This window comes from Acomys russatus, chromosome 7, assembly GCF_903995435.1.
Source record: "Acomys russatus chromosome 7, mAcoRus1.1, whole genome shotgun sequence".
Classification (NCBI taxonomy): Eukaryota; Metazoa; Chordata; class Mammalia; order Rodentia; family Muridae; genus Acomys; species Acomys russatus.
The window spans coordinates 34,139,138-34,282,486 of record NC_067143.1 but is presented as its reverse complement, the minus strand read 5'-3'; the positions used below and the strand labels follow the sequence as shown (position 1 = coordinate 34,282,486).

The 143,349-nt window shown below is 47.4% G+C and overlaps 2 protein-coding genes across 2 annotated transcripts; one reads left to right on the top strand and one right to left on the bottom strand.

The window, feature by feature from the left end:
• The first annotated feature begins 10,845 nt into the window (after positions 1-10,845).
• Positions 10,846-20,584, top strand: Rlbp1 (retinaldehyde binding protein 1). The gene is made up of 7 exons (XM_051149446.1): positions 10,846-10,950; positions 11,154-11,282; positions 12,937-13,141; positions 14,878-15,056; positions 18,510-18,668; positions 20,083-20,193; positions 20,393-20,584. The coding sequence occupies exons 1-7, from the start codon at positions 10,939-10,941 to the stop codon at positions 20,549-20,551; spliced, it is 954 nt and encodes a 317-aa protein (XP_051005403.1). The 5' UTR covers positions 10,846-10,938; the 3' UTR covers positions 20,552-20,584.
• Positions 20,585-35,420: 14,836 nt separating this feature from the next.
• Abhd2 (abhydrolase domain containing 2, acylglycerol lipase) lies at positions 35,421-126,706 on the bottom strand. Its single transcript, XM_051148757.1, has 11 exons — positions 126,583-126,706; positions 101,616-101,715; positions 98,827-99,026; positions 68,452-68,627; positions 66,480-66,647; positions 48,458-48,641; positions 46,236-46,328; positions 43,158-43,268; positions 40,933-41,002; positions 38,741-38,825; positions 35,421-36,991 (listed from the first exon to the last, which is right to left on the bottom strand). Exons 3-11 carry the CDS (start codon positions 99,018-99,020, stop codon positions 36,795-36,797), a joined length of 1,278 nt encoding a protein of 425 aa, XP_051004714.1. The 5' UTR covers positions 99,021-99,026; positions 101,616-101,715; positions 126,583-126,706; the 3' UTR covers positions 35,421-36,794.
• Between the last annotated feature and the right edge of the window lie 16,643 nt (positions 126,707-143,349).

Genomic DNA, 143,349 nt, shown 5'->3' with positions numbered 1-143,349 from the left:
GAGGGAGCAACTGATGCACAGTGCCCAGAATCAACAAGTTCCTGGCTAGCTAAGCGTGTGAAGGCGCTTGCAGTGGTAGAAAGGAAGCAGCAGCCTGTGTGTGTCCTTAATATTGGGAGCAGTAGGGGGAAGGGCATGGATGTATTCACTTTGTCTAACCATGTCCTTGTCAGATGAACGCCCCCAGAGACTGTTCAAAAGGGATGAGCTGAGTACGGAGGCCTGAAGGAGGACCCCTTATGAGGCTGCACGTTGTCTGTGCTCCTGGTCTAGACTATGACGGTGGGGACCAAAGGGGCGGGTGACGGCAAGGCTTCAGATCTGAAGGACATCAGTGGGTCATCTTGAGAAAGACCAGATCTTGAGAAACAGCTGCGGGAGGAAAGCGATGCGATGCGTCTCAGCTGACTTCCCATGCTTCTTGCTGGGACTCTTCCTACGTTTCTGTCTCCAACATTGAACTGTGGGATGTAGCTAAAACCCAGCAGCTGAGGCTGAGGACGGTTCCTGAGATAGATGACTTCATCGTATCTTCCTACCAAAACCTTTCTTCCTTCCTACAAAACCTTGCCCAAGGCAAACTTCTTCTAAGACTGAACCATTCACCTGTAAAAACCTGTTGGCAGTCTATGTAGCTCATTGGCATTCCTGAGTTTCCATTTGTGCATCTCAGAGCACTTACTAAATTGTGCGAATGTCTATCCAGTTACATGAGTAATGGCATCTAGGTTTTTCACTAACATTAACTTTTTCGTTTTTGAGACCAGGACTCACAGGCCCAGGCTGGCTTTTAACTGGCTATGTAACTGTGGCTGGCCTTAAACTCCTTAATCCTCCTCCTTCGATTTCCCAAGCTCTTGGGATTGCAAATGCCCCACCACACGTGGCCAGCCTTAACGGTGTTAGTAATAGATTTGGATTAACACCAGCAGTTTCCCTGTCTGTGCTGACTTCCCTAACCAAGCAGCTAACCCTTTTTTCCATTCAGTTCACCAGCTAGATGCCCTATGTGAGCCACTAGGTTAGGTACTTACTGGGGGCTCATTTGTAATCTCAGTGCTGGGGAGACAGACACCAGCGGATCACAGATCTCCGGGCTTGCTGGTCAGCTAGCAAGCTCCAGACCAGTTCTCACTGCTCTGCTTTGAGAACTTGTCTAAAAAAAAAAAAAAAAAAAAAAAAGAAGAAGAAGAAGAAGAAGAAGAAGGAAAGAAAGAAAGAAAAAGAAAATTGGGTAGATCCTGAGGAATAGCACTAGAGGTTGTCCTCTGGCCTGCATTTGCACATACATGCATGCACAGCTGCAAATACAAACATGTGCATACTTGTACACACATTAAAATAATAATAATAACAACAACAAAATGTGCCTTCCTCTACATTCATTGATATCTTTCTTGTATGGATATGTGTGAGTTTGCCCAATGCAAGCTCCTATGCTTCTGGGGGAAGACACTGCTTTAGGAGTGATCACCCGGTGAGCTTCTTCACTGGCTGCAAATATAAACGTCTGGCTACTCTGGCAAGAGATCACAGCCAAATACCTTCTAGGTCAGTGTGCGCTGGCTGGAATACAAACACATCTTTAATCCAGGAGACAGAGGCAAGCAGATCTGAGTTCAAGGCCAGCCTGGTATAGAGCAAGTCTCACATAAAGAAAAGCTTAGGTCCAGGCATAGTGGTAAGTGCCTTTAATCTCAAACAACGAAGGTAAAGTTAGTTTGCGAAAGGAAGCACCATATTTGAAAGTGATGTTTAAATGAGTGGTAGAAAAAGTGATGAATCAGAGAAAGATTTGACAGAATAGGATGCGCCCAACTCTCAGGAGAAGAGAGGAAAGGGAAGCTACTTAAGGGAGAGAGACAACAATTGAAACTGGAGAATAAAAGTTCCTTTTACACAGCACAGATTGAAAGAATAAGTAAGGAAAACAGAGCCCACACTTTAGGAGTACTTAACAGTGTTGATTTGCAGCAATTTCAAATGTAAAAGAAATGCAGTCAGAGGATGGATAGGGCTGCAGTTTCACTGCATGAAAACCCATGTTCTATCCCCAGCACTACATAAACTGGGTGTGGTGGCACATACTTGTAATCCTAGAACTCTAGGGGTGGAACCAGGAGGGTCAGAAGTTGAAGGCCACCCTTGGCCACAAATCCTCCTGTGCTACATGTGGTGCTGTCTTGTCTAAAAAACAAACAAACCATGAGACAGAAGGTTATCAGGACACTATATTCAGATCATTTTTTGACCAGTGTTTTCACAATACCGAGGGTAGAACCCAACCAAAAGTCTGCCTCCTGATGAGCAGATAACCCTCCAAGATCACATCAGCTTCTTTGTTTTAAATCTGGCAAGTGTCAGATCACAGATGCTCCAGCTGTTCTAGGTCCTAGAAGTCAGGCCACACCCTGCTGCATCTTCCCTGGGATTTGACAAGGAGCTCTCCGGAAGGGTCAACTTCTTTCCCTCCCTTTGCAGCTGCACCTGGGTGCCCAGACCCAAGATCACCTTGACTCTAACTCTTGCCTAGCACCTGCCTCTTTCATATAAGTTAACAAGTGATGCAGAATTTACTTTAGCCCTCTGAAAACCTATAAGAAGTAGAAATTTCCTCTATTTTCTGGAATCAAACTCTCTCTCTCTCTCTCTCTCTCTCTCTCTCTCTCTCTCCCTTTTCTCTCTCTCCCCCACCCCCATCTTTCTCTCCATTAAGACCCCCTCAGCTGGGCATGGTGGTGCACAACTTTAATCCCAGCACTCAGGGAGGCAGAGGCAGGCGGATGGATGTGAGTTCGAGGCCAGCCTCATCTACAGAGTACAAGACAGCCAGGGCAACACAGAGAAGCCCTGTCTCAAAAAAAAAAAAGAAAAAGAAAAACATATATGCGTACATGATAGCACAGACCCATGCAGGCCCCATGATCACCACTTCAGTCTCTGTGAGCCCCTATGAGCTCTGCTTAAAGGTTTCTACTGTCCACATCTCCTGGTTGTCCTCAGCCCCTCTGACTCATAGAATTCTTCCTCCCCTTCTTCCAAGGGAGCTCAAGGAGGAGGGACCCTGTTGAGATCTCCAACTTGGATTCTCTTTTCATCTAATGTTTGCCTGTGGGTCTCTGCATCTGCTCCCATCAGCTGCTGGGGGAAGTATCTCTGATGATGATTGGCCTAGGCGCTGATCTATAAGTATAGATTTGTTTCTATCCTAGGTCTCTGGGCTGTCTAGCCTCTGGTTTCTGGTCATCCAAGTGGTGTAGTGCATGAGCTCCCTCTCATGTCATGGGCCTCAAATTAGACCAATCATTGAGTGACCACTCCCACAAGTTGCCCTAGCACATCTTGAAGGCAGGACAAATGGTAGGCCAAAGGATGAAACTATTTTTTTTTCAATCTTTAGAAAAAATAAAGCTGGGTGCTGTGGTGCACACCTGTAATCCCAGCACTCAGGGAGACAGAGGCAGGCAGATCACTGTGAGTTCAAGGCAAGCCTGGTCTACAAAGTAAGTCCAGGACAGCCAAGGCTACACAGAGAAACCCTGTCTCAAAAAACTAAAGAAGAAAGGAAGGAAGGAAGGAGGGGCTGGAGAGACGGCTCAGAGGTTAAGGGCACTGACTGCTCCTGCAGAGGTCCTGAGTTCAATTCCTAGCAATGACATGGTGGCTCACAGCCATCTACAATGTGATCTGATACCATCCTCTGGCCTGCAGATGTACATGCAGGCAGAGCACTGTATATATAACAATAAATAATAAACCTTTTAGAAAGAAAGAAAAAAGAAAGAAAGAAAAAATTGAATTATTGGGGTAGCAAGATGGCTCAGTGGGCAAAGAAGCTTATCGCCAAGTGTGAGACCCTGAATCTAGTGATAACCAGGAGCAGCAAGGTAGAAGAAGAAAACTGATTCTGGCAATTTGCCCTCTATCGCCACAGGAGAAATGGCACGCAGGCACACACACAGCACACCCGTAGACATCTGGTATCATCATTTTATGCCAGTCAGAGCCTCCCCACCCCCACCTTGTTAGTCATCTTGGCCCACTGTGGATATCCACAACCTCACCATGCTGTCTAAACAGAAACTGGTCCTTAGGACCCTCTGTTCCCTCCATCCTGTTCATGTGTATTCACATGTATGTATGTTCATGTTGACCAAAGGTCAACCTCAGGCGTTGTCCCTCAACACAGCTCTCCATATTGTGTTTTGAGACAGAGTCTTGCACCAAGATCTTGGGCTTGCAAACAAGACTAGGTTGGCCCATCTGTGAGCTCCAGTGATCCTCCTGTCTCTGCCTTCCCACTACTGAGATTACAGTTCCTCACAGTGGCTTTTTACATGTGCTCTGGGGATAAAACCAGGTCCTTGTGCTTGGGTGACAAGCACTGTAAGGATTCTATAGGTTCTAAAAAGATTTCTTCATGCCAGGACTTTCCAGAACATTTATAATGTTTATATTCATTGGTAGTGCCTTCCTTTGTTCCTTCCTTCCTTCCTTCCTTCCTTTGTATCTTCCTTCTTTCCTTCTTTCCCACCTGACCCACCTTTGGTTTTTCAAGACAGGGTTTCTGTGTAGCCCTGGCTGTTCTAGAACTCATTCTGTAGGCCAGGCTGGCCTCAAACTCAGAGATCTGCCTGCCTCTGCCTTTGAGTGCTGGGATTAAAGGCAGTGGGCACCACCACTGCCACTCCCAACACACCATTGGAAATTTCTTGGAATAAAATATTGATTACAACATATTTCAAATTTAATAATTCAAAGACCCTCCCATAACCCTATTCATTCCCTTTTTAATAGCGCTTTTGCAGTTGTGTGTGTGATGGAGCATTTGATGACACGATCACATATTGGAGTTTATCTTATCACATCATGTGCTATTTCTCTTGTGGTGGAGGGGTCTAAAGCCGTATCTTATTGGTTTATAATTACGTTATGTGTGATCCTGATCATTTAAACTACAGGGCTGGTGTTTCATTCTCTGGGTTCCCAATGTCAAACATAGTAGCCACTCAATAAATATTGATTGTAAGACCACCAGTTCTCTGTTGGCACACGAGAAGCACAAACCAATCATTTGTTAGTGCTAATCAATAATGATACCTGAAAACACATCAGATTCTACCAGCCACACCAGCCGCATGAGAATATCACCACACCACATACAACCCCCCTTACCTGGGGCTATAAAAGAAGAGTACGCCAAGACAGACATGTGGCAAGCATGCTGGCTTAGTCCCCCAAGCACTCACTATGATCTTTACCCAATAAAACTGCCACAGTGTCTGGCTCCTGACTCTGTCCCCCAGTTCCAGCTTGTGGGGCACATGGACTGTTCTACCACAGAAACCAGCATGGAGCGGGACTGAGATCAAAATCTGTCCAAACCCCGAAACTCTCAATCTTGAGACTGGCAGGAATAAAGGTCGCTCCATCCCTGTTCTGTGCCTGCATGCCCTGGCCCTAGTCCTGAGGCCCCCACTCCCCACAGTTCTTGAGGTGGTCATGTAGTCTAGCACCTGGAATGCCTCTGCACGTCAACAAGACATCTGAATATCCTAAGGTCCCAGCCAAAGGTGTATACCCACCCTGGAAATCCCTTCCCACTCCTTAAGGTTCATATAGCATTTATTCACCCCAAATAAACACACACACACACACACACACACACACACACACACACACACACACACACACATGCTGTTTCAGTGAATATCATCTAAGAGAGCTGTAACAGTAAAATCTTCAGAGAAGGCCTCTGCAGACCCCACCCCTTCTGGAAGAAGCATACTGCAGAACTACCCCACCCATTGTGGATCTACACCAGCTCAGTCTCTCCTGCCCATGAGACGCCACTTTAAACTGACCCTTAAATGGCTCCCTGAACTTGGGTCTGCTACTTCCACACCAGAACTGCTTTGCCCTTGGGTTCCTACGTTCCTAATGAATGTAGCCTCTTTAACCCTTTCATGCTCATTCTGATATAGACGTAGGTATAGACATAGACAAACATATACACATACAATACATATACGTACATACACAGTGTGTGTGATCTAAGAGTTAATATTGGCAAGTAAGATTGGGATGAGATTCATATGATTATCTGTGGTCAACTTTTCAAGAAAAATTAAAGTTACTTGGGAAATTACAGCCAAGAAAGCTGTGAGCTTATGTCTATTCAAATAAATTGTGACACGAACATGCCCATCTATTTCTGCTCATGATGAAAGCAAAGTTGAAGTACTTTTACACTGCTAGGTGTGGTGGCACAGGTCTTTAATCCCAGCACTCGGGAGGCAGAAGCAGGTGGATCACTGTGAGTTCAAGGCCAGCCTGGTCTACAAAGCAAGTCTAGGACAGCTAAGGCTACACAGAGAAACCCTGGCTCTAAAAAAAAAAAAGAAAGAAAAAAAAAAAAAAAAAAAGAAAGAAAGAAATACTTTTACACTAATGCACTGACCCTCACAAATGCAAGCCCCCCTCCCTCCCTCTCTTCAGTCAGCAGGCAGGCCAGAGAGCCCAAGGGTGTCTGCCAATGCAGCAGCATAGGTTTGTGGGCCAATGAGGACAGTGGTGCCATTGTTCTAACCAGAGGAGCTGGAGGTAAACAGGACCCTAGGAATGGGCGGGGAGGGTAGGAGAAGGGCTGTGAGCAGAAAACTGTGCCACAGGGAGCTCTTCTTCCCTAGAAAGGCCTCACGCCTGCTGGTGTCCTGAGGTGCTCTAGGGCAGCAGTTCCCAACCTTCCTAAAACTATGACCCTTTCATAGGGTTATAGTTGCAGTGACACCCCTCCCAAACATAAAATTATTGTCATTGCTACTTCATAGCTGTAATTGTACTGTTGTTATGAATCATAATGTAAATATTTGATATGTCGGATATCTGATGCACAATCACCAATGGGGTCACGACCCACAGGTTGAGAACCACTGCTCTAGGCAGCCCTTTCTGACAGGCCATGTCATTGGCTTTACAGTGCTCTTGGTACCCAGGGATGCTTTGTGATGAAGCCCTTTGATTGGTCCTTATAGAGCTTCTTAACAGCTTTGGGGGCAGCCGGGTCTCTTATTCTTATCATCTTCCAGAAGCCGCGGCCAGTGCAGTTCATTGGTCATAACAAAACACCACAGCCTAGGTGACTTAGCGAACAGAAGTTTATTCTCTCAGCATCCCGGAAGCTGGATGTGTGAAACCAAGGCATTATCCTTTGATGCCACCTCCTGAGCTTGTAGGTAGCTGTCTTCTTTTCATGGTCTGCACATAGCCTTTCTTGTGTAAGCCCCAGACTGTGTTGAGATCAAAACCCTTCTGTGGCTGGATTCCAGAGAATGACCTGAGCACAAGAGCTTGACCCTGACCTGAGCACCTTGAGGAGAGAGAACCAGGACCAAAGGCAGCTGCTTGGGCTCTGACTGAAAATACGTTTAATTACAAAGAACCGTCTTGTGGTGAAAGTATGGAGCTCTGACTTTGGAGTCCCCTGCAGAGACTGATCTAAAGAACTTGCATTTCTCATACCCCAGGGAAATGCCAAGGCAGAGGCTGGTTCCCTCCTGAGCGGCTGCTCAGGGGTTCCAGCTGCACTGAGGTTGGATGTGTTGTTCCGCTCACTCAAGTGCCCCCTGGTTCTGCACTGGGCACCACGACCAGCTCCCCCAGAACACTTCCCAGGGATCAGGCAGCTAAGCACTTGAAGTGGATACCGTGTGGTCATCTCAGATCTTCCCCCACAGCCCCAGCCGGGTTCTCTAGTCAGCCCACTTCGCAGAGGAGACTGAGTCATGGCGTGGTGAAGTAACCACGCAGCAAGAAAGGTGCTGGAGCAAGGATTGGAAACCAGGCAAGAGAGACCTGCTGTGGCAGCACACACCTGCTTGCCTTGCCTTTGAGAGGCATTGGTTGGAGGATCAGGAGTTCAAAACTGACCTGGGTCGCACAAAACCAAAGGATGTAGGAGGAGGAGGGGAGCGCTGAGGGTGTGGCTTACATTTGTCAGTATGGTTTGGGGCCAGCCTGGGATACCTGCTCAGGTTTGCCAGTTCCATTTCCCTCTGCACGTGGGACCACCGTGGACCATCCGCCTGGATTGCATTGATGACCGCATTTACAATTTCTCTTCACTTCTCTATACATCCGACCCTTTGTGGGAGAGAGTATTCTCCCAGGCTCCCTGCCTCCCAGTTTGAGAGGAGAGAGAGGGCAGGGAAATGAGATGGGGCTGGCCCAGATCCCAGTGAAGCGGCTTCCACATGGCTGAACAGAGCTCCAAGCAGGAGCTCACAAAGCAGGGCTTTGATGCTGGGCCTCTCCCCTCTCCCTCAGGGTGCTTCGCTCTCGGAAACAGTGGGCCTGAGAAGTTCCTTGTGACACACTAATCCGAGCTCACTGACCTGACCACACCTCCAAGGGAGGCAGCCCCCAGAGCTCAGGAACAATTCCCACAGGCACCCTGGTAGCCTCAAGGAAGAACTGTCAGGTAAGTTAGCAATAGGGCCTGCCTGGGTCGGGGAGCATAAGAGTGTGTGTCTGGGAACGGGTGCGTGGTCAGGGTTGCTTAGATTGCTTGTAAAGCAGTATGGCACTGTGCAGGGCAAGCCAGACCAAGCTACAGGCAGACACAGCACATACCTAATTCAATTAGAACTGCGGATGATCAAGCATTTTTTTATATGTCCTAATACTGGCAAACAACTGTGTTTTATTTGCTAATTCTAAATGGCAGTGGACACCAATGTGAGGCTAGGGGTAACATGTTTTCAGTACATACATGCCTATAGCTCATGGATAAGTACTTTTAAAAATAAGAGATAAATTGCTGGGCGGTGGTGGTGCATGCCTTTAATCCCAGCACTCTGAGAGGCAGAGACAGGCGCATCTCTGTGAGTTCGAGGCCAGCCTGGTCTACAAAGTGAGTCCAAGACAGCCAAGGTTACACAGAGAAACCCTGTCTCAAACAAACAAACGGGCATAAATGCTTCTGTGTGCTGACTTTAACCTTGTATTTCTAAGATCCAGGACTTGGGCTGGTGATCTGCGCATCTTGCATTCTTCGTAGTCTTGCTTGGCTTTGTTTGCTTGAGACAAGGTTTTCCTGTATAGCTCTGGCTGTCCTGGAATGCACTATGTAGACCAGGCTAGTCTCAAACTCAGAGATCCCCTGAGTTCTGGGACTAAAGATGTGTACCACCATAGCCAGCTTCTGCTTTTTGTTTTTTGAGGTAGAGTCTTATGTAGCACAGGATGGTTTTGAACTTGCTATGTAGCCAAGGATAGCCTTAACTTCTGCTCCTCTTGCCTCTATCTCCCAAGTGCCGGGAACATAGGTGTGTGCCACTGTACTTGCTTCTTGGTCTTTTATGCCTACATATTTGCATGTCTGCCTACCATCCAGAGATGGCTTGTACTTGGTTCTTATGGGTGGATTCCAGGCCCCAAATTTCCCTTGTTTTTTTGTGGGGGCCGTGATAGGGGAGGAACAGATTCAAAAGTCAGATAATTTTCTGGGATCCTCAAGTTTCAGTGTACAAACTGGGTTTATCTCAGTGTGATGTTTTTAAAAAAAGGAGAGGGGACTCTGTTGTAGAGAAAGATTCTACTTTAGAGTGTGCCACAGAAACCCTGTGGTATCCATGACAATTACTTTTGGCAGACACTATTGTCCTCAAATTGCTCTCAGTCTCAGAAGGATTAGCTAACTGTGTGTGCCTATGGTCACACAGGTGGTAAAAGCCGAATTCAAACCCAGAGCTCTCCAACCTCCAAGGTTTCTGTCACCGGCTCCCCCAGGGAGTTTGCAGACAGGACTTGGCTCGAGGCATCAAACAAACTCCGTGTCAGGCAGACACAGGTTCAAGCCCCAAGCACCCACCAACTATGAGTAGGTGATTGAGCTGACCAATGGAACCTGGTCCCAGGTAGAAACAGAATGATTAAAGCTCTTGAAGTCACTGGGGACATTTAGGCCCCGGAGGAGAAAATCTGAAAACGTATGGGCCAAGACTGAAATCTATTCTGGTGGCCCAGAGTCGCTTGCGTGTGTACAGTTGAATTACATCTCATAACTCCTCCATCTCAACAAGGTCAAGATTCAGGTGAAATCACACAACTTGCGAGCGTGAGAGATAGGATTGGAACCCAGGTCCCACATCCTGTTGCCCCAAGCTGCTTCTAGGAGCCTATAGGAGTCACAGCTCAGGTATGTATCCTCAGCAATGGGTTCCTTGGACTATGTTACCTCAGACAAGTCATTTCCTCTCCCGGCCCTGTTTCCCCCTTAGATAAAACGGGAATGGTGCTGTCGTGACTGACTCTACAGTAGTAAATGTCAAAGTCCTTAGTGTGTCATGTAGCTCTGAACGCACCCCCAGGACTGATTGTGTAACTGCTTACCATGGCTCCTAAGAAAGAATACACTGGGGGGGGGGACACAGCTATCCCCCAGGCCATGAGGTTTCTTGGGGTGCCCATCTGCACTCGGGAAGGAAGCTGCAGAGAAGAAAAGGGATCGATCACCTTACACCCTGGTAATCTGATGCTGTAGCTGAGAATGGGCCCAGTTCTGCTTTGTTCCTGGCTAGTCACAGCTGAAGAGTAGGGTTTTTGTTAGAGTAGCATTAGTGCTCCCCAAGTGTAGCCCAGGAGCCATGTCCTTCAGAGCTAGGTGGAGAGAGATGGGGGGCAGGGAAGAGCGCTAGCTTTCACCCACTAGTTAGAAGCATAGAGACCAGGATCCATGCATCTGTCTTTTTGACCAGTCGGCTAGCTGTTGGGAAGGACTGAAAAGCTTGATATCCACTGTTCTGAGAAAGACACAAAATGGTTTCTCTATTATCACTGCAGTCCCGACTTCCTTGGCTGCTGGGGACAGGCTACCTGAAGAGGCCAGCGCAGAGCAAACAGGTTCTTTCTTTCCCCTCAGTGTCTTCGAGAAGCAATATGTCAGAGGGGGTGAGTACTGAGCCCTTCCCTTGTCCTCTTTCTCCCTACACCTTGGCAATTTCTTTGGGGCCCTGACCCACCAAAGGGAGGAGGCTTAGCACAGATCTCGGCCAAAGGCACTGTGCAAGCTCTCAGCAGGCCCATTTGCCAGTGGCTCTAGCTGCTGGCTGGGCAGAGCTGACCCACTCTGTCCTTGCTTCCTTCCTGCCCAGGTGGGCACATTCCGAATGGTCTCTGAAGAGGAGCAGGAGCTCCGGGCACAGCTGGAGCAGCTCACAACCAAGGACCATGGCCCTGTCTTTGGTCCATGCAGCCAGCTGCCCCGTCACACTTTGCAGAAGGTGAGGTGCCAGAGTGGGAGGGAGTGGAAGTACTGGCTGGGGCAAGCCAAGAAGCAACACTGTAGGGGTGGGACGGACATGACACACTTCTCTCTCCTTTAAAAAAGGTCCGTCCACACTCTAGATCATCCTGGATCGGAGAGACTAGCCTGTTCTAGAGATGATCAGGGAACTAGATATGGACTGAGTTAAACAGTTCTCAGACCACTCTGGTCCCAGATGCCAGCCTGGAGCCTAAGGGGCAGGGGCCATCCTAGACTCAGATATAAAGAACACTGCTTCAGAAGTGGCCCTAGTAAACAAGGATACATTGTCGCCAACGGAAGAGCAGGAGGCTCTAGTTCTAGGACCACACATGTTCGACTAGCTGTGTGACCTTGAGCAAGCATCTTTTCCTCTCTGATCTCTCTGGGTCTGGCCTCCTTCTGTGCCTATGAACTATGGCAGTCAGGCCAGCTCTAAAGTGCATGAGATTCTGTATTTCACCCCTACCATCACATAAAACTGGGCATGGTAGCACATGCCTATAATCTCAGGATAGAGGAGATACAGGCAGGATCAGAAGTTCCAGGTAAACTTTGGCTGTTATATCAAATTTGAAGTCAGCCTGGGCTAGAGAGCCTGTCTCAAAAGCTAACCAAATGGCTCACTGGCTAAAAGGCATCTTCCATGAAGCCTGACAAAATGAGTTTGATCTCAAGGACCCACACAGTAAAATGATATAACCAACTCCCGTTGGTGATCCTCTGGCTTCAACATGAGCATCATGGCACATACTCCTCTAAATGTGTGCTCCCCGAAAAACACACACACACACGCACACACACGTGCAAAAGGTAGCTAAAAACACAAAACAACCAAATCCCCACACTGAGTTGTAGCAAAGATTAAAAACACAGTGTCGGGACAGGGAGATTGCTCCGTGGTTAAGAGCTCTTGCTGCTCTTGTAGAGGACCCAGGTTGGACCCCTATGTGATGCCTCACAACTATTCATGACTCAGCAGGGCGTGGTGGCGCACGCCTTTAATCCCAGCACTCGGGAGGCAGAGGCAAGTGGATCTCTGTGAGTTCGAGGCCAGCCTGGTCTACAAAGAGAGTTCCAGGATAGCCAAGGCTACACAGAGAAACCCTGCCTTGAAAAACCAAAAACCAACAAAAGAAAACAACCCCCAAAAAACAAACAAAAACACTACTATTCATAACTCCAATTCCAGGGGACCTGATGCCCTTTTCTGACCTTCCCAGGCACCAAGCACACAGGGGCACAGACATAGATATAGGCAAAACCCTCACACACATACAATGGATACATTCAATAAACTAAAAAACACACCGTGTATTTAGAGGACTTAGCAGGATGTTTGGTAAGGGCACACTACACATGGGCACGTGTTGGATATTGTTGTCAATATCTTGCAAACCAACTCAGGCTGAGCAGCTTGACCCTCTCCAACTGCAAAACGTATGAGAGAGCAGCATGCCACACCTTGACCCTTGACCCTTGAGGGCAGAACTGCACAGGAGTCAGGCTCCAACTGCAACACCCTGGGCATTCTAAGCTAACAGGCTCGCTTAGATTTGAGCCTTTTCAAACAGGCCTAGTTCCTCACCAGTGCCTGCTGGTAACTTCTGTCCCACTCCTCCCTGCTCCAGGCCAAGGATGAGCTGAACGAAAAGGAGGAGACCCGGGAGGAGGCGGTGAGGGAGCTACAGGAACTGGTGCAGGCACAGGCCGCTTCTGGGGAGGAGTTGGCCCTGGCGGTGGCTGAGAGAGTGCAGGCAAAAGACAGCAACTTCCTCCTGCGCTTCATCCGCGCCCGCAAGTTTGACGTGGGCCGTGCTTATGAGCTGCTCAAAGGTAAGGCATTAGAGGGCTGGCCCTGGCCCTGGGAGGGAGGAGGGTGTTGATGAGGGTGTCTACTCTCTCCACACTTAGAAAACTCCCTTATGCCATGAGGTAGTCACTGTCTCTATGTCCTTCATGTGTGTGTGTGTGTGTGTGTGTGTGTGTGTATTGAGGAACCCTCAAGATCACTTGGGCTCTGTTAGTTCCTGGATGGATTGAGAAAACTTGTTGGTCAAGACACGATTCCTAGAAGAATCTCTTCTCTGTCAGTCTTAGTACCCAGGAAGTAGAATCCTGGTACCACATACAGCTGACAAAGGAAGATCTTTCTTTTCTTTTCTTTTTAAGATTTATTTATTTATTATTATGTATACAGTGTTCCTCCTGCATATACACCTGTAGGCCAGAAGAGGGCATCAGATCACATTATGGATGGTTGTGAACCACCATGTGGTTGCTGGGAATTGAACTCAGGACCTTTGGAAGAGCAGGCGGCACTCTTAGCCACTGAGCCATTTCTTTTGTAGCCCCCTCCTCCTCCTCCCCTCAGAACCAGTTTGGGCTCTGGAATGTTACAGGTGGAGGAGCTTTAGTACCTGACACTGGAGCTCAACCCAGGTGGAACCAAAGATGGTGCTTGCTTTGGGAGTGGGAAGCTGGGGCGGAAGTGCCATGGCCACACTGGGTGGAGAAAGACAGTTCCTGAGGAAATCAAGCGTTTGGCTTCTGTAGGAGGATGGGTGAAGCAGGCGGTCTGCAGCCTGCCGGCTTTCCCTATTACTTTTCTCCTCTTTACCCAAATGCCAATTCAGTGCCACGCTGGGCCCACCACTGTTTTAGGTCAAGGCGCTCAAGCAGTCCTGACATTGTGGAACTTAAAGTCTGTTGGTGGAAGTAAAGAGAGTACATAGGTAGAGTTTGGGTGACAAGGCGTAAGGAGAAAAGTGAGCAGCTGGGAAATAGGATTGAAGCTGCCTGTGTGCAACAGGACATCCAACTCTCTGTGCCCCATATTTTCTCTCCACGAGATAAGATTGGCCTGTCTCCCCCACAACTGTTGTGGCAATTGTACGTGGAAAGGTTCCCACTGCAAAGGAACATCTGAAAATAAAACCCCAAGGAAATTAGACATCGGAGTAACTGGGAAAAGGAACCGCAAGGCAAAGGCATGGTGAAAGGTGTTCTAGAACAGCAGAGAAGTTACTGGCAGTTCTTTGGCAGGTGCTCCCTAAACCTCTCCTCTGGGCTATGTTGGGGGCACAGATGGCCACACGAAGGCAAGGACCTGTTCAGGGTAGGGAAGTATGGCATTTGTGAGTGACACTGGCATTGCTAGAATTAGGAAGGGCCGCGTGTCTAGCTGGGGCCTTGAGTTTATCTTCTCAGGCTTCTTCCTCAGCACTGCCCACCCACCCACTCAGGTGACCCTGTGCCCAGTTGACAGCCTGTCCCTTGTCCCCGGGGGAAAGAATATAGCATGTATGTTTACCTTCCTATTCAGGACTGTACCTCATGCCTGCACAGATCACAACGTTCATATTGGGAACTACGTGCAATTGCCACAACAGCTGGGGGGGACAGGCCAATCTTTTCTCGTGGAGAGAAGATGTGGGGCACAGAGGGTTGGATGTCCTGTTGCACACAGACAGCAAAGATGGCCTTTGATTCTCACTATGTGCCACTGAAGAAGGTGGGTGAGTGAGGCTGGAATGGCTCCCGAGGGGGCTCCTTGACTCTCCCTCCTTCAGGCTACGTGAACTTCCGGCTGCAATACCCTGAACTCTTCGATAGCCTGTCCATGGAGGCTGTGCGCTGCACCATCGAGGCAGGCTACCCTGGTGTCCTTTCCAGTCGGGACAAGTATGGTCGAGTGGTTATGGTCTTCAACATTGAGAACTGGCACTGTGAAGAAGTCACCTTCGACGAGGTCAGCAGGGCTCTCTCTCCCAACCCTTGCCTCTATTGCTGGAGTCCTGAGGAGGCGAGGTCTGTGCAGGGAGGAAGGCAAGCAGTCACCTGCCACAGGGCATTTTCCAAGCAGGGACAGAATTCCTAGGATACTCTAGGGCATCTGGAAAGTCCAGCAGCTTTGCAAGTAGAGCCCACTGGACTGGTTGTCCCTAGCAATGTCGCTTGGAGATAAGAGCTGTGGGCTATGAGCTCAAGGAAACCTTGCCAAATTCTGAAAGCTGAGAGCAATAGAGAGAATGGGGACCAGAAGATGGTGGGCTGGAAGATTCTGGAAAGTACAGGTTCTGTCCTACTTAACCATATGCTTGTTGTGTGCTTTTTTGTTTGTTTGTTTGTTTGTTTACTTTGTTTTGTTCTGTTGTTTTTGAGACAGGGTTTCTCTGTGTAGCCTTGGTTGTCTTGGACTTGCTCTATAGACCAGGCTGGCCTTGAACTCACAGAGATCCAGAGACAGGGTGTCTCTGCCTCCTGAGTACTGGGATTAAAGGCAGGCACCACAATGCATGGCTTCTTCCTTCCTTCCTTTCTTTCTTCCTTCCTTCTTTCCTTCTTTTCTTTCTTTCTTTTGGTTTTCGAGATAGAGATTCTCTGTGTTAGCTTTGGCTCTCCTGGACTTACTTTGTAGACCAGGCTGGCCTCGAACTTACACCAGTCTGCTTGCCTCTGCCTTCCAAGTGCTGGGATTAAAGGCGTGTGCCACCACGCCTGTCCTCTTTCCTCTTTTTTATTTGTTTTGTTTTGAAACAGGGTCTTGGGTATCCCAGGCTGGTCTTGAATTCATTGTGTAATAAGGATGGCCTTTGAATTTCTGATCCTCTTGTCATGCAGGGGTTACAGGCATGTGCCACAGTAGCTGGCTCTATGCAGTGTTGGGGACTCAAACCCAGGATTACACTCATGCTAGACAAACACCCTATTAAGTGGGCTCCATCTCAGCCTTCACCTGTGTTTCTAAGTATACCATTATCTGTAAATAAAGGAGACTGTTCTCTTCATATTTTCTACTTTTTAGACCTCAGACTTTAAGAAGAAATTAGTCTGCACTGGCTAACTCGCTCTAGTTAAATGGTGATGGGTATATCAGCCCTACCTTATGCCTGATCTTATTAAGGATGTTACTAGCCTTTCTTAGTAACCAAGATATCAGCTTTAGAATTAAAGGTGTTTTTTTTATCTGTCTGTCCATCCGTCTGTCTGTCTGTCTGTTTGTTGTTGTTTTTCGAGACAGAGTTTTTCTGTGCAGCCTTGGCTGTCCTGGACTTGCTTTTGTAGACCAGGCTGGTCTCGAACTCACAGAGACCCGCCTGCCTCTGCCTGCCGAAGTGCCCAGCTAAAGTTTTTTTTTTCCAAGACATATTATTTTGGGGAGGAGGGTCAGAGAGATGGTTCAACAGTTAAGAATGCTAGCTGCTCACCCATGTCAGGTAGTTCACAGCCTCCTGTCACTCCAGCTCCAGGGTGCCAACATCTTCCTCATAAATAAATGATAATAAAAATTAAAATGAGCTGTCACACAGAGAAGCCCTGACACCAAAAACAAAACAAAAACAAAAACAAAAACAAAAAAACAAAAAACAACTAAAATTAAAAAAAAAAAAAAGATTTTCATATATTTGGTTTTTAAAGACAAGTCTCTGTACATAGCCTTGGCTGTCCTGGACCTCACTATACAAGCCAGGTTGGCCTTGAGCTCACAGGAATCCACTTGCCTTTGCCTTTGGAGTGCTGGGATTAAAGGCACATGCCACCATGACCCATATTATTTTTAAGTGTGTGTGTGTGTGTGTGTGTGTCTGTGTCTGTGTGTGTCTGTGTGTGTCTGTGTCCATGAGTGCTAGTTTCTAGGGAGGCCAGAGGCATCAGATCCCTGAAGCTGGAGTTACAGGCAGCTATGAGCCAGCCACCTGATGTGAGTGCCAAGAACCAAAGTTGGGTCCTCTGTAAGAACAGCAAGCTTAGCTGGGTGTGGTGGAGCACACCTTTAATGCCAGCACTTGGGAGACAGAGGCAGGCGGGATCGCTGTGAGTTCGAAGCCAGCCTGGTCTACAAACCAAGTCCTGGACAGCCAAGGCTACACAGAGTAACCTGTCTAAAGAAAAGAAAAGAAAAGAACAGTTAGCTCTTTTGATCGTAGAGCTGTCTCTCCTAATGTAAATAGTGCCTTTTTAGAATATGCAAAAGTTGCAAAATTAAAATCATCTATAATTCTGCTACCTATTTTTTTTTTCGAGACAGGGTTTCTCTGTGTAGCCTTGGCCATCTTGGACCTACTTTGTAGACCAGGCTGACCTCGAACTCACAGCGATCCGTCTGCCTCTGCCTCCCGAGTGCTGGGATTAAAGGCGTGCGCCTGCTACCTATTTTTTAACTGTTATATTCTTCCAATTTATTTTACACACACACATTTTTCTTATAACAGTGGGATCATTGTCAATCTTGGTGGCACAGGCCTGTAAACTCATCTACTAGGGAGGCTGAAGCCAGAGGACTGATTACACGGTTAAGGCCTGCCTGGGCGGTAGAGTGAGTTCAAGGCCAGCCTAAGTAACTTAGTAAGACACTGTCTACTGCAAAGTGAAATGAGGCTTGGTGATATTGTTTCATAGTTTGCAGTACGCTGGCTTCGATCCCCAGTACTGAGAAAGAGAAAGAAAAAAGGAAGGAAGGAAGAAGGAAGGGGAAGGAAGGAAAGGAGAGAAGGATAGTGGAAGAGAGGAAGGGAGGGGCAAGGACCAGGGAAAGGCAGATCACAGGAAGCAGGATAATGGTGCTCAGATGTGCAGCTCCAGCACTCGGGACTTGGTCGGTGGTAGGAGGAACTCTTGTTCAAGGCTAGCCTGGGCTAAACAGTATTCAAGGCCAATCTGAGCTACAAAGGGAGACTCTCTTAACAAACAAACAAACAAAAACAAAAACAACCAAAAGCTGAAGACAGAGCTTGCCTAACATAACTATTGAGACCAACAAACAAACAAAATCAACAAGGGATCCTTCTGCGCAGTGAAATGTCATGAAGGGCTCCCCGTATCGTTACCCTTTTCCATCACGTTCACCGCTCCACAGTTCTGCGTCCACAGCTACCTTCGCTTCATTCCTCTCTCGCTGGCTGTGCAGGTTGTTTCTAGTGATTTCCAATATTAAAAGGGTGCTGGGTGCAAACTCCATGGTTTCTCCTCATGCCCATGCCATTCAAAGTTATTTTCTTGGCGTGGGGAAGTCTTAGACACTTTCGGCAAACCCCTACAGCGAGGAATGTGCCAGTTGCCTCTGCACTCAGGACCCTGAGATTTAACCACTTCTGTGGGTTGGATCTTAAAACTCTGCTTGCCCACTGCGGTTCAGGCTGATGCTGGAGACCACCAATAGGGCCTTATGACAGAGCCACATACCTAGCCCCTATGCTTCTAGATCTTGCAGGCATATTGTTTCATTTTGGAGAAACTGCTGGAGAACGAGGAAACCCAAATCAATGGCTTCTGTATTGTGGAGAATTTTAAGGGCTTCACCATGCAGCAGGCAGCAGGCCTCCGCCCATCAGATCTCAAGAAGATGGTGGACATGCTCCAGGTGAGACCTTGGAACCTGCCCCATAGGAACCTCTCACAGGTGGGGAGGCTTCATGATGCAGAAAGGCACCTGAGGGGTTGACCATCTTGTGTCATTCAGAGCAGTGACAGCCGTCATCTCGACCACACACACTTGTGTGGCATGGAGCCTGATTTCACTGACTCCTGTGGGTGCACGTACACCTACAGGCCAGAAGAGGGCACCAGATCACATTATAGACGGTTGTAAGCCACCATGTGGTTGCTGGGAATTCAACTCAGGACCTCTGGAAGAGCAGTGAGTGCCCTTAACCTCTAAGCCATCTCTCCAGCCCGATTTCACTGACTCCTTGAGAGGGTTCCCTCCCACATCTTCTGCTTCATCTTATAAACCTGGAAACTGATGATCAGAGAGTAAGCGACTTTACAAGGTCACACACAGATAAAGTGGCAGAGGCTGGATTTAACTATAGATGAGTTATCCTGAAACCACAAACTGGCCATGTGTATCCTACTGCCTCTTTTTTGCTTGTGAATTTATCCTGAGGAAGGGATCTCACCAGCCCTCTCCTGATACCCCTTCCTTCATATACTGATACCCACCAGTCTCTTCTTTAAGCTACCTTGTATTCAGCCAGTGTGTTTTTGGGAAAGAAGGAATGGGAGATGGTAGGCGTGGCAGTTGCTGAAGGACAAGGAGGCATGGCCATGATGTCCTTATAGTCTGTAATGGTTTGCAGTCCACCCAGCGGACAGGTGGTTTGAAACAACTCAAGCCCCCAGGCTGCGGATACTGCCCAGTTGGTAGCATGCTTCCCTGGCTTGCACAAAGCTCTGAGTTTGATTCCCAGCACTGACCATTGTGGCACACATTTGTAATCCTAGCACTCAGGAGGAAGAGTCAGGAGAATTCTAAATTCAAGGTCATAATGCAATTATGTCATAAGGCCAGCTTTGAATAATACACATGAGACCCTGTCTCAATAAACAAACAACAATCACCACCACTACCACCACCAAACACACACACACACACACACACACACACACACACACACACACACACACATCAAGCACATTGTCACCAAATAACCAAGGAAGGGTGCCATTTCATCCTTTAAAAAAAAAATCAATCCGGGATTTCACTTTTGTTTTTGCATTATGGGACAGCTTTAGGATGTGTAACTTGCAATTTCCTCTTTACACCTTTGGATCTTTGGTTGCAAGTGAAGCCAAGGTTCTCTGGTGGTTGGGCCTGGAATGGGCTATCCTGGGCAACATGTGGTACAGGACAAGTCAGTCCTCAGTCCAAGGGGAGAAGGGTGTGTGTGTGTGTGTGTGTGTGTGTGTGTGTGAGTTGGCAAGTAGGAGCCCCTGAGACCACTGGGACAATGGAGTGAGGGCTTCTCTCTCTGTCCCTCTGTCTGTCACTGCAGGATTCCTTCCCAGCCAGGTTCAAAGCTATCCACTTCATCCACCAGCCTTGGTACTTCACCACTACCTATAATGTGGTCAAGCCCTTCCTGAAGAACAAGTTGCTACAGAGGGTGAGTATGTGGCTGCCTTCCGAGCCTTCCTCACAAGCTGAGTGGACAAGCCCCTGGCAGCCATACATGGAGGACTGTAGAGGAAGACACCACCAGGCAAAGACAGCATGCAGTGGCAACATTCCCCATGCCCCCCACTCCACCCCACCCCCACCCCGTGCTTCTGCTCCGCTCAGTTGCCCTGCTCACTTTCCCACAGGTCTTTGTTCACGGAGATGACCTCGATGGCTTCTTCCAGGAGATTGATGAGGACATCTTGCCTGCTGACTTTGGGGGTACACTGCCCAAGTATGACGGCAAGGTTGTTGCAGAGCAGCTCTTTGGTCCTCGTGTCCAAGTTGAGAACACAGCCTTGTGAGGAGATGCCCCACAGTATGATCTGTGTTAGCATCCTGGCCCTTCCTTGGCTTTCCTGAACCCAAGACTGGGAACAGGAAGGCCTGAAGTGGCTGGTGTCCCCAGACTTCCCTAGGTTTAGGAACGCTCTAGTGTCACCTCAACCCAAACTGACTGTAGAGGGTAGGGAGGCAAGGGAACGCCTTTAAAACAGGACACCTGAGGGGCACTTATATTCCCATTCACCTCACCTGTGCCCCACCTGTGGGGCAGTAACTTTGAGAGAAGTGGGATTTCAAAGGCTAATTAGGCTTCTCCATGATCTCCTTTGTAATCGGTTTGATACTTAGGGTGCATACGACTGCGATAAAAGCCTGCTCCCAAATCAGTAAAAAGAAGAAACGGGGGAGGGGAGAGAAGCTTGAAGCTCTAATGGTTTGAGCAGCTGTAGGCAGATAAGGAAGGGGTTTCCCACCCAGGATTCCAGGGAGGGAGCAGTTGCCTTGGAATCAGTTGTACTTGGGGATGACCTGCTCTGATGGGTGCCCTAGTAGCTAAGAGCTCTGGACTCTTTCCAGGGTAGAAGTCATGTTTCTCCATCCATCTTAGGTGTGGTCCTTGGGGGTGGGGTCCCGTTTACTTGATGGTCCTTGACTTGTTGGATGATTTTACTTAAATGTATATTTGATATCTTCTCAGAGCTTAGTCCTCCTTAGACAAATAAAACCTTTCTGTGTCTTGTGTCAAGCTCTTTGGTGATGAACTCATTTAGCGTTTCTATTCTGTGGTGAAACATTGACCGATAGCAACATGGAGAGGAAAGGGTTAATTTCATCTTAACAGTTGTGTAGTCCATCACCCAGGGAAGTCAGGGTAGGAACTCAAGGCAGGAACTGCAGTGAAGGGCAGAGAGAGATGCTGCTCACTGGCTTGCTCCTTGTCAGTTGCTCAGACTGCTTTTTTTTTTTTTTTTTTTTTGGTTTTTCGAGACAGGGTTTCTCTGTGTAGCCTTGGCTGTCCTGGATTCACTGTGTAGACCATGCTGGCCTCGAACTCACAGCGATCCGCCTGCCTCTGCCTCCCAAGTGCTGGGATTAAAGGCGTGCGCCACCACACCCAGCTCAGCCTGCTTTCTTATAGCACCTAGGACCGCCAGCCAAATGTGGCACCATCCACAGAGAGCTGGGCCCTCCCACATCAATCATCAATCAAGAAAATGGCCCCGAAGGTTAATCTGGTGGGGTATTATTTTTTTTCAGTTGAGGTTTCCTCTTCTGAAAGGACTCTAGTTTGTGTCAAGTTGACATAAAACAACTTGACACAGCTTATATTTCCCAAATCTGCATATTTTGACAAAATTTTTTTTTTCTCCTATGGGGCTGGCTTCCACAAGTGCATGGAGATTTTTGAGTGCTTTTCTTTTTGTAAGTAAGACTTCCTGTTGGAGCCTCTGCTTGCTGGGCTTGTGATTTCCTCTTAGGCTGGCATGGCCTCATTTGGGGCTCCTTAGGTATTGGTCGCTACTTCTCCTGTGATGCTCTCTTGTTTTCCCAGTTAGTAGTAGACTCATTCCTGTTGTCTGGCCAGTAGTGGTGGCTGGAGGTGAGGGCTGACTGGCCTGGCTGACCTCCTTAGAACTACCAAGGTTAGACTCATTAGCTGTTGCCTGCGAGGGTCACTGCACTCTTATGGAGTACCATTGGCGCTGTACACCTATTTCTGAATTCTAAGGTCAGTCCAATCCCAATCCCATCTGCTTTCATACCTTCGAGAATTTCTCTGACCCTCCTGAGCTCTCTTTCTCACATTCCATGAGGTTGTATAAATATATGCATAAACGAATACACATCCATATGAATGCATGTCTTTTCTGGTTCCCTCTCTCTCTCTGTGTCTCTCAGTCTCCGTCTCTGTCTCTCTGTCTCTGTCTCTCTCTGTCTCTGTCTCTCTCTCTCTCTCAAATAATGGTCCCACTCTGTAGCCCAAGTTGGCCTTTTACTTATGGCAATGCTCCTGTCTTAGCTTCTTCAGTGTTGAGATTATAGAATGTACTTCTACATGAACTGACTAAAAATTTCTTTTTCCTTTTGGAGTGTGTATGTGTGTTGTGCCTGTGAAGGTTAGAGGAAAACTTGTAGGAGTCAGTTCTCACCTGGGGATTAAACTCAGATTGTCAAATCCTGTGGGAAACATCTTTACCTTACTACCCAGTTCGCCAAACCTGCCCTGATTTCCTACAGCTTTCTTTCTTTCTTTTTTGTTTTTGTTTTTGTTTTCTACTTTTATTTTTTTTTTTTGAGACAGGGTTTTCTCTGTGTAGCCTTGGCTGCCCTGGAATTCACTCTGTAGACCACACTGGCCTTGAATTCATGAAGCTCTGCCTGCCTCTCTCTGCCTACTGAGTATTGGGATTAAAGGCGTGTGCCACAGCACCTGGCTCTTATATCATCTTTCTATCCCAACGGTTTGCAGTTAGTGTGCACTCACAGTCAACATGCCATGGACCTCAATGGTCTTTAAACAGACTTATGGGCTGAAGGAAGAATCATAGTAAATTGCTATTACTATGGCCAGAAGGGTAGAAGGCTAGCTAGTAAAGACTTCCCCCGAATTTCTTTACGTATGTTTTAAAAGATGAAGCTCTGTTTTTTCAAACCAAACCTTACGTGGAATATTGGTATGGAATCCTAGCACTGAGAGTTATTGTCAGACTCTCTGCGGCTAATGGCATTTCAAGGATGAGAACAATGCAATCATGTCCAGGAATGTTAGGCCAGGTGGATGACAACAAGGGACAAGCATTTGTCAAGATGGGAGGGCCAAGATGGTGACTTCTGCAGAGGGGGCAGTTTTGAGGAAACAAGTATTTGACCGAGTAAAAGACTTTTTCTTTTCTTTCTCTTTTTCTTTTCCTTTTGAAACAGGGTCTCTCTGTGTATCCCTGGCTGTCCTGGAACTCATTTTGTAGACCAGGCTGGCCTTGAACTCACAGAGATCTGCCTTCCCCTGCTTTCCGTGTGCTGGGATTAAGGGCATGTGTCACCATACCTGGCTATTTTTTAAAAAGATTTATTTATTATTTATACAGTGTTCTGCCTGCATTGTGAGCTTTCACGCCAGAAGAGGGCACCGGATCTCAGTATAGGTGGTTGTGAGCCACCACATAGTTGCTGGGGATTGAACTCAGGACCTTTGGAAGAGCAGACAGGGCTCTTAACCACTGAGCCATCTCTCCAGCCCCACACTTGGCTATTTTAAATTTTGTATTTATTTATCTGTATGCATACTTACCCATGCATGCATATGTAGAGGCCAGAGGTCAATGTTGGGTGTCTTCCTCTTTTGCTTGCCACCTTATTTTTTGAGACAGGGTGTCTCACTGAACATGGAACCTACTGTGAGCTAGACTGGCTGGCCAGCAAGTCCCAAGGATTCTTGTGTCTCTGGCCCCAGCGCTGGAATTACAGGAACACACTACACACCCATGTAGGGCTCTGGACTTCCCAACTCAGTTCTTTATTAATCTCTCTCCCCCCCCCCTTTTTTTTTTGAGACAAGGTTTCTCATGCACCACCATGCCTGGCCAGTCTGCTTTTCTATGGGGTAGCACCCCCACAGTGAGCTGGGCTCTCTCTCTCATCATGCACCAAGAAAAAGGCCCATAGGCTTGCCTGCAGGCCAACCTGGTGGGAACATTTTCTCAATCGCGGTTCCCTCTCCCAAAAGTTTGTGTGTGGTTGACATAAAACTAGCTAGTACAGCTGGTGGTGGCGCACGCCTTTAATCCCAGCACTCGGGAGGCAGAGGCAGGTGGATCGCTGTGAGTTCGAGGCCAGCCTGGTCTGCAAAGTGAATCCAGGACAGCCAAGGCTACACAGAGAAACCCTGTCTTGAAAACAACAAAACAAACAACAACACTAGCCAGTACAGCTTACAGTTCTCAAATCTGCATGTTGGAGCTGGCTTCCATAAGTACAAAGTGAGTTTTGAGCATGCGTGAGAGTTCTTGTTAGAGACTTTGCTTACTGAGCACATGGCTTCCTCGTAGTGTAGCACTGACTCTTCTGGGTATGGGACCGTATTCCCCACTGAGCTGTCTCCCTAGCTCTGAGAAATGAGTAGTTTTTGTTTTCAAGATCTACTTCTAAGGTGTGGTGGTATGTACCTGTAATCCTGGAGCTTCTGGGGTAGAGGCAGGTGGAGCTTTATGAGTTTCAGGCCAGCCTGGTTTACATAATAAATTCTAGGCAAGGAAAGGTTACCTAGTCTGTCTGTCTGTCTCTCTCTCTCTCTCTCACACACACACACACACACACACACACTCAACATACTTTTTTTGGTTTGTTTGTTTGTTTGTTTGTTTGTTTGTTTGTTTGAGACAGGGTTTCTCTGTGTAGCTTTGGCTCTTCTGGACTTGCTTTGTAGACCAGGCTGGCCTCGAACTCACAGCAATCTGCCTGCCTCTGCCTCCTGAGTGCTGGGATTAAAGGTGTGTGCCACCACGCTCGGCTTTTCAACACACTTATTGTTTGATTAGCATTATATTACAATCCTGAGAGAATAGTGGTTGACAGCTTTGGTTGACTCCCATCTCTTCCTGGATTTCTAACTGCCGGAAGCCCTACTCAGTGCAGCCCAGGCTTCCTGATTTGTGGTAGCTCCAACTTCATAAATGAGGACAGGGAAAACATTGCAGCCAGGAAGCTCTCAGGGCAGCCTCGGCTCCTCCTTAAGCTCCAAGATGCTGGAGTCCACAAGGCCAGGACCTCAGTGGTCATCATAACAAGAGGATCCAGTGGCTTTTTGAGGAAGAAGCCAAAGCTGTAGACTTGGAACCCAGTGAGCCTGCTCTGTGTGTGTTCACACTGCCCCCTGCTGGCCTTGCTTTGGCACAGCCCGAGGACATGGACAGGAAAGGTGGGAGGTGATAGGCAAGTGGGCTGTCAGCTAGCCTAGTCTGGGAAAGGTGGTCCTGCCATTAGAAGGTGTGGGGAGGCCACGGATGTTAAAATATGACTTGTTCAGCCTTATAAGGTCTGGGGCCCCCTACATCTGTGGTCGGCAAGTGTCCCACCCTCCTGTACTAATGAGCTACAGGAAGGACAATAAAATGCCCCCGAAAGCCACGGAAACGGGAACAAAGAGCATGAGTTTTATGACAACCATGTGGTCCATATAACAGCATCCTTCTGGAGACATCTGGATTTGGGCACAAACTGATCAGAGCAGGATATGGGCTGGAAGGTTGTAGTTATGCATTTCCGATTTCCTTGTGTGAACCTTCAGAGAATGCGAGATAGCAGATAGTGAAGGGCATTTGTCCAGATGTGGGTGGCACCCTCCCTTCAGAGACTCTGAACTGGGTTGGTCATTGCCTGGAGTTCACCAGGTGACTCTGGAGCAGACTGGTGCTGCCTGGGTGATGAAGGCTCCTGGAAGATGTACTTTGCCTCACATCAAGCCAGCCAGGAGAATCAATGGAGATCCATTAGAGGGGTGCACCGGGCCACCTTTGCCATTTTGGAAGCTTGCAGGCTCTCCCTGAAATGTGTAGAATCTCCATTCAATGGGGGTGCTCCTAGGGAAGCGAACATTGCCCTGTTTGGGAGCCTGCCAGGATTGCAGAATCTGAGGCTCCACTCAGCCTTACTGAATCAGAACCTGCATTTTAGACATGACTTCCAGGGGATTGGGCACTCAAGAACCCATCAACAGAGCTTCCAACAGAGAAGCCTGTAACTGTTGCCCACTAGGATCCTCTTTTGAAGTGGGAAGGTCTCAGGTTACTCTGGCTTGGCCTCAGCCCCACCCCAGATTTGGTTTGATTTTTTTTTTTTTTTTAAACACAGAAACTCATGCAGTTCAGACTAGCTTCAACGTTGTTATGTAGCTGAAGGTCACCTTAAACCCCCGACCCTCCTGCTTCTATATCCCAAGTGCTAGGGACATACACCACAGTGCCTGGTTGTGTAGTGCTGGAGACTGAACCCAGGGCCTTGTGCTAGCTACCACCCCAGTGCTGCAGAGGCTCTGATGTGCATTGTGCTTGTGTACTAGGTAGGCACGGACACAGGTTTCCAAGCATCCCAGTGACTTGGGAGGAAACTGACCTTGCCAGCAGGCCAGGGCGCGTGGGTAAGCCTGTTATAGTCTAGAGGGTCTTGATCCAGTTAGTTTTGTCTGCGAGTTAAAGAGTTAAAAGGCAGGCGAAACCTTAAGTGAGATAGATAGGGGCAGAGACATATAAAACAGCAAGCAGGAACAGACAATTGGAGAAAGGCATTTATGAGGAGTGTGGAAACACACGCATGCAGCAGACACCCAGAGAAAAAGACCTTTTGCAAAACAGGGGGTGGGGAAGGCTTGGAAAGAAAAAAAAAAAAAAAAATCCAGTCTCCTTTTGAGAGCTGTGGGTTGTTTTTTGTTTTTTGTTTTTTTTAAGTCTCTGGAACTTTCTCCTGTGGCTGATTGCTTTGAAGAAAGATTGGGTGACTGCTTGGCTTACAACTGTTGTGAGCAGATTCTGATATAGCCTGGAAGTTATTGAGCCAGTCCATCTGCAGGGGAGCTACTGGTGGGAGAGAAGGCCCACAAAGACTTTGCTTTTAGCTGCCAGGCTTTTGTCTCAGGTCCTGACGGTGTAGAAGAAGCCATCTTGGAAGCTCGCCATCTTTATTAGCTAGTCATGGCCTCCCTCTCTCCCTGTCTGCCTAGCATGGAGCCTGTTGACGCTTAGTCCCTCAAGGGTAGCCTGTGGTTTCTCCGTGTGACTGCATAAAGGAGGAGAAGATTAGGACCAAGGTCTGATGGTGCCCGTCTGCAGTTCCTGAGCATCTCTAATCCAAGAATGTTCTAGTAGCTGCATATCCAGGCTTGTCTTTGCCCTTGGACCTCTCAGTTTTAGACGCTCTGGTAAGGAGCTGAACATCAAGTTCTACACTGTCCAGCTAAAAACTCATGTTAAAAATAACACAGAAAGGGCCTGGCATGGTGGCACATGCCTTTAGTCCTAGCACTTGGGAGGCAGAGGCAAGTGGATTGTTGTGAGTTCAAGGCCAGCCTGGTCTACAAAAGTGAGTCCAGGACAACCAAGGACACAAGAGAAACCGTCTTGAAAAAACCAAACCAAACCAAACCAAAAACCACACAGAAACTATGAAAACTATTACTTGAGCCTCTCAGTGGCCATTTGTTTATTTGCTAAGTACTCCATTTCTGGGCTTGAACTCATGGCTATCCTCCTGCTTCAGCCTCCTGAATACTGGAGATATTGCCATGCCACCAAGATATAGGCATTATTTTTATCTTATTTGTTACAAACATTAAAATCTAACATTAATTCCTCTTAGAGGCAAAGGGCCAGGAAGTGGCTAGCACGGGACTCTATTTCAGAATCCCTTTGACTGTTATTCCACAGGCTCGGCTGCTGACGTTGGCCTTATTTAATTTACTGATTATAATCTGGGCATGGGAGAGGCACAGACAGGAGAAGGGAGAGGAATGATGATGTGAGGGTTTCGTTTCCCGTCATAAAAAGGAGGAAATAGCCTGAAGAGGAAACTGATGTATATTTGTAGAGATGCTGGGCACTTCCAACAATAGGGTCAGAAGGAAGTTCTGGGTGGCTTAGAGCCACAAGGAGGGAGTCTTCTCTGGGGAAAGACTCAGCAGCTCAAAGCCAACTGCCTGTAATATCTTCCTTTAAATAATTTTTTTTGAGACTAGACTAGACCTGGCTGGACTAGTTATATAGAGTAGGCTGTCCTTAAAAATCACAAAATCACAAAATTCCTCTCCCCTCACCTGACTGCCTGCAATGTATTTCATGAAAACGGGCACTTCCTGTAACTTGCCCTAGGGACACGTGGGGGGCGGGCTACAATATGGAAGGTCATCTAGTTGACTCTGGGGCTTCACCATGGGAAATGTTACCTATAGTATAACATGAACACCAGAAAAAAAATTTTATTTTTAAATTGTGCATGTGCGTGCGCCTGTGGTGCTTGTAGAAATCAGCATAGGGTGCTGGATCCCGTGGAGCTGGAGTTCCAGTCTGTTCTGAGCTGCCTGATGCTGCCGTGGGTGCTGGGAGCTACACACGTCCTGTGTAAAAGCTGCAGGTGCTCTTAAGCACTGAGTCGCCGCTCCAGCCCCTGGATTTGAATCTCTGAATTGTGCTTTATTCAGAGAGTGGGAGAGCTGACAAGGCAGTAGGTGTAGCATCTTTAAAAACCTGCCTTACATTCCTCTCTAGCCAGCAGGCTTTATGAGAGTGGGCAGGAGGAATAAAGGCCATCTTTGCAGAGCTCAGCCCTGCCACTCTGGTAAGGTGTCAGCCACATTTCTGAGGGCTTTGATGTCCCTGCCTTTCTTCTTGTCATCCCTTGTTCTCGTCCCTCACTGGCTGGCTGGGGCCTGGGCAGCTTCTCGAAACCCAAGTCTAATTAGTGCTTTCGGCTTCAGCCTTGCAATTCCCCAGGGGCACCTGGCCTGTGCGTGTAAGGTTGGTGAAGAACAAACTACTAACAGTTTGGGTTAAGCTATTAATAACACGCACATGAGGACTTTCTACAACAGAGAATACAAGTGTGGCTTTACACTACAGGATATACAACTGCCACCATCTGGCCCTCCTGCCTCTTCAAGAGGACCACGTCTGAGAAGCCTGTTCATGTAAGGTATGATGAAAAATGAATCCATTCTGTTGGAGTAAGAGGAAGCCCTGGGCACAAATGCCGGAGCATTACCCAGCAGAGGTGTGGCAAATGACAGGCTGTTGGCATTGACTCTCTTAATATCCCAGACCTGAGATCTTCCCCAGTTTAATTTTTTGTTTGTTTGTTTTTGTAGACGGGGTTTCTCTGTGTAGCCTTGGCTGGCCTGGACTCACTTTGTAGACCAGGCTGGCCTCGAACTCAGAGATTCTGCCTCCTGAGTGCTAATTCTTTTGTTATTATAACATGTATGTGTGTTTTGCCCATGAAGGTGTGTCTGTGCACCACATACATGCAGTACCCAAAAAGGGTTCAAGAGAGTGTCACATCCCCTGGAACTGGAGCTACAAATGGTAGCTGCCATGTGGGTGTTGGGAATTGAACCTGAGTCTTTGAAAGAGCAGCCAGTGCTCTTCACTGCTGAGCCACCTCTCTAACCTGGCAGTATTTTCTTTCCCACGTTTTATTTTTTGGTGCTGGAGCCTGGACCAGGGATTGCACTTGCTAGGCAAGGAGTATTCTACCACTGACTCAAATCCTTGAACCCTTTAGGCAGTATTCTTTACAAGTTTTTTTTTTTTTAAAGGTCAAAATTGAGTGCCTGCCATGATTTTATCTATATGTATAAGATCAGAGACCACAAAAAAAAAAAAAAAAAAAAAAAAAAAAAAAAAAAAAAAAAAATTATGTCTGCTTCATAAGTGACTGGAAGTGGGGGATTCTAAAAGGTGACTCTGGGTATTTTTTGGTCTTGGTAGTCTATATCTAAACCTTCCGAAACTAACATGCCCCACTCACCCTGCCTAGCTTATCAAAGGCTTCACAGAACACCGTAGTGAGGAAGACAGCTCAAGCGCAAGGCTGGCTGAGCCAGTGCTTGGTCCTGATAGACCTTTTGCTCGGGTTCAGACAGATCCAAGGAAAACATCCCCATCAGTTGGGTGTGGTGCTCGCTTATAAACCAGCACTCGAGAGACAGAGGCAGGAAGACAGGAACTTAGGGCCCTCCTTAGATAAAGAGGGGGACTGAGACAAGCCCAGGTTACAGGAGATCCTTGTCTCAAGAAAACAAAATGGAGGGAGGGAGGGAAGGAAGGAAGGAAGGAAGGAAGGGAGGAAGGGAGGAAGGAAGGAAGGAAGAAAGGAAGGAAACATTACTAGTAAGCAACCAGCTCGGCATGGCTTTGATTTAGATGAGGCTCACTTGGTCTTTTCAAAGATTATTTAAAAAGCACACGAGCTACAGAGGACAAGCACTGTTTCCACCTGGCCCTGCATTTGTCTACATGGCTCAGTTTAGGAAGTGATTTAAAAAATGTTGCTACCTTACTTATTTCAGATTCTTGGCTTGCTTGCCTGGATGGGTTTGTGTAAAGTGGCCATATCGCAAAGGCTGGTTTAACATCATGTGTGACGGGAAATGGGTATTCTGAACATTGCTACTAAGCCCCATGCTTTGTTTTGTTTTGTTTGAGACAGGGTCTCTTTGTAGCCTTGGCTGTCCTGGAACTCTTTGTAGACCAGGTTGGCTTTGAACTCACTGCGATCCACCTGCCTCTGCCTCCCAAGTGCTGGGATTAAAGGTGTGCACCACCACACCCGGCTAAGCCCCATGCTTTGATGCAGACACAGGATGCATCCTTGTGTCTGCGCATGTGTGCGTGCACGCATGTGCACACATGAGTGTGTGTATTCTTGTGGAAGCCAGAGGTCGACAATGGATGTCATCCTCTATCACATTTTTTGAGTCGGGGTCTCTCAGTGAACATGGAATTCTATTCAGTTCTGTAGGGCAGCCAGGCAGTAGGCCCCAGGGATCCTTCCATCTTTGCCTTCTACCCATAGAAGTTATAGCCATGCGCTACCACACCTGGCTTGGGAGATGGGGATCTGAGCTGAGGTCCTCCAGCTTTTTCAGCAAACACTGTATCCAGGATCCTCCTTCCCCAGACGTACTCCTTCCATGTAGAAAACCCTCACTAGACAGAGCACACACACACACACTGCATTTTTCAGTCTTTATTTTTTTAAGTAAAGAAATTCTGTTGAATCAAAGATAACAAAATTACAGTTTTTGTTTGTAATGATCTTGGTTCACCACCACACAGAATCAAAAGTAACGTGAGAACATAAAACAATCAAGGACGCCATTGTTTAGTATAATTTCTTAGTAAAGGTAAATATTCTCATAGTTAGAAAAAGTTGCATTGCTAATTGCAAATCCGAAACACCGGGTGCTGGAGGCGCCAAAAGACGCAGCAACACAGGGGCGTTTGGAACATGAACTCCAAAATACAGTATTTCCAGGGCAGCATATGGAGTTCCATAAAACTCAGAGAGAACAAAAGGAAACACACTAGGATCAGGAATGTGAAAGTGATGGCTCTCGAAAAAAATCAATCTGGAAGCAGATCTGTCAACGTAAGACTGTGGTTGGTTAGAGTCTACCTGTGAAAAGGAGGCGAGCTGGCCCCCTCCCCAGTCCCAGCCCTGGTCCCTAAGGCAGCAGCAGTGGGGCGGGGGGGTCAGTTGCAAGCTCAGGTACAGTGAAGGTCTGCCTGAGTCTGTTGGAGAGATCCAGATCACAAGGGATGGTTGTGGAGAGAGGGAACATGATTCTACACGGACTTGTGCTTTAGGAAACTAAAGAGGCCAAAACGAAGACCAAAGTGAGCCTTGCTCCTATAGCCAGGAACTGGGTTCCCTCTGAAGAGCAGTCTGGCGGAGCAGTGGCTGTCCCTGGGGACCAAGGTGGTCAGCAATGATTTTAGGTCATGTTGGCTGCTCTGTGTGTGTGGTCTGCAGGCACAATGCCCACTGAGACTAAGGGCAGGTACTTCCGCAGGTGTTACAAGTGTACTGTCCCCAGTTTATGGCAATAGAAGATTACTTGGGCAGTGGGGACCAGAATGGGGGAGATGGACCATTTAGGAGTCTAGTTAAAAGCTGAGGACTTTGATGAAAGTCAGGCTGTCAGACTTAATCTACCAATTAGAAATTGATTTCAGCTTTCTTATTAGGCATCAGTGAAAGCTCTACCTACATACATGCTAGGAAAACAAAACAAACAACAGCTGGAAAACATGGCAGACAGATTCTTCCAAAAGGGACAGCTGTCTGTTCTGGGTGTCTGGGGACGGTTGGCAAGCTGTACTCTGTGGCCTGTTTCTAAGGACCACTGCAGGACAATGCTGGGCTGTAGCACCTGGCGGCAGCAGGGACAGGCTGGCAGAGCAGCCTTTGCTCTGGATGCCTTTCCGGTTCTTTAGCCAGCAAGGGCCTGTTCCTGTGTCCTTAGCTGTAAATCGAGTCTAGGAAAAATGACCCTAGTTGATGAGAAAGGGATATTGTCCTTTGCTTGGATAACAGGTGGAAGAAACCTGGCCCTCAAAGGCTTGGCCCCTAAATGCTGAGCAGAGGCCCCTTCTGGAAGCATCTGAGTGATCCAATGTGGCTTTGAAAAAGAGTAAGGCCTAGAGACAGGTGGAGGGGCTGTTCCGGATCACTCACGTTGGGGGCGAGGGGTGGGGGGTGATGTCCTAGGAGCCTCCAGGCCACCTGAGGAAATTCTCTGGTTTGGCTGTGGCCTTGCCTCAAACTTTCATAGCAGAAGAGTTTGAACTCTTATGCCACAATGACGTCATACCAGGGGATTTTCTAGAGGCGAGTTAAGGCTTTCTGGGTAAGGAAAATGATTCCAGATGACACTGTGACAGGATGCTGAAGTGACATGCCTCCCAAGAACTCCCTTGAGTGGCTACAGGAAGGAAACCCAATTCCTTCAACTCCACGTTTTGTTTTTTTTTTTTTTTCTTTTCTGTTTTTGTTTTTTCCTTCTTCTTTTAAAATTGTCACTCTAAGTCAGGATCAAGGCAATGGGAAAAGAAAAGCCTCTCACATCTCTACCACCTGCTTCCGGGGCAAACACAAACAACACACGCACTGTATCCCCAGAGCTGGCAAACTATGTCAAGTCAGCTGCTTACAAAGAGAGCTCTCATCCGGATGCCAGCCAGATAAGCTCAGCCACCCAGGGGGCTCAGCTGAGTGGAGACTGCGCTCCAAAGGAGCCTGCACAGGAAGGGCTTCTGCCCTGGCAACCGGCCACCACGCTTTGCCTGGTCACACTGAAGGCCAGTACTCTCTTCACTCCCTGCAGCCCTCACCTGCTGCAGTCACAAGACTCAGAATAGCAAGGAAACTATCATAACGGGGAAGACAAGGAAGAGAGGTCAAAGGCAGGGCTTTGGATGCAGCCCAGGGTCCTAACTAGAAAAAGGTGAATGCACAGGCTCCTTCTCTCCAAGCCCTGTCAGGATGAGTTTAGGGGGCGGGGATTCACCTGTGTCTACCTGCAACTTCAGACAAATATTTAGTAACTGAGCCAGTGATTCATGAGCGGATGAGGCAGTCTTTTGAGATGGTTTACTCAGAGTTAGTGGGGACGAGTGACAGACCTCCTGACCCTCGCTCTGTGACACCATGTGAATAAAAGAAGACCCTCCCTCCCCCTTTCAGGAATACCTCAGCAGATGCTAAGGTTCCTTGTAAGTGTAAGATGCCACAGAAATAAAAAGAATACGACCCAACAAACTTTCCACTTTCATTCAGCTCTGGGATGGATGGTGCAAAGTCATCGCAGGAAAGAAGAGATTTCGAGCCTGTTAACTATGCATTCTCGATACATATATTTTTTTCCAAGCTAGAGAATCCTAATTTAACCAAGGTCCATGTCTCCCAATTATTTGGGAGGCAGGGAATACAAGTGGAATAATGAAGTTCCAGTCCCCACTTGGGTTTTGGTGTTATTACTGCCACAGAATTGTCTACATCTATGTAATTTATATCCTTGATTTTTTAAAAACAGATTTAAAAACTCAAGCACGCTCTCTTAAAATCCAGCCTTTGGTCCACGTAAGTACTTGTTGGCCAGCAGACAATTCACATCATTATCAGAAATGGATGACTTTGGGAAGAAAGCAAGGCAGCCCAGAGGAAGGAAAGTGGCTGACCTACATAAAGGGCTGCTCCCTCATTCATTAGGCAAGCTGGCATCTCCACATTCATGCCTCTGTGCTCTTATTCAGGCTCACACAAGAATTTTCCTGTCCAACTGCCATGGTCACCGTCTCATTTCCATGTCTGAGAGAGCCCAAAGCTTGAATAAGAGCTCCAGTTGATTTCATGTGAAGCAAAATGGAGCTCCAGTGCCATTCAGAGGCACACACTAAGGGGGTTTCAGCTGGCACATGTCCCTACCCCCCCCCACCCCTCTCCCGCTCATCTCCCTCCTCCCCCCAGGAGCTGCCCCAGCCCCTACCTTCTCCTCAGGGGGTCTCCAGGGCTACTGCACCAGGCTCCCAGGACAGCCTTCCACTTCCTCCTATATGTGAAAATAAGCCTGGCTTTCTCTGAAGCAGGTGGTACCCAAGCTACTGGTTTGTCAGGACTTGGAAAGAGATGACCTCAGGCAAATGAAGGGAAGCCCTCAGTTCCAGGCATGGTGACTCAACTCCAATACTGTATTGCTCTCACTAAAGGCCTGAAGGGATGAAGGCAGTGGCAGGAACTATGTGAGTCGATTCTAGCTGTGGTTGGGTGGAGGGAAAATTGACAGAGAAGGATTAGCTTCCAAATAAAGTGCCAATTTGTGCTACGAGAACATAAAAGAGAAATGCAACTGAGAAATGACAACCACCCGTGGGGCAGAGTGACAGAGTTTGGTGAGTGTGAAAAATTATAGCAAAGCAAACTGGAGACCCGCAGACATCTGCGTGTTCTGAGAGAATGTCTGCTTATGACTGAGTTGATCTAGTGATTGTCAGAAAACAGTTCTTCAACATACAGACACTCCTGTCTCAGTCTCTTGGGCCAATGGCCATGCTCTCTTCCCCCTGCAACCCTGAGGGTTGGCCTTCGGGTGCCCAGGTGGCTCCTTCAGCATCCATTGGCACAGACCCCCTGCTATATTTCAGTCTGTCGTGGAGCCAAAGGAGATGAAACAGGGAAAAAGATAACACCCCGGCAGCTCGCCCACGGCTTGATTTATTTCTAGAGGACAACTGCTGCTTTTTCAAAGTGCAGCTTCTTAGGGATTCAAGTACCACAGGATTCCAGAAGAGGAGCACTTGAACCCTAGCGTGATGCGTCTACTTGAGAAGACATTTCAGAAAGATCTACCCAATAGACGACAAGAAGAGGCTATTTCATTACAAACTGACTTCACAAGAACACCCCCTTCTCTCAGCTGGAAATACATCTCTTCAAACTCAGATCCAACTTTGAATTGTTTGGTGTAAACAAGATGTTAGCTGGACCTGGGAGGGACAACTGAAATCACGAGGGAGTGATTAAGACTCTAAAATCTCTTTCTATGACATGGGGACAGAGGGGAAAAATTACAATGAATGGCATTTACATGCTGAGCCTGGGAGTCCAGGCTCCCCTGGAGGGATGTTCTCGCAAACCTCAGTATACTGAGTTTGTCACTGAACTGTACAACTGGTGGTCATCTCGGCAATCTACCTGGTCTGAGTTCCCAATTTCATAGGGGGAAGAGAGTCAAGTCCAAAGGGACTTATCCAGGGTCATACAGCCGGGGAGAAACAGAGCCAGGGCTCAGGTCAAATGTCTTCTCCCTTTTAGGGACACTACAGTGAGATCACACAAGGGCAGCCATACATCAGGCCTTGCTGCTTTGGAGGTCTCTGTGAGTAAAGAGACACTGTGGCCTACAAAAGGCAATTACATGAGCCACTAAGATGGTTTCCAACTTAAAGGCTCTGTAGTATGGTGTTTCTCCCTCAGTTTGCTGGACGTTGAGAATTCCCTGGGGCACTTGTCAAAAATTAAAATCCCCAGAGCCCTTCCCAAACCCACTGGAGTCAGCCTCTCTGAGGGGAGGGATCTGGGAGGCTGAATTTTTAGACAAGTGCCCCATGCAACTCTCAGCAGCAGCAAGACAAGACAGAGGTGTCTTAGGAGATGGTGAGGAGGAAAACCTGGCTTTTGATTCAGGAAATTTCATTGGTCCCAGAGGCAAAACCCAGGCCCAGGAAGCCCCAGGCTCTCAGACTCCCAAATTGAGTCATCTCTTCAGCATCGGTTAAAGATGCTGACTTCTTGGGGGAGGGGGGACCTCTACGAGGGCACATAGAACCATCACAGAGTGACATACATCCTTCACTGTTCTCAGGGAAAGGCCTTTTGATTGGCAAAGTGAAACTGCAGTTCAGACGCGTTCCTCAGTGGGAAAACTAGCTGTAACAGGCGTGAAAGCAATCAGATACTGAGACCAGACGGATGGGTGAGAATCTTGTAGCTTGCCACCGTGGCTAAGAACGCAATGGAGAAAACCCGTAACTAAGCACAAAAATAGCCTGGAGCTCCCAGGGAGAGCCGCCTACTTGAGACAGGTTGCATGACGGGTGGCCCCCGCTGATGGTATGAGGTCAGATCCAGGTCAATGAGGGAGATGGGAGACCTGAAACAGCCGTCAAAGGGACGTGGGTTCCAGAGGAAGGCCGCTGGAGCACGCAGAGTCCCGAGGGATCATTCTAACTCGGCCTCCATCTGCTCCGTGTCTGAGCACTGGGACTTATTTCTTTCCCAGTGGCAAATGGCATTGGCATACTCCACCACCAGCTTATCCATCCACGTCAGCGGCTCAGGGAACAGCACGGAGCCCTCGAAGAAGCCCAGGTGGCCCCCGTGCAGAGGCAGCACAAACATGACGTTTTCTCGTTTCTCTGTTGGGGGAAAGGCAGCCGAATTACAACATCTTATTCACTCCAGAGCAAGAGAGCAAAGGTGAGTGAGTTGGGAGCCTGGCCATTCCTCAGAGGTACCTAAGTGGGTATCCAACCGCTGTGTACTGTGCCGTCTTTCCTCAGCTGGGCAGGCAGGTCAGTAGGATCTCATGAGTTTTGTGTAGAATGGGTACCAAAAGGGCTAGGAACATAGCTCAACCGTAAAACACTGCCCTAGCATAGGAACCCTCCTAGAGTTCAGTTTCCAGTGCTGTTAAAGTAATGAAGCAACACCCAGTCCATAGAATAGGCACCAGCTTCAGAAATCCCAAGAATGCATCCTCAGAGCTCCATATACCCGAGCTGCGTCCTGACCCCCACATGCCTGATTAAGTTACAATCTTAGGGCTGAAAGAGAGGAGTAAAGGAGGGGACCCCACACTGTTAGTGACACTGAAGGGCCCCATCTGATTGGCTATGCTACCCAACCCTGTGCACCCGGATTACTCAGGCCATTGCAGATTCCCATTAGATAAGGCCAAGGCTCAGAGGAAAGGAAGAGTGCTAGTTATCAGAGGAAGGGGAGAACTCGGTGCAAGCAATGCTTTCTCATCCCCAGCATCAATCTTCAGGACCGAGGCTCAAGCTGCAAGCTGTGTTAGAAGATGCCCAGGCTCCCAGTGCCATATACTACACTACATGGCTATCCTGAGAGCTGAGGGCCTGAAGCTGGACTTTGGGTCCATGTTTAGGTTGGTCTCCATGGCTACTGGGGAGTTGTATAAAAGAGGCAGCCAAGTTTAACAGGAAATGTTCTTTTTTGGGGGGGAGGGCAGGATGGGTAGTGGACCTGGCCTTTTTCTTGTCTCACTCCTTCTTTCTTTCTAGTTGCTATTTTGTACATTTCTGTGGGATAGCATTAATCCTGGGGATGCTATTTTTTGGTTCAGAAGGCGCTAAGCGCTGTTGCACGTGGCTGAGTGGGCTGTGGTGTGGTGTGCTGGGAGTCCGTGGGTGGCTGGGAGTTGACGGGAGATAACTTCTATCTTGTCACAACTTCCACATGATGGCCTTTCTTCCAGAGCAGGACAGAAGTTCTGTAAAGCCCTTCCTTTGCTATCTTATCTACTCTTGCAGCTGGGGACGGGAGGGGACAGCTCTTCCTTTGGGCTACTGTATTTACAAGAGGAAATGTAACCTCAGGGGACTGTGGCTATGACATCTCAGGAACCTGAAACCAAGGCAAAGTAACTGGAACCTGGGACTTTCCCTCACATTTCCTGTCTCTGCTTGCCCCATAGTGTCAAGCAGGGGATGGACAGAGTCTGCACAGCTTTTCCATGAGCAATGTTCTCTGCCGGTTCAGCTGCTTATATCCTCCTGGTAGACAGAAAGGCTGTCATTGGAGGTAGAAGAACTAGCTCTGTTTTGTTTTGCCTAGCAGGGCAAATTTTAGTTCTAAATCTCTCCTCAAGTCAGGTTTTCCCGTTTAATGGAACGCTAGGCCCGAGACAACACTGCTACAGCGTACTCTCTTGGTGATGGGCCTCGAGGATGGTCTTGTTTCCCGCACCAGGATGGAAGTCTAGAAGGTTCTACCCAGAGCCCTTTGCCACCTAGGACTATGTCATGAGATGCCCTTCTCCCAAGAGGCTTGTCTCCATGTGCTGACAGGACAGCAACAGTGACAGAATTTACGGTGGTAATCTGCTACGTGGGTGGCTGGGGAAACACTGGGAAGAAACTCACCTGAGAGAGACTTTGGAATGGTTAGAAGGCTTTCGTGCACCAGAGGGTCATCCGCTGCGTTAACCAGCATGAGAGGCACGTATATCTGCAGCAAGAAGGTACATTGGAGTTAAAGGCTGGGTACCTGCAGACATGCCCCTGAAGCAAAGGGCAATGCTCATGGCTCAGTTTGTTGGATTAGAGCCTTAGGGATGCTGCACTGTCACTGGCAGGGAGATGAGTGACAAATCTGCTGTGATCACCACCTGGCAGGAGGTATATAGGAACAAAGCTGCCAGTGTCCTAGGAGGCCTGTGTGTTCAGGGGAGACATGGCAGTCAGCACCCAATGACACTCATAGTGTTGTAGTTTATCCTTAGTGTTTCAGGTTGGCCGCACCTCTCAGAAAAATGACTGCATCAAAATGTGTCTGTCTTTCTGTCTGTCTGTCTGTCTGTCAATCTATCTACTATCTACCTATCTCTCCTTTAGCTTATATTATAACAAATAAAAGAGAAGTGCACTCCACTGAAGGGAAAAGAGACCTTTTAGAAGAATCTTAAAGATGCAAACAGAGTGGGAGCCAGGTATGCACACTCATAATCCCAGCACTTGGGAAGTAGAGGCAAAAGAATTCTGAGATCAAGGCCAGCCTAGAAGACACACACACACACACACACACACACACACACACACACACACACACACACACACACACACCTTCAAAAACCAAAACCAAAACCAAACGCTAGAGATGTGGCTCAGTGGTAGAGCAGTTACCCAGCAAATGAAAGGCCCTAGGTTCAATACCGATTTCAACAAAACCACACAAATAGCAGTAGGCTGGTGGACATCAGGGAGCTCTTGCCAGGACTGTGCCCAATATGGACATTAGTAAAACAGATAGTGAGAGCGTCCTTTTGGTTTAGAGTGTAGGTGGTGCTGATGGGGCACTCAGACCACTCTGAGCTGCCGACCTGACGTAGTGAATGGCTGTGCTCTCCTGGAAATCTGCTGTGTCAAAGACCTGGATGAGTGACGCTGACTCAGGAGGACTCATAACTAAGACAGCCACAGGACTATAAATTCACAACTATCCCCGTGAGCTGAGGATTGGTGGCCAAACCAACAGGTGGACACTGACAACTGGAGAGCTGTGTTGGTACATTGAGAGCAATGGTATATTAATCCCAGCACTCGGGAGGCAGAGGCAGGCGGATCGCTGTAAGTTCGAGGCCAGCCTGGTCTACAAAGTGAGTCCAGGACAGGCAAGGCTACACAGAGAAATCCTATCTCGAAAAACCAAAAAGAAAAGAGCAATGGTTCACAGTGGGATGAGAGAGACAGGCTCAGTGCTGGCTCAGGTAAAAATACGGGCGTTGTGTAAGCCACAAATTCAGTAAACACTTGTTTTCACTTTTTTTGTTATACGTATTTGCGTGTCTGTGTGCGTGTGTGCGCTCATGCATGTGAAGCCAGAGGGCAACTGGGGAGCTAATTTTTTCCTTTTACCACGTGGGCCCTGGGTTTTGAACTTAGAACACAAGGCTTGGTAGCAAGCACCCTTGCCTGCTGAGCTCACTGGCTGGCCTTCTTTTTGTTTTTGAGCTGTAATCTTGCTATGCAGCTCTGGCTGGCTGGGTACTTGCTATGTACCCCAGGCTGGCCTCAAAGTCACAGCGATCCCACTTTTCTGTATGCTGAGTACCAGTTATTACAGGTGTGTGCTCCTATGCCTCTCACACGCTTCAGAGGGCATGTTCCCTATACACTCTGATGTAGAACCCAACTGCTATATTCTGTGCTTGACAGATCATGGCAAGAAATGGGGTGGGGGGTGGGGTGGTTAGTCCTAGATGGCATGCTAATAAGACACATATGGCCACAAGAAAGGGTCTAGGGTGGAAAGGAACCCAGATGGATTTCCCATGAAAACCCACACCAGAAAACAGGCAATATTGTACTGTCAAAGGTTGCCTAAGGGTAAATTAGTTGCCACAAGCAATTTCATAGGCCTGGGAGAAGCCCAGTCTGAGTGTAAGCTGGGGTTTAGAGTATGGCTGTCGCAGAGACAGTGACAAGTGACAGATAGAGTGATGCTGGGCAGGTTCTGGCTTTGCTTCCATCTCCAACTTAGGAAGGAAGGGTACATGTTGTCCTGTGGACAAAGCTGGCTGTGGAGACACTGATTCTGAGATGGGGCCGCCACTCACCCTGTGCAGGTACCTCATGCAGCTTTCTTCTTCATAATATTCCTTCAGGGAGTTGTAGCCATGGAACTTTCTGGAACACAAGCACACACACACACATATATATTTATATATATACACACACACACACACACACTCAAAAAATAACATCTGTTATAAAACGCCTCCCTGGTTTCCACAGTGACTCACTGCGATGGCAGAATCCACACAGGCAGTGATTTCACCATGGTCCTAGCTCCTACACTTACATGAATGCAGGTGGCAGAGTATGGGGTCACGAGCGTGGGGCTAGGACCTGGATTTGAATCCTGGTTCAGCCACTTTCTGGTTGGATTATCTCAGGCAAATGCTCAAGTTTCCTGGGCCTTAGCTATTTCACTGCAAAGTGGATCAAAGACAGGAACTTCCTTGATGGTACCAGGAGACTTGACACAGAAATGCTTACATGCCCCTCGCCTGGAGAAACCTCAGGCAGTGTGAACTGTAATGATCACATTGGCTGTGGCATCTTTTGAGGCAGCAAAACAACCCTTTATCACAGACACGCAGGAGCTAGAACTTTCTTTTCATGAGGGTTACCCCGGAGTCACTGGAATGAAACATGTGTTGGAGGGTAAATGTGAGAGCGCTCTGAAGTTGACAGCTCTGTCCACTCAAGGAGCAGTTGAGTTGACTCACTGACAAACTGCTGTTTAAGACCACCAGAGCGACCTGCAGCTCACCTCAGCCCTGTGCTGTGAGAGGCCTGGGGAGTTCAGCTTGGGGCTCTGACACCCAGATACCCCAGATTCTACCCTTGGCCAGAAGACCTCTGAGCCTCTCTTTCTTTCTCTCCTTTTTTTTTTTTTTTTTTTTTTTTTTTTTTTTTTTTCCCAGGGCTGAGGACCGAACCCAGGGCCTTGTGCTTGCTAGGCAAGCACTCCACTGCTGAGCTAAATCCCCAACCTCTCCCTTTTTTCCCTTCCCAGGGTGTGGCCTCTAGTCTCGAGGTAGACCTTCTGTTTTGATTCAGGTCTCTGAGATGTCCTGCCTCCCCCAGAGCTGTGAACCTCTTCCACCTCTAGCCTTCTTAGGTACCTTGGTCAGGCTCAGGCTGGACCATTAGGGACCCCTGGTGGGGAGGGAGGCTATGTGCAGAGATCTATCTGGGCTGCTTGACTCTGTCCTCTGAGGTCCCCAAGGCATTCCATTCCTCCAGCATTGCTGGTGACAGCTCTGTGAGGAGCTGCTAGAGAGGTTTCATTAGGGAACCACTACTACCTAATGACGAAGACCTTTACAAGAATTGAGGGATGGCTTCTTTTGGGCTTAAATTAAGAAGATGGATGGGAAATTTATATGAAATTAAAATGAATGTTTTTCCTTATTTGGCACCACAGCAGTTCACATGCTGTATCATAAGATGGCTAGGCATCATTTATGGCTGTCTTTTAAATATACTAGCAATTCCACAGTTTCCATTTGCTTTGAGAAAATGGTAACCAACCCATCCAAGTTCACTTGGTGTGAAAGGCTAGGAGAGTCTTATGAAGAAAGGAAGTAGAGACTGCACAGCTTCTGGCCAATGGCCACCTATCTGAGGAGGACCTGCTTGCTTTAGGCTACATCTAAAGGTATGAAGGGACTGTAAAATGTAAAAGACAGTGACAAGGTCTGAGACCAAGTCCACAAATGAAGTTTCCAACCTCAATTAGAAAGTGTCGGCACCAGCACAGGTGAGACCATAGATGCCGGGGGTCCAGGGAGGGACTGAATGAATAAGAGGAATGGGTCAGGATTGCATCTTCATCCCATCCCCACACCCAGAGAGTGGTTCCATGTGTTGTCTGAGACAGGTCTATTGGTCTTTGGTCATCTGCTTTTGATAGCCATCAAAGTCAGGATAAGCAAGCTTACCACGTACAAAAGATACTCCCTCCACTGCAAAGGCAGATCTGGGGGCATTGACTTGTCCCAGTAGAGAGGACATACTGTGTACACATGGGGACTCCTAGGTGGGCACACTTCACCATCCAGCTCAAGCTGCCTGTGCCATGTGGGATGAACAGTCACATGCTTTTCCTATTTCCAAGAGATGAGGCTTTCCTATGATCTCCCTCTAAACAACAGACACTTATTAAAATAAAAAGAAGCCACTAAAGCAAGTGGAGCAAGGCAGTGGAGCCGGGCAGAGCTGACTGGCAGCCTCTGGCCCGGCACTTGCCTTACAGAATTCCTTGGGGACTCACCTCATCACATTGTCATCAATTTGCATTAGGGATGTTGCTGTGTACAGCCGGCTCAAGTCTGTGTCCTCCAGGCTCTGGGGTTTCTTAACGTGGTCTCCAAAAAGAGCTTGCCTAGAAGGAGACACAGAAGTGAACAAAGCAACATAGAGGAGTGACCACCAGAGCGGAGCCCGCTGCCCTGTCCACAGGCCCACCATGAGTGCCACTGCCTTCCGGCTTTTAGTTTATTTTAGTTTTTGTTTTCCTGTGCTACTACTGGGAATTGAGCCTAGATTATTCCTATGCTTGGTATGAAAGCCTTCTGCTTCTGCTATAAGCTGTAGCCCCAGCGCTCACTCTCTCCCTCCCTCCCTCTCTCTCTCTCTCTCTCTCTGTCTGTCTTTCTACCTACCTACTACCTACCTACCTATTAGCACAGGGTCTCCAGGCTAATTTCAAATTCCCCATGTAGTCGAGGACGATCTTGGACTCCTAATCCTCTTCCCTTTACCTCCCACATTCTGGGATTACAAGCATGTGCTACCATGCCTGGTGCCTTTGAGCCTTTAGAATCACTATGAGGATGAACATGTATAGGAAAATGAACATCGAAGTCTTATTTTCCTTTCTGGGTACCAAGACAAACCGAAGACTTGGTTTCAAGTTGGCACAGGAGAGGAAGCCCAGGAAGAGCCTTTTGAAAGAGTGATGGGCAGCAGGCCAAGGTGTGATTCAGGCTTCCACTGATGGTGATACTGCCAATTGTTGGCAGGTCCTCATTTCCCTTATGTGTTGTCTGTGTTGCTAAGGAAGCCAGCCAGTATCCCCTTCAGCATCTGGATAAATCAGGAGCTCTCCAGTCTTAGCTGAAAATCCACACACCCTCACCCTAGGTATTCACAGGCAAGTAGTTTTAGGATATTCCTTAGAGATCCAAACTCATGGACACTCCAGGATTGATCTTTGTGGAGCACGGAGGTGGGATGGGATGGGGTCTCTTTGTGTTACCCAGGCACTTCTCAAACTCCTGGGCATAAGCCATCTTCCTGTCTCAACTTTCTGAGTAGCTTGGGTAACAAGAACATGTGCACCCCACCTGGCTTTAGGATGTGCACGCAACTATGCCACCCATCCTCCCATGGCTCTAATCACCTCTAACTGACCTGCAATACCTAAGACCTTGTAAATGGAGTGGCGACAGCTGCCAGACTAGACTTTACTGTTTAAGGAAATTAAAGGGTGGCTGGGCTGGCTTGGCCGGAGACCCCTTCACCCCTCACTGCCCCGTGTGCATCTCTACGGAAGCTGCATGCTTGGCCTTCCCTAAATAGAGGATGGTTTTCAGTCAAGGGTACCCCAGCGGCTATGCTCTGCTGCTAGAATCTCCAAACAAGCTCGGCACAGACAACACCTTTTCAGGGTAGACTGTGGTTCCCATCTGCTGCTGTTTGAACCTGCGCATCCACTGAGAGAGGAGAGGCTAAATACGGTGGACATTTCTATGAGGAATGTCCATTTAGGACATGGCGATGAAGGTAGGGATGTCAACGGGTGGGGTGGCCTTCCTTTCCAAGCTGGTGCTCTCAGTCACGCAGCAGGGGGGAGGACTGCATTGAGGTTTGGCTCAGCAGTAGGAAACACCGATGCCAGAAATGCAGTGTTCTGGTACCCATTTATAACCTCTCTAAAAAGAGATCAACATTCTTCCTTAGGACTTACTTTTTCCCAAATAAGGTGGCAGAGGATGGAATTCAGAACTTAACATTTCCCTAAGAGTTCAGTCAGTTGGCTTTCTATGGTAAACACACTAACTGACATGCCTTCCCGATTCGGTAGCAATTGCATCATGAACCTTCAGGACTTGGCAACAACACTCACCCTTTCAACAAGACACATCTCCCCCAGGAGGACTCACGGTCCACTCTAGAGGTGCAGACATAAGGACTTAAGCTTGGCGTCACCAACCTAACTTCATCTCACCTGGCTAGAGAGCCTGAGTAAGTGTCCAGACCCACCAGAACGCCAGCTGGGCCACACCCAGTTCAGTGTCCAGCATGTGACTGATGTTCAAACCACAGGACTTGAGTGGCATTGTTGGCTTTGCCACAGCACAGGGGACAGAAGCCTTTCTTTTCTCATCTGACACAAGGACCCGAGGACATGCGTGGTGGCTTTACAGTTTGGGGAGCTGTGAGCACTGGCCTTGCTGAGGTACAATGGGAGCCCATCCACTGTCAGCTCAGCTTGGCCTGGGGTGTATGGCTAGACCAGGCTAGACAATGCTCTTTTAGGCGCTAGAGTGGAGGAAGGAGATAAAGAGGTGGACACAGGAGTGCATGCCTGTGGGCTCAGTGTGCAGGGGGCTGCGGCAGGTTGAGCTCTAAACTGGGGGCCAACTTAGTCAACACAGCAAGACCACATCTAAACCACACCCCCTCACAAAAAAAAATCCCAACCCAACCAACCAACCTAAAAGCCTGAGAAACTGATTGCTTAGGATGCCTTTTTCTTAGGTGATGCTAAAAGTACCCTCCAAAGTCTGTTTCTTGAGTGTTCCTTGGGTGCCAGGCTCTAGGACTGAAACATGCCGAGTACACCTGAGGCACCAGACAGACCAAGGGAAGCCTTAGAAAAACAGCCTGGTGGGAGAAGGGAGACCTGAGATGGGCCTAAAAGAAGGGCTGGGCTCAGTGAGCAGATGCTGATGAGGATACTGGGGTGGAGAGGCAAAGGGAGCTGGGCATCTCCATGCACTCCAATTTAGCTGGAGGGGAAGGGAAGTTCTAGGGAGGAGGGAGAGAGAACAGCAGTGGGTATAGTTATCACAAAGCCATGGCTGATGTCCCTGGTAGACTGCTGCTCGCCCACACTGCTCAAAGGGCCTGAGCAGGCGCTGATGATCTGCTCCAAGCCTCCTGCCAGACCCAGCCCTGAAGCCCTTCACAGAAGCATCCTGAGGAGGAAGGTCACCCAAACAGTGACAAGGCCACCTCAGGACTGCTCCAACAGGGTAAAATGTGGTATGTGAAGAGGTACCTTGCCTTAGTGGGAGATACCAAGGCATCTCTTGAGACAGAAGAGAAGGGTCTCTCTCTCTACCTGTGAGACAGGATGATCTTCTTCATGTTGTCAGCCATGAGGAAATTGTAGAATCGGCGGCACTGGTCCCACTGCATGAAGGTCTCCTGGGCCCTGGAATGACCACAGCACATGAGACACCATGACTGCCACTGCGGGCTGTGCGGGGAGTGCACGCTGGTTTTGGTCCCTGTGTAGGGTAACAATTCTGATGTGTTCAAACATTTGGGGAGAAAGGTACAAGGCCTTTTGACAATGACCCCACAGGAAGCCTCCAGGGCCAGAAAGGCACAGTTGGTTGTTGGTAGCTCGCCTGACACCCTCTTGGCCTGATAAGAATCTGATTCATCTTTTAACTCAATTGACTAAGCCAGACAAATAAACAAACAAACCAAGTGAGGAACATAAAGGTGTATGTGATGTGTTCACAAAACAAAAGCTGATGCTTCAAGTGGCGAGGAACACGCCTCTGAAGGTCAGGAGGCACTATCACGTCTATACCCAAGCCAGGCCATCAGAGGGGGGACAGCATGAACACTTGTCAAATGCCTTCCTTCTCAGCCATCCAGCCACAACCTGTTGACTGGTTTGGTTCCTCCTCTCTCGACCTTCGACTCCTGTTACCTCTTGTTCAGTGAGTCAACACACTACTCTGAGCTGCTACAGGATTCCGAAAGGAGGACCGCAGGCTTCGGCCAAGTGTCAATCACGTGCTAGAGAACTGGCCCACCCTTTTCTTCCTATTGTATGAGGCTCATGTGACAACAGGCAATTGTGTGTATGCAACTCTTAGAGGTCTCAGGGATGGAGCGAAGGAAAAACACCTTATAGATCCTAGGTTTCTATCTTAGTCTTTTCTGTCTTATTTGAACCCCTTGCTTTGCTAACTGTGATGATCATCCGCTGACAGCAGATGGCGCTGTTGCTGCAAAATGCAGGGAAACTTGTTATTGTAAGACTGGGGCATTGAGGGGACAGGAGGGAGGCGAGGAGAGAGAAGAGGGGGAGGAGGGAGGAGAGGACAGGAAGGGGGAGTGAAGGGGGAGGAGGGGATGAGGACAAATTTGTCACAAACTTCCTATTTATAAAACCCAGTGCTCTCTGCACACTAGGCTAGCACTCACAGCAAGTTTGCTGCACTGAAGTTAGGGTATCTAGTGGTTTCTAACACCAAAGACAGATGCTGACCATTAGACCAACTGTCGGGTTGGGTAAAAGCAGGGAGGACCCCACATCTCTGGGCCCTGCTCCCTCAGACTTGGTGGAAGGCTGGCCACCGATTATCTTTTTCTTATCTAAGTGGCCCAACAGGATGGATTCTGGCCAGCTCTGGTTCTTTGTGACCACGACCTGGCAATTGGAGATTTCTCATTGAGCCAAGATAAAAGGAGCCTGGAAGCCTTTCAACATGGAGTCACCTATGAAATGGTCCCAAAGGCAGATTCCTGGGCCTCACCGAATGAGAATTTCCAGATGTAGGGCTCCTCCAGGCTGAGCTTTTTTCTAACATGATCCTTTTGTTGTAAACCTTACTTATCACTGTGTGTATGGTGATGTGTGTGGTGCACATGCCATGAGACACATGGCGGTCAGAGGGCAACTTTGTGGAGCTGATTTTGGCTATCTCCAGTTTATGTGGGTTTTTGGTGATCAAACTTGGGTCACCAGGATTACCCAGAAAGTGCCTTTACTCACTGAGCCATTTTGCCAGCCTCTCTGGAAGGCTGGCTAGGATGCCTGAGAGACAAATCCTTCAGGTGAGGACACTGCTCAGATAACTTCCACAAGTCCCTTCAGACACCATCTGAGAGTCAATGCTCCTGCTGGACTGAGGGATGTGGTGGTCACAAAGCCCAGGGGTCAGCTACTGCTGTTTCCTATGTTCTCTTGTTAACTGGTAATTCTGCTATATTCCAGAAACACAGACATAATCTGAGGCTCCCCAGGGAAGTGGCAGCTAGTACACTGGCTTTGGTGAGCCAATTACAGGTCTGATCCTAAACTACCATTACGCATCTCAGGCTTAACAGGCCTGCTAGATCGACTCTGATATATGACATGAAAGCAAGTCCAGTTGAGTCTAAGAGTTGGAAACTTCTGCTCAGTGTGCAGGTGCTCCCTGGACCTGGCCTGTTGTCTTGGCTTAGCTCTATAAACAAGTACTGTAAACTGAAGGAACCAATGAGAATATGTGTGTGTGTGTGTGTGTGTGTGTGTGTGTGTGTGTGTTGCAGGCGACTCACCTCAGCGCGCTGTATCCCTGGCACACACTGACACAGCACAGGACCTTTTCCTGGTTTGCCTGCGTCTCCCCCAAGTATTTGCACACGATGTTACCACCCAGGCTGAAGCCCACAACGACCAGCTGGGTCTGGGGATATGTCTTCTTGATGTAATTCACCATGGCTCCGAACTCCCATGTGCAGCCTGCGGGCAAAAAGGGCGTGGTCACCCCATCATTTCACATGCAACAAACACTGAAGAAAATGCAAGCAGGGGGCGTTACTAACGGGGTGCCAGTGCACTGGAAGAATGAGGCATGCGTGCATGCGTGCTGAGAGAGAACAGCTAGGCAGATAGATATTGCCTGTTAGCTATGTGAGAGTTGCTCCCTTGAATGAGAAACAATGGGGCATTACTAGTGTCTGTGAGCAGACGGACACACATCAAATCGATTTGCAATGCTCCTTTAGGTGGGCTGTGACTTACTGGCTTGGATGCTCACGGGCACCCAAATTGATCTTCAGGGTGAGCGTAAGCAGCTATGCTAATCCACAGATATAAATACAAGCAAGAGTTAGGCCTGGCTGGGCTGGTGGCGCACACCTTTAATCCCAGCACTTGAGAGGCAGAGGCAGGTGGATTGCCATGAGTTCGAGGCCAGCATGGTCTACAAAGCAAGTACAGGGCAGAGAAACATTGTCTCAAAAAAAAAAAAAAAAAGAAAAGAAAAGAAAAGAAAAAAGAGTTAAGCCCTTTGGGGACTGATTAACTTCTTAGCTACAGATTGGGGCGTTACACTCATGCATGCAATGACTCATAGCATTAAGAACCCAGAGGATGTTATTTACTGGAGCTTGTCAACTCTGGGGAGGGAAAGAAAATGAACTCCAGTCCAGAGGGACACCTGGGATGCTCTACGGGGCTCAGTCAAGTGTTCTTGGTGACACTTGGGATAGGATGGCAAGGGAGGACAACTCATTCAGGACCACGCAGAGGGGCTGAGTGAATGGAGAGGCTGTTTCGGCCTGGTCTGCCCAGGAGGAATGACCTCAGCACTGTCCTCTGGGAAGCTGGCCGCGCCGAGCTCTGCCTCTGTAGCTCTGCTGAAACAGATGCTGCTGCACAGGTACAGGCGGAAGTTGCAGGGAGCTGATTTAAGAGTAACACCTTGCGGAGAAACTTCTGGAGGCTAGCAGAAGTACACATCACACATGCCAGCATGGGAAAGTGTAGATATACACTGCTGACCTGCACAGTTTGAGAGCCCTAGTTGATCTAACGGTAGCTCCTAGAATTGGCGAGTCATGTGGGGCCGCGCTTTTGGAGCCTAGAACAACTCCCTTTTAACTGTGCTGGCTCGACACAAACTGGAGTCATGTGGGAAGAGGGAACCTTCATTGAGATAATGCCTCCGCCAGACTGAGCTGTAGGCAAATCTGAGGGGGAATTTTTGTTTTGTTTTTGGACTAGTGATTGATGTGGGAGGGCCCAGCCCACTATGGGTGGAGCTACACCTAGGCAGGTGGCCTCCGGTTGTAAAAAAAAAAAAAAAAAAAAAAAAAAAAGCAAAGTAGCCTCATGGTCTCTGCTTCAGTTCCCGCATCCAGGTTCCTGTTTGGACTGTGACCTGGCAGTTATAAGATGAAATAAACCCTCTCTTCCTCCAATGTGCTTTTGGTTATGGTGTTTCATGACAGGAAGCGAACTAGGACACATCTACTGTTTTCATCTTTTTCCCTTGAGAGCGGGTCTCCTAGCCAGTTACAGAATGCCTGGGGTAGGACCTGAAGGGCATGGACGTTCTTTAGAGGCTCCCCTCCGTGGTCCATGTGCACCACCAGGCCTAAGGACTATATCTCTAAAGAAGAAGGATTTTGTCTGGGCATCATGGGTCACTCAGGTCATCTTAGCATTTGGGAGGCCGGGGCAAGTTTGTATGTCAGCTAGGGCAATACAGCAAGACCTTGACTCAAAACAGAAATAACAAAAATAAAGCAGGCCTGGTGGTACACTTCTGTTACCCAGCACCGTGTGTGTGTGTATGTGTGTGTGTGTGTGTGTGTGTGTTGAGGCAGGATTGCTTGGAATAGAGGACAGCCTGTGCTATGTAGTGATTTCTAGGCTAGCCTGGACTATTCAGCAAGACCTTGTCTCACACAACACACAACAAAATCACCTGCTCTGAACTATATGACAAAGGCTTTTTTTGAGGTATGCTTTCATCTGTTTCTGGGTCATCTCTTTGCAGGTTTCCTTCCCTTTCTACATGCAGTAAGCAACCTGCAACAGATGAGGGCGCTGCTCAGTCTTTTAGAAGCATCTAAAGTAAACAACTTTCCACATATCCTTAATGCTAAGTTTCCTCAGCGGCCAGTGAGGTCACAGTAACCAGCCACTCCCTGCAGATCCATCCAACCCCTAAAGAAAACAAACAGCTTTCCTCCTCCTGTTCCTTTTCCACTCTCTTCCTATCCCAGACTGGCCTGGAACTCACTAGGTAGCCCAAGTTGTCTCTATCCTCCTGCCTCAGTCTCCCAAGTGGGGCTATTACTGGTATGAGCCACCACACCCAGATTCAAAGTCAAAGTTTACATATGCACAGTTGCTTTGTGGTAATGTTTCTTTGTGAAGAGGGAACTGCAAAACCTTCCTGGAAGTTAATATCACAGCAAAGGGCTGGGCTTGGCGGTAGAAGTGCCTGTTTGGCATGTATGTGGCTCTAGGTTTGATTCTTCAGCTTGAAAAAAGAAATAAACATCATGCTGGGTGTGGTGGCGCACACCTTTAATCCCAGCACTCGGGAGGCAGAGGCTGGCGGATCGCTGTGAGTTCGAGGCCAGCCTGGTCTACAAAGTGAGTCTAGGACAGCCAAGGCTGGAGAGAAACCCTATCTTGAAAAACCAAACCAAACCAAACCAAACCAAAAAACAAGTGATGCACTGGCACAGTGTGGTCCACTGCATGGGCCCTGGCCCCAAACCTACTAACTCAGGAACGTCAGAGACATAGATTGCACAGAGGGCTACAAGGCTCTCACTCCAGAGTTCCTCCTTCAGAGGGTCTGGGTGGGCCGAGAGTCTCCATTTCCAGTGTGATGTCAGGTGATGTTGACACTTTGAGAATGACCACCCTAGATGATCAGGAGGATGGATGGAAGTCTCAGTTCTGTTTCTTTTGTTTTTAAAAGGCTGGTGGAGACAGATGGCCAGTGCCATTCCTAGGTAAGAAAGTTTGAACTAAAAGAGCAACTAACATTATTTTTTGTTTGTTTGTATCAGAAAAGATCATCAAGTTTGCCACCCCTTGAGCCAGGTACGGTAGCATGCGCCTGAAATCCTAGCACTTGGGAGGTGCTTGTGGGAGGATCAGGTCAATACAGTATGTTCCAGGCCAGCTCGGGCTACGTGGGATCATATTTTGAAAACCAGAAAAAGTCTGACACTAAGGGCAGAAGGACTGTGAGTTCAGGTCCAGCCTGGGTTACATAGTCAAGCCCTGTCTCAAATAAGAACAAAATAAAAGCCAAAATGAAACAGTGGTTTGGCCTATCAATTCCACTTCTGGGAACTGTATGCTGCAGAGACAACTGTATATGTGTGCAGAGATACATGTACACAGATGTCCTTGGCAAGTGCTGTTTGTAGCAGTGAAGACCTTGGAACGACCCCATTTCCATCAGCAGAGGGCATACCCAAAGCATTGCACTGCCGTGAAAAAGAATGCTAAGGGAAGAGCTGGCCTTCTTGCAGAGGGGCCAAAACAAGGGAGGGAGCAGGAAAGGTGCCACCTCATGTGTGTGCTCAGGCTCAAAAGGGAAAACTGTGGCAGATACCAAGGGGAGAACTGTGGGTCTCATATTTAATAAAAAACAACCCAGCTAGCTTAAAAATCCAGCCAAATAAAGATCCCCGAGGTCAGTTTCAACTCTGCTGAAGAGACCGACACATCAGTAATGCCGGGACAGCAGTTTATGCTGGGGACGTTATTTGCATAAGGAATGGTTCTGAGGGGATTCATTTAAACTGTTACAAAAATCCTTACTTTTCTACCATTTCTTTGGATTTCTGCCTAATAGCGTCCTTGGCTCGTTACTCATATCTTTATGCTGTGTTCTACTGTGGGATGAGCTGCTGTGAGGTTATAAACTCCATCGCAATGCCCTTGATCTGGTTCCCCGCTGCACCTGTGGCCCAGATGCTTCAAAGGATGCTAAATTGGCGTGACCTAAGCGAGGAGATGGAAGAGGGGAGGCCCACTGTTGCGGAACTGTTGACTGAGGCCACGTGTCCTCCCCCACACAGCAAATGAGCGGGTCCTCTGGCCTTTGGGACTTGTGTCTGCAACCCAAGTCTTCTGCCCTGTACCCCAAACCTACAGAGGCAACTGTACTGCCGGAGAGAACTGGCCACTGTTAAAGGCTGCCTGTCTTCTCATCTGAGCTGCCTTGCAGTACTTCGATTTGAACCTAATTACTTGAGACCCGGTACAGTCACAAAGTATGGATTTGCTACACAGCTGAGGAGCAATTACAGCTAATGGTGTAGGCTCTCTGGGAACCTTCATTTCATGAAATGGAAACACATCTGATCTTGATAAAGGTCCAGCTCTGCCGGGCGCTGGATAAACTGTTGGTTGTCTGTGAAGAGGAGCCACCCGTCCCAGGCAAGGCAAAGGTAGTCATGGTGTGTGTCTGCCTAGTGCCAGGACTGGCCTCCTGGAGGTGCTGGGAACTCCTGGCCTCCACCTGCAATCAGATACTAATGCTCTTAGGCCCACCCTGACTTCTTTCACTAAGCACTGCAGTAATCTGTATGTCCACAGTGGGGGGACTTTAATGAGGGTCTATGTATTTGATCCTTCTGGGATTAGCAGCAATAACAAGATTAAACATTCACCCTCACAGGATGAAACACGAGCCATTAGCCTGGCGGGAGAGAGATGAGTCACACAAGAAGACGGGGCCGTGTTGGGAAGAGAATGGGCAGAGAGCTGTTGCCTTTTCTTCACGCTTCCTTCCCCATGAAAAGACAAAGTAAAGACTCTCTGAAAGCTTCTATTTCAAAAGCTATTCCTAGGCCAGGGCTCAGCAGGTAGAGGGCTAGTCTAACATGCAGTAAACCCTGGGTTTAATCTGCAGTACCACATAAACTGGGTGAGGTGGTACATGACTGTACCTTTAGCACTTAGGAGGTAGAGGCAGAAGGGACAGAGTTCAAAGTTATCTGGCAGCCTGGACTACATGAGACCCTATCTTAAAAAAACAAACCCAAACCCAAAAGTCATATCCCTACTATGACTAAGCAGGCTAAAATATACGAACTCAGAGACATGGTGTTCCTGTGCAGGGAGCACTTGAGTCATCTCCGCGTGTTCTATGCCAGGCATGGGCCTGGCATTTGGTGGCTATGCCACAGGATGGGAAGTGAGTAAGAACAGAGGTTGAATCATGTGCACCGAAAACACACACATTGGTCAGTGCCACTGTGCCTAGGGCGGGAAATCAACACTTGGGTATCTGTCCCACTAAGTTGACAGCGGGTGGTTGGGCCCAGCAGCCCCTGTCACTTTCATGGGAAAGGTACATGAATCATTTCTTAAAGCCAAGGGAAAGCTACCCAAGATGAGTCACCAAGGAAGAAAACAGCTGCAGAATGAAGTTAGCTTGCCTTAGTCCTAATCTCTGAAAGAATGGAATCCTTCCAGCATCTCTGCAGGCTCACGCACTGGGCTGTTACCAGGAGCTTATGATGCTCTGCCGCCTGTCCTGAAGCGCACTTAGGCCCTGCTCCTCAGCCACTGTCCCCTAAGATGCGTGAGCTTCCCCTCTCCCTTCTCATCCCTCCTCACTTGGTGCCATTATAAGGCTCGGCTCTTTCGGGCGTGGTGGTGCACGCCTTTAATCCCAGCACTCCGGAGGCAGAGGCAGGCGGATTGCTGTGAGTTCAAGGCCAGCCTAGTCTACAAAGTGAGTCCAGGATGGCCAAGGCTATACAGAGAAACCCTGTCTCGAACCCCCCCCCCCCAAATATAAGGCTTGGCTCTTTAAGTAGAGGCAAGACAATCACATTGTCACTCTGGATTCAACACAATCCCAAACAGAGCCTGTGTCAGCGAAACTGGCGGCCATGACAAGTTTACAGAAACATCTAGGTTGATGATCCAATCAAAGATTATAAGATGGAAAAAAAAAAAGATTATAAGATGGGCTGGACAATGGAGACAAAATAGAAATGTCTTCAAGTTTACTGTCTGGAACAAAGGTATAGAGTTCAGGGGCAGGATATTTGCCTGGCAATAGTAGGTGCAAAGCCCAGAGTTTGAGGCCCAACACTATGAAAAGAAAAGGATTAATCTCAGTGCTCAGGAGGCAGAGACGGGTGGATCTCTGTGAGTTTGAGGTCAGCCTGGTCTACAGAATGAGTCCAGGACAGCCAGGGCTACACAGAGAAACCCTGTCTTGAAAAAAAACCAAAAACACTCCCCCCCCCACCAAAAAAAAAAAAAAAAAAAAAAAAAAAGAAAGAAAGAGAGAGAGAAAGGGAAAAGGGCTGGATGGCTCAGTAGTTAAAGCACTGGTTGCTCTTCCAGAGCACCCTGGGTCAGTTCCCAGCACCCACAAGGTGGTTCACAGCTATCCATAACTGCAGTTCCAGGGGATCCAATGTTCTTTTCTGAACTTCACATGCTCTAGGCATGAATGTGGTACACATACATATATGCAGGTAAAACACTCATATACATACAATAAACCTGAATTGCTTGTTTGTTTGAGACAGGGTTTCTCTGTGTACCCCTGGCTGTCCTGCAAACTCTCTTTGTAGACCAGGCTGGCCTCGAACACACAGCCTCTGGAGTGCTGGAATTAAAGTAAACCTGAAACTTAGAAAGAAAGAAAGAAAAGAAAAGAAAGGGAACAGGGAAGGAAAACCAACATATCTGCTGGGTGTGGTGGACACCTGCAATCCCAGCACTCGGGAGGTGAGGCAGGAGAGTGAGGAGCTCAAGGTAAGCCTCAGCTACAAAGCAAGTTTGAAGTCAGCCTGGGCTATACAACCCCTGTGTCATACGACCAAAGGAGGGAAATGTAAATTTTCTTAAACTGTAGCCTTAATCCTGGCAGGTGCCCTGGATTATGGGTGATCTCTGTGGATGCCACAAGTCAGGTGGCTGAGAGTCCCACGCTGTCAGAGTCCTGAAGCGTGTCTGCTGTTCAGATATGGATATTGGTAAGCTCTCCTTTGACGTTCCAAAGTGTCTCGTTAGGTCCCTAAATTGTATGGTTACACTAGGGACAGGGCCTTTCTCCCTTCCAAGACTGACGCTACCCTCTAGGCAAGTCAAGGTTTCTGAAGATGCCAATGTACATTAAGAACAAGCAAGCAAACAAATAATCCATGTTAGACTCAGCAGAATACTGAAATGCTTCTTCTCCAAGGAACAGAAGATGTCAGGGTGCGATGCTGCCACTTCAGGCACCTTCCCTCAGCACGACACCATGCCTGAAGGTCCAGAGCTTAGAGAACAAGGGAAAAATCCCACTTCACTACTTAAACTTGCAGGGAAGAAAGCAAACCGTTTGAGCCACGGTCAATGTCAAAACACCCAGCGTGGTGTTTCAGGAGAAGAAATGCGCTGGGTTCTGAGGAGACCCATCCTCCCCCGAAACATTATGGGGGCCAAAGCCAGATTATTTTTGTTCCTTTTTTGTGATGTAGAGGAGACTTAAAACTGTATTATTTCTGTCTTTGACTCAAGATCTAGCTGACAGGAAAAACTACTGGCACTTGACTTTCTGGCCATAAAATTTCTAAGTATAAAAATAAAATATAGGAGCCAGAGGACCTCTGGCTGGGAAAGCACTCCCCAGTGCATCCTAGGTTGTGGGCTTGATCCAGTCATGATCTACCTTGAGCATTTATATTGGAGTCTAATGTACTCAGCCAGAGGAAGACAGAGTGAACAGAGCTTCCTGATTTAGTGGCCTCTTATAGCATCACGAGGGGGGGAGGTGCGGGAGGGGACGACCATATTCTAAACCTGGCCTGGATTAGAAAATGAATTGTTGTCAATGAAGAATCTGCTAACATGTGTACCACGGAGGGCTCCGATGGTATATGAGGCTCTTTACAATAACGTACTCAAAAACCATAACAAAATGTCTCCATCTTCCTTCCTCTTCAGCGTTAGTGATTTGCATACACACGGCAGGGTGATGGCTAACCTGATCCAGTGTAGCATCTGACGACGCAAGGAGACATTTAAAAGACAGTGTAGAAGCTGGAGAGATGACTCAGTGCTTAGGAGTGCTTACTGCCCTTGCAGCAGACCTAGGCTTGGTTCCCAGCACCCACATGAAGGCTCCCAACTGCATGTAACTAACCCCAGATCCAGGGGCTTTCTGGTCTCCAAGAGCTCCAGCACAAACGTGGTGCACATAAGCTCAGTCTGTCTTGGTCTCTCTCTGCCCTACTCTTTGCTTGCTTGCACATGCACATGCATGTACACACAAATAATAAATTAAAAGTCTTAGGGGGAAAAAAGGTATTTTGACAACTCAACCCTTGTAGGTGGTACCAGTTACCCTAACAGGTTCATGTTTTACTTTTGGTCTGATTAGTTAATGTAATTTATTTTAATTGATACTTCATAGTTTAAAATAATCTACAAAACACTAAGAACTGGGTGCTGTGTGCATGCCTGTAATCCTAGCATTTGAGAGGCAGAGGCAGTAGGATCTCTGCAAGTTCGAGGCCAGCCTGGTCTACAGAATGAGTTACAGGACAGCCAGGACCCTGTTTCTACATACAAACAAACACACCTACAAGACATCCTACCCATAAACAGTAAATCTTCATCACGAGTCTCAAGGCTGGAAAGACAAGAAGACTGAGGCGCCTTGCCCAGTGGAAGAACCTAAGAGGACACTGAAGACAAAAGTCATGTGGGTTGCAGAGAGGAAGGTGCATGAGCCGGAAGAAAGGACCCGTAGGGACTGTGTCATGGTTCTGCTATTTCTCTGTAAACCTGGAACATCTTTAGACATGGAAGTTTAAAAGGTAACATCTTTTTCTTTCTTTAATAGAAGGCCGCAGAGTCAGGTGTGGTGACACAGGCCTGTGACCCCATCTACTGGGAGGGATAAGACAGAAGGATCACAAGTTTGAGGTCTGCTCTGGCTACAAAATATGCTCGAGGCCGGCGTGGGCATCTTAGGGAGACCCTGTGTCAGAGTAAAGAATACTAAAAGTGGGTGGGGGTCCGGGAGGGGGTTTGCTCAAACTATTGCACTAACCAAGGACAATACAAGTAGTAAACATCAAACCCCTACTCTGATCTAGCCAGTGGACAGGACATTCTCCACAGTTATGTGGAGAGCGGGGACAGACTCTGACATGAACTCTGGTGCTCCATCATATTTGACAACCTCCTCTGGGTGAGGAGGCCTGATGGCACTCAAAGAAAGAATAAGCAGGCTACCAAGATGAGACTTGATAGCCTAGGACCATATAGTGGGGGAGGAGGTTCCTCTTGGTCATAGATATAGGGGAGGGGAATAGAGAGGGAGGAACAGGAGGATACAAGTGATAGGATAACAATTGAGTTGTAATCTGAATATATTAATAAAATAAAATAAAATAAAAAAGAAAACTAGAGAGAAACTTGGGGATATCACTCAATGGTAGGTCATTTGCCAGGCATGTACAAGAGCCCAAGTTCAGTCCATAGACCTGCTGCTTCCCACACTGAAAATCTACGATGCATACTGAACTCAAATAGAAGCCCCTACCCGTTAGCTGGGGCTTGAACTCGGGGCCTCATGTATGCAAAGCAAATGCTCTATTACTGAGCCATTATCCCCCCAGCCTATCAGCTAGGAGCACTTGCTCTTCGTGAGACACCCAGAGAGGTTCCCAGCAGCTGCACAGTGACTCATAGCAGTCTAGTAACTCAAGTTCTTTTTGTATTGTTTTGTATTTTTGCTTTTTGAGACAGGGTTTCTCTGTGTAGCCCTGGCTATCCTGGACTCACTTTGTAGACCAGGCTGGCCTTGAACTCACAGCAATCCGTCTGCCTCTGCCTCCCGAGTGCTGGGATTAAAGAGGCGTGCCACCACGCCCGGCCTGTAACTCAAGCTTTAAGGGATCTGACCCTCTTCCGGCCTCTGTAGGCACCAGGCACGCACATAGTGCTCTTATATACATGCAGTTAAAAGACTTGTTCACGTAAAATAAAAAGAAAATGATTTTTTAAAAAAAAGCTAAAGTGTATTGAATACAGCCTGTATTGCAACAAAAGATTATGTTTGTATTAATTTTAAAAAATTGATTACAGGCCTAGAGATGTAACTCAGTGGTAGAACACTTATTAAGCGTGTACGAGACCATAGGTACATGTACGCACGCGTGCACGCACACACACACACACACACACACACACAGAGAGAGAGAGAGAGAGAGAGAGAGAGAGAGAGAGAGAGAGAGAGAGAGAGAGAGAGAATGGCTGACTCTGAATACTGAAGCCATAGTAGCTTTGAACTAGAGGTATGTGACTCACACAGCCCTGGCTAGAAGGTCAGTCCTGAAGGCCATGCATCTGGAAAGCCAGCCCTCTGAAAGAAGTGGGCCCTATGCCCACATGTGACCTTTCTGCTAGTCCATATCCACTAGTGCTGTATTAGTGATATCCAGTCTTCCTCAGCTCTCTCCGCTAGATATGCAAACCCCATCTGATGGCTTCTGAGATGACAAGGCTCTTGCCCTGTGCAGACCGGTCCTTAGCAGATGTAAGTCACACAGTAGAGGCAGGAGGATAAGAAACACTATCTACACCTGTTAAAAAATAAGACCTGGTCCTAAGAAGGTTGTCAATAGTGAACACTCTCTTTTGGATAAATCTGGCAAAAACAAAAACAGAAACAAAAACCCTTAGACCGACTGTGGCTATGCATTCCTCATCTGCTCAAAGCAGCGAGATGTTCTGTATAGGGTCCTGAAGGCAGTGGCTCAGACTCTCAGCTGTGTTCCACTCCAGATACCGGAGAATGTTGGACAAAGAAAAGACAGACTCCAGCCACCAGGCCCAGGTCTGTGCCTCTGAGAAGCTCTTGGATGCCCTTTGGTCACCCGTCTAAAATGCATCTGACTGAAAGCCATTTCTACTTAGAGGTCACTCATGCATGGCAAGGTGTGGGAGCCTGGTGTTCCGGGGCAGGGACTCCAGCAGATGGCTACATTGTCTAGGTTTAAAACCTACACATCAGCTTTGTCATCTACAGCTAGTTATTCAGCCATGCTTGGGCCTCGGTTTCTCTAACAGGACAACTGACTTAACGTGGCATATAAAGTACCCAGGGCAGTCCCTAGCACATGGCACATGGCCTGAAAGTTATACTCACTAATAAAATGCCCACCATCACCAACCTGAGACTTTTAAGTGCTCAGCTGCCCTTATTTCTCTAAACTCTACGATTCTAATGAATCGTACCCCAAATAGGAAATGAGCAATAGAACAGAAGTGGTATTAAGTTGGGACTATTAAGTTGGTTCTGCTCCTTTGGTCACATGACCCAAGGCAAAGCTCTTAACATCCTTAAGCCTGTGAAGTAGAGACTCCAATTAATAGCTATCTCAGAGGCAGGAAGAATCAAATGAAGAAACCCACAGAATTGTGCATTGTCTGCCCCTCATTAGTGTGAGATCAATGGAAGCTGCTACGCACGGCTTTCCTTAATGAATTATCTTCTCAACAGGCAGCGCCGCCAAAGAACCCAAGAGTGTGCAGTCACCCACTTAAGGAAATTCTTCGGTTCACCACGGCTGCTGACACAGACAGGGTAAGTGCACCTGTGTTTTGGAACCTCTGAGTTCCAAACTGAAAAATAAGGAAAAGGTCTTTCCTGTCCTTCCTGGGGTACTGCAGAACGGGCAGAGGACAGGGCTCCTGTCAATGCCCTCTTCTGTTTTCTCCTCAATCTTCAAAAAGACAAAAGGGTTTTCACAGTGAGGGGAAAGGCTGGCCTCAGGAATAGAGAGGTGAGTTTGTCACCCAGGGAGAATCCACATAGCTCCCAGGCACACCTGCTTGACCTGCTCTCACCTGCGGTGCGGCTTTATCCACACACACTGTCTTTCACATGTATTGGCAGAGTCCTAAGCCAGCACTTAGCAGTCTGTGAGGGACAAGGCCTTTAAGACACCGAGAGCTGCCGGGTGTGGTGGTGCACGCCTTTAATCCCAGAGGCAGAGGCAGAGACAGGAAGAGCGCTGTGAGTTCAAGGCCGGCCTAGTCTACAAAATGAGTCCAGGACAGCCAAGGTTACACAGAGAAACCCTGTCTCGAAACCTTCCCCCTCCGCCCCCAAAAAAAGACACCGGGAGTCACAGCAGGGGTTACAAAGACTGGCTCTAGTGGAGTGGACTTCTGGGACAGAGAGACAAAAGCTAAACAGGTTGATAAATCATTTTGAAAACTGAAGAGGAGCTGGGCAGTGGTGGTGCACACCTTTAATTCCAGCACTTGAGAGATAGAGGCGGTCAGATCTCTGAGTTCAAGGCCAATCTGGTCTACAGAGAAAGTTCCAAAACAGCTGGGGCTACACAGAGAAACCCTGTTTCGGAAAACCAAATATGGAGACTGTTTAGGGGCGCTGGAGAGAAGACCGGGGGGTGTGGATGGCGTTACCTGACTTATAGGGAGGGAGTCAATGGAGGGCTCTCACAGAATGCTGACATCTTGGTAGAGACTCAAATGATGGGAGACGCTAACCGAGGGCCATGAAAGGGACTTCCAAAGAACTTGGGCTTCCTGGAGGTGAGCAGGCCCGAGTCACTCTGGCTCTCAGAGACTGCTGGGGCCCATGCCTGGTGCTGACAGGGGAGGACCAGGAAGTCTGACTCCTGGGCTGTGTGGCATATCCTGGGGATCCAAAGATCCAAAGATTTCCACCCTCAAGATCGCAGCAAGTCACTCCCACATGACGACAGCTCGCTTAGGAATCTGGTAAAAGTGGGAGGCAAGGGGATGCAAGAGATATGTGAAACACATCAGCCAATTGCAATATATATAGTCTTGACGTGGGCTCTCAACTGAGCAACCTGTAAATGGAGAACGGGGCAGAAGACGACTGGAAGAAGTAAACTGCTCTTGTGTGAGCTCAAGGGGTGCTATTTTAATTGAGATGATATATTGTGCTCATGTTCTGGCTATGAGAAAAATGGTGTCCTGTTCCCTTCCCCGGCCAGATTCACACATTGAAGCTCTGACCTCCAGTACCTCAGCATACCAGTATTTTCAAAGGCATAACTATGTTAGAATGGGGTGGTCTGGGCAGCCCCTAACACAACAGCGCTGATTAGGATGCAGAGATGTAAACCAGAAAAGCGCTGTGAGAAGATCATGAAGGCACACAACAAGATGGTGGCCATCTACAAGCCACAGAGAGAGACCCGTAAATCCAGACTCTTGGTTCTGTAATTGTGGGAAAATAAGTTTCTGCTGGATACACCACCAGATATGGTGTTGTTGTTAGTCCAAGCAAGTTAAAACTTTACAGAGGGGCTGGAGGGATGGCTCAGTGGTTAAGAGCACTGTCTGCTCTTCCAAAGGTCCTGAGTTTAATTCCTGGCAACCACATGTTGGCTCACAACTATCTATACCCTCTAATGCCCTCCTCTGGCATGCAGGTGCACATGCAGGTAGAACACTCACATACATAAAACAAATAAAATCCTTTAAAAAAAAAAACTTTACAGAGTGTATCACGGCACACTGAAACAGTCACAGATGAACCGGCCAGCTGGTTGGGGCTTGCTTTGAAATAACCTTTGAGAGAGGATGTGGAGAGTGGGGTGGTCTCCAAAAGGAACAAGACTGGTTACGACTGGCTATGAGCTGCATGAGTCTTGAAGCAGGTGTTGGTATGCTGGGTTTACCCTGGGTTCATTCTACTAGTCTGAAAATTTCTACAATAAAAAGCAAAGCAAGCTCTACCACAGCACAACACACATTCAGTAACAATAACAACAAACTAAACAGGCAATAGGAGATGAGACTTATGTTTGTGGCTCTGAAAACCTTGGCCATACCACAGGCTCCTGAGGAGCTAGGCCCCTTGCCCTGAAGTCTTTTAAAACTTTCCCAGGGGGAATTCTGCCTATGACTCAGTTGTGTGACCGCTGACCTCTACAGGAGGCTAGAAGACTGACTCGGAAAACACCATGCTCCTGGAAAACAGAGTATGAAGTGTCAATACAGAGTCTTCTAAGTTAATTTATAAGTTATAATTCCGATTAAAATTGTGATAAGCTGTGCTCAGAGTTGGGCAATATCTATTCCTTATTCCTCCACTCTGCTGAAGTTCTCTGTACTTTAGCCAACAAATTACGGCCAGGAGTGATCCTTATCATGTCTAGGTAGAAGCTCCTAGAGCCAGGCTCGCTCTATCCCCCGTGAGGCTGGCCATGTTCTAGTTGGCGTCTGTTCTTCAAACCTAGGCCTTTATATGAAGCCAGTCGTGATGGAGACCCAGGGCCTGGGTTATGCTGTGGATATGCAGTGTGAGGAGAAATACACCTCTGCTTTTGACTTGCTGGGCTTTGGGGACGCATCAGCTGGTCTATCTTGTCTGATACAGAAAATTAACCTGGAATTTGACCAAATACTTCTAAAGTTCAGTAGAAAAAAGAAGAGACTGGGTGACAGAGCATACCCGGAAGGAGAAGTGAGTCGGGGTTAGGGACATCAGATACCAGGCTATATCAAGCATAATAATGGTGTAAAACAAAGAATGACTGGTAAAACCCTACACGTGAATTTGTGCTGAGGCTTGGAAGGTAGCTAGCACATTTAGGAATGTAATATGTATGACTTACAACATGTGATTGGCTGTGGTGAAGGTTTTTCACTTCTGGCATGTTTACTATTAAGCTGCCTCAGTTTACCCTTTGAAAGCGGCAAACCCAGGCTTTGCTCGAATCTATCAGACCGCTTTCATTAGAGGAGCACATCTTGCTCACCAGTCCCTGGATTCACATATGAAAAATCAATTAATTTTAGCTAAAATAGCTGCTGAGAAAGTCCAGGTTCTCTATCCAGCATCTTGCAAGTCACCACAGAAGTATTAGATTGCAATAAGCTACCTGAATTCTAGCCTTTTATACCTCTTGAAAGTCATGTTCATTTGGCCTCAACCCCATTAAGAGATGCACAGCAACAGCCAAATGTACTGCTGCAGAGCAAAGGAACAGCAAAGCCACAAAAGTCCCGTCTCTTCTAGGTCACCTGTCTTTTTGGGAAATCACTGGATCCTAAAAAATAATGCTGTTAAAGGATATGGAACTGAGGCTCCCTCAGCAAGGCCACCTTGCCAGCTGTGGTTGGGCTGGAGCGTCTCCTGCCTGGCGTCTTCTCTGAGAGCACACTCGGCCCGCCTGGAGCCTGCCTTGCTCCTTCCTTCTCACGTGGTCTCCAGTCGGTAGTGCCTTCCATCAGGTCTCACTGTCTGCTGCCCAGGACCCTCTAGGGCTCTTGGAGGCCCAGAGGCTCTTACCAGCTGTAAGATGACTCTGAAGGTCGCGACAGCTGGATCTGGGCTCCTGGCTCAGCTCCTCTACTTACTGACTAAACGGTTCCTCTCTGTGTTTCAGTTTCTTCATCCACAGTGTGTCTCTGGGTTTGCTGGGCTTGACAATAAGGGGATTCTAGCTGCATGAGACCGGCACATAGACCAGGTGTAGGTGTCTTCACCGGTGGCAGTGGCTACTACTCTTTTTTTAAAATATATTTTATTAATTTATTCATATTACGTCTCAATGGTTATCCTATCCCTTGTACCTCCCATTCCTCCCTCCCTCCCATTTTCCCCTTACTCCCCTCCCCTAACACTGTGACTGAGGGGGAGCTCCTCCCCTTGAATTACTCTTTTTTTCTTTCTCTTCCTTCCTTTCTTTTTTGTTTTTTTGAGACAGGGTTTCTTTGTGTAGCCTTGGCTGTCCTGGAGCTCACTCTGTAGACCAGGCTGGCCTCGAACTCACAGAGATCCACCTGTCTCTGCCTCCTGAGTGCTGGGAGTAAAGGCATGTGCCACCAGCGCCCAGCCTCTTTCTTTTTGACAGGGTCTCAACTCCTATACAGTCAAGGATGACCCTCCTGCATCCATCTCCAGATGTTCATGTGCAACCTCACCTGGCTTATGCAGTGTTGAGGGTTAAGCTCAAGGGTTTTGTGTCTGCTAGGTAAGCGCTGTACCAACTGAGCTGCACTCCCAGCCCCCTCACTGGCATTTCTCATTTGTGTTGGTGCACTTGCTGTTAGATGGAGCTTCTAAGTCTCTGCGGAGCCTTGCAGCCAAGGCGCGTGTCATTATCTTCCCCTTATCCAGATGGCTTTCTGTCTAATCCAGGATCTTACAATCACTCCCTATTGTTTTCATCTGTGTTCAAAGTTGCCTAGCTTGGCTTTTCAGAGCCAGTTCTTCCTCCACACATCACATTTCGCCATGCACCTGGGTTTAGTGTAAATCTGGATTTTCATCTCCATCTCGAGGCACTGACCAGACCATTGAGCAGAAGCGTCTGTACAAGGGGGTGTCTGAGTAATGGAGTGAGTACAAGGGTGGGAACGGACTTGAAGCCATTTCCAGTGCAGTCCTATGGCTGCCCAAAAGCGTGTATGCACAACCCCAACAAGATCTGACAATATGTACAATATGTAAGGGAAATGCCAATTGCACAATTCTATCAGAAATCTACTTCAAAGATGTCATTAATGAGAAGAAAAAGGCCAGATTTGTTGTTTTAGCTGCTCAGGAGGCTGAGAAAGGAAGATCACACACATTCAAGCCCACTTGGCTACAGATCAAATTCAGGGCCAGCCTGAGCAGCTTGATGAGCCCTAGTCTCAAAAGAAAAATGCAGAAGAGCTACAGTTATAGCTTAGTGACAGGCCGCTTGCCCAGCCTGCAGGAGACTGTGGGTTCAGCCCCCAGTACTGAAGAGAGAAGGGAAAAAAAAAAATCTACAAACAAGATATTTCAGCAATATAATTTAAAACACTATACACCCTATGGCCATAACTGAACAGCAATGAGGTGCTTAAAAAGGTTCAATACAATGACTGCGTAGCTTAAAAGTGACTCTAAAATTGCTCTGCGTTACTATTAGTATACGAACTGTGTCTGCAACAAAATAAAAGCTACGTAAATATAGATAAAGACGGAAGGAGAGAAGGAAGAACTAGAAAGTGCTATTACAGAGAGATTATAGATATAATGTTCCGTTGTTTCCCATTACGACATAGTATAACGTGTTTGCTCATGCAGATGCATCTTTCTGTGTGCTTATTATGTGTGCATATATAATCTGAAGGGAGAGCCAATGGGAAGCAAGAGTGAGCAGTTCAGAGTTGGGCATGGTGGTGTATACCTGTAATCCCAGAACTTGGGAGGCACAGGCAGGAGGATCACTGCAAGTTCAAAGCCAGCCTGGATGACATCATACATTCTAGAATAGCCCATGTTACCAAGTAAGACCGTGTCTCAAAAACAAACAAACAAATGAGAAGAAACAGTTCAGAAGTGAGAACTTGGGGTAATGGGGTTTCTATTAAAGAAGCATTTGTGTAAAGCTGACTTCCTTTCCATTGACGCTGATGTCCCTCACTACACCTTCACCGGGCTCATAGGATCTGGAGGAACTGGTGTGGGGGTGGCATGGAGAATGGCAGCAGTCTAGTTATGCACATGATCTCCCTGGCTCCATCGGCATTCTCAGATAAGTCAAGGACCCTGGGCAAGACCTTCCCCTATGAACCGCTATGAGCTGGGATGGATACCCACCTCCAAAGCTGCTCAAGACTCAGCATCACAAATGCCAGTGCAAGCTGGCTGCTGTAATAAGTGTGCCACATCATATCTTATGGTTGGTCACACATTCTACACTTACAACACAAGGCATAAGATTGAAGAGCTGCACGCTTTCTGTGAGAAAAGAAAAGGAGTATGTGTGTGTGGGGGGGGAGGCTCCATTGGCCACGCCCCATGCTTACCATAGGTGAACATGCGTGGGGAGGTCAGCTCAATGTTGGGCAGGGCTCCCAAGTGGTTTAGCACTGCGCACCGGTAGCCATTTTTCTGGGCATAGTCAACGAAGGTTCGGATGTACTGCTTCTCGCTGTGATTGGCAATTCCAGGACAGATGACCATGGTGACGTCATCTATAGGGTGGAGAAAGAGATCCTTTATGTATCCTTTTAATATGTGAACACTGATATTAACAGGGTACTGGGGTGGTGGGATTATGGATAATTCTCCCTCCCTCTCTCCTTCCCTTCTCCTTCTTGAGAGAGGGTATCTCTTGATAGCCCTGGCTGGAACTCACAGATCCATATGCCTCTACTTTCCTAGTGCTGGAATTAAAGGCGTGCAACACCACATCTGGTCAATTCTTTTTTATTTTTAGCCTGGTCTATTTTTCACTTTTAAACGTTTCTGTCTGTTTGCCAAAATGAAGATTTATTCCTCCTGCAGTCAGGAAAAGGAAGTCATTAAAAAAAAAAAAAAAAAAAAAAGCTCATTTTCTTAGGAATATTTCCTAGTTGCAGATACAATCACCTTCATTGATCTTTGCAGGGAGCCCGGGTGATGGAAAGTCATGGGTAAGAAACTAAGAGTTGGTTTTGCCCTTTCCAACTCCCCTACCGGACGTCAGCGAGAACAGACTGCTCAAGCTAACTTTTATGTTTTTGTGTTATAGTGGTGTTGTTATTGTTGTTGTTTTAAGACAGGGTTTCATGTAGCTGGCCTTGAATTCCTGATCCTCGAGTGTCCATTTCTCCAATGCCCGAGCCACCACGCTAAGCTTCAGCTGTATGCATCAATGCTAGAGGCCAAAGTATTAGCAACAAGAGAAAGAAAACATTTAACTAACTGTGGCAGGGGAACTAGTGGAGTAAACATGTGCAAGACCAGCTACCCTGCTTACAGACACACTGGGAACACCTTCCTTTTGTGATTGTTGGCTGAGAGGACATTCTCCTGGGCCCCGGGGACTCCTACACTGCAGCAGAAGGACCCTAACCAGCCACAGAAGTAACTAGAGTGGCAGGTGCCATGAGGGTCAAACCAGGGAGGCACCGTGGGTATACAGAATGCAACCATGGCTAGAGGAGGCCACACTCTCAGAGGAGACATCTGAGAGCCGAGTCATATTGAGGTAACCATGTGAGGGTCTTGGGAGGAGCCTTTCAGGCAGAGGCAACATGCCTCTACAGCTACTCAGCCGTTCTCGCTACTTAGAATAAATGAGTTAGCACACATTTACAGGGAATTTACCCACAAATAATGACTACACTCCTCTAACAAACTAAGTGTCTTTGAATAAGCAAAAACCATGTTCTCTTCTGGTAGGGACTGCATTCAAAAGGAGGCTGGCATCCAAGTGCACTTCCTCAGAAGGCTTCGTTATGAAGCATTTGTAATGTGTGTTTACTGTGTGGACGGGAAAGCACATTGCCAAATGCTAGCAGCACCGGAAATTGGAGTTATTTTTCGGATGGGGTATCACTGACTCATGAAAAGTAAATACGGCTTTAATGTGCCCTTTTGTTCAAGGAGATTTATGCACAAGGCACCTGAGAGCCTTTACGCCCTGTTGTTCAACAAATAAAGCCACCGATACTGCTTTTCCTAGCACCAGCTTCCCACAGTAAAGGGAGACAGCATCGCCCACCTCAGGTCTAGAGCACTTAAAGCTGTTATTAAAACCGACCGGGTCCTGGGGGCTCCGAGCTCCAAGCTCTTCCCACCAGCCTTTAAAATAGGTGTCCGCACTTTGCAAATGGATCGTCATTCTTTACTGATTTCTGCTACATAAGAACTAACAAGCACAGGTTGGAGGGAATCCTGATGATCTGGCCTCTGAGCGCAATGGGACAATGGGTGGCACAGGCCACACACTGCTCCCACTGCTGGCTATTCCTCTCTCTAGGCGGCCCAACACCAAGACCTAAAGCAGCTCACCTCCAACACAGTGCTCAGCCAGGGGCTCGAAGAGGTCGAATGTAGACGTGGCTCCGTCCAACATGGTGATGAACTTGCGGTGCCCGTAAGGGTGTGGTGACCTCACCCTGCCCATCTTCCCATACAAGGCTGTCTGGATATGTCCACTTTTCCCCCAGATCAGTGGTGGGATGTATCTAGAAAGGAGAGGAAGGAAAATAGGGGTGGTCAATTCCATCCATATTTCTTGAACAAAGGCACCCTCATCTTAGCTTTTCTTGATTCATTCTGTACACTAAACCATAAACACCATGGGTTTTTATTTGCTTGCTTGTTTTTTTTTTTTTTTTTTTTTTAATCTGTTTCATCATTAGCTTTTGAGACCCAGGGGATCGGCCCCAGGGCCTCAGACGTGCTGAGTGAGCACTTTGCCACCGAGCTGAACATTTTACCACCCCGTATCCATGCCACCATTTGTTCCTCTTCTGCATTCATTAATGCCGCCTACACCAGATTAGCTTTAGAAACCAAGCACGATTTCAAATTTAGAGCATCAAGTAATTCAACCCGGGTTATTTCTATAATAGAGGGGGAAAGGAAGCAAATAATATCCCTTGAATACATCCCATGTGACAAGGGAGGCCTCATTAGTACCAGATGAGTTAATGCATACAAAGTGGCTTACCTGGCACCCATGCTCGGTAACTACGCGCTCTTGCCATTGCTGCTGTGTTACTCCATTATCTTAACCTTTTTGTTCATTCATGCCTATAATTTCCCTCAGAGCCAGATGGTTCTAGAAGCTCTTTTTCTATTTATTCTTTTTGTATACATACTGTTAAATATACACAGAGTTAAAGGAGTAAGTCCCCCAATAAGCTGCATCTTTGGGGCTGAGAGAAGAGGAGGACCAGAGGGTGTTTAAGTGACAGGACATGGGGCCACTTGCCAGCAGGTGCAAATATCCCCATGGAAACGACTGCATTTGCTCAGGAGGGGAAGGTACTTAGAAGGGCTGAGCGGCTAGAATAGCAACAAAAAAGCAGCAGCCTTATAAAAGTAACCTCAGTTGGACAACTGAATACTATGTAAGACTCAGCCACATGATTTACAAAAAAACTCTCAGACTGCCACTGTGCTGTGTAGAAGGAGAAAGGTGAACCAGGAAACCAAACTCCTGAGGAAAATTAGAACTATTTCCTTCCAATATGAATAAAGAAAAGTAATATACTGAAGTTTAAAATATCAGAACAGGAGGCAAGTGGATCTCGGAGTTCAAGACTAGCCTGGTCTACTCTACAGACTGAGTTCTAGGACAGCCAGAGTTACACCAAGAAATCCCGTCTCTAAAACAAAAGAAATGCAAACTAACAAAGCCAAAGCACACATATTACATAAGCTACTATTTAATTTTGTTTAGAACATGATTTAATCTTAGAAAACATGGCCAAGTGGGTTGGAGAGATGGCTCAGAGGTTAAGAGCACTGGCTGCTCTTCCAAAGGTCCTGAGTTCAATTCCCAGCAACCACATGGTGGCTCACAAGCATCTACAATGTGATCTGATGCCCTCTTCTGACATACAGGCAGAGTGCTGTATACATAATAAATAAATAAATAGATCTTAAAAAAAAAAAAAAAAAAAGAAAACATGGCCAAAGACACAACCAACTCTTTTGGCTATCTGCAGACTTTGCATATCATGATCCCATGATCCATTGCCTCTTCTGAGTCTCGGCAACAGCCTCCCCATGGCCTCCTACCCCCTGGCCTTGTTCCCACACCTGCTCCACTGTCCAACTGTCCTCCTGGCCAATGGAAAGAGAATCTCAACACACAAATCTTGCTGCAGCCCTCTCAAGCATAGATAGGGCTTCCGCTCGGTCTCAGGGTTAGCTATACCCTGTGCTTCTTGAACTCTCTGCATAAGTTCCAATACGAAACCAGTGGCTCACTTCACCTCAGATGGACACTCCTCGGGGACAGCGTCTCTATTCCAGATGTCTAGCTTGCCACCCTAGTCCCTTCCTGGCCAAATGGGCCTTGTCTTTACCCAATCATGTTGGTTGTTGGGACAATTGTCTCATGCCTGTGTACTGCTCTGTCCCAGCACCCAGGTAGCTTCATTAGGTAGAAAGTTCTTTCCAGGAACCCCTCCTACCATATTTATCATTGAGTCTGTGTCCAGGAACCCACACTAAGCACCAAGAGAGAATTTGCTGAAAGGATAGAAAACATGCCCACTTAGCAAATCTAAGGATTAAAAAGTATCTTTGAAAGATAGTATGTATCAAGATAATATGAGTCTAGCTCTCATCTGATTGACATTTGGTGACATTCTCAGATTTAGTAGAATAAACCATCAAAGTGTATGTGGGGAGGGGGGGCAACTGCCCTAGAGGCACAGTGTGGGGTCAACTATACACAGCACAAGTCTCACAATCTTTAATTGTATGACAATACCACCCATGGATCAAACACCATTTTTAATTAACTTCACAATAACACACAGCAGGACTTACAAAGCTGTGGTTTTGAAGTAAGTTCAGTGTGGTGGGCTCTTAACTGCACTTAAAAAATATTTATATAATTTATTCAAAAACTACGAGAAAAAAATCAAAACAGCGTTCAGAATGGTTCAGGTCAAGGAAGAAATATAGATTCGAAGGATAAAATATTCTGGAGTTTATTTAAGCCAGGCACACAAACATTGGAGTGTGCTGTTGACAAGGTCTGTGGAGGGATATGCTTATTCTAACTACCTATGCAACAGTTTGTCTGAAAATATAGCAGCCAGTTGGGCACACAAAGCACAGTGGAAGGATAGCCCTACGCCTGTCCCTTAAGAGACCTGGCAGGCTTGCTTCTACTGCAGACAGAATACTAGACAAACTAGATGCAGGAAAGCCAACTGCTGAGCTTTGCCAGGACAAGGTAAGCAAGTCCTTCATAATACCCGCTTCACAGAAAAGTCTGTCAGACACTCTGAGCCAGAAGGCTGAAGATGATACTTCAACATGAGAGAGAGTGCACAGGTAGTCAGCAGTCTCTGTCCTAGGTTTGGAAGCTGCTTGCTCCGCACTTCCTGTTTATTTGGATAATACTTAGCCTTCTCAGCTCTCTGGTGGGGTTGAAGACTAAATAGTTATACTCTTACATTTAAGCTTAAGTTGCTTAGGATCTAAGAAGCTGTTTTAGGTCTAAAAAGATGATTTTTTATTGGTAATGCAAGTTATGACACAACGAGATTTAGGTACAGAACTTTGGAGTCACCAAGATAGGACAGACGATAGCAGAATAATACTTTCTCCAAGGTTGCCAAATACTAATGGACTGGACATGATGAAAGTATTTTTTACCACATGGTATAGAGTTTATTGATGTTAGAAAAAAATCTTTTGTTTGTACAAAAAGGGGAAGATGTTGCAGTATCCATTGTGAAACTGAGATTGTGAACTGCAGTAATCCTGGTTCTTGTTTGGTATGGTGCAATGCTAAAACACACACACACACAGAGAGAGAGAGAGAGAGAGAGAGAGAGAGAGACAGAGAGAGAGAGACAGAGAGAGAGAGACACACACAGAGAGAGAGAGAGAGAGAGAGAGAGAGAGAGAGAGAGAGAGAGAGAGAGAACGAGCGCACGCACTGGCAGGTTTTGTGTTTATTTTCATTCCCTGGAAGTCTGACTGCCTAGCAGTCAGGGGACCTTGGATGACAGGTGTAATTTCAACTCTATAGATAATGCCGAATCGCCTTCCAAAAAAGATAGATCAATTTATATCCCCACCAGTAATACATAAAAGCACTTGTTTGGCTTCTTTACTTTCATCGATGATTGGCATTAAATTTTTACTTCTTGGCCACTTTAATGAGCACCTCACCTCATTTCAACATGTTTAAAGTTGATCCAATTTATGCTTTTAAAAAAATGTCTCTCAGCTGGCAATTTGGCTTGGAGGGATTTGTTGCCAAGCCTGGTGACTTCAACTAAAACCCCAGGATGGCTACTGCAAGTTGTCCTCTGACATCCACAGGTGTGCATGACACACATGTGCACTCCCAAACAGATAAATAAATGTAAAAGTGTTTCTCATTTCAATTTGTATTTTCCTAACTCACATTTCCTACTATTTATGTTTATTTTTGTTTATATTGTTTATTTTCTATTACATTTTTACTCTTTTCCCTGTTAATTTATATTTTTTGCTATCTCTATATTATCAAACATTATTATCATGTGTATGGTAGAATTGTTTCCTTATTAATTTGTATGTTTCTCTTTTGTTTTTTTTTTTTTTTTTTTTTTCTTTTTTTTTTTTATTTAATTTTTAGATTTACGTGCATTGGTGTGAAGGTGTCAGATCTTGGAGTTACAAACAGTTGTGAGCTGCCATATGGGTGCTGGGAGTTGAACCCGGGTCCTTTCGAAGAGCAGGCAGTGCTCTTAACCACTGAGCCATCTCTCCAGCCCTTCTTTTGTTTTTGAGACAGGGTCTTGATACGTAGTCCAGGCTGGCTTTGGACTGGCAATCCTCCTGCCTCAGCTTCTTGAGTGCTAGGACTATAGGTATGCATCATGATGCTAAGGAAAGATTACTTTGATTTTTTTCATATATATTTTTTATATTTTGTGGTTAAATTTGGTATATCTTTAAAGTTAAATCTTTATAATTTGGCTCCTCCTCCTTCTTGTTTGATTTTGTTTTTAAGACAGTGTCCTGTGTAGCCCATGCTAGCCTTGAACTTGCTATGTTGTTGAGACTGGCCTTGAACTCTTGGCTCCTCCTACTTCTACCTCCTAAATGCTGGAATTACAGGCTTGTACCACCAGGTCTGACTTTGTGTGGTATTTTAAGAAGAGTGATTCCAACACTTATTTATAATTATACTACCTATTTCCTCTTATTCTTATAGTTTCCTTTTTTTTTTTTTTAAGAAATGTATTCCCACTGGGTGTGGTGGTGCACTCCTTTAATTCCAGCACTCAGGAGGCAGAGGCAGGCAGATCGCTATGAGTTCCGAGGCCAGCCTGGTCTATAAAGCGAATCCAGGACATCCAGGACTATACAGAGAAACCCTGTCTCAAAAAAACAAAAAAGAAAAGCAAAAAAATGTATTCCCCTCGAGTTTACTTTCTTGCACAATAATAAACGGTCCACTCATCCAGACTGATTTCTACCCTTATACGTAACATATGCCAAGTTCCCGGTTACATATCTTTCTCTACTCTCTTTTGGGTTCAACCATCTATTTGTCTATTTACTTGCCAGTATGGTTGTTTCAATCAATTCAGCTTATGGGACATTTTGAAAGATGAAAGTTCAGGTTGCCTTCAGTATTCTTTTGCAAAATTTCCTTGGCAGGTTATTTCATTTTCCAGGTAAATTATATGATCAGCTTGTTGAGTTCCTGAGTAACTTTGAGAAGATTTGATTGAAAACATATCAAACATATATTATCCCGGGTCTAACAGTCATCTTTGCACTCACTGACTTGCCCCCTCTAAGAACATGGCACCTCACCCCCTCACCCCCATGTCCCACAGTAAAGCTTTGCAACTTTCCTCATAATTAGGCCTGCAGTTTGATTACACTGCTTTGCATGGGGCCGTGCATAGTGTTAAAAGCTCTTTCTCAAGAGTTAGAGCATATGGTCATGTTTATATCTCTAAGGAAGCAGGAATCATTTCTCCTCCTCCTTTGTGAAGCCACTTGCTGCTCTGTCCACTGTTGTGCTGGGGCCTGCAGTTAATAAAGGCTCGTTACCAAGAGACAAACTAGACCACAGCAGAACAGAGGCCAGCCTGTCCTTATCTGAACAGCATCTGGCTTTCCTAACAAAACTGCCCAATGGGAAAGACCGCAAGGGAAAAATCTGGACCTTCCTCCAGCCCATAGGCCCTAGCACGTGCGCGCATGCACACGCACACACAAACACACACACACACACTCCTAAATACAACCTGCTCAGTCTGTGTAATGTTATGTGTATATATGCTTTCAGAGCTGACTGTTGGTATTGGATATAGCTATTGGTATTGGATATAGGACTATTTCTTCCACCCTCAGCATTCCTTAGTTGCCTGTAGTTCTTTGTGTTGGGGCCTGTGAAGGCAATATTTTCTCAAAGAAAACTCAAAGCAAGTGTCTCTGGTCTCAGTTATTTGGGTGCTGTGCCAAAGGTGTCCCTGGATTCTGGAGTTTGAGGGCAGCCTGAGCAATGTAGCAAGACCCTCTATTTGACTTTATTTTTATTTTATGATTATGAGTGTTTTGTCTACATGTGTGTCTGTGCGCCAGGTGCACATGTGTGCCTGGTGTTTGCAGAGGCCAGAAGAGTGCACTGGATCCCCTTGAACTAGAGTTACAGATGGCTGGGAGCCGCCATGTGGGTGCTGGGAATTGAACCTGGGTCCTCTGGGAGAGCTGGCAGTTCTCTTAACCACTGAGCCTGTTCTCTGGCCCTGTGAAGCTGCACTGAGGAGTCTTCCTTCTCTTCCTTGACAAGGGAAGAAAGAAGATGATTATTTCTCAAAGAGAAATAGAAGAAAATCCCTACCATGCTCTAGTCACTTGCCAGAATGAGATCCGTGCCAAAGAAAAGCCAACGGAAGTTTACAACAGCCAAGAAATGACGTGACTGGACCAAAACCTGGGGCCTTTCCCTTAGTGACTTAAGGATTATCCTCCTCAAAGAGAGTCCCTTAGTAACAGAAGCCAGAGATTCTGAGATGCTATTTATGGCTCTGCAATCCTGAATTTATTTACCTTTCTCTTTAAACAGAGAACATGTTAAGTAAAACTGTTTGTTTTTCTATAGCCCTTCCCAGGTTTTCAAAGTCCTTTTTTGTACACGATCTCATTTGACTTTGATGTCAGTTTCGTGACATGGACTGCCTGCTTCTCTGTGGGGACCCTGGGGCCAGCAAGTTAAAAGCTTGGATGGCCAGACTGTGAGCCAAGGGTAGAACTGAGAGTTCAACTGAGGTCCTGGCACTGTGCAGGCTTGTGCGGATGGTGACTAGGTATGAGGGAGGAAAAGGGATACTTTCTCTCCCCAGATCCCACTAATCGTCCTGTAAGAAGAGTAGCAGTTAAGCACCAGTGTAAATGAAGCTTGCCGCAGCGTACATGGTTAGCAGCCTCCAGCTTAAAACCTCTATCACAGCGGCTTGTGAGGCTGGGATGTGATTCAGAGGCCTTCCCTGTCATGCACTAGGCTCTGGGGATTCTCCCTAGCATTGCAGCAACAGCAATAACACCAGCCCACAAAAAAACAGCCCACCTGCCTTTAATCCCAGTACCCAGGGAGGTAGAAGCAGATGGATTGCTGTGAGTTCAAGGCCAACCCGGTCTATAAAGCAAGTCCAGGACAGCCAAGGGTACACAGAGAAACCCTATCTTGAACCCCCCAAAACAACAACAACAAAAAGACCCCAACTGACCACCAAGGAAAACCCAAACAAACAAGCAAAATAGTATGTGCATTTCCTAGTGTCCACTTTTTAAGGCTCTCTCCTTCTCAGTGACACAGAGGATCCTTGCATTACTTACCCCTCATAGACATCAGCTTCCTGAGGACCTGGTAAAAGAGGGCATCTAAGCCAGAGCTGGCAATGATGTGAAGAAAGGACCCAGGAGGTACAAGGCAACAGCCACCCAACAGAGGACCCACTCCAGAGGAAGTCCCTCCCACTTCTACTTTGGCTTTCTTCTGCCCATGCTCGGTCTGCATTGAGGTGGGATCACAGCTCAACTCAGCCCGGGGAATCAAGTTAAAAGGTGGGACTATCAACTATAACCTAACAACATCCCAAGGAAAGACCACTGTCTTTTGACAGGGTCTTGATCCTCCTGCCTCAGGCAGGGGTGACAGGCAGGTGTTACCATACCCAGACACACAGCCTCTCCAAGTGATGCCCCAGACAGCTCCCTGGTGCTGGGCAGACGCCTGTATCTGTATCTAAGCACAGATGGCTTTGTGGCTTCAGGTTGGGATCCTGTTGTGCAACAAATGAAACAAATGAAAATCCAGAAACACATCTTTAAATTGAAGGGAGCGACAAGATGTTTTCCCTGTGGGGGAGGCACGGGCCTGGCGCTGGCAGAGGGGACTCACGTGTAATGCGGGCTCACACGCCCTCTGAAGGGAGAAGCCAGCAGAAGGGCCAGCAGAAATGACGCTGTCTGTGTGTGCTCTTATTTTTCTAGTTTTGCGGTGCCTGGGATGCATCTCAGGACCTCCAGCACGCCAGGGAAAGTGCTCTAGCACAGAGCTCTAGGCCTGGCTTTCCCTTTCTCCTGAGTGTTCAGTCTGCTTGAGTTAGATGTACATGACTATACCCCTACTGTGTCCTAAAAAGTGCATCAAGGAATAGCTAAATATTGTGATGTTAATCAGAAGTAAGAAATTCATCTTTAATTTACCCCCTGCTAGAACTCAAAGGCCTTAGGCAGAAAGAGGGACATCCAGTGCTGAGAGTCTGCAAGGATCTGCTAGGCTCCTGCAGCTGCCTCTGGAATTCATCTAGAATTCGCCCTTGGGGTTGATTTAAAAGGTCAGCATGCAAAATGGATGGCTATCTTCTTCAGAACTGTTGACTGTCCGACGCCAGCACCGCAACTCTTCTGGCAGGTCCTGAGGGAAGTGTTTGTAGCTGCAGCACCTCCCAGGAAGTCTCCGGAAGGAGACCACAGGCACTGACTTTGTTCAGTTCCACAAACACGTCTCTGTCACTCTGTAGTCTGGCCCACATGCTTCCCTCTCCTACAGAACTCAAGTCCAAGAACCATTTCAGAGACTCAAAAAGCAGAGGAAATCATGAAAAAGCTCTCTATGGTGTCTATTGTTTTCTTATTTGCTTAAGATGTATTTTTATTTTATGTGTGTTTGGCCTACATGTATCTGGGCACCATGTAGGCCTAACTTCCTCAGAGGGTTCTGGGTCCTCTAGAGCTGGAGTTATGGACGACTGTGAGCCACCGTGTGGATGATGGGACCCTAACCCAGTCCTCTGCAAGAGCAGCATATACTTTTAGCCACTGAGCGATCTCGCCAGCCGCCATGTGGCTTTCTCATTCTTTTCTGGGAACCTCACTATGCAGGGATGCTGATATCCTTCCTTGACTCCCGGGACACCAGTGAGAGTTCCAGTCAGGGGTTGGTTAGGACCATTAGGGTACACAAGCTCTAATGCCCACTCAGTTTCCAGAGAGAACATCTGTCCCAACAGGCTTTCTCTCAGTTCTGTGTACACACTGAAGGAAAGAACACCAAATTTTCCATCTCTGGAAAAAAATATTTGCCCCTAGAAGAGGTAAATATTCTGACCAAAGGTCAGTGACACGTGGAATCGCTACCTGGGAGCTGGGGCGAAGCCAAAGACACTATCAGGGTCACGATGAATTAGCCCAAGGAAACTCACAAGTGTGGGTGCTACAAAGCACACAGGGAAAGTAAGGCATAGTATCTGTCATTTCAGGGCCTGAGCTGGAGTTTAGCATGTAAGGGTGTCAGGGGGTGGGCAACAGTTCTCAGAGGCAGAAGGCAGAGGTATGATGGCATGCAGCCTGGTTGGTAGGGAGTTATCAGTTCACAATGAAGTCTGGAGTTCTCAGGGAGTAGGAATATGCCCAAGCATCCTGCCAGGGCCTGGGCAAAGCCGGCTTAGCATTTACCCTTCCCAGCAATTGTGAACAATGGTATCTCCCAGTTTTATAGGTGGGGGCAGGGGGGGAACACAGGCATGTGACTCAAGCCATGGCTTTTCTTGTTAGTTTACACGTAAGGCTCACTAACCCCCCATAACTAGAAGTTAAATTAGCAACAAAGCATTAATCAACTGTCAGAATGCATTCTGAAAGCATGTCTCCAACCTGATAATTGAGTTTGCTGGGACCTCTCTGTGGTGTTTTTCCCACACAGTCAACAGAAAGCCTTTTTTTTTTTTTTTTGTCTCATGTTTTCTACAGCTGAAACTGTTTTCTGAATGGCAGGGTAGTTTTCCCCCCTGCAGAAACACAAGGGCATAGTAATTATTTTAATATTTGCATTTGCTGATTTCTAAAAAACGAGGCCAGAATGTTAATAAAACCATACTGGGTCTCTCTCCAAAGATAATGAGACCCCAGAAAGCAATGAAGAGAAAGACAGAGGCACTTCCAGAAACGTAGCGGGTGGAGGGTTTGGGGAAACACTTTTTCTCGTTTTAATGGGTATAAATAAATCACCAAGCTAATCAATGCTCAACACTTTGTTGAGGTGGCAAAGTTGAACCTCTGTCTGTTCTCTCCTCTCTCCTTCCCTCCCCGCCCCCCCTCTCCTTCTCCTCTCTTCTTCTCTCTCTCTCTCTCTCTCTCTCTCTCTCTCTCTCTCTCTCTCTCTCTCGTTCTGACAGACCAAAGCCTTCCCTCCCCACCTCCATAAGTTTCAGAACCTAGGTTCAGCCCAGGCTCCCTCTCCAGGTTCCTCCCCACCAGCCAGAGGTCAGTATTAGGTCTTTAGAGCCAACGCCCAGGGCATCCCCCTGGGTCATGCCCCAGAACTCTTCCTTTTCAGGATGCCCTAGGGGCACATCTCTCTAGTCCTCCAGGGAGGCAAGGATGGTGTGAGGAAGGACTCGTCCATCCTAAGCTTTGGAACAAATGCTTTGGCCCTTTGTCCCTGAGCAGCTTCCCAAATACCTAATCCCAAGACCTCTGCCTGTGCTCTGCTCTACACACAGTGTGGAAGGCCTGCACTCTGCTCTGCACACAGCGTGGCTGGCCTGCTCTCTGCACACAGCGTGGCCGGCCTGCTCTCTGCACACAGTGTGGCCGGCCTGTGCTCTGCACACAGCGTGGCTCCAGTGGAGGCAGACGCTTTGCAGCTGCTGCTCATTATACCCTCCCGTCCTTGCTAAATGTTCTATTCCAGATTTGCTGGATTCAGCACAGGAAAATTCCAACCCAGAAACGATTCTGCTTTTGCCTGGAAAGAGGAGGAGCTGGACTGGGCAAGATGGAAATCATCTTCTGTCCCTGAAGCTGGCTTCTAAGCTCTGGGTGGAGGGGCCGCTGGGCAGAGCGGGCACATCTGTGGAGCCCACCTGTGGCAAGGGCAAGCTTTTAAACAGGCATGTTGGGGAGAACAGGCCTGTGAACAGCAATTAAATCACTTGAAATGAAACCATCCATACTTTTCGGCGCTAAGTTCAAAGAAAAAAAACTTTTAAACCCTTGGAACTGTATTCACATGTTAACTGCATCTGATCCCACAAGCTGTGTCTCCTGGCAGGCTACCAAGCCCCACAGTCCTCTCTCTCGGATGTGTCTCTCGCCGATTTTGACTCCATGCTGTAAAGATGGCTGCAGGGGGTGAGGGTGTGCTAATAGGCACCAGAATACAACTGGACAAGAGGCACCCCTTAGAAATGGCCTGTACACAAGAGTAACAGACAACTGTTCTAACCTTGGGCAGAGTCTTGCTGACTCAGGAACATGGCTGCCCAAGTGCCAAGCACAGCTCCAGATTCAGTGTGTTCAGACATGGAAAACATTATCACCATGGCAAACCATTTTACTGAGAAGTTATGGATTAAAAACAACAACAAAAACGAGCCTGCCTGTACTGGCTGGCCAAACAGGGCACATGTTGGCACACAGCACACAGAACACCTTTGTTGTGTCCTCATGTCCTCCAGTGACTTCCCTACTGTCTGGAGGAGACACATTCAGTGCCACGGTCCAGTCTCTGTCAAATCCGGTATTGCCTCTGGCTCTTTCCCAGCCCAATGGCACTTCTGTGCCAGGCTTTGGAGGGATGGAAGTGGAAAGTCTCATCCCCTCCACTATGACATCTCCACGTGAACCTGCTGGGTTATCTACATGGACTGCTCTTTTACCAACGCTTAAATTAAAAGATGATGTTGAGATGGGGCTGGAGAGATGGCTCAGCAGCCATCTGGCTGCTCTTCCAGATGAGCCGGGTTCAATTCCCAGCACCCAAGCACATGGTGGCTCAGAGTTGAATACAGCTTTGTCATGCTGATCTAGTGCCCACTTCTACCATTTTTGAGTACTGTACACATACGGTGCACAGACATACATGCAGGCAAAACCACCCATACATATAAAATAGAAATAAATGGAAGAAAATGAAAAGATAACTGAAGAAAATCAAATGTTGGCATTTATAGCATTGGTACTACATGTTGCCTTTCTTCAGTGTGTAGGAAAAAGAACCTTAAAGAATGACAAGTTGGGACTGGAGAAATAGATGGCTCAGAGGTTAAGAACACTGGCTGCTCTTCCAGAGGTCCTGAGTTCAATTCCCAGCAACCACTTGGTGGTTCACAACCATCTATAATGTGATCTGGTACCCTCTTCTGGCCTGTGGGTCTACATGCATGCAGAACACTGTATACATAATAAATAAATACATCTTTTTTAAAAAAAAAAAAAAGAATGACAAGTTATGTAAGAACAGAAGACTTGTTCTTACAATATTTAATAAAAATTATGCTTCTTTTGTCAGTAATTATATGAATCTGACTCTATTCCTGTTCGCAGGGGTTTCACACCATGAGATGGAGATTAAGAAAGCAGATTACTGCTAATGCTCTTTAGGGCTCACGGGGCAAACGAGTCTGTACTGGAAACATCTGTATCATAAGCATGTTGTTTCTCCCTAAATCATCTGCAAACTTGGCACATGCATAACCACAACACTAGGACTTGTGCATTTGGAATAAAGCATTTAAGTGCTCATGTGGGAGGATGACCTATCAGGGAGTGTAGCTGAGAGGCCATCCTTGCATGTCCCACCCCCACAGCAAGACACGCTACAGCCTACGGATGGTGCATGCTCAGAGTCACCAAGTGTTCCTAAATACAGGGACCCTAGTGAGAGAAAGACAACCCTGAATACACGAGGCAAAGATTGGTTGCTGAGTAGATGCTGTGGGATGAAGGACAGCCATCTAGAAAAGGGGAGTTGGAGCTTCCTTTTTCAGAAGGATCAGGCATTTTAAAAAGCTATGCATGTGCTAGAAGAAATTCAGATTAAAAAAAAAAAAAAAAAAAAAAAAAAACGAAGCAAGAGGGATTTCTTTCTTAGAAAGGATTACCTTTCTAAGGAAAACAGAAATTCCACAAGGCACAAAAGAAGCTATTGAAAAAGTTGGCTAGGCATACATTACAAAATTCTGCATGGCAAACACCACATGTAAAGTCGAAAGGCAAATGGCAAACCAGGAACAAATATTTGCAATTCCCATCATGTAGGCCTAATTTCCCTGGTCTTTCTGGAACTCTCTCAAATGACCAGAACAGGCCAGTGACCATTAGGGCAGTGGCCAGAGGCAAGAAGCAGCAAAGGACCCAAAAGAAGCTCTTAAATGCATTTTTTAAAATGCCCTTTTCAAAGAAATACAAATGAAAACCACAAAGGGGGAATGTCTCACCCGTCCTCTTGGCAAATGTCCACAAGAACCAGAGAGACCTGACTGCTGTGGGTCTGGGGCATAACCGGCCCCCTCACATGGTGCTCATGGGAAAGGCTGGAAGGCAGACACTGGCAAATTTGTCTACAGAAGTCCCTTTGACCCAACAATTACATTTCTAGGAGTTTGTCTGACACTGGGATGGATAAATGCAAAATGTTTCACAGCAGCACAGGGAAAGCAAAAAATGGCAATGCAAGAAGATGGTTGAACAAGTTGAAGGACTGCTCAGCAACTAACACATCGATAAAACCAGGAAGAAGGATGAAAGGGCTGGGTGTGGTGCTGCGTGTCTGTGATCGCAGCAATTGGGAGGCTGAGGCAGGAGGATTGCAAGTTCCAGGCCAGTGTAAGCCACATACTGGGATGTTTTTAAAGATGAAAAGATAAACAGAAAGCCCATGGATGCAAGACAGGCACTGAGGAGACTGTAGGCCAACAGCCACAGCTCCTGGGGCAGAGCGAGCCGTGAGTGGAGACCCAGAAAGAAGGAAAGGGCGCAGCTGGAGCCTTCGGTGCAGCTGAAAGAAGTCACTGTCAAGGATGGCTGAGGGTTAGCCCTCTCCTAAAGCACCGGACAACATGGCCTCCAAACAACCTGCCCTTGTGAGAGAAGTTCCCCCAGGGGAGGCGCCGGGCCTCCTGTCCACAGTGTGAGGAAGGATCACAAAACCAGAAAGATAAGCCATGTTCAAGATCTAGAGAATTGTGACACATGATGCACAGAGGCAAAGGGTCAGTGGCTGGCGGGTGTTGGGCGTCAGCTCCCGGCTGGCTGTGAGGCAGGGCTTGGTTGATCCCTCCCTTGCAGCCTCCCGAGTCTTTCTTCAGGAACCCGAGTCTTCTTCAGGAACCCGTGCTATCTGAATGTTGGATTTCTTGGACGGATGCTCACATTTTCTTTTCCATTCCCCATTCCATCACTTTGTCTTTTTACTGTTTCTGGAAGAGATCTTCAAATTTACTGTCCCTCTAATAGTCTCTCTTTCTGCTCCCAAGCCCTTTCCTGTGCTTCATATGCTGACTGTGGTCTAGTCTCACCACAGGCACACACATCTTCCCTTGCCTCTGAGCCCATGCTACCTGCCACAGCTCTCACCTTCAAGGCTTTTCTCAGGCTTCCTTGAAAGATGGGGTGCTAAAAAGCTGGCATGTTCTATGTGTCTACATAGGCAGGCCTCCCAATCCGGGGGGTCCTGCTATCTCACGAGATGATCTGGGACATTTCTCCTGGGGTGGTCAGTCTCCCCCAAGGTGAATCCTCCCATCTCCCCAGAACCTACTTGTGTAGGTCTCCTCACCAGACCTGATGCCCCGCCCCACCCTCAAGCTGCTAGTCTCCTGCAGGGCAGCACAGGGCAATCACATCCTGTGTGAGAAGGGAGAAGTCAGCTGAGCTTCCTACCACCCTGTCATGTTTGTGTGCTCAAAGGTACTGGGCACCCCCAACACCTGGGCCCCCCATCAGCCTGGCTCTTGTATGGTCACTGTGAGGGTTTAGGGTTAGCTTTCCTGGATATTTCAAGTCAGTTTCCATTTCCACCTGACCACTGCTTTCTGTTCATCGGATCCACTGCCTGCCCATTCCCTATGGGCTGCTGGCCCCTTTTAAAATATTTATTTATTTATTTATTTATTGTGTGGGGCAGGGTTCAGGAAAGCCTAAGAATACACATGGATTTAATCTGCCACTCTTGGTCAAGCTTAGGCTTCTAATTTCTGTTGTTGTTGTTTAAATCAATTGTTTCTTTTTAAGCTTTTTTTGTTGTAGTTTTTGTTTTTTGTCCCCCTCCACACACACAGAGGGCTTCTCTGTGTAACAACAACCCTGCTGTCCTGGATCTCGCTCTGTAGACCAGGCTGGCCTCAAACTCAAGAGATCTGCCTGCCTCTGCCTCCAGAGTGCTGGGATTCAAGACATGTGCCACCACAGCCCGGCTTTAAATCAATTCGTCAAGTTATAAAGAACTGCCAGTTTTAGTTATTTATAATCCATGCATGCAAGCAATAAATTATAAATAACTGTAAAAATTCATGTTTGCATACGTCACAGCAAACAGTAAGATACATGGTATGGAAGAAGATGGACTTGAGAGTCAGAGAACCAGGGCTAGCCCTGACTTCTGCCCAGTGACTGGAGAATCCCCTTGTGGGGTTGTGTCTGTTGAGCACCAGAGGTGTGGAGGCTGTGCAAAGGCTGTAGGGGGATTCCAGGGAGGAGGGACCCCAGTGTCAGAAGAGTGGAGTGGCTCGAGGTGTGTAGATGGGTGTGTAGGGAGGAGAGGCAGGGCCAAGGCTGGACCTCCCTGGCCAGTGAGACCCCTCTGCGGTCTGAAGCAGGGCTGTGCTTTGGTCAGGCTTGTGCTTTTAGAAACAGAACACAAGCCGAGCTGTGGTGGCGCACGCCTTTAATCCCAGCACTTGAGAAACAGGGGCAGGCAGATTGCTGTGAGTTTGAGGCCAGCCTGGTTTACAGAATGATCAGGGCATGTTGTGGTAGATGTTTACTTCATGCCAACGGGAGGAGGGCACTGCCAATTATAGTCCTGCTGGGACCTCTGCTGATGGGGTGTTGTTCCAGGTAAGTTCCAAATCAGACAGGGCTACATAGAGAAACCCTGTCTTGAAAAAACAAAACCAAAAATGCCCGGGCATGGTGGCACATGCCTTTAATCCCAGCACTCGGGAGGCAGAGGCAAAGGCAGGTGGATCTCTGAGTTGAGTAAGGAGAGAGAGAGAGAGAGAGAGAGAGAGAGAGAGAGAGAGAGAGAGAGAGAGAGAGAGAGAGCGAGCGCACACTACAGCACAGAGATGGAGGCCAAAGAACACTTGGTGGGAGTCAGTTCTTTCCTTCCACTGTGTGGGTCCCTGATGAGACTCAGGTCGCCAGGCTCGGTAGCAAGAGCCTTTATGATAGAGTCATCTTACCTGTGCTCTTGCCTCCACTGTGGGCACACGTAAGTCGTGCTTCTTCTAAGGTTGGGTATGGCTAAGAGCATTTCTTTAGTCAACAGAAAGGGAAAGGGAATTACCAACTTCTGGGAACAGCCTTAGGGGACCAGTGTGTGTGTGGGGGGGGGCACTAAGTCCCTTTTCCCATCTTGTGCTGAGTCCACACCCCAGCAGTGGAGGTCCTTGTGGGACTATAATTGCAGCACCCCTTCTCTTGTTGATACAAAGTAAACATCTACCCCAAGGTGTGAGGTTAACTCTGAGACCTAGGGGAGGTTACCATGGCACAAACCAGCCGATCCTGACTGATACAGATACGGCCTCTAAATTAATGTCACATTGATGATTCTTTTAGCTTTTCCTTTGAGCATCAACAAAACTTGCTTTTCTTTTTTTTTTTTTTTTTTTTTTTTTTAAGTGCTTCACCATTACCAAGGCTAAATACTACTTGTCATTTGCCACTCAGACTTCCTCTTTGGAAATTATCTAGGCCTCTCCTCTCCCCAGTTACCCACACAGGGCTCACATGGTTTGGGTGACTATTATGCCATTTGCCATTTAATTTGGATAACAACAATATGCCTATGAAATTTTCTACCCGACAGCAACTGTGGTTACTAAACTCTTTTTTTCCCCCCGAGACAGGGTGTCTTTGTATAGCCCTGGCTGTCCTGGACTCACTTTGTAGACCACGCTGGCCTCGAACTCACAGAGATCTGCCTGCCTCTGTCTCCCGAGTGCTGGGATTATAGGCGTGCACCACCGTGCCTGGTGGTTACTAAGCTCTTACACACGCAGGCATCCTATCAATTACTTCACACACTGTTCTCTTTCTCTCCTCTTATTGATCCTATGAAATAACTACAATTATTCTGCTTAACAACTAAGGAAATAGAGACTTTGTAAGGTAAAGTCACCCCGCCCCTAGGACCAGTGGGCCTCCCAGGGAAGCCCTGTCCTCACAAGTCACAAACCTTTTCCCTTGCTGGGATGCCTCTACGGAAGGCCTTCATCCAACTTGGCTGAGTTTTCTGGCCTCTGCCTTCCTTTCCCCGAGTCTGAATTCTCACTAGCAGCTTCCATTTCGTTTTCGATCTTACTATCAAAGCGCATCCTTGACAGTCCTGATTCCTTCTGGCCAGGACCACGGCCTTCATTCAGGCCGCATCCTCCCTGGCTCTTTGTAGGGTGTGGCACACACCGTGTCCACTGCTTTCCGCTCTGCCTTTCGCGGTACCCCAGCTTCTCCTCTCACCTCTCTTATAGCCTGCCTGGGGCTCATTCCTGCCTCTTCCTCCTATCCTACCTCAGCCACCAATCCAAAGATTTCTCTTGACCTGACCTCACTACGCCCTTCCAAACCTCCCCACCTGAAGCTGATCTGGTACCCCGTAATTTGCCTGTCTCACCCTGAGCTCCGCCACACTTGCACTTGCTTCTGTGTTCAATTCCCACAGACAAGCCTCTAAGCAAACAGCTGTCCCTGAGAGAGCAGCTTCCCTGTGTGCCCTCTCCATTCCCCCTCAACTGCTCTGTGGTCTTGACACGATGGCGTTTGCCTCCGTGCCCCGGCCATTCCAGTGTCCACAGATACCATTCCTTCTGCCCTCCCACGCTTCCTTCCCTTTCCCTCTACAGTGAGGAATGAGTCCAAGGTCCTTTCTGGGAAAGCGATACTCCATGTGATCTGTCTGACCCCCTTTGCTTCCCCTACAAGCATGGGACCTGGGTAGCTGTTGTCACCAGACCATGCGTAGGACTGGCTAGGAAGCAATGGTGGAGATAGGGGCAGTGCGTTCAGAAGCTTGTTAACAAATAGGACAAAGGACAGACGATGTGGCAGGCAGGTGCAAAGTTCACCTTTGGAAATGACAGGAATGGTTAAAGCCAAGCCATGGCATTGGGAACAAGGACACGAGGACCTGTGGGGTTGGAGCAAAACAATCACTTTTCTTAGCTTGGATGCTGGTTGGAGGCACAGAACAAATCTGAATGGGTGAAATGCACCATTGGAAAACAAGCCCAGTTTACTGCAAGAGTGCTGCTTACCCTGGCTCATGTCCCACTGACCTGGGTGCCTGCTTTCACACCGCCCCATGTATCTAAAGCAAAGAGTCCTGAAGACCACACAGGGCCCTTCATCCAGGGTGCCATGGTACCAAGGTCCCTCCTTCCCCCTTGAATCTTTTATCCCTGGACTGAAATGATTCATTCTGATAGTGTATGTTCCTTCCAAAATCTACAAATGCCAGCATGAATTAATTCTGTGCAAATGAGCACCTGTGTGGAATGTAGACCATTAAAACAGTCTTTGTTCTCAAGTCTCTGAAAGAACAGTTGGTGGCTCAACCCCAGCCCTCAGGGAGGCTGGGACAGGAGGATTGCCCCAAGCTCAAGGCAGTTCCAGGGCAGCCTGGGCTCCATAGTGAAACCTTGTTTCAAAAGGAAGAAAAAGAATACAGTTGGAGATGAAAAGACACATGCAGAGTTACATCCCTGCCATTAGGGAAGAAGAGTCAAAGAGGAGAGAGAAGTCTGCCACAGAGAAGGTGGGGGGTGGGGATGTGGGGTTCAGGGGCCTCGGATGAGAGGAAAGAGTCTGATATAGAGAAGGTGGGGGTGGGGATGGGGGGGTGCCAGGGCCTCCAATGAGAAGAGAGAGAAATTCGCTACAGAGAAGGTGGGAATGGAGGGGGCGGGGTGGGGGCCTGATGGACTGTGAAGGTAGAAACGGAGCATCTTGAGGGTATTATGGGTGGAGTGAACAGACCATAAAAGTAGATCACCAGATACTACTGATCATAAATATGCTTATTTTTCATAGGGAAACATATCTTCATTTAAAAGCAAGGAAGGAAAAGCCCACACTATTATAACCTGATATGGGGCTGGCAAAATGGCTCGGGAGGTAAAGGCGCTTGCTGCCAAGTCTGAGGACCTGAGTCCAATCCCTGGAACCCACATGGTGCAATAAGAGAAGTGACTCCTGCAAGATGTCTTCTGACACCTGTAAGAGTGCTATGGCATGTGCGCGCACGCACGCACGCACGCACACACATACACACACACACAAGCACAATGTATATATAAATAAAAGGCTTATTCATAAGTCTCTTTCATTTCATATAGTGTGAGATCACTGAGCAAGTTTGTGAGGTTCAACTGAACACACTAGTTCAGGGGCTTGCTGGAAGGCCATGTTAGGGTTGCTTGTCACAAGGAAGTCAAGGTGGTTATTGGACCCTCTTCCTTCCTGGGAGGCCACAGATGGTTTGCCATCAGCCGCTGACCTCGGGAGTGGGTTCCCAAATGTTTTAGGTTACAGACTTTCAGAATGGGTATCCCTGGGAGTTAGACAGTCTAGCCTGATGTCATTCATGTGCACAGTAAGCCAGACCGTTCACCTGGGTGGAGACTGAGAATGTTTCACAAGCCTGACTCTCCTTCATCTCTGTGACTTATTGTGACATGGCAGGTTGCCACCTCAGGTAAGTGAAGAGTTCGATGGAGGCTCAGAGGCAAAGAACAAAAAAGCAAAATGAAACAAAGAACTTCCTAATCTAGCAGTTACCTGGGTATATCCAAACCTGGGCGAGTACAAACTTTCCATGTGAGTAAAACTTGCTAGAGTTTAGAGGGTGCGGGGGGGGGGGGGGGGGGGGGGGGGGGAGACAGATCTCCCTCCAGGAGAACACATCCCTTGAGTAGTGACTATACCACCTTTCGATTCTGATCCCCAAACCACCCCAACCCTCAGGCTCTATGTGTGTAAGCTGTTCCCACTGCTGAAGACGCTCTCGGCTCCAAAGCCAGGCACCATCTCACTCACTGTGGCTTTAGACAAAGTACAAATGCCGAAAGGGGGGCATGCTCAGTCTCGTCATCACTGCCGACGTGCTGGCAGGAAATTTGGAAATCATACTTATTTACCCTCTAGAACATATTATCAACGTTGATTTCTGTCTTAATTATACTCTTTGTTTGTGTTATGAAATACAGTACCCACTGTAGTGAGAAGAGAGATGCTGAGAAGAAGAAACTGAGATAAAAATTGGTAGCTACTAAATTCATGGGATCAATAAAGCATGAGATGCTGATGAAAGCTAGCGGCTATATTTAGCAATTTCAGGCTTCCTGGATAGTGGGCCTGTGCCTGGTTCTGGACACTGGAGCAATTTTCAGGCAACCACGCTGAAAAGGACCAGAAAAGTGGGCGTGGTCTCAGCAAGGCTTGTAAATGAAGCTTAAGGAAAGTAGTGTGAGCAGAGGAAAATTAAAGATGAATGGGAATCCAAGGTGGAGGCTAGCACTTGGTCTGGGGAGGACTGGAAGAGAAAAGTCCCTTATCAGTGGAGCCCGCGGCAGGAGCTGCCTCTCCGTATGCACTGGATCTGACATCAAGTAAAGGCACCTACTGTAGCAGATGCTTCTTGTGATTCTCCCTCCACCCTTTAGAGACAGGGTCTCATGCAGCTGTGGCTGGCCTCACCCTCACTGTGTAGCTGTGGCTGACCTTGAGCTCCTGATCCTCTTGCCTCTGCCTCCCAAGTGCTGTGATTACAGGTATGTGCCACGACTCCCAGCTTGTCTGGAGCAGGGCACAGCAGAGCCCCGAGGAACATAGCCAGGCTTGATGAACAGGGCATCAAGGGAGGGATCAAGCAGGCAGGAAGTGGAGTAGGGGGGGCGGGTAGGGGGATGAGTTTGGGAAGTTGGTATTGGTTGCTTTGGCATGAATGACATGGCTTCTACTTAAATAAAATGGAGGGGGTCATGAAAATTCTGGATTCTGAACCTTTTTGGGTATTTCAGGCTTCAGCAGTTCCTGAAAGGAAACAGAATCTTCACAAGAAGCTAAGATCTGGACCTCAGGCAGAGGGCGCAGGTGAATTCTGCAGCAGGCTCACAGTGGCTATCTCCACTGAGTCAAGGTTAAATGCTTCAAAGATGGCGGCACTTTCCTTCCTGTCATGGTCAGCCTGTTCCTAGGGTAAATCTCTACTAGGGTACACACAGAGAAGGGAGAAGAGTATCCAAGAGTGAAATTTAAGTTAGTTACTGGCAAAGTAATTATCAACTTCAAATGTATATGCACTCACTCATAAAACAAACAAAAACACGCCTCACTATATGACAGAAAAAGATGATGAGAAACAGTGTAATCAATTCATCCTATGTGTCTGAGACCTCTTCAGCATTAGCAGAGAAAGTCTCATGTTACCGGGCATAGTGGCACATGCCTCTAATCCCAGCACCCAGGAAACAGAGGCAGGTAGATCTCTGTGAGTTCAAGACTAGCTTGGTCTACAGAGTAAGTTCTAGGCCAGCTAAGGCTACATAGTGTGACCCTGTCTCAAAAAGAAGGAAAAAGAAACTCCCACGTCACAGGCCACCTGCCAGCCCTGGGCAAACTGGAACATCTGGTTGGCCTCGTGGCAAAGAACTACATCCGGTGTCAATTTTTTGTTTTGTTTTTGCTTGCCTTGACAGCGCGATTGTGATAACAGTTCTTTGAGCTGTGTGTAGAAGCAATTCTAAGATGAAGTAGCCTCAACCAAGGTGGCATCAGCATTCAGTCCTAATAAAGACAGTTTGCGTATTTCATCTTCAAGCTTTCCAGGTAATTATGCTGTGAAGGTCTAAGGCCTAAGTAACAAGTGCATCGGGACACTGCAGATCCTCTTGTGGCGTCTAAGGAAATATTTGTACAGCTCTTAGAATTGATAAAATCGGGTCAATGAAACAAAGACTCTTGGCAAGTAGTTTATCTGAAAAGAACAAAGCTTCAGTGTTCAGCAGAGGATGGAAGGACTTATATCTGATCTGGAATGTAGGTGAGCAAGTGGAATTTAAACCCAGCTTTAACTCACTATAAATAAGCGGTTGCTGGGTTGCAGAACTTCACCCAGGAGCTACTGCAAAGAAAGGGTCTTATAAAACAATGGCAGGAGGAAAACTGTAAGAGAGTAGGGAGATTATATATATATACATATATATATGTATGTATGTGTGTGTATGTATGTATGTATGTATATATATGTATGTATGTATATGTATATATACATATTCCTCCATTCATTTGATAGAGAAAAGAACTTCAAGTTCTCTATTGAGACAGTTGGGTTTTCTGGTAGGGTACTTCTAATTATTTAAAAGATCTTTGGCACACTAGGGCAAAGTGCCTTTATCTTGCATATTTCTGACAAACACAGTTATGAATATAATGTAGAACCAGGCTTTTATTTGCGGTGGATAAAAGACATATAGAATTTTCTATAGGAAGAGTGCGCGAATGACAAGGCAGGCACAGAGCTGAGGGCTGGAGAGGCGATGTGGTGGTGAAGAGCATCCCGCTCTTCCCGAGGACCTGAGTTCAGGTCCCAGCACCCACACTGGGGCTTTTAAATATCTGTAACTCCAGCTCTAAGGTCTCTGACCATCTCTTTCGGCTTCTGCCGGGTCCCTGCGCACAACTGGCATACAATCATACAGACACACACGCCCAGATAATAAAATCTCAAATAAGAATCAATATTATGGGCTGGAGAGATGGCTCAGAGGTTAGGAGCACTGACTGCTCTTCCAGAGGTCCCGAGTTCAATTCCCAGCAACCACGTGGTGACTCACAACCATCTATAACGTGATCTAATGCCCTCATCTGGTGTGCGGGTGTGCAGGCAGAGCACTGTATACATAATAAATAAATAAATATCTTTTAAAAAAAAGAATCAATATTACTTGAGAGAAAAATTAAAAGCAGTATTTCCTGGCCTTCTCAGGAATGGCTATGAAGTGAGTAAGGCAGGTGTGTAGAGGGAGAAGAAACAGGAGAGGAGCCGCATTCCAAGTTATGGTGAACCCGATTTTCAAAAATGCCTCTATGAAATTTCTACCATGTAAACACACACCTTTAATGACTTAAGCCCCGCCCCCAACAGCTAACACTTATGGCTAGCAACTAGACAACTATAGCAAGGCACTGAAACTAGCACTTAGCTGGGATGAGAAGAGTTAATCAGCCTGCTCAGGGCCTGAACGCTGCTGCGGAAAAGTGGCCGTGACCCAGGGTGATCCACCAAAGGGCCACCAGGCTTCTGCCGTCCCCCTGTGCCTGTGTGAAGCAGCTTCCCTGAAGCTGTGTTCCAAGAGGACGCGAGGGCACAGGACAGCTGGCTGCTGTTCTTGGCGTGGTGTTGGAAAGGGTGTGACCCTCACAGTCAAGTTTCGGGCATTTCTCAAACCCACTGTGAACAATGACACTCAGTTCTGGGTAAAAGAGGTGACAGATGGTGGCAGGAGAAAGCTGTTACATTTTTGTCTCCGAGAAAGCCATAAACATGGCCAGGGTTCTGTCACATTGCCTTCCCTCACTGGACCTGAAATAAGGGCCTAGACGTCCTTGTGTCCCGTAACAGAGCCATAAGGCTTGTCTGTTAGCCCGCCATGCTTCCCCTAAATCCCTTCCTCTTTAGCTAGAACACAACTCCGCAGATGTGTTTGCTGGTAAGTGAAAAGGCACAGCCTGGCTTCCCACAGGGAAACGTACACATTGTAACCGTAAGGGCCACCTGGTGCCTGTGTTCACTTTCCAACCTGCACCTGCCAGTAGAAACTTCAGCCAGGGCCCCAGGGAAAGGCTGGGGACAGCAATTATGCATCTGGGGCTACCCTGACTAATTTAAGGGCAGAAAAACCATTTAGCCAAACACATCTTCTCTCGGAGACAGGACAGAGCCTTCCCGGCAAACAGCTTTGTCAGCTCTAAGGGACACCCAGCTCCCTGGGGCGCCACTGAACAAACTGGAGCTAGTGTAGTTTCTTGGTTTCTCTTGGCTAACACAGATGGCATTGCCAAAATCTGAGCATCTCTCACCTATACTTGCTTATGGAAAAATCAGAGACAGATGATACCAGAGGCTCAGAAACACCACCAGTCCTGTCTTGTCAAGCCTGTGGTTCTTAATCTGGGGTACATGCACTCCAGTAGAGAGAAGGAAGTGACGCACATTCTCACAAAAGCAGACGAGAGGCATCAAATAGACACAGCAGTTGTATGTGGGAGACGGAAGAGGGGCTCATTCTGTCTAAAAGGGAGCAGGTAAGGTAGGAAAGGTTTTTTTAGAATCAGAGTTATTCTGATGGGCTGGGGGGGTGGCGCAGTGAGTAAAGGGCCTGCCGTGCAAGCAAAAGGACTTGAGTTTGGATCCCATCACCCATATGAAAGCCAAGCCATGGAGGCAGGAATAAGAGCACCAGGGGTGCTCGGGGAGGAGGAGGTAAGCCTAACAACACGGTGGGGGGCGGGGGGCTGCGGAGAGACAAACGGACTCTAGATGTAGCAACTATTGGCCAACCAACCTAGCTGAAGAGATAAGCTCCAGGTTCAGCAAGAGACCTACCTTGTCTCAAAAACCAAAAGTGGAGAGTGATCACAGAAGACAGCGGAATTGACATTTGGCCTCCATATGCACACACACAACTCTCTCACACACCTACTCCAAGAAAGGGTATTTTGGTGTAAAACAGAGATTTAGAGTAGCCAGCGGGCTACAGTCCTGCGGGCAGACCCTTCCTGGGCTATGAGAGAATGTCATGAGGGGTGGGGTTGGGCAAGTTAAGTCTGGGCCACATTGCAAGAGGTTTGAGTGCTGACCTGCTTGAGGAAGCTAACTCCAGTATATTATGACAACTGGGTGGGGTCAGAGGCATGGAGGCAACTGGGGACACTCCGGCCAAAGCTCAGGGAAGTGGTGGTTATACAGCCGAGCACGAAGGTCTGTATACTTCACTACAGGCAAATGATTACCCATAAAGTACTGAAAAGAGAGACAGTGCCAGCTTACTCCCCAGCACGGGTCAGAGGGTCAGAGAGGACAGAGATGGGAGAAGCCTCGCCCCTCCCCCGGCTTAGCTTCTTTCCTGGTGCTATAATCTCCCCAGCCCACTAAAAGAAGTCTCTCTCTCTTTTTTTTTTTTTTTTTGGTTTTTCAAGATAGGGTTTCTCTTTGTAGCCTTGGCTGTCCTGGACTCATTCTGTAGACCAGGCTGTCCTAGAACTCACAGCGATCCACCTGCCTCTGCCTCCCAAGTGCTGGGATTAAAGGCATGCGCCACCACCACCTGGCACTAAAAGAAGTCTTACAATAAACTATTAAACTGCACTGGATTCTAAGAAACCTTCCCTGGCGTACCCACTCCCTTAGACACAAGGAACCCCCCCCCCCATTTCCAGCATCTAATTTCCGTTTCCACTCCCCTAGGAGGACTGTGAGAAGGAGGTCAATGCTCAAGAGCGATGAAGGAGGTCGGCCTGAGTCACTGGAGTAGAAGGAAGCAGACCCAGAGGGGCTGAACTCCGGCTGGGGCTCCCTGGCTAGTCAGCAAGCCAAAAGACCTAGGTTCGAATCCTAGCTTACAGTTCTCTTCACACTTGTAAGCTGAGCACTTGGAAAGACGATGCAAGATGAGGAACTAGAGGACAACACAGGTTCAAGGCCAGTGTGAGCTACTAGTAAGACCTAGGCTCATAAACCGAGGATTTAGTTCAGTGATAGACAAGGAAAACCACACTCCAGAGGCTAGGGAGCAGCATAGCAGAGCAAGAGTTAAAACAAGCTACCATTCTGGGCCAGGATATATAGCCTCAGTGGTAGAGGACTTGCCTAGCAAGAGGCCTTTGGGTCAATTCCCTGTAAAATACACACACACACACACACACACACACACACACACACACAGAGAGAGAGAGAGAGAGAGAGAGAGAGAGAGAGAGAGAGACAGAGAGAGAGAGAGAGACAGAGACAGAGACAGAGAGACAGAGAGACAGAGAGACAGAGACAGAGACAGAGACAGAGATCCTGATTTAGTGGAGGGTACATATATACAGAAGACCCCAGAGCCCCAGCGATGCTCGCGCAAACAGCAATGGTATACTTCCTCTGATTTGAAGAATTATAGATGATTTTAGTGCGCTTTGTTTTCTATTTTTTAAAGACGAATATCTATATCACCCCCAGAGTCTTCTCATTACTCCTAACTGAGCTTTGGTCTGCTTGTTTCACTAAAAGCAAACAGTGCTTGAACTGCTATGTAAATATTGCCATGTTGCTAAGTGAACGCAAGGCGTGCATCATCCCAGCAAAGCAGCCCGCCTGCAGACATCACAGACATCACCTTTGGGTCAATTATTTAAATCAGACTTAAAAGCTGACTTTAATGCTAAGAGGAGGAGAAAGCCTCTCTACTCTTTACTTTGAGCCTTTCATCAACTTGTTTCCGATGGGCACGGCTAGAGGGTCTGTCCGGATTTGCATGAGGGTCATAACAAGCTACTGGGCGGATGCTGACACTCAGGGTGAACCAGCTATCTGAACCTCCCAGCAGTGGAAAGTGTTTGTGGAGCCTGGAGATAGCTTGGTCCTGGGGGGGTTGGGGGGCGGGGAAAACCCAAACCTTCCAAGTCCCAGGAGAAGTTTTTACCCACAATAGCCGTTTCCTACCCTTACCTTCAAACACAAGTGGAGCCATTCCGGAAATGTGAGTCAGAGAAAAAGATTATCAGAGGACGGAGGCTTGCACCAACGGGACAGAAATAGACATGCAGGAACCAAAGGCCACCTGGTAGGGCAGGGCAGCTTCTTGCTGTTCTGCATTCTTCCCTGTACCCCAAGGACACCCCTTGCTCACTTCTTCTCAGGGATAAGGAGGGAACCCACTCTGGACACTGTGGTTGGCATTGGTGCCCTTGCTGCCGTACCCAGCTTGCCAATCCTTTAAAAAATGACAGTAACAGTGAGTCTGGCCTCCAAGTCATTGAGAAGACCCAATGGCAGAGCGTATCTGCGAGGTGTTGAAAAGTCAAACAGCCACGTGCACAAACCTGCGTAGGGACAGTTTGCTAAGGAGACGTGAACACAGACCAGAACTCAATCAGAAGAAAAACGCTGGGTAAAACAAAAACAACCCCCCCCCCCAAAGCAAAACTAAAACCCTAGGGGAACAGAATCCCTTTGTCCCAAATCATTTGTCATGTTCAAGTTAGAGGGGGGCTTGGGTGTTTGGATTTCCACTCCTTAAACAATGGTTGAGTCGGCTCTGGAAGGGCAGCTCCTGTGGCGGAAGACCAAGGTCTTGGAAGTAGATGTTTGCTGGAGAATTCCTTTCACACCCACCTTCTCAAGCCATGGCTATTCCTAAGGAAAATCAACCCTGCCTTTAACCGAAGTACCCTGCACTGTCCTGTTGGACGCTGTGCTGGAAGAAAGCCTGGGGACTGACTGGTCAGTGACTGGGGGACTCTATGCTGATGACACTGGCTCAGGCTGATGTCCCCTATGGATGGATCTGGAACGTTCTACCATACCAGGAAGTCATCTCAGCAGCAGCTGCAAGGTCAACGCCACAGGCTCGTGCAGGAAATAAGCCAGGGAATGAAGAAAGCAAAGGGAGACTAGACTGAAGGACTTAGGGCATCTGCGTTAAGTTTAAAAGAAAAAGAGGTAAGACTGGCTGCGAGCGGCTTTTATTTACGCCTGGAACAGACAGTACAGAATCAAACCTTGATTCTGGAGCCCGAGCAAAGACAGCTTTCTCATGGAACTGCGCTCTAATTCAGCCATTCTCAACCTGTGGGTCGAGACCCCTTTGGCAATCCTCTAGCTCCAAAAACATCTACACTCCAGTTCATAATGCTAATTACAGTTATGAAGATCAAAAATAACTTTATGGTTGGGGGTCACCACATGAGGAACTGTAGTGAAGGGTTGCAGCGTTGGGAAGGTTGAGAATCACTGTTCTAATTCCTTAGGAGTTAATGTTGAGTACCAGTTTACAATAGTTTTGAAAGAGAAAAGTCCCCACCCCACCCCCAAACAGGCTCCTTTACTTAAACAGTTGGCCCCCCGGGAGTGGTGCTGTTCTGGCTGTGCTGTTCTGGTGCTGTTCTGGTGCTGTTCTGGCGGGCTATGGAACCTTTTGGACATGAGGTCTAAATGGCAGGTGTGGGGCCACTATGGGGGGACTGAGGCCAGGCTCATGCTTCCAGACTGCAGACACCAGCCTGCCTCCTCACACTATGCTCCAGCCTCAAGCTGCTCCCACCCCCCAACCCCCATCTTTCCTCCCCAGGATGGACTGTACCCTCTCAAACTGTGAGGCTAAATAAATCCTCCATCCCTAAGTTGCTTCTAGTCAGGTATTTGGTGACAATGAGAAAATTAACTAATAAATTTGGTTTTCTTCTTCTTCCTTTCCTTCCTTCCTTTTTTTTTTCCCCCTGCCCGAGACAGGATTTTCCTATATAGCTTTGGCTGTCTTGGAACCTGCTCTGTAGACCAAGCTGGCCTTGGGGAATCAAAGGCATGTGCCACCACCGCCCAGCATAACTTTGGCTTTCTTTTTCTGTTTTGTTTTGTTTTTGTTTTTTGAGACAAAGTTTCTCTGTGTAGCTGTGGCTGTCCTAGACTCACTTTGTAGACCAGGCTGGCCTAGAACTCAGTGATCTGCCTGCCTCCCGAGTGCTGGGACTAAAGGTGGGCACCACCATGCCCAGCACATAACTTTGGTTTTCAAGAGCTATCTACAAATGAGATGCCTGAGGAACTGGGTCTGGTGGTTCTAGTGAATCTGAAAGGAAGTGTGACTTTCACTAGCTGGTCGAAATTAGTGAGCTACCCAAATGAAACATAGGAGAAACATTCAAGACACAAGGTAAAATGCTAGACAATTTCCAATAGACAGTTAATGTGCACACCTTTTACAGAGTAGATTTTTAACTGCAAATATCGTGTAATAAGACCACCATATCCTTAGTGATGGTACCTGTGGTGTGTAGCCAACAGTGACAAACAGTGTCTCATCACGGTAGTTTCAAACACAAATATGATGAATTTTACGTTGTACAAACCTTTCCATGAGAATTAAGCAATATCTCTCTAGACTTGAAGCCAAGGTGTCATAGTCAGGGCTATAAGACACTGTGCTGGACCATGCCAAACACTCAAGGGCTACATGGAAGGCCCTGTGCCTTGGCTACTAGCCTCTGAAAATCAACCAAACAACCAGCATGTACAAAGCAAGAATCCAACTCTCAGATGCCTCTGTTGCCCTCTGTCTGCTCCTAGAAGACAACCATCACTCAGCATCACCAACTCCCCAAAAGAGGGTGGATGGGAGCCTTCTGCTCTCTCCCCAGCAAGTGTTAGACTCGATAGATGGGCACTGCGGTGACACAGTTTAAAGAAGACACCTCTCTGCAAACCCGTAGCCCTCGAGGCTAAGTGGGATGAATGGAGCAAGCTGTGAGACTCACAAAAGGAAACCGGGAGCTGATAAACTGAACTGAGGGCACAGAGTGCATCTGCCTGCAGCTTGGTTGAGCCCCAGAGGAAGACCCAGTTAACCTGAAGGTGCCAGTGGGAATGACTTCTCTGAGGCATGCCACGCCCCCCTCCAAAATGCAGGTGTGGCCCACAGGGGTCAGAGGAGGCACTCCCTCCAAATGTGTTCTTTTGGTTAATGTCCAGGGGATAAAGAGGACCCCACGGCAAGACCTTTGTGGTTCTCAGTGACTTTGGATAAGGATGGCTTCTCTGTCCTCGAGTGGCAAGAGTTAAAATATTCCTCAAGGTCTCATATCTCCCTAAAAATGTCTACTGTTTTCTGCAAAGTCCTTGTCATGGATGATGTTGATGACACCATGCTGTGAAGGATAGATTCTTTCTCCTACTGTTTCTTAATTAAACACTAGCCAGCTACCAAAACTGTTTTTAACACCAATGAGGCCATTTCCAACATATGCCTTACAGATACTAACTATATGATGTCCGGGAGTAGAGCCACGGATGTCACCCTTGCGAAGCAAGCCCTCCCCTGCTAAGTGACATCTTTAGGCTGAGAAGGTTCTTTGAACATCACACAAAGCCATATCGAGTGGCAGGTGGGGGGACAGGCAGCACGGTGCACTCACTCTTTGGTCAGAAGAGGACAGGATTTGAGCAGGAAGCGCGAGAGCCCGGAGTCCTGGAAGTAGAGGTCAGGAGGGGCAGTGGGGCTCTTCAGGTTCAAACAGCGCACGATGACGTAGAGGACGGCAGCTACAGCAGCCAGCTTCACCCCATCAAACACCGCGGGGAGCTCGGGAGTCTCCAGCATAGCATTCATCTTGATCTGGAAAGCAGAGGCACAGGCCTGGGCTCACAAACACGGCCAGGGCAAGGAGGGTGGGGCCCATTGTGTTGCAGAGGCATGGTCCACTCTGGATATCTCCACAGATGCCCACAGGGTGCTCCAAGGACCCCCATCATCATCACCGGATAGCACCAATGCCCAGCCAATACCCCTCACCACAAAACAGTTGTGTAAGTACTGACTAAGCAGGGTAGCATGTTCTCCCTGTAATCTCATGAACAGTTCCCGATGAACAAATTAGAAAATGTATGGCAGGGGCTGGAGAGATGGCTCAGAGGTTAAGAGCACTGTGCTCTTCCAGAGGTCCTGAGTTCAATTCCCAGCAACCATATGGTGACTCACAACCATCTATAATGTGATCTGATGCCCTGTTCTGGCCTACAGGTGTACATGCAGGCAGAGCACTGTATACATGACAGTAAATAAATCTTTAAAAAAAAGAAAAGAAAAGAAAATATATGGCAATAGAGTCTTTGTGAGAATGGGGTGGAAAGTAAGGCGAATTAGGAAGGACTAGAGGGAGCGCTCTGATGTCTCTGAACATGCCACTTAACCCTCTGTAGGTGTTGCTGGCACCTGGAACACCAGGTGTATTAGTGTTGTTGCCAGCCTCTAACAGCCCCCCAGGGAAAGCTGTTGGGTGTGCTGGCCCCACTTCTCTATTTTCAGAGTGGGCTGAGGGAAGGCTGCCCCAGCCCATCTCAGCCATCTGCTCCAGAGTCCGTGGCTCTGGAGTTCTGGTCAGATTCAGCTCGGGTCATGGTGGCCCTGGCTCCTGAGGCTTTCAGGCAATGTAAGATGGAGGTAATCAATTAAAATAACTTTTTTTTTTCTCCTTCCAGGAGGTACCTGAATGCAGCTATCGGTCAAAAATTAGGCCAAGGACAGATCACATTCAACCACTAGACCAAAATTAAAAATTACAATTTCCCACAAACTGTGTTAGTGTTTCAGCTTTTGAGATAAGCGTTCTCTTGTATACAAAGCATACACACACCACCTCAAGCCCACAAAACACATCAATTTTTTGTCTTTTGCTGCTTTTGCTGTATTGTCTTTGCTGTTCTACAGAAACAGAACATTGTGGTGGCCTTAAGATTAGGCTAACCAGTCAGGCATGGTGATGCACACCCGTAATCCTAGAACTTGGCGGGTAGAGGCACAAGGGTCAGGAGTTCAAGGCCAGCCTGAGCCATATGACACCCTATCTCACAATGAAATGGGGGGAAGGTTAGCACAAAACCAACAAAAAGGGAAAAAAGAAAGAAAAGAAAATGTAATTCTCATAGCCTCAGTAACTATGGAAACTGCTTTCCCTGGAATGATTTTAAGTAGCCGCTGCTAAAAACAGTTATGAGAACTCTGATAGCCAATGATGAAGACAAAATGGGTAGGGTGAAAAAAAAAATCTCCAGAAAGTATATAATAGACCGAAGACCCCTGAGACCTACAACAAGTCCAGAGAGGCCCACGAGACTCCTAAAACAAGATGACACAAAGCTTGGGCCAAAAACACTTTGGGAAATCTCTAGCAAGGTCTTCAGTTGGGTGAGAAACAGATCAAAGGCCGCATATTCTTAACTAGCCTTTTGTCATTAAGACAAAAACAGAAAAAGAAGTTCTGAAAACTTCCTGGAGGGCTGGCAAGACAGTTCACAGGGTAAAGGGGCTTGCTGCCAAGTTTGATGGCCTGAGTTTGATCCCCAGAACCCGCACGGTGGAAGGAGAAAAATGACTGACTCTAGCAGGTGGGCCCCTGACTTCTACATACATGCCGTGACATGAGCATAGCCACACATAAAAAAAAAAGCTTAAAAAAGAGCTTAAAAGGGCCAGGCATGGTGGCTCACGCCTTTCATCCCAGCACTGAGGAGGCAGAGGCAGGTGGATCTCTGTGAGTTCGAGGCCAGCGTGGTCTACAAAGTGAGTCCAGGACAGCCAGGGCTACACAGAGAAACCCTGTCTCAAAAAACAAAAACAAACAAACAAACAAAAAGAGAATTTAAAAAGTAAAGGTTGCCCGCCAGTACAGAGTCGCATTTAAGGCCAGCTTGGGATACATGAGTCCCTGTAATAACAACAACAACAGTAATAGTAATAATAGTAACAACAACAATAATAATAAATTTTAAAAAAAGCAGCCCTGATATAATGTTAGGTTTTTAGGTTTTGTTTCGTTTTGTTTTTTTTCAAAACACGGTCTCTCTGTATAGTTCTGGCTATCCTGGAACTCACTTTGTAGACCAGGATGACTTTGAACTCATATAGATCGACCTGCCTCTGCCTCCCAAGTGCTAGGATCAAAGATGTGCATCACCCTGGCCAGCCTGAAACCATGTCTCAAAAGAAAAGTCTACCAGAGACTCCAAAGTTTCTCTGATTATGTGCTGGTGAAATGTAAGTAACTGTTAAGTGTTTCTGTGTCCTTGCTGGACTGAGAACTGAGGCTGGCTACTGTGCCTTTCCCAGGAACTCATCCAAGGCCCCTTCCCTCCCGGCAACCATGCCTTGTCTACAATAGTGCATGGGAGGTGACACAAAGCAAAGCAGGGTCTCAGCAGTACATACCGAGGCCGGCTACTCTTCTCACAGAGAATATGGATCTTCCTTGAAGAGGTGAACAGTTGGGCCACTCGGATCTAATCTTGTGTTCAAATTAACCTAAAAGCTGAAAAGAATCAGATTTAGATAAGGGTTTTTTGGTTTGTTCGTTTCTTGGGCGGACAGAGTTTCTCTGTGTAGCCTTGGCTGTCCTGGAACTCACTCTGTAGACCAGGCTGGCCCGGAACTCACATCAATCTTCCTGCCTCTGCCTCCCGAGTACTGGGATTAAAGGTGTGCACCACCACTCCTGGCTTTAGGTGAGGTTTCACAGAAGAAGAAGAAACCTTTCTTTTTGGCTGTTTGGAGACAGGGTCTCAGGAGTATCCCTGATGGGTGTCGGACTTGTGGCACTGCCTTACCTGTACTTCCCAAGGGCTGGTATTACAGCGTGTGCCATCATGCCTGCCTAAGGGCCTATGTAAATGGAAACATAACCCGTCTCCCTTTCCTTCTCTGCACTTTAGGGGAAGTCTTTAGGGGAAAGGGCAATTTCTTTAATTAATGTGTCTGCCGTGGTCTTGGATGTTCTCACAAACTGGCTGTGGGGAGGCTTGGTGACCCCCCCACAAAGCCCGGAGCTCTCGTTGGCACCGGCTGGTACCTGAGACACACATCTTCTCACTATAGCAAACTCAAGCTACTTTCACTCTTTATCCCACAAAGCAATGCTGACGGGACAGGTGTCACTGCCGTGACCAATGAGGTAACCGAGAAGGCTTTAGAGTAAGGCTGCCCAGCAGGAGAGTCAGACCCTTTCTTCCAGACATAGAGCAAAGGCCGGGAATACGGGAAACAAAGAAAGTAAAAGGCACAAAATCAAGGCTCCAAAAATATGAAAGAACTGCAAACAACTCTGCGCAAAGCTCCAGCCTATGTGAATACTAAGTCATTTACCACTTTCCCATGCCCTATGAGACAGATGCCAATATCATGTCATTTTACAGGTGGGGAAACTAACTGATACCTACAGAGATTATGTTTGCCCCAAGGTCACAAGGCTGCTGGTAGGCAGAAAGGCCAATGCTCGTTTCTGACTCTGGAGATCTTCCTAGCCACCATATGGTGCAACAGAGAGGAGCAAACAAGGAAATGCGTGGAATGGAGAGGGAAAACAGAAGGCTCCAGAGGCTAGCCCCAAATGACAGGTGTACAGGCAGGTCCGGGATTCAAGCTCCGTTTGTTTCGGTTCACCACACTTAAAAGACAAGAAGAGAATGAAGGGCAGGTGAAGGAGAGGCTCAACTAACAGTCACAGCCATCCTGCTCTACTGGTGGCGCACACCTTTAATCCCAGCACTCGGGAGGCAGAGGCAGGCAGATCTCTGTGAGTTCGAGGCCAGGCTGGTCTACAAAGTGAGTCTAGGACAGCCAGGGCTTACCAGAGAAACCCTGTCTCGAAAAACCAAACCAAACCAAACCAAAACAAAATAAACCAAAGCAAGCAAACAAAAAAAGAGAATTCTACTAGCTCTCCATAATTCCAAGACAGGTTAGCCACAGGGGCCAGGGTGTGGTGAGGCAAGACCTACAGAGCAGTGTCCCCGGCCACTTCGCAGGCCACCTGAGTCCACCAAGCCTAAAGGCTCAACTGCAGGATGAAAACCAGGCACAGCCCAGACTCACATTCTAAGCTCCTGGCCCACGGCCTGGGGTTTTCTTTGCCTGGCTTTAGTAGTGGCCCAGGTTGGCCTTTAACTCTTGGCAGTCCTCCTGCTTTGGCTTTTTGTGTACTGGGATTATAGATTTGAGTTACCATGTCTGGCTTTGCCTGGCATTTTGCAGGGGAAAATTGTTTATCGGTTGTCTAATATCAGACTGCAGGCAAAAATCTGTACTTCTGTGTTTTCTAAAACAAACAACACCCTAAATAAACAAAAACTAGCACTCCTAGCACTCGGGAGGCAGAGGCAGGTGGATTGCTGTGAGTTCGAGGCCAGCCTGGTCTACAAAGTGAGTCTAAGATAGCCAAGGCTACACAGAGAAACCCTGTCTCAGAAAAAACAAAAAACAAAAACAAAAAAACTAAACCAGAAGCCGGTAGTGGTGATGCGTGCGTGCCTTTAATCCTAGCACCTGAGGCAGAGGCAGGCAGATCTCTGTGAGTTTGAGGCCAGCCTGGTCTACAGAGAGAGTCCAGGACAGCCAAGGCTACACAGAGAAACCCTATCTCGAAAAACCAAAAACCAGAGCCGGGCATGGTGGCGCACGCCTTTAATCCCAGCACTCGGGAGGCAAAGGCAGGTGGATCGCTGTGAGTTCGAGGCCAGCCTGGTCTACAAAGTGAGTCCAGGATGGCCAAGGCTACACAGAGAAACCCTGTCTCGAAAAACAAAAAAAGAAAAAGAAAAACCAAAAACCAAAATCAAAACAAAAAAACAAAAAAAAAAAAAAAAACAAAAAAAAAGAAAAGAAAAAGAAAAACCAAAAACCAAAATCAAAACAAACAAACAAACAAAACAAAAAACAAAAAACAACCCAAAAAAGAAAACCGCTAAAGCAGAAGATTTGGTGAAGCAGAGTGGCCATGGCAACAGTGAGTGAGGCTGAAAAGCAGCTGTTCTCCAGACACAGCACATTCTGTGACATAGCATGAAGTCTTTGACATGGATCCCACCACCCCTGGCCCAATTTAATCACTTCTGGTGCCTGAATCATCCCTATAATTATCTTTCAGAGCATGTAATCCTTGGGAAAAAAATTATCTAAAGTCTCTTCTAGTCTTGTGTAAGTCTATACTGTCTGACTATTTAAAAGTATCAAGTATATGCACAAATGATATGACCATGACAAAGTTTTGAAAGGCAAAATGTCAAAGCTTATAGGATGTGTTGTGGTTTGTTTTACTATTCATTAATTCAAGTCTATTTATGCCTAAAACTTCCCACAAACTATTTGAGGTAGCTTTGACAAAGGATTCTTACTTGGGAATATGCCTCTCTGAGTAAAATGAAACACTCCCTTGGAGCTAGGGTGAGTCCATAGACTAAATCCTTGTCAATTCTAAACAGTCTGGTCTCATTTAAAAAAAAAAAAAAACAACAAAAAAAAAAACCTTAAAATGCAGTTAACCCTCTTGCCCTCTTCACTCCCTGCCTCCCTAATCTGCAGATAATATGGCTGTGACTCCAACAGGCATCTTGGGTACGAACAGCTCTAAGGCCTGTTAAAGACAGGAGGGTAGGTGGTGATTTAGTGGAGCCACCATGCCAGACCTAAGTCACCTGGCTCAGGATTTCTTTTAGGTGAAAGAGTAGCTTACACAACTATTATTTCTAGATGCTTTTACTATACAATTTCCAATGATACATAAGGAAATACTATACACCTACATCTCTTTGGTGCTAGAAGCATCAATTGCTAGTTTTAAGAATGTTTTAGGGCTGGAGAGATGGCTCAGAGGTTAAGAGCACTGCCTGCTCTTCTGGAGGTCCTAAGTTCAATTCCCAGCAACTACATGGTGGCTCACAACCATCTATAATGAGAATCTGGTGCCTTCTTCCGGTCTGCAGGACTACTTACATGCAGGCAAAACACTGCATATGAAATAAATAAATCTTTTTTTTTTTTAAAAAAAGAATGTTTTAATTTAAAATTTCAAAGTTCACAATGACTTTACCTATTTTTGTTACTAGAGAAAAGCTTTAAGAGCTAAGGGTGGAATTCAGTGGTAGAACACTTCAAAAAAACTGCAAGGTATTGGGTTCAATGCTTGGTACTAGAAGGAAGGAAGAAAGGAAGGAAGGAAAGAAGGCATGAGCTAGCTGGCTTTAAGATAGCCGCCAACAAAATGTATGAAAAAAAGTTAAAATCTAGTACAAGGAATCTAAACACACCAAAAAACACAACAAACTATGCATGTAGTCCAGCGCTGGGGTTTCTGCCCATCAGAGGGGAAAGAGAAACCCAGTCAGCCCAGTGGCCCACAGGGTAGAATGAGCTAACGGAATGCTCTCACCCTTACATGCACAACCTGCACTCAGCGGAAAGACGGCTCTTCTGGTACAGGATTATTTTAAAGATCTGCAGGACTTTATAGAGGGGACTTAGATTGATAGACTATCCTATAACTTTTTTTTAATAGTAAATGCAGAAAAGAATTAATTTCCTTAACCATTAAAAAAAAAAAAGACAGAGTTTTAAAATTCAATTCAGGGCAGGCCATTCCATGAATGGTTTGATTAGTATGGCCTAAATTTATAGCCTTGGCCCAAGGCTTGAGTCTGAGGGTCCTGGGCAGCAAGCCAGTTCCGCATGCCCCTAGGGAGTGCACCCTTAAATCCTAGAGGGCTTAGGCAGCTGACCACTTACTGGCTGCCTAATATGGCACAGAACCACCATTAAGTATCACTTGAGTACAACCAGGGGTGAGGAGGGGTGGGCGTGGGGGAAGACTACGGTTTTATGCACTTTAGATCTTAGAGATGAAAATAATTAAGCAAGGAAAGGCCTGTTAACAGCTACATCAAATAGGAATTATCAGACAATTCCAAAACAAAACTCTTCACCTCCATTTGAACTCACCTAACATTTTGTTTATGGTGGTTGCTCTCTCCGTTTTTCTTTTTCTTTTTTTGCAAATCTGACCTGCCACCTAATATTAAATAGTCTGAATTTTGTCTAGACATATCAGGCTTAGAATCTATGGCCATACTACCCTGGATGTGCCGGATTTCACCTGTCCTTGGAAGCCAAGCGAGGTTAGGTCTGGAGGTTTTGTCCTCCAATGGAAGACAAACCAAACTCAATGCCTTGAGTGCTCCCTACCTCCGTTTTCTAGGCAGATGAAATCCAGTTGAAATAAGCCCAAAGCAGTCACAGAAGGGCTGGTGGGCTGGGGTGTGTGAAGAAAGGAAGCCAGCCTTTCCCCACTCCCACCCAGCCCCATCTCCCATTTCCAAGGAGTTGGGCTTCCCAGGTACCTGTGTCAGTCTTTTATCTGTGCGTTACTATCCTCCAGGCCTGTTATTTTGTGAGTAAATTTAGGGGCTGTAACAGACAGTTAGTATTTCATTTGTCATCTACATGTCACCATCATCATCATCAAAAAGGAAAAAAGAAAAGCAGGGTGCTGCTACACGACCAGCACCTGGTCATTAAGGGGCTCTCAGCATTGCTGTTGAACCCTAAGACGGCTTGGCTGGTATTTCCACCCATGATGAAGGCCTGGGCTGTGCCTCCCACGCTTCTCACTGCTCTCCCACGGCCAACAGCATCACTTAGGACGGAGGCCTCAGCGTTGGCAGAGGTCCTGGGACCTCGGAAAGAGAGGCTTGGGTTAGAAGTAGGAAACACTGAAGGTCCCTTTCAGTTTGAAATGTCTGAGATTCTGGGGAACAATTGTAGTTGTTGGCTAAAACTCACCGGGCGGGGGTTGGGGGTTGGGGTGGGATCTCTCTGTGCTTTGTAACAGAACGCAGCCCCTGCTTTCCTGCCTCAGACCACACACAAGAAAACGCACAGACCTCGAGGCCTTTGTTCATTCTTCAAATCAATTAAGGCTATATGCTCAGAGCTGTGTCATTTATACCAGTGATTTCATTATAGCACTTGCGTGAGGGTCTCAAAATAGCAGCTATTATCATCATCACGGCAACATTCTCTTCCCTTTCATCTCAATAGATTCCTTAATCTGGCACACAGACCTCACCCAAAGACACCTGGCTAAGGACCATCAAATAGGGAAGCAGCTCGCCAATGATCTGCTTGAGCTTCCGCCAACGAGATTAAAATGAACCCCAGGGCATTCTCTTCCTGAGTCCTCCACAGAGGAACACGATTAGATTCTCATAGGTCCCCGGATACTAGCCGGTGATCGTCACATTCCCAAAAGGGTTCCAAGAAGCTGGACTCTCAAGTCTCAGGATATGGGAGCGGGACTGTGGGAAAGCTCCAGGCCAGCTTGGTTTGGAACTCAGTGAGATGCTCTTTCTTTAAAATGAGTGAAAAAACATTCAAGCTATGCTGCTCCTTAGTGTATGCTAACCTCCTTCCAACAGTTCCACTATCTGAAGAGGATCCCCCTGCTGAAGCCAAGCCTGCCCTTTATACTTATCTCCCCTTGCAGGGCGGTCCACGCCCCTCCCCACCTTGGCCCACAACTCTAGGCTAGCACACACAAAACCTCTGGCAATGGAAGGGGTTAGGGGTCAATGAACAATATTCTGCCACAAAAAATATGGCCTACGTCCACTCCATTCCATCCTGATGTGGCAAAAACAAGGTCGACCCTAGTGAGGGCAGCATAACACCTTTGAAGAGAAAATAGATAGGAGAACAGATGGTACTGCCATTTCACTGAGAAGTCAGAGAGCTATCATATTCCATAGGAAGTGATAAGCCCGGAAGAATATGGCTAGGAGAAAGTCCAGAGTCCACTTCTGAGATGTGTCTTTGCCCCTGGAGTTATTCATCACTTGTATAAGTTACTTTTCTTTTCTTTTAGTAATTTATTTTAATTTTATGTGCATTGGGGTGAGTGTGTCAGACTCCTTGGAACTGGAGTTACAGACAGTTGTGAGCTGCCATGTAGGTGCTGGAAATTGAACTGGGGTCCTTTGGAATAACAGACAGTGCTCTTAACCCCTGAGCCATCTTTCTAGCCCATCAGTCATAAATGGGCTAAATGTGATAAAATACCACAACCAAGGTATTTGGGTTCATCCTTCCAGAAGGCTAGCCTTTGTGACAGTGGAGCAAAGAAGTGTGGTGGCAGGAACAGGAAGCCAAAGGCTCACATCCCAAACAGCAAGCAGGGAGCAGAGGCAGAACAGGATCGGTTTCTAGGCTTTAAAACCTCAGAGCAGCCGGATGTGGTGGCGTACGCCTTTAATCCCAGCACTTGGGAGGCAGAGGCAGGTGGATCTCTGTGAGTTTGAGGACAGCTTGGTCTACAAAGAGAGTCCAGGACAGCCAAGGCCACACAGAGAAACCTTGTCTCGAAAAAAAAAAAAAAAAAAAAAAAACTTTAGAGTCCACCCCTAGTGATACACCTCCTCCAGCAAGGCCACACCTCCGAAACCTCCCCAAACAGTGCCATCAACCAGACCAAATATTCTAACATCTGAGTCTACAGGGGATCACACCTCAATAGATGGGAGATTCTCAGAGGAACATCCAAAGGTTTTGAGGCTCAGCCTCATCTACTGAGAGCTGGGCACCCCTGACAACCTGGGTCCCACTCCCAGGAACTCTAATAACCCTAGTGGTTAAGCATCTACCAGCAGCTCATGGCACATGGCCATACTACCTAGATCCTTCTTCGGCGTCTGGGAAGGATGGAGTGCTCTACTCGTGTGCTCTGGGCTTTGAAAGATCCTTCTGGAGAGCCACTTCAAACTCCCAAGTGATGAGAAAGCCCCGGCAAGTGCACCAATTCTCATTTCAAAAGATACCAAGAGACATTCATTGCTCAGCATCAGCACCGAGTAGCGCGGTTTTCCTCTGGCAGCTGCTACTGCTGCTGCTGACTCTTGGGGCCACCCAGGAAGATCAGAGCAGGTTTCCCATGCTGATGTTGCTGGAGCCTCAAGGCTGAAAGCTACTACTAAGAAGATCCCTCACTAGCCAGCCACAGTGACACACGCCCTGGAGTGGCAATGGAGGCTGTAAGGTGCCGAGTTTGTAGCAGTTATAGCTATAGAGTAAGATTTAGTCTCAAAACTAAAACCAAACCAAACCAAAAACCCACGACAGACAGACAGACACACACACACACACTCTCTCTCTCTCTCTTACTAACTTAGACTGACATCTCTTACAAATTAGAGCCTGCAAGATGAAGGACTATACACGGTCACATATAATTTGACTAAGAAGACGGCATAGTAGATAATAAAATTTATGTTAATGTTATTTCAATTTCATTAAAATACTCAGGCCTTGAAATTCCCCTCTTTTTGTTGTACAGTTTTGTTGTGCAAGTTTTTGTTGTTGTTGTTGTTGTAGTTTTATTTAATCGTATTCTTCTACAAAGTCAGAAGTCATAACCTGTTGAAGTTTTCAAAGATGGTTTCCGAGTTTCCAGTAAAAAAACAGAAAGTGGGGGCTCAGTAGTGAAGGCCATCTGTTGTCTTTCAGAGGACTGGGGTTCAGTTCTCAGCACGTGTACAGAGGTTCACAACCATTCATAAACTCCAGCTCCAAGGCATCTGGTGCCTTTCTGACTTCTGTGGGTACCAGGCATGCACACAGTACACATACATACATGCAGGCAAAACATTCACACACAGAAAATAAAACAAAACTAAAAAGGATTCTCCCACCCACCCCTGTCCTACCCCCAGACAAGGTTTCTCTGTGTAGCTCTCACTGTCCTGGAACTCACCATGGAGACCAGGCTGGCCTCGAACTCACAGAGATCCACTTGCCCCTGCCTCCTGAGTGCTGGGATTAAAGACATGCACTACCACCACATGGCTCAAAGGGAATTTTTCCCCCCAAAGGGAATTTTTTAAGAAAAGCAGGAACATGCAGACTTCACACTGAAATGTCAGGAATGGCTACTAACCCACCAGCTTTCACAAAAGAAACTCGCTAAACTAAAAATATCTGAGGACTGAGTCACCAGTTAAACATGAACATTTAATTAGGCACTGTGTTTAGTGGAACGCTAAGGAGAAGCTGGTCTCTCCCTTCTGCAAAGAAGCTTGGGGGAAGAATATGCTGTGTGATGGAGAAGGATGGAGAAGCGCCTGGAACCTGCCTCTATCCCATGCAGAGATGTTCTCTACCTTAAAGACCCCAAGCCCTGCTGAGAAGGAACAAACAAAACAAAAGCTGGCTGTTTCCTCCAGCAAGAGTCCAGAATCTTCAAAGAGGACATTTCTCAGGAGACATTTTAATAGGAAATGCAACAGCTCCAGATACTGTATTTTTAAAAACCTATACTAAATTAAATTCTAAAATGAAGGCGAATGCTCAGTTTACCAGAACTGGGAAGACATCACTGCCTCACTTGCTTCAAGGGCAGACTCACCCCCACCACCCCTACCTCCTTTTTTCTCCTCCATTTTTTCTCCTGCATTCCAGGCTGACCCAGAGCTTACAGAGCAGCCAAGGCGGCTCTCAAATTCCTGATCCTTCAGCTCCCACCTCTAAAATGCTGGAATGTATCATCACGGTTGACGTCCTAGGGGTCAGACCCAGGGATTCACGCATGCAAAGCAAACATTCTACCAGCTGAGCTCCAGCCCCAGACCCATCCACTAGATTTTTTGTTTTTCCCCAGAAAAGGGTGCAAGTTAAGAGAACGAATCTGGATCTACGGCATAAAGAAACTCAAGGCCTATCCTGGGAGCCATACAGACCTGCTGCTCTACAGAGAAGTTTCTAGAAAGGAGAGGGTGGGGATGCAGTCTTGCATCTCACCACGGTAAGCATCAAACAGCAGATTTGCATGGAGATCTGACCTGCGTGCCAAGCAAGCCCTTCACCTCCCCACGGGGAAAAACTGGCTCAACCCACACCCCCACGCCTGCTGCAGCTGAGCCAAATCTCTCCTGCCCCTCTCAGCTCTGTGGCTCTTATGAGGAATTCTATCAGCTGTGAGAGCAACAACTCTCCCCAGGGCTGAACCACCAAGCACTTTTTATACCAGGCTAGACAGTAATGACAGCTCCAGTATTGTTGTCCTTCTGAGACTGACAGAAGTTCCCAGGACAAGAGAATGCCAAGTGCACAGCACTGTAAGGCACGGTTTGCTTCTTCAAGTTGTAAAAGTACCCTGGAGGCTGGGAATACAAACAAGAGCTTCTGCCAGCCCACGGCAGCAGGCTTAAAAGTGGTCACCTGGGCTCTACTGAAACAAAGTCCCAGAAAACAAGCGTGAGCAGCCAACACAAATAAGTACGAACCATTGATTGACACTGAGGCCCCTGGGCTAAAATGAAGGAAGGGGTAGTGTGAGGTAGATGCACTTGGCCTCTGCTATCAGTCCCATGAACTCTGAGAACTGAAACTTCCAGGGCACAAGCCAAGCGGTAAAACCCAGAAGGGCTGGGCTCCATGTTAGAGGAGAGAGACCGTATCATTCACATCCTCTGTACTTCTACCAATGGCATCTCAAGCTGTTCTCCCCTGAGCACGCTGTGCTGTGCAGCTCTGGGTGGGTCTCTTGTGCTTTCTGGATGTTTTAAAACAGCTCGAGAGCCCACATGATCTGTCCGAACAACACAGCTTTTAGGATTCGAGGGCCCTGGGTTAGGTCCCGAGTCGGCCGAGTCATCTTAGGTAAATCATAACTTCATGTTAATTTGTACTTTCTTCTAAAAATGAGAGAGCATGGGTTCTTTACAGGCTATGGAGGGAAAGAATGGGTTAAAGATGTTTTAAAATTATAAACGATATGCGTTAAGTATGTTTTAAAATTATAAACTATCTACAGACATATCAAAGGCTCACGAAACAGTTTGAACTCCTTAAAGGACTGCTACTATAAAACTTCAGTGTCAGAGAACTGTTGGTTTGGAAGCGACAGGGACTTTTAACACATGTGGCCAAGCATCCATCTGCCTAGGCAGCCCTGAGCTTGGCTTTATCAGATCTTTGCATGGGAGACACTGAATAATCTAGAAAAATAACAATTCAAAAGGAAGCACACTGGGTTGGTATATTTTGGGGCTAGAGTGAAATGGATTGCTTTGCCAAATAAAGAAATAGAAGCGAGTTCACACCCTCAAATGTTCTCGTCTCTCCATCCATCCAATCCAAACACCCTACTGTTGTTCTGGGCCTCCGTCTCTCTTGCCTCCCACTCTAAAAGCAGAAACTTTCAGCCTTTTTAAAGCTTGAGGGAGAGTCCCAACTGCCACCCTTAGACTGCGCGGGGGGTGGGGCGGGGGGTCCTCTTTTGACTTCTGTCCAAATTCAGTTTTGCCTATTAACCAGCAGTACCTGCTCCAGACCTGGCCTTCCCCCTGTGAAATACACTGTACGGAACAGCAGGAAGCCAGTCCCCTGCAGCATGGCCCTGAGCTCTTCCTCCCTCTGCAGGACCATCCTAAGGCCTAAGCGTGGCTACTTCGTTCGTTCGGCAGTGTCCTGGGAGGTGAGAAAGCTGCCAGCAAGGGAGAGGATTTCAACTGATGTAGGGCAAATCCATCTCCACAGTCGGGAAGAGGACATATGCACTTACCAAAAATTAATCCACCTGCGGGAAGTGGCCAAGGCAGTGCTTTGCACATGAAAAGGTCAGGGCCTCCTGGAGAGGCATTCATATCAACTGTGGGAAGTGTTAGTGCCAACTGTGAGGGAGGGGGTACTCACTCTACAAACTACTGTTTGTACTATTCTCTCATTCTACCCTAATCCCCCGGTATCAGAGGCCTTGGCCTCGGTCTCAGTTCTGTGGGTATTACACATGATAGCCTTAAAGCAGTGGGACAGTGCAGCCTGCAGGAGTATGAACCGAATCCTGAAGGGCCGACAACAAACCTTGGAGGAATTGAAACAGAGGGAGCAGAGGGAAGAAGAGGATGGTGTCAAAGTTGGGGATCCTCGAGGAGAGAGAGAGAACAGAAGAGAGTGAGAAATGAGGGGTGTACAGACATCAGGGTCACAGCTAAGCAGAGGCTCAGAGTGTGAGGCAGGAAGAGCCGGAGGGAAAGGTGTGGAGTGGGGACCATGAGTCACTGCTTCAACACTGTTTACGAGGGGAATTCCAGGAGCCAGCCTGGAAGACGGTGCCACACAAATGCTGTCATGGCAGTGGGCAATGAGCTGTGTATATCCTCCTGTTCGTGTGAGGGACTGACGTAAGGCTGGAGGTGTGAGGAACATTTACTTGGCTGCGGGAACTCTCGGCTCTGCGGGGACATGTATGATCACTCACCATTGGAGCCACAGTGACAGTCCTTGGTGGCATCTAACTCATCTTGTAGGTCCTTCTGTGGACTCTAAGACCACATACCTTCACATGTTGATGCCAATCATGACTAGGAAATTTGCTAGTCTCTTCATAAGAATGACGAGATCACCTCTCGTTAATCTCTGCGTCGGGGATTCCAGCCAACGCCTTTCTAATGACATTTTTCTATTTGACATTCTACACAGATGGAAACTCATGGTGTTGAGCACATAGTGGACATCTTGTAAACAGATCGGGCCTGCGGGAAAGACTCAATTAGGCTAAGGCTCTACTGCTGTGATTCCCTCAAACAGAATCTCCTCGCCAGATTACTCCATTAGGCTGAGAGATGGGCAGCTGCCGGGCCACTGTGCATGGACAGAGAAAACTCAAAGTGACCCGGGCTGGCAGAGCGTTAGGAGATTTTAAAGACCGTCTCAAAGATCTGCAAACCATTTCTCCATCCAAAATGAGGGCTTACATTTTCTGTCACTCAGAGAAGCTGAGTCCAAGGCCATATTTTCCCCCCTACTCTCTTCCCTGTATGACTAAAGAATATCTCGGTAGGCCAGAAAGTAAGAAAACTACTTCAGACATGGCTGTCTCACAAATAAAGTCAAGCCACAGGGGAAGCAAGTGGTTGTAGGCAGAAGGAAGGAAGGAAAGGCCTGGAAGGGACTGGAAGGAGCCGGCACATTCTGCAGACCTGCAGAAGGCTCTGTTGAGCTAGTCAGCGCCACAACTCTCTATAGTGTTTTCTAGTGGACATAAGCTCATCTGAATAGCACTAATCCTAGGCTAATCCAGACAAAGAGGCCAGTAGGATTATAAAAGGAGCTTCCCTTTTAGCAACTGGGGAAAACAAGAGTCCTTTAGAACAACTGGTGTCCCGCAAGACTTTCCACCTCCACTTCTGTGATTCGTAGTGCTGGCAGGGGAGAGGGGCTGCTCAAGACACAGCTGGCCTGATTGCAGCTGTGCTTACACACTACTTGTGTGACTTTGGGCAAGTTTCTAACCTCTTGGCACCTCATTAAACGGGACTAATAGGACCTTCCTTGAAGAGTCATTGAGAGGCTTAAATGAGGGAGACAGGGTGACACGCCCTATGCCAGAGGATCTGCTATTAGAGTTTAAAGATACACTGGGTGTGGTGGTACACGCCTTTAATCCAAGCGCCCAGGAGGCAGAGGCAGGTAGATAGCTGTGAGTTCCAGGCCAGCCTGGTCTACAAAGCAAGTCCAGGACAGTCAAGGGTACAGAGAGAAACCCTGTCTCAAAACAAAAAACAAAACAACCCCCCCCCCAAATAAAACAAACAATCAAACACAAAATAAAATGATACAAATACTACGAAGACTTGGCAATGGTGTACTCACCAGAGAAGGCAAAAAGAGGCACTTACAGTATCCACCAAGACCACAAGACCTCATTCCAGAACAAAATGACAGCTCTTTCAGCTTTCTAGTCTGCTGTCTGATCTGCCTATGAACCATCACCACCCTCCCACCCCACCTCAACCAGGTACCAAGGCAATGATTAGCTCTTGTATGTGAGAACATCCCCCCCAAACTCATATATAATCATACACACACACACCACACCTATATATGCCCATACACACATACATGCACATATCACACAAACACACACACCACATACCCATATATACCCACACACACACACACACACACACCCACACACACACCCATACACATACATACCCACATACACATACACAGCCCCCACATACACACACACACATTCACTCATCCACATTTGAGGGTACAAATGCTTCCCCCATCGCAGACCGCTAGCTTCTCCATCACCTACCAGCCTTGTCTTGGTAGATACCACCTTTGGCTCTGACATCATTATCTTGAATACACTCTATCTTTTTTGTTTGTGTTTCTCTGTGTAGCCCTGGCTGTCCTGGATTCACTTTGTAGATGAGGCTGGCCTTGAACTCACAGAGATCTGCCTGCCTCTGCCTCCCGAGTGCTGGGATTAAAGGTGTGCGCCACTACGCCCAGCATGAACACACTAGATCTTAAATGAAGGGACAGACTGGAAATGGGAAGCACTCTACTTGGGGCGGGGGGTGGGGAGGGCTCCACAGTTTATCAACTATTTGTGATGTTCATAGATGACCTCAATTACTCCTCAAAAGTGGCACAGACACATCTGTGTTGACAGTGGAGGCCAGCTTCATAATTTACTACTTACAAAGTGTACACTCAGACATTACCTCATTGGGTACTTGCAACAGCTTTGAGTGTTGGAATATAAGCAAGGAAACTGAGGCCCAGGGACACCTCCCTGTGTTCTCCCTGAGAAAGGCTCTGGGAATCTGGGGGTATGGGGAGACAGCTCCCATGTTAGAGCTGGATGGAGCTCTCCTCTTCAGGCCCCTTCATGGAGCTCTCTAAGGCCTTTTTCCATTCAAAGATAGATATGCAGACATTTGCATTCTTCCGATGGGCTCTATGACAACAATGTCAGTGCCATATCCTCCTCCCTCTGTGGAGCTAACCTGTAATGGATGGTGTTAATGACAGACCAAAGGAAATGGGCTATTTTCTAAATTGGAAAAAAAAAATATCCTTGGCAATCTTTTCCATCGTCTTGCCGTTCAGGACACATTTTTTTTTTCCAATGGCACTGACAAGAATGAGTGAGCACTTTATGTGTACTTCAGACTACAAGAGGGAGCTGCAGCCAGAGCACTTGGAAGAGGAAGTTTATAATACGAGCACAGTTCAGGGCACCCAGGGAGTGTGGAGGCAGGGACACAATGAGCCTCCCTCGAGCCACACGTAATGGATGGAGAGGCGCATGGTGCCCGAGTCCCATGGACAGGTGCTGAGGGCAGAGACCCAGTAGCTTCTTAATCAGAGAAAAAGCTCCATAAGGATTTGCCAAATCCATGAAATCACCGGGCATTTCCCTGCATCAAAGATTCCAGTCAAATGACAAAATGCTATCAAAGATTCCAGTCAAATGACAAAATGCTAGGCGGGCTGAGATCCCTCCATTTCCGAGGATAAACAATTTCATAAATGGAGACGCAAGGAAAGCAGTAGGCTCCCAAAAGAGACATGAGGCAATTGGCTAAAACGCATCATTCCATGTTACTGGACCATAAGCAAGGAAGAGGAGAGCACAGACAATATGCTATCAACTATATTAAACAGGAAAAAGGGGGATATTAATGTAGCACACATCTGCTGGGCCACACATAAAACACATCCAAAAGGAGTCCGAGGCACCAGTAACGGCCGTTACTTCTACGACTGTTCTTCAGTCTTCAGTGTGATGTACCTGCCCAGGTTGCACCGTGCCATGGCATCGCCTGTTCAAAGGCAGATAAAACTTGCTACAGCATAAACCGCAAGGGGGTTGTGGGGAGGGGACAGGAAAGTGGGTAGAGTGTTTGCCTAGTGTGTGCAAGAAGTCAGGCATGGTGGGGAACATGTAATTCCAGCACTCAGTGTGCGCTTCGGGCTAACCTTGGCTGTCCCAAATAACAACCACCTCATAAAGAGACAAGGATACAAAGAGACAGAGTCACAATGGTAGAACAATAAACTACAACGGTTATAGTGAGGAGAACAGCCGAGCTTGGGCATGCTCAGGGTGGTATGGCCCGAGAATGACTACATTCAAGGAGCGGCTACATACTCGATGTTAACACATGTGTAATAAGATAGTATTCTGACGTATCATGGAAATATTTACAGATGTGGCAATATAATGTGTGGGGTCGACTTTAAGATAAATGTGGGTTGGGGAAAGTGGCTAGAGGAATATAGGAAACTCCATTACTCATAAGATGGTGATGGGGCCTGCGGCCGTGGGGGCTCACTACATGATTTCACTTATTGTATATCTGTAAATTTTCCACCATCAAAAGCCGGGTGTGGTGGCGCAAGCCTTTAATCCCAGCACTTGGGAGGCAGAGGTGGGTGGATCTCTGAGTTGGAGGCCAGCCTGGTCTACAGAGTGAGTCCACGCACAGCCAAAGCTACACAGAGAAACCCTGTCTCGAGGAAAAAAAAATTCCACCATCAAAGGCAAACAAATGAACGAGTAGTTATTTAGTAATGAACAAGAGCCTTGGTAGCCAATGAAATCCAAATTCACCCCTTACCTTCAGCTCCAGTTAAGTTTGGGGTAATGACCCCTGAGCTCATGTGACACCATGACAAACTTTGGTGCCACCTGTTGCCATTTTGACAACATGTTTAGGTCATGCAAATGCTTTATTTTATCCAGTTATTATTTTCCTGCCTCTTTTCTGTGCTAAACCCATCTCTGTACTTCTCTTTATGATGGCATTTCCTAGCTCCAACTCACCAGGATTTCCCACACACAAGTGAGGGGTACCAAGGCTGTATGTGTGGGCCCTAATATTATTAGTAATCTCAACGTTTCAGGGTGGGCCTTTCAAGTGTTTTCTATTATCATCCACATAAAAGAATGAAGACCAAGTGCTGAGTGAGCGGTCATCTAAAGAGAAGTCAGGAAACCTGGCAAATGGAGCCTGGGCCTTGCACTGAGCCACCTTAGCCCAAAGTCAGCATGCTGGTGCTACGAAGGCAAACAGGACCTGAGACTGATGAGAAGTCATCCCTTCACAGGCAGCACCACGGACTTAAGAGTCACACACACACACACACACACACACACTGCCCCCAAAGCCTTACCTAGTCCTAATCTTCACCTAGTGTTGCTGAGCTTAAGCTTCAGCCACGCCCCACCTTTCACTCCATAAAAAATCCAACACCCGAGATAACAATAAAGATGTAATATGAATAAGGTTTTTTTCCTTTTTTTTCCCCCGAGACAGGGTTTCTCTGTGTAGCCTTGACTGTCCTGGACTTGCTTTGTAGATCAGGCTGGACTCGAACTCACAGTGATCCTCCTGCCTCTGCCTCCCGAGGGCTGTGATTAAAGGTGGGCGCCTCCACATCTGACTTGAATAAATTATAATAAACTCAAATTTTAAAAAAAGAAAAAGAAATTCAACACCACACTTCACACATGAAGGAATACAGACCCCAAGAAGTTAAAAAACAATTTCCTCTACTAGTTTGGTGTCTCAGTCACATGCTAGGAACTCGTGGTCTGCACCACCAAAGACACTGGATCTATAAGCCCACCAAAAGTACCAGTTTCAGAGAAAGCTGAATTGAATGGACGGCTGGTTTTCCAGTACTGTTTAAGAAAACAGAGGCAGGCAGATCGGTGTGAGTTCGAGGCCAGCCTGGTCTACAAAGGGAGTCCAGGACAGCCAAGGCTATACAGAGAAACTCTGTCTTGAAAAACCAAAAAGAAAAAAAAAGAGAAAACAGAAAACTGAAAAACGGTGAGACCCTTCATGAACACAATCTTCTGCAGAAAATGTAGACCTTCCCAAGCCACGATTCTATAGCTATCAGGACAAGGTTTTAACCTGTGTAGAAGAGTCTCTGTATTCTTCTTCTTATTATTTCCCTTTTCTTTTCTTCTCCCTCCCCACCCTCCACCAAGATAAGGTTTCTCTGTGCAGCCCTGGCTGGCCTGGAGCTTGCTCTGTAGACCAGACCGGCCTTAAACTCAGAGATCTGCCTGCCTCTGCCTCTCAAGTGCTGAGACTAAAGGCTGTGCACCACCACCGCCTGGCTGGACTCTGTATTCTAAGACGCTGACTTCCTTAGATGATAACATATTTATCAATACATTTATCCATAAATACAATGAGGGTGATAAGCAATGTTAATTTTGTTTTCCTTATTTGAAAAATTTTAAATTTGGGTGAGCTTGTGTTGGACTTCCTGGTTTTTTTGTGGTTTTTTTTTTTTTTTGTTTTTTGGTTTTTTTGCACAACCTCCTCCCCCCACCCCGCCCTTACTGATATGACTAAGTAGACAGTACCTAGATGATTGTCCAGAGCGATGGTGAACAACTAGGGACTACTCTTTGGGAGTTTCTGTCTCTTTTATTGGAGAAAGGGTGGAAAAGAATAACTGATAACACTCTCTCGCCTTACACGCACAACAAGATACCCATGGTACAAGCTGAGAGATGCCATGGCTGCCCAGTGGTGGAGCAAGGACAGGAAGTGATGACTCACAAGTGCCCCACCAAGTAACATCTGGAACATTCTGTCTTTTCCAAGGTGACTGACTCCAAAGCCCACTCCGAGATAATTAGACTCAGTGGCAAAGAAAAGCAAGATGGAGGCTGACGTACATTCAGAGAAAACCCAAAGCCCACAGGCAAAATCTGGCAACTACAGAAGACCGTGTTTAAATCTGCATGGTTATTTAAAACACAGGTGTAACCAGAGGAAACTCAGACGTGAAGAGACAGGAATACCTTAGACCCCGGGAAAGCTTTAGTGAGCAAAGCTGACTCGGATCACTTGGGGGTGGCAAAGTGATTTGGAGAGCCTGGGAAACGCTCCCAATCGGGTCAACAAGAACCAGGTATAGATTTGGGGACCATGGGTGTAGCCAGAGCTGGTTCTTCCTGAGACAAGAGAAAAGGGGTGTGGCACTTATTAATGTTCCCCAAACAGGAAGTCCTGAGGGGAAGGGCAGGCTGCTGTTCAAAGGTGAGAACACAGAGAAAGCTTTGGTGCAGAGCGCAGGGCCAGACAACAGGAGCTGGAAACGAAACTCACTGGACACCAGGACACTGCCTCAGGCATCGCCAGCATATTCTGTCTAAAGGGCCTATGTGTCCTGCACTTCCCCACTGTCGCAGCTCTTCACAGGCTAACCTGCAGGAGAAGCCTCCTGGCTCTCCAGGCATTCTCTCAAGCCCAGAGTCCTTCCTAGTGAGGGACTAGGAGCCAGACAGATCACTGACAGGTAGACTGACAGGAAAAGAGTCACAGATAAATAAGAAAATTGCAAACTTCTGGCTTGTCCCTCAGCCTCCTAACCTGACACAAAAACCTGGCAAGTTTTATTTCCCACCAGCAGACACCCCTTCTGGCTAAGGCTGGTCCTGAACGTGTTTGTCTGAAGCTGTGGGCCTATCAGCTCCCCTTTCTTTGTTTAAGTTAACCAATCCAAAATAAGGGGAAGGGGACCCATCCCTGGCCCAGAAACACAACTCCCAGTGCCCACCACCACCATGGGGGTGTGGGGGTGAGGGGGTGTTATTTTGGTTTCACACTCTCTGCACTCTGTGAGCGGTCTTTCTCTCTGTTTTGCAATGCTTGTATGCTAATCCACTTTTAATAAAGTTTGTTGCCAGTTGCTGCCTGCTGTGTCTGAGATTCCACCCCCACCCCCGCTTTTAATTCTTTAATTGGTGGAGAAAATGAACCAGATCAAGACCCTCAGACGGTAGAGTCAGACAAACAGAAAAAAAAATCTGCCTCCAAACTCCCACAAAATGACTTAAGGTGCCCATGCAAACCTGCTGCTTAGACGAGAGGGCTTCTCAGCATCCTCCAGGGCAGAAAGTGAGAGCTAAAATGGACGGCCTTCCTAAGGGAGGACGTGGACGCTTGTCTCATCTTGCCAAGAAAAATTAAGTGGAAAAAAAGCAAGGTTTCAAACAGCTTGAGTAGAGAGGGTTGTGATATATGTAAAAAGGGTGGGGTGTGTGGTATATGGCAGCTGCTGAGGGCAGACTTTACCTCTGGAGGGTGAAGAAATTAGTAACACTGTGGCTGGTTGTCTCTAAGGAGTAAAGCCAGGTGGATGGATCAGGACAGGCAAGCATTTACTTCCTACTCTTTGCATTTTTCAAATACTCTCCCTCATCAGTAAATGTGTAACACCACCACCACCACCACCACCATCACCACCAGGACAGAGTCTCAGACCAGCCTGACCTGGAACTCACTATGTAGCCCAGGCTGATGTTGGATGCAACGGCAATCCTCCTGCCCCAGCCTCCCAAATGCTGAGATAACTGATGTGAGCTACTACACTTGGCTTTGTATGTATCACCCACTTTGAAATAAAACCAACCAATCAACAAACAAAAAAACTAGCCAGAATTCATTTTCCAAGAGTGACATTTCTCATATAGATTCAGCCTTTTGTACTTTTCAATGTATACGTTCTCTTCAAATAAGTGTTTAGTGGCCAGCAAAGTGGCTCAGTAGACAAAGGATGCTGTCAATAAGCCTGACAATCTGTGTTGAGTCCTAGGAACACACAGGGTAAGAAGAAGAACAAGCCCCAACGTTGCCCAATCACAACACACACGATGACATGTGCACAAGTACACACACACACACACACAGAGGCATGTACACACATACACAAATACCAACACAGTAAATAATTACTTGTACAAATTAAAAAGAAAAAAACAAGAGCAACAAAAACCAAACTAGGCATGGTGGCTCACACCTTTAATCCCAGCATTCTGGAGGCAGAAGCAGACAGATCTCGGTGTGTTTGAGGCTAACCTGGTCTACCTGTCAAGTTTTAGGCCAGGAGGAGCTACAAAGAGAGACCCTGCCTCAGAAGACAAAATGAAAACACCAAAATTTGAATTAAGAGCATTATATTTTAAATTTTCCAATAAAACCAATTTTAAAAACAAAATAGCGTTGTGTAATAAAGCAGACACACTTGTTGGCCTGGCTGACAATGCTCCTGATGTACACCAAGTGAAGAATCTGTTGAACTAACAAACCTCCACTTGGCTGGGGAAGTAGCTCTGTTGACAGAATCCTGGCCCTGGGTTCCATCCTCGGCACCATTATAATACGCTGGCATGCTAATGCAAAAGGCCTGTGTCCTAGCACTCTCCAGAGACACAAGCCAGGAAGAAGCACTCAAGGTCATCCTTCACCTTGGCCAGTTCCTGACTAACCTTGGGCTCCACTTACAGACAAGAAGAGAAGAATCAGAGCCTAGGCAAGCCTAGGCTACCGCTGTCCAGATTCTCTAACCAACCCTTGACCTGACTGTTGCCTAATGATCATGAAAGATCGAGAATGGGCCTGTGTGTAACACGTGCTCTGTCCAACCGGCCCAGAACACACACTTTAAGGTAACAGTAAGGTTCTGCATCAGTCTACGGAAGCCATTTTATAAACTGAAAAGGTTTAACTCCTGTACATGATGGCCCAGAATGAAGGTAGCAAAAATTAATCTGCAGGTAGAAACAAGATCCTTAAAAGAAGGTGGTGTGCCGGCTGGCTAGGCCTGTAACTGCAGCACACTTGGGAGGTAGAGGCAGGAGGATTGAGAGAACCAAGGTCATCCTTGGGTATACGGTGAGTCTGAGGCCAGTCTGGGCTATAGCAGACCCTGTCTCAAACCAAAACCAAAATCAGTCCTAATGGAAAATATGTTCATGCGTATTATCAATGCAGAACAGAAGCCCAGGGGCTTAAGATGGCTGTAACCAGTGGGCATCAGGGGCTGCAATGCCTGAAATCCCAGAGCTTAGGGAGTTGAGGCAGGAGGACCATGAGAAGCCAAGCCTGGATTGCACATGTAGACCCTGCCTCAAACACCAACTACCAGAGAGAGGGGTCGCAGGGGAGGGAGAGCTTAGCAAGGCACTGGCAAATACACTGGGCCATGAAAAGCTGTGGTATAACCCTAACCACATCACGATCTTCCCCCAAGATGAAAGAGAAAGGCTTACCGCACCTCATGCTCTGAGTCATCAACCCTTCCACTGGTCGGTGAGGGTTCAAGTCCTACATCCAACAAAAAATCCAAACACTGGGGCTGGAGAGGTGGCTCAGAGGTTAAGAGCACTGTCTGCTCTTCCAGGGGTCCTGAGCTCAATTCCCAGCAACCACATGGTGGCTCACAACCATCTATCATGAGATCTGCTGTCCTCTTCTGGCTTGAAGGTTTACATACAAGTAGAGCTCTGTATACATAATAAATAAATAAATCTTTTTTTTTTTTTTTAAATCCAGTCGGGTGTGATAGCGCATGCCTTTAATCCCAGTACTTGGGAGGCAGAGGCAGACGGATCGCTGTGAGTTCGAGGCCAACCTGGTCTACAAAGTGAGTCTGGGACAGCCAAGGCTACACAGAGAAACCCTGTCTTGGAAAACAAAACAAAACAAAAATCTAAATACTGTAGGCTATGTCCCTGACAGAAATTCTGCCAGCTGGGATTCCATTGTACTGGAAATGTCCATCTGCCAGGGATTTTCACAGGCCAGATTTTAAAGGGATTGGGGGACGGAGAGTAATTTCCCCTGTCTGTGACAAGGCTAGGGGTTGTATTGTGCTCTGGGGCAGGGGCTGTGGGGCCAAGGGTGGAGCCTCTGGTGGGGGTGAGGAAAGAATGTGCGAGCTTGGGAAGAGGGGAGTGGCAGCAACTAGGAGCCGTCCTTCTGTCAGAAGGCCAGGGAAGAAAAAAACAACACAGTGAAGAAGAGAAAGCCATACTTCTAAAAGGCAAAAGCCCCAAACTCAGAAGCATAGTCCTAGGTGCCCATCAATGAAGAGTCACCTTTGGTGACACCTAGAGAAGGGAAAACCACAGGGGACTGGGTGTCTGCAGGGTTCAAAACAATAAGCAAAGAAACGAAGGTGGCAGGAATCTTCTCACTTACAGAGGACTGGCCCCCAACACACACACACACACTCGGAGGGCACTTGGATACAGGTGAATTCAACACCCCCTGGGAACCTAGTGGACTTCAAAAAGCATCAAAGACACAGTGTAAGTGAACGTGAAAAAAGGGGATGAATGGACTTTCTGCCAAGACGAGAAAGACCACTCCACTGCATTGCCATCTGCCTTATTTCGCACTCCGAAAAAAGAGGGAGAAAGGGGGTACAGACAGAGGGGGCGGGACAAGAAGATAGTGAGCAAGGATCTGTCATGCATTTGTGTCCCGGGCCAGGCCGGCCCCGCTCCCCCTACTCCAAAGACTAAGGAACTTGCTTAAATGCACTCGACATGTGACCCCTGACCTTCCGAGAAGCACTTAATTCAGCAGCTCATGAAATCTTAATCTAAAAACGTTCATCCATTTATAATCAAGCTGGATCACACTGACAACTGTGGAGGGAGGCTGGGTGGAAAGAACGCAAGTTTGGAAGGACACCATGCAGACTGGGATTCCCTGGGACTCTTGTCTACAACTCTGACAGATTCGATTTTACTCTCTCTAAAAGCGAAAGAAACACCAGTGTCTCAGAAGAGTGTGATTACAAGGTGGGGACTAACAGAGGAACCACATTATCAATTAGTCAATACAAGGAAAACGAGGGTGGGTGGGTGGGGAATAAAATGTGAGGTGACTAAGAAACACACGTTAAAATATAGACTATGTTTAAGGTAGGAAAAAAAAAGGGCAACAACGTGCTATTTAGCAAATCTGCTACGGTTCCCACAAGCCAGGCACACTTTTCTAATGGTCCCAATAGTGCATTTTTCTCCAATCTTTTAACCAAGGTCCCAGCATCACTCCTTACTGGTGAGGGAGCTGGCACAAAGAACAGATAGCTTGCCTCAAGTTACACAGCTAGGAAGAAGCAGGACTAAGATTCAAACCCAGGCACTTAGATGCCAAGATCTGTGCTTCTAGCCTCTCTGGGCTCCTCTAGACAATCCTAGGCCTTAAGTTTCTCCATCCAAACAGCAAGGGGCATGAATCAGACGAGTTTCAGCATTTTAGCTCCAAAATATCCTTAAGTTCACACTGATCATTAGCAGCATGGCTGGCTTGCTGGCTGGCTACCCGAAGCTTCATTTATCCTCACATGGGCAAGGCGGTTTAAAATTATTATTTCATCTGCTTCCTGACCTTCAGAAGATTATGTCCTTTCTAGGCAGGCATATGATGGGAGGCAGGGAAGAGGGGGAAATGCACTCTGCTTAATGTGGTTGTAACCCAATGGCCCTTGAAAAGCTCTGGGCACAGATCATGTTGACTTTGCCAACCCTGCAATCTCTCCTAAGCCTGTTCTTGGAACCTGCCTCTCGGCTAGGTAAAACTTGACAAGCTGAGCCAGGAGAGGTGGCACACGCCTATAATCCCTGCACCCGGGAGGCAGAGGCAGGAGGATCTCTCTGAGTTTAAGGCGAGCCTGGTCTACAAAGCAAGTCCAGGACAGCCCAGGTTACCACAGAGAGACCTTGTCTTGAGAAAAAAACAACAACAAAAACTTGACAAGGTGGAGGCACCAAAATAGAGGAACCAGACAGAAAGAGTAACCCCCATCTAAGCATTTAAGTGAGCCACTTGATTAATTCATCTTTTGGTATAATCTATTCTGTTTCCATGCAGGTATGCACATATGCACGTGAGAGCTAAAACTCCAAAAACATTATGGGTGAATTCAATACCTCCTTGGAATAAGTATCACCCTCAATCTAGTCAGTAAATGTTGCCCAGAGTGCATTGGTGGGTGGAGAAGGGCCTTACAGATAGATCATACATCCGTCCCCTTCCTAAGCATCCCAGACAGGTGGCTGTCATCTGGCTTCTGCCTAGGCACTTCCAAGGTCGATGCTCTGGCTGCCCGGTCTGGCAGGCAGCCCAGGGCACTGCTGGACAGATCTTGCTGTGGGGAAAGCCCACGAAGCACCTAGAACAGTTGCCCCACAAGCTCAATAAAGTGCGCCTCCAAGTAGGTCAAAAATTGCTTCCCTAGAACTTGGACCCATCGGTCCTAGGTGAGCCCCGGGATCCCAAAATGCAGAGGCCCATCGAATATCCAGGGCTTGCAGTCGGGCCTTTTCAGATCCCCACCATCCTGCATCCTCTTCCCCGAGTCTGGCCTGGCAGGCACCTCCCCAGGCCAAAGAGTAAAGCATCCATGGGGAACAGGGGACGGCAGCCAGGAGGCCTCCGTCGGCCTTGTCCCCAACCTCGGTTCTTCAAACAGGAGAGGACAAAGGACCTTTAGGAAGGCGTATCCCACCAGTGGTTTGAGCTCCCCACTATTAGCCAAGCTGGCCCTCCGGACCCCCGTAGTGCCAGGTGACAGTCCCCCCCCCCCCCCCGCAAACAGTCCCGACGGATCCGGAGCACACAGGCTGCGGCGCGATGGGCCGAGCCACGCTGGGGACCGCGGGACTAGGGTCTCTGGCCCGACGCCTCTAGGGCGCGATCCGGGCTTGATAGAGCTCGCCCAATCGAGTTTTTACCTGCGCTGGTTGACTCCTGCGGTCCAGCTCGTCCGGAGTCCGGTTCCCGCAGCTCCGCGGCTGCCGGCTGCGCTCATAGAAATACAGCCGGAACCCCTGGCCAGCGCAGCTCCCGCCGCTACCGGCCCCGCCCAGGCAACTGCGGCCACGCCCCTGACGACCGCCTCTGCTACGCCCCCAAGCCAGGGTACCCCAATGCTCATTGGATAGCCCAGGCGCCATTCTATTTGCTCATCGCGTCTGGTTGGCAGCCCATTGGCCAGTGGGGCTGCTCCTCAGGCTTGAGGCGGAGAGTCTTAGCAAACAGTTCTCACACAATTGGTTACTTTTGACGTCTTTGGCCAGTGGGCCAAGACGCTATTGTGTAAGACCCGCCCCGAGGGCGGGGTAAGGGGAGCCGGCTACAGGGTGGGTTGTGTTTGATGGTTGATACCGGGTGATGATAGGAGAGGGCCTATTGTGATGGCTTTCTGAGTTCTGGGGAGAAAAGGTCTGAAGTCCCATGGAGATGAATGGGGGAAAGAGATAGTTCAGTTGTGGGGTTCTCAGTTCTGGTGTGCCCAGGAGGACGGACCTGTAGCTCAGGACACAGGAGTCCTAACTTTGAAGAGCTGAGGTGGTGAGTCACCAAGCCAGAAAGCAACAAAGAGGTGGAGGCTGCGGCCTCTGACCTCTTTCAGCTAGGGAGGTGGGTGGGAACATGCGGAGTTTTATGGACCTGCTACTGTCCTTCTGTTCTTTCAGCCTTTAACCAACCGCTGTAGGTTGGAGGCCTCTTGAAAGAACGTAACCTTTGAAGTCAGCCGGGCGGCCTTGGCCGTGCCATTTAGCCTTTCAGCGTTCTTGCTGGTTAGCTGATGCGGAGCTGAGCAGGAGCCATGTGCCTGGCATTCCTCGGGCATTCATCAAGGCTCGCTGTTCACCACTCACACCCTTTCCATCCATGCCCCTACGTCCACGCAGCCCGAGGCTGCGCCTGCAATGGCACGTGCTTGACCAAGAATAGAACACCAATGACTTGAAAGGCAACTCGGTCTGGAGCAGCCGGGGACATGCTGCCAAGGCACGGAGGGGCTGCATGAGACGAAGCAGAACCACCACCGCACAGCCGGAGGAAGGAATTTGTCTTTGAAGCAATGCTACAGTTTCCCCAATTGTGACAAGGACACTAGGAGCCAACTCAAGGCGTGGGAACGAGCTGGTGGCTCATACCTGTTATTCCAGCCTAAGGCTGAGACAGGAAGATTGCTCTAAGTCCAAGGGCAGGCTGAGTTACATAGAGGCCTTGTCATTAAAAAAAAAAAAAAAAAAAAAAGGTAGTGTGAGTAAATAGCGTCCTTGAAGGCTGCTCAGTGCTGAGCCAGGAGTCACTCACTCTGTACAGTATCTTTCAGACTGTCCTAATGCCCATTTCTCATTCTGAAGGTATGGGGCAAGCCAGAGTGTGGGCAGGGATGCATTGCACCTCAGACCTCTGAATGCACTCATAACCGTGGGCCAACAGAAAGAAGGAGAGAGTCCATTGCTCTTGTGTTTTCATGGTGCCTCAGTAAAGCTTCATCTAAAGGTTCGTGTATTCCTCTAGATTCTGTTCCCTCTTGACAAAGAGAAGCCCAGGCTTTGGTAGCAAAAGATTAAAAAAAAAAAAAAAAAAAAAAAACTAAGGAACAGCCTCCCTCACGGTCCCAAGTCATCTTTCGCTGAAACAGTTTAGACGTTGAGAGGTGGTGGCCTTTGGATTTGTCACCAGATAAGGATGTTAACTGGCTTGAGGTGGCCACCTCACTAATAACACAGGTACCAAAGTGGCATGTGCTAGGTTTGTCATATGTATGCACAGCTGTCAATTAAAGAGAAATTCTTTTTTTTTTTTTAATGGTGAATTTATAAATAGAGTTGCTGCCAGTCGAGAGTGTTGTATTCATGATTGTGGGTGCAGGCGTGCGTGTGGGTGCACACACTTGGTTCTGAGCTGCAGTTTTCTTGTTCTTCCCTTTAAATAGAGCTGGTTGGTGGCTATACACGGGGCTGCACACGTGCTGAGGAAGCTGGCTCTGCCTGAGGAGGGCCTCCTCCTGCCCCGTGTTTGTTGAGACATCCTCTTGGGGCCTTGGAATGGCTGCAGTGGCTCCTAGGATCCCAGATGAGTTCCCTTATTTGAATCCCAGCCACGAAAGTGGCTGTTTGCAGTGACTTGCCGATGGCTCACTGTGGTAAAAGTGGACTTTCCTTCCTGTGGCGGAACCTAGGTTCGGCGGCCAAGAGTACTAGCAAAGGACATCTGTCCAGCTTAGGCATTTTCAAACAGTGAGTCACTGCAGCTGAGGAAGCTCACAGACTAAGCCTGGGCAGAGGGGGGCACTGACAGGACAGGTGTCTCTCTCATGCGGCTGGGTGACTTGGAGAAGCATCTGTTGTAAGCTCACAGCACTGTTCTCTTATTTATTTTCGTTTTCTTTGTCCTCCCCTCTTCCAGGGCTCTTGCAGTTTTCTTTCTAATCATATGATTTCATTTTACAAAGCATCACTGTGGGAGGCCATTTACGGGGGGCAGGGGGGGGGGGAAATGGCCTCATTTTTGCTTTCCAGTTTAACAAACCTCCAAGGATTGAGGACTTAGTGAGCCTTGGCCGGAGATACTCAGGTGCCAGAGTGTGTCTGTAAAGCAGATCTTAGAACGCAGAAGAGAGCTGGCAATGTAGCTCAGCTGATAGCTCTCACTTAGTGTGCTGAGTTCCACCCTCAGCACAGCCTAGGCCTGCCATAGTGATGCTTGCGCACTTGTAATCCCAGCACTCAGGAGGCGGAGAGACAGCAAGCCGCTGTTCACAGTTGGTGTTGCCTGAAACTCCAGGACTTCAGTGATGGGGGGCTGGGTTTAACTCAGCGAGAGCCTCTCAACAGGATTTCACTTGATTCACAAGGTACCATGGAAGATGGCAGAGCTGTAAGTAATTCACACTGCTCACGGTCATCGGGCAAGCGCAGCAGTTTCTCGACCTTGTCAGTTATTCTCTGTCCTTGGGGGAATGATGAAGAGCAACTGGCTTTGGAGTCTCTGCTGTTGGTGCTTGAACCCTGCAGGGTGCCATCCCCCTTAGCTTTGTGGCCCTGGGCAGGCGCAGTGCAGCAGCGCCTTTCTGTGCAGTCCTTTATTAAATGCAGCCAGCTGTGATGCGCTTCCCTCCTGGGGCCCTACGACTAAGCAGATGAGTGTGTTATGGACAGCGTTCCAAGCAGCACCTGGCAAACACCCAGGCTCTTACTAAACCTCGTCATAGTTACGACAGGAGCCATTGAAGAACCTTTTCTTTAAAGTCCAACTCATTTTCAAGGTTTTCTCCCTAGTGGACAAGTATTTTAGCGCACACACGGGTGTGTGTGTGTGCGCGTGCGTGAAATTTTTCTATTCTGGTTTTTAAAAACAAAGCTTCCTTTAATCCCAGCCCTTGGGAGGCAGAGGCAGGCGGATCTCTGTGAGTTCAAGGTGAGCATGGTCTACAAAGCCAGTCCAGGACAGCCAGAGCTACACCGAGAAACCCTGTCTCAAAAAACAGAAACAAACAAACAAAAACAAGGCTTTCTAACCTCCAAGTGGCCTCCGAAGTGTGGCCCTCCCCTTGAGCCTTCCAAGTACTGGGACTGCGATGGAGCACGGCCACGCCCACCATCTTTTGCTGTGGATTATCTGAAGACTTGGTCAGAGGATTGTGTTAAGGTTCAGGGGATTAGAGCTCATCAGCTTAATCACCGTGAGGGCGTTGGGAGGGGGTGAGGCTGGGAGAATGATACTAGATGCGGCAGTCTGGACGTTGAGTCTGGGTTCCCTGACAGCTTGACGTGAGTCAGACTGAGGAATGCAGTGCTGTCGTTTTATTGTCACACCCAGCAGCAATTTATGAGTGGCTTAGGTCCAGAATGCACTGTGCCTCCTGTCCAGCTTCTTGCTGATTGTGATGACTACCTTGGTTACAAGTTCTAAGGCCCAGTGTGTGATAGGCCGATGAATCAATCAACTGAGGGGGAAATTCAAGGACTTGGTTCCTTTGTTATTAGAAAAGCTTCCAGCTGGCCGCTTAAAACGGTGGTGATGGGGAAAATAACCTCCTCTTTGGCTTGTGCTGTTTCCTTGATCCACTTGTAAAGTGGTCTATAATAAGATTTTGGAGTAGGGCCCTGGCAAGGACATGGCACAGTGGGTGAAGCACTCACCATGTGAGCCTGGTGACTTGAGTTTGATCCCATGTCAGGGTGGAGGAAAGAACTGATGCCCCGAGGTTGTCTTCTGATTTCTACACATTATCCCCCCCCCCCCAGCACACAAACTACATTTCATTCCCCCCAAACTATCTATAATTAAGATTTTTATCTTTATCATTTTTAGAAAAATCAATTTTTCTTTTAAAAGTTTAATGTATTGGGGTCTGTGTGTGTTTGTGTGTGATCTTGATTGAAGTGACTCAATTTGGATGATAAATACTACAGTAATACTTACACATAAGACCTAGTACTGAGGCCGGGCATGGTGGTGCACGTCTTTAATCCCAGCAGTCAGGAGGCAGAGGCAGGTGGATCTCTGTGAGTTGGAGGCCAGCCTGGTCTACAAAGTGAGTCCAGGACAGCCAGGATGACACATAGAAACTCTGTCTCAAAAACAAACAAAAAAAAAAAGGGGGGGGGCTGGAGAGATAGCTCAGTGGTTAAGAGCATTATCTGCTCTTCCAAAAGACACGGGCTCAATTCCCAGCACCCACATGGCAGCTCACAACTGTCTGTAATTCCAGTTCCAAGGGATCTGACACCAATGCACGTAAAATAAAGTTTAATAAATTATATTTTAAAAAAAGAAAACACAGCCGGGCGTGGTGGCGCACGCCTTTAATCCCAGCACTTGGGAGGCAGAGGCAGGCGGATCGCTGTGAGTTCGAGGCCAGCCTCATCTACAAAGTGAGTCCAGGATGACCAAGGCTACACAGAGAAACCCTGTCTCGAAAAATCAAAAAAATAAAAAAATAAAAAATAAATAAAAAAGAAAACAAAAAAAACCCCAAAAGACCCAGTATACACACACACACACACACACACACACACACACACACACACACACACGTGTTCCAGACTTACTATCGGATACATTAAAGTATCAGACAGGTAGGTGATGTCTCAGTCACCAAACATTTTTCTTCTTGACATCATCCTTAATTACAGCAATAAAAATCGACTGCTCCCCACTATTAATTCCAAAGAAGTCACTAAGCCGTGTGCATTAAATAAATGCATACAAATCCTTTCCTACCAGACTTTAAAACAGCGATTCAGCTATTTTAAATCCCTTTAGAGACCCCTACACTGTTTTATCATGTTTTTTATCAACCAGACAGTAAGAGTTTTACTGAGAGATATACTTTCAGTGCTAGAGAGGTGAACCGAACTGGAAGGGCAAAGTGCTGTTGCCATGTGGGTGGGGGTATAGGATACAAGCCAAAGGGGAAATCCTAGAGACATCTCAGGAGACCAAGCAGTAAGCAGCAGAATGCAGTCTGTCCTGAAAATCTTTTATTCAGAAGAGGGAGCAGTTTCTTCTGATTTGGATTCATGGAGATTTGAACTGGTGATTAGAGCCCCTCCACCACCACCACCACCCCCAGTGCAGGGGGCGGATTTGGATGGGTGATATTCCCTGTGTTGAAGGCAGCAGCTACAGAGGCCTCTGGGCTGGAGAACTCAAGACAGCTTACGTAGGGTGGAATCAAAGTGGGAAACTGGCAGGAGAGCTGAGCAGTGTGAGAGGCCTGTGAATGCCTTCGCCTGAGGTCATAGCTTTGCCTAGCACCCTGGCCAGCATGCGCTCCCCCATCTTCAGTCATCTGCATACCTCCCTTAGGCTTCTGTCCCTATCTCTGTGTTCCCCCTTCTGGAACTCATAATTGCATTAAATCCATTCACTTAAAACATCTTTTTTTCAAGACACGGTCTTTTTAGGTGGTAGAGTCTGGCCTTGAACTCCTGACCCTCCTCCTTCAGTGACCTGGGTGGTGGGAATATAATAGGCATGCACGCACCATTCCTGGATTTTGCCTTTGCTTTTTATTTTGTGTTTTGTTTTGAAACGGGGTCTCAAACTTGCTAAGTAGCAGAGGCTGGTCTTGAACTCCTGGCCCTCCTGCCTTAGACTCTCAAGTGACGGGATAACAAGAACATACCAGCATGCCTTTTCTTTTCAACTGGATTGGCTTCTTCAGACTCATCCTAAATCAGTGTTCTGGGTTTTGGTTTGGTGATGCCGTGGGTTGAATCTGGGATCTCTCACATCATAAGCAAACACCACGTCACTGAGTTACAGTTCCAGCCTGGTCAGCAGTTCTTAACTGTCAGCAGTTTTGCTCCCAAAGGCACTTTTGGTTGTCATATCTACCAGGATGCTGCTGGCATTCTGTGGATAGGGACCAGAGATGTGGCTGAACCACCTTACAGTTCCCAAAACAGCACCTGACCACAAGAAATCACCTGGCCCCAAATGTTGCTAGTGCCTTGGTTGAGGTACCCTGTGGGCAGAAGCATTACCTAAGACACTGCAGACTTGATGGGCAGGTTACAATTATTCTGATTTCATCAAAACCATACCCTAACTATTGAAATTTGAGATATTCTTCCATGTACTACCCTAAGCTCATCTGTTGTATCATCCTCACTTCAGACATGCTACCTGAAGCGTTAAGCTTGAGCCGGGCATGGTGGCGCACACCTTTGATCCCAGCACTCAGGGAGGCAGAGGCAGGTGGATCAATGTGGGTTTGGGGCTACAAATCAAGTCCAGGACTTGTACAAGGCTACAGAGAGAAACCCTGTCTTGAAAACCCAAAAGAAAAAGAAAAAGGGGAAAAAAAAAGTTAAGCTTGATTCATGTCAGTACTTTCACCAATGTTCATAGCTCACAACTGCTGAAACGAAGAAACAAACTGAATGTCTATGGATGGAGGAGTGGGCAAGAAAAGTGAAATTGATGCTACAAGATGAATAATCCTTGAGGACGTTACGCCAATAAGAATAAAGCAATGCTGGGCATGGTAGTGTACACCTGTAATCCCAACACTTGGAAGACAGAGGCAGGCGGATCTCTGTGATTTTGGGGCTAGTCTGGTCTACAAAGTGAGTCCAGGACAGCCAAGACTACACAGAGAAACCTTGTCTAAAAACAAACAAACAAAAACAAAAACAAAAAATAATAAACACAATAACATTTCACTTCTCCGAGGCACCAAGCTGCATCAGATTCAGAGACAGAAAGTACTATAGGACTTCAGATGAGCTAGTGAGGAGCGAGTTTTAATGGATTCCAGTTCCAGGCTTGGGTAAGGAACCAGTTCTGTAGCTGGGTGGTGGAAATAGTTACTCATGAGGTAAATAGTCTCAATACCAGTGACTGTTTGTTTGTTTGTACACTTAGAAAAATGCATGAGGACGAGTTGTATGATATATTAGCTTAAGGGAGTCTTTCAAGCATCCTTTCCACCGTGAGGAACACAAGACGTACCTTGTGAGAGATGGTCAATATGCTTATTAAATAAAGCCAAAAGGAATTAGGTTTATCTTCTAGTACACAAAGGACAATTGACCGGCATGTGCTTAAGAAGCAAAGGAGCTGTCTGAATTCAGCTCTAGGTTGTGGTATCTGTTGGTCACGTGAGTCCCAGTTTCTTCATCTGTAACTCAACACAGGATCCATGTCGCAGTACTGGGCAAGGAAACAAGGCAGATAGTGCCTGCTGTAGAGTAGGTGGCCTGTGAGTGATAAACCACTGTTGTTGTCATGATTTTTGTTGTCGTTTTGAATCAATCCATTCATCAATCAAGCAATAGATGTCATATTACAATCAAACACCACCAACAGCAATAAGTAACAACCCTTGTCAGTAATAATTCTTCATTCTGAATGCTTACTCCCTGACCCTGCGCTTACGAATCTTTCTGTATACACAGATTCACCTATTCTGGGAATGTCATATAAATGGAATAATATACTGTATGTCATTTGTGACCGTCTCTCACTTAAGTTTTAAAAGTTCAGCCACATCACAGTATATATCGTCACTTCACTGCTCTTTTGTTTGTTTTTGTTTTTTTTTTTTTTCGAGACAGGGTTTCTCTGTGTAGCCGTGGCTGTCCTTGACTTGCTTTGTAGACCAGGCTGGCCTCAACATCATAGAGATCCACCTGCCTCTGCCTTCCTGGCTGCTGGGATTATAAGTGTGCACCACTGTGCCCAGCTTACTTCACTACTTTTACCATTGAATTGTAAGAGGTCCTGCATATACATATCTGTGTTAGTCAGCTTTCCATTGCTGTGCCAAAATACTGAAATAAATCAACTTGAAGAAAAGTTTAGTTTGGCTCAAGCTTTCAGTCTCTAGCCTCTCGGTCTAGTTGCTTTAGGCTTGTGGCAAGGCAGAACATCATGGGATATGTGTTTTCCCTCTTGCAGCTTTCAACACACTTGGTTTTTTTTTTTTTTCTTTTCTTTTTGTTTTTTTGAGACAGGGTCTCTCTGTATAGCCTTGGCTGTCCTGGACTTGCTTTGTAGACCAGGTTGGCCTCGAACTCACAGAGATCCGCCTGCCTCTGCCTCCCGAGTGCTGGGATTAAAGGCGTGTGCCACCATACCCGGCCTTGAGTCACTTTTTCTTGAGCGTCACTCTGCTCGGGGGTTTTTGTTTTGGTTTGGTTTGGTTTTGGTTTTGGTTTTGTTTGGTTTTGTTTTCCGAGACAGGGTTTCTCTGTGTAGCCTTGCCTGTCCTGGACTTGTTTTGTAGACCAGGCTAGCCTTGAACTCACAGTGATCCACCTGCCTCTGCCTCCCGAGTGCTGGGATTACAGACATGTGCCAACACACCTGACTTTGTATTGCATATTCTTGTTGATTGGAACTTGCTGTGGGGAGTCCAAGCTGCCTTCTAACTCAGTCTCCTTCTGCTTCAGTCTCCCTGAGTCCTGGGGCTTCAGGCCTGCCCTATCGTGCCTGTCTCACATGGGCATTAAAAGGCTCCGTTTGCCTTTCTACCCAATCTTTGTATTAAACTGCTAGCCAGTGGCATCGTATAGGCTGTTCGCCTTCACTGTGATTTACTCTTCTGTTGGTTTTGATCACACACTGGTGTACAAATCGCTCCAGTCTTGTCCAGTCAACTTTGGCCCCCTTTTGCAGATAGAATCTCTCAGGTCAATGTCAAGGCACAGGAGGTAGGGAGCAGGGGAGTTGACTGACCCATCCCATGATTCTTTCTGATGCACTTGTAATTGACCCACAGTTGAGCTTCTGTGTATGTGGCACTAGGGATAGATCCTGGGGCCTCGCATCTATCTAGGCAAGTGCTATACCTCTGAGCTCTGTTCCCACCCCCCACTTTAGCTTATTTTAATGAAGGGGTGCCTAGCGCCTCTTAATTGCTTCCTAACTTGATCTTTATAATTTCTGGGAACATCCTTGATTGAATGTCCCCAAAATGTATTACTTAGTGAAAGCCACAGGCTGTTTAAGTGTTTTATGGTTCCTCTTCAGCAAAACCTCTAGGTTGCTCTAGAACCTGGGGAACTTGGGCAGGGACAGTGGCACTCCCATCTCAGTGACAACCCTGCTCAGTGGGCAGGGCGTTGGACAGGGTGGCAAGCCTTTGGTTTGCCTCTTCCAGAGTAGAGTCTCTGCCTCTGCCTTTTGAGCAATCTGGGGCCTGGGTGGCTTAGGTTCCACCTAATCTTCCACCATCTATGGCTGAAATAGAACTTCCACCTGTTCGTGGTGGCGGGGTAAGAAGTGAGCTCACTTAACCTATGTCTTGGCATCAGAGCCTTGGCAACATGGAGCCAGAGGGCAGCCTACCCCTGCCAGGACCATGCAGAAGCCCACCTGGGCAGTGAGCTGGAGAAAGAGGTCACTAGTGTTCCTGTTCTCCTCCTGCCGGAATTGGAGCAGGAAGGAGGAAGTGGTTTGTGGCTCTGGGTCACTGACTTCTCACTGCTCTTCTTGAGATTTAGCAGATGTTCTTGCATCAAAGTCTGTAAATTTCCTGAATGCCCTTAGGACAGTTTGCAGAGGCTTTAAGTGGCTGTGGTTTTGAGTTTTAAACAGTCTTCACCCACTGTGGGTGTTTCCCTGTGGAGAGAGCTCAAGGAGCATGTAAGAGCCACCATTCCGGAAGCCACACATCCGGTTGCCGGGCCTGGAAATGCTACTGTGTTTTAGCTTGGTCATCCTAGAAGCAGTTAAGTGGATGAGTGGACAGCCTGAAGCCGGTAGAAGAAATGGTGGGCTGTGGCAGTTTAGGTGTGAGGTGTCAAGGGGTTGAGTAAGACAATGGGAGTAAAAATGGACAGGAAATTAAGAGTGATATGTTAGGCTGTGACATATTGGAGAATGTTTCACACACACACATATACGCATGCACACACGCAAGTACTCACACTCACACACGTGTTCACGCGCGCACACACACACACACACACACACAGACACACACTGGAGCGCACCATGTACTCACACATACATACACTCATACTCTCACATGCTTGTTCACACATGTACACACACACACACACACACACACACACACACACAGAGCCATGTGAGTACAGATAAAATCATCAGGACTCCCTCACAAATTAAAGTTGGGATGCAAGGGAAAAGGAAGGCTCAGAGATGAATCCAAGCTTGTTTGAAGGTAATTGCAAGAAAGAGAAAGGCCAGGCTGATCCAGGACTATTGAGATTAATGGAGCATGCATATTTAAAGGAGAAGGAGGCTATAGTGGGGTTATACACCTGTAACTTTGCAGAGCAGAGGCAGGAAAATCAAAGCAAGTTCAAGGCTAGCCTGATCTACATAGTAAGTTTCAGGGCCAAAAACAAACAAACAAACAAACAAACAAACCAAGGGGAGTAAAAGAGTAAATATGTTGTCCCAATTAGAAAGGCAGGTTTGGCCAGTAGGAGAGAGACCAAGTTTTGTGGATAAAGAGATTTGCAGGTATATATTTTTTTAAGCATAATATGTTAAAATAATATATGTACAAGAAAGCAGAAGTCAACACACCTATAATTCCAGCACTTGGGAGGCAGAGGCAGGCGGATCTTTGTGAGTTTCAGGCCAGCCTGGTCTACAAGATGAGTCCAGGACAGCCAAGGCTACACAGAGAAACCTTGTCTCAAAAAACCAAAAACCAAAATAAAATAAAATAAAATAAAATAAAATAAAAATAAAAAAATTTTTAGAAAGGCCAATCTTAGAGAGAAACAGGTCACCTTGAGCCTGGAAGGATGGAGCTTTTAGGAAGCAGGAGGACAGCAATGCAGATTGAGAAGGTACCACAAGAAAGTAGAATAGCAGCCGCCACTTATAAAGTGTTTTCTAAAAGCCAGCATGGTTCTAAGCTTTATATAACCCTCGTAATTCCGTGGGGCCAATGTGATAATCCCCATTTACAGATAAAACTGTCCAGATGGTTGAAATTATGAGGTTAACGTTGCACAAATGGTGTGCAATGAGATCAAGATTTTAAAAGACAGGTTAAAATTCAGCAATCAAGAGTATGTAGAAGCCTGGTGTGGTGGCACACGCCTTTAATCCCAGCACTCGGGAGGCAGAGGCAGGCATATTGCTGTGAGTTCAAGGCCAGCCTGGTCTACAAAGCAAGTCCAGGACAGCCAGGGCTACACAAAGAATCCCTGTCTCGAGGGAAAAAAAAAAAAAAAAAAGATTTTGTAGAGGAAGTAGAAGGAGAGTAAGAAAAAACTAACATGCTGAGTGTCGGCAAAGGAATGGATTCCTGTAACTTCATGATCTCATTTCTTCTTCTTCTTCTTCTTCTTCTTCTTCTTCTTCTTCTTCTTCTTCTTCTTCTTCTTCTTCTTCTTCTTTCTTCTTCTTCTTCTTCTTCTTCTTCTCTTCTTCTTCTTCTTCTTCTTCTTCTCTTCCTCCTCCTCTTCTCCTCTCTTCCTCCTCCTTCTTCTCCTCCTCCTCTTCCTCTTCCTCCTCTTCCTTCTTCTTTTGAAGACAGGTCTTACAGGGTAGTCTCCAACTCACAGAAATAGGCCTGCTTCTGCCCCCTAAGTGCTAGGATTAGGGGAGTGCACGACCACACTTGCCTAGCTTCCAGTCTTTAAATTTGTATTTCCTCCAAGAAAGACAAAAGACGGTGAACACAGAAACATACCTGGAGGCGGAGGGACTGTCAGGAGAGACAACACCTCTGGGTGCCTGTTTGGTCTCTGTCTCCACTGGACTGGCCTGGCAGATGTCACCGTGACCCTGACTTCTGCCACAGATAGCCATTGGGTCGCCTCACCCTTTTCCTGGCTTCAGGCTGTCAGGCCCTCCTGCTTGGGAGCCACCCCCTGTTTTTTTCATGTCTTCCTTTTGTGTCTACGCTGAGAGTTTCTTCTTTCTGCCCTGGGTTCTGTCATTAGCCTTCTGTTCTCCTCCCCTCTGTCTTTTCGGGCTTGTCTTTTTCGGAGTGCTCAGCATTGCTTCCAGAACTTAAAATGAATTCTGGGGGCTGAGAAGATGGCTCAGTGGGTAGAAAGGCTTGCTACCCCAGTGTGTGGCCTGGAGTTCCGATCCCCAGCACTCCCTTCAATGGCAGCTGGGTGTGGCGGCCAGCCCATAACCCTACTGTGAGGGAAGCAAGACAGGCTCCTTGGAGCAAGCTGGCTAGTTAGGCACACTTCTCCATCTGGAATACCCACACGCACACTCCTCCACCTGGAAAACTAGTCACCCTCCCACATGCTGCCCCAGAATCCCTTCATCTGTGCGCCTTCCTCACCTTCCCATGGAGGTTGCTCTTTCGACACTCAATGTTTCACTCATTTGCTCAGTTAAAGCCGTTTATATGTGAGGCCCGGTGCTGAGGCAGAGCATCAAGGGCAGGCACCTACATGGTTCAGACCTTACATCATAGCTTCTATCTCACCAGTAATATTGATTTATTTGTGTAACGTCTGCTCTTGGGCTCTACCCTTGGGGGGTCAAGGATGGTAAATTAGTCATCTTTGTACCTCAGAGATAGGAGGCAATAAACCCCGGTGTGCGTGTGTGTGTGTGTGTGTGTGTGTGTGTGTGTGTGTGTGTGTTTAAATAGAATCAAAAGAGAATAATTGCTAGGAAAATGACTTTGACCAAGCGCCCTCCATCATTTTTAGGAGGCTTTATGGTAATGTAAGGTGAGAGATGAGAGGAACAAGGCTTTCCTGCACACTCTTAGGCCACTTATTGGATAAATGTATCAGAGAGCAGAGGCAGGCTACAAGATGGTAGTGAGACTGAGTGATACTGTTTTGTTTTTGTTTTTTCACTTATTCCATATTTTATCCTGCCAGGACCTCAGGCACACCAGGCAGGTGTTCTGTCATTGAGCCACGTCCAAGTACCTCCAAATACAGGGAAGTGCCATCAGGGAATCGATGGAACTCTGGTGAAGAGTAGACAGGGTGTAGGGCTCCTTGGATGGTGGCTGGAGGTGAGCCTCCTACAGGCCCAGGGACGACCCTGGGATAACACCTGCGAAAATTGCTAGATGTTGCTGTTGTTTGATTATAGTTTTGTTTTTAATGTTCTCACTTATATGTGGAAATTAAAAAAAAAAAACAAAAACCAAAAACAGCTGATGGTAGAGAAGTGTGGGGAGTAGACTACAGGTCTGAGGGTTCGCCTCATGCTGATCCTCCGCATTTCTACTTGAAATCTGCCAGCTGTTTGCAGAGGAGAGGCTCAGAGTGGCTCTTGGCACTCTGAGCCTCTCCTCTGCTTGGCACTTGGTTATAACATTATAAACACCCAGGAAGTTGTTAAAACAACAGCTCTAGGGCCCCTCCCGGCTATTTAACTGGAACTGGGCCAGAACAGAAGAGTCTGAATGACTTCGGTTCCCTAGAGGAACTGGAACACGTGGAGTGAGGACTCTGTCAGCATCAGCACTGTGCTGGGACGGGCTTCAGCAGACACCTGCTCGTCCCCATCGTGGTTCTTAAAGCTGGGTCCCCAGAGCAGCAGCATCAGAAATACCAAATTCTTCTAGAAGCCTGTTGAACCAGAAAGCCTGAGGTCACCCATAAATCTGGTTTAACGAGCCCTCCAGATGGGCCGATCTTGAGAACCATTGCCCAGTCTCACTACTTAGTGTGACCCACAAATCTATGGCAGTGACTTCAGGTTGCTGGAAATGCAGATCTGCCCCCCCCCCCTTGCCCCAGAGCCACTGAATCAGAAAGGGTGTTTGGCAAGATCCTATGGTGTTTCATACATGCCTAAAAGTGTGAGACACCCCACTTTGGACCAGTTGCATCATACTTGGGCTCACATTACATTGACAACAAATGATCAATCAATCAATCATGTGACCAATTTGATATCAGTGAATGTAGTAAGCAATTCTGTGGTAGTAAAATACCCATAGAGAGAGAGAATGGATATTTTGAATAACAATCGAATCTATTATAGAAAGCAAGTAGGACAACCTCACAGTCCCCAGGAATGCATATTTTCTTTTTAGGAAGATATATATATATATATGGACCTTCTGAGAGACACTGAAGAGGACTCAGCATTTAAGTCCTTTCCACCAAAGCTGAGAGACCCCTCTCCACCAGGAGTAGAACTAAGACCTGATCAAGAGACAGTGCCCACTCCAGGACAAGAGACTCCATGTGGGCTGGTGAAATGGCTCTGTGGAAAAAGACTCTTCCTGCCGAGTCTGATGGACTGAGTTGAATCACTAGATCCAACATGCAGAAGAAGAGACTCCAAGTGCCCTTTGATCTCTATGACTATGTCATGACATGTGTGTACCTGTACACACACACACACACACACACACACACACACACACGCATGCACACACAGGCACACACGCACTTTGTAATATTGGTCCTGTGACATTTCAAGATTTCAGTGGCCAGGCCTGTCCCCCATTCTTTCTAAACAAAACATTCCTTGTGATTGCCTGTCCCTGGTCCTGCACTGTAGCTTGTCCTCTCAGTTTCCTTCTCCTCCCGGATGAAGCACACCTCCACCCTTTGTGCCTGCTGTGAGACTCTGGACTTGGAGTCTGTTTCCCTGATGAGGTGGGAATAGCAGATCTCTCCTGTGGAGAATGGGAGTGACCCACCGTCGTCTTTTCCTTCTGTCTGGAGACTAGCAATGTTTCCAGTCAGAGCCGTTCCTGAGATGGGATTCCAGAGCAGAGTTACGGCTCACTCACAACATGCACGTTCTGAATAAGGTAACTGTAGTTGTGAACAAATGAGATTCCAGGGATGTTTGTTACTGCAGCATAACTAAGCCTTCCCTGACCGATACAAGAGTAAATGAATGAGGTCACAAGAATGCTAGGCTCGGCTCGAACTCACCATCTTCATGCTTCAACTTCTCAAAGACTAGAATTACAGATCTAAATCACTGTGGCTAGCTTTGTTTGATGCCATTTTTTATGATGTTTATAGACAGTCTAAACTATCTTAATTTGGAACAAATGTGGAGTGGCACAATTATAAATAAAGCAAACACTTAGAGAAAGTGGTTCCTTTTGGTTGAGCATCAGGGAGGCACAACTGGGGAGTTTTAATTCTTCATATGTTACATATGCTGTTTTTGTGTGAATGGCACAATTAAATTTAAAAATTTTTAATTTCTCATGTATGTGTATGTGCTCGCAACCTGTATGTGCACCATGTGCGTGTAGTACCATTAGATGCCAGAAGAGGGTGTTAAATCCCCTGGAACTGGAGTTACAGGCAGCTGTGGGCTGTTTGCTGTGCATGCTGGGAACTGAACCCCAGTCCTCTACAAGAGTAATGAGTGTTCTTTTTTGTTTGTTTGTGTGTTTGTTTTTTGGTTTTCGAGACAGGGTTTCTCTGTGTAGCCTGGCTACCCCAGACTTGCTTTGTGGACCAGGCTGGCCTTGAACTCATAGCGATCTGCCTGCCTTGCCTCCCAAGCGCTGGGATTAAAGGTGTGAGCCACCACGCCCAGCTACAGCAACTGTTTTTACCCACTAGTCCATCTCTCCAGTGGTGGGATGGACACAAGTCTGTCCACTTATCCTGGACTCTTTCTCACTCCCCAAGGCCCTGAACCTGTCAACCCGCGTGACTGCTGTGAGGCACCCAATGTGGTGCTGTGTGCCGCTCCGGGATTCCCCAGGTGCAGTCATCACAATTGTGTGCACTTGCATTCATGTTTGTGGGAGACTTTCTCTTGGATCCTAGCTACCACCTGGTTTGAAGACACCCAAAGTAGCCCATGTGGAGAGGCCACATAAGGAGACCAGGAGTAGGTGTTTGGGCTCACAGCCCAGCCCAGGCTTCAGCCAAACCAGCAGACGTGTGGGTGAAGATGCCTGCAGATGCCTGGAGCCCTCGCTGCTGAGTCAGCCTTGGCTTGGGGCAGGAAGCAGCCACCCCTTACAGTTCTTATCTGACTTCCTGGCACGAGCCCTTCAGCACATCATACAGCTTTCATGGGGCTGATGTGTGAGGTAGTGTGTTATAAAGGTGGCCCAAACATAAAGGTGGCCCAAACTGTGCCCATGCACACATACATAGACACGCCCAGATAAGTCCATGTTCCGACAAGCCACGATCAGTGTAGAACATGATAGAACAGTTGTGCATGTAGGACTCTGAGAGGCTCATCATGAAGATGGGTTACCAAGTTAAGCTTTCCAGGCCGGGCGGTGGTGGTGCACACCTTTAATCCCTGTGCTTGGGAGGCAGAGGCAG

Bases quoted from the DNA above. Each gene is read 5' to 3' on its own strand.
- Rlbp1 (XM_051149446.1), top strand. The intron at 15,057-18,509 runs GTCAGCAGGGCT...CTATGCTTCTAG, and splicing joins AAGAAGTCACCTTCGACGAG to ATCTTGCAGGCATATTGTTT. The intron at 20,194-20,392 runs GTGAGTATGTGG...ACTTTCCCACAG, and splicing joins AGAACAAGTTGCTACAGAGG to GTCTTTGTTCACGGAGATGA.
- Abhd2 (XM_051148757.1), bottom strand. From the start codon at position 99,020: ATGAATGCTATGCTGGAGACTCCCGAGCTCCCCGCGGTGTTTGATGGG. The intron at 66,648-68,451 runs GTGAGCTGCTTT...TCCACCCTATAG, and splicing joins GGCTGAGCACTGTGTTGGAG to ATGACGTCACCATGGTCATC. The intron at 46,329-48,457 runs GTGAGTCGCCTG...TGGTCATTCCAG, and splicing joins CAGGGATACAGCGCGCTGAG to GGCCCAGGAGACCTTCATGC.